We start from the raw sequence: 144,179 nt of genomic DNA, 5'->3' as shown, positions 1-144,179 counted from the left end.
ATTGTTTAAATGGCAGATTATGTTGAAAATTACCAACTGCTAAAATATGGAAAACTACCCCAATCTCTTACCTTTATTTGGTTTTACTTTAATACCCTACCGTTCCTTTGTCAGATCCATATACTAATCTGCTCTGTGTAGGTTCTAGGAACATTTCTGTGGTATTAAAAAAAGTAGAACTAGGTCTACTTTTTAATTTTAGTTTACTAAATATTAAATTATTTATTAAGTGGATTTTTAAGCTTTTTAGGGATCCCATGAAATTCATATCCCAAGGGCTTTGTGTTACATGGGTTTAAAAAGACTGAATTAAGTCTTTCATTCATTTAATAAGCACCTGTTAGGTATAAGGTACCATGATGGGCATTGGAAAGACTACAAAAATGTATAAAGTGGCATAGGACTAATATAATAAAACAATGCCATAGGAGCTCAAAGGAATAGAGATGGTTTCCAGGGAAAGGATCAGGAAAGATTTCATGGAGGTGACAGAACAAGAACTAGGCTGAGAAGAGTGAAAAGAATTCTGTTCGATAGCTGAGCAGATACCTGAGCAGATACTCCATTCATTTATTTAGTATATATTTCTTGAGCTACAACCTGTGCCCCAAAATGTCATGGGTGAAGAGGCAGAGACAGATACACTCAAGAATACTGGCATAACTACCAGCAGACTGGCCATTAGGGCTGTGGTGAGAGAAACTGCTCTCGAGATACTGACTGGACTTGAACTGACTCATGAAGGGCCCTGAATTCCAGCCTGAGGAGTCTGGGCTTCACTTCTGGGCAATATGAAGCCATTAGATAACCATAATAGATAACCGCACCTCCTGGTTAGATTTATAACAGGGAGAGGAATGGTAGTCTCAGGTTTCACTTGGGTAAAGAGAGAAAGGAGTCAAGGAAAGAAGGCAGAGTCTGCTGGAAATGCTTCTGGACATGAAGATGTGTCAGAACTAGTGTTACTGATTTGGAAGTCACACAGAGATGGTGTTTAAAGCCACCAATTTGCAAGAGATTATCTAGGGAGGATGACTATGTAGACTAGAGTGACAAGAGAATAAGATCAAAGAGACCACACTAGAAAACAGGAAACTGAAGGAGTGGACGGTGGTCAGACACAGGAGAACTGTGGGGCAATGGCGTCTCAGGCATCCAGAAAGCAGAATTTCACGAAACAGGGAGTAAACAATCTACCTTACGCTACAGAGAGGTCACATAGAATGGAAACTGTAAGTGAGCAATTAGGAGCACTTGATAAACCAAATGTGAGAAGTTTTGTAGTTTTGTGGGAGCCAAAGCCAAAATACTGTGGCTTTTGAAGAGTGCGTGAAAGGGAGGAAGAGACAAAAGCCAGGCAGAATACTCTTTCAAGAAATAGAGCTAAATGGGCTCTAGCGAGGGATAGCAGTATCTTGGCCAAGGAAAGAATTATTTAAGATAGGGGCAATCTGGGAGCATTTCTATGTTTTAGGGAAGGAGCCAGAGAAAGGGAAAAATTAAAGATACAGGTAAAAATCGAATAAACTGATATAGTGACAATGCATAATCTAGGAAGTACTTTATAAGAAGCAATAAGTAGAGAACAAATGCCATGGTTTTCCCGGACCCCTAAAACCCACCACCACAGACTCAGGCACAACAACATGTTGAGAAAAAAAGACAAAGGAAAAAAATAGGAAACTCCAATCAGGACCAGGAACATAAGAAACGAAACACAGCTGTCCAGCATTTGTGAGGAGAATCCTCACCCAGGGGGACCTGAAGAACATTCTAGGATGACATCTCTGTACATGCCTACTGCCTCTACTGCCAAAGCATTGCAGTTGTTCCTGGCAATCCAATGAGTCCTGAGAGGGACGTCAGGCCCTGTTTTCAAAGACTGGTGCTTGTAGGCACCTCTTGAAAAGGGCAGGAGGGATTTCCCAGCTGTGGGTTTGATGGATTCAGTGAAGTCTGTGGAAGCGACGGAAGAATGAGGAAGGGTCCCTTTATACCAAAAAAGCAGTAAAGGGTAGGCTGCCTTGGTTCACCTATTCTTGGCCAAAGCGGTATAATTCTGTATGGCATTTTAATTAATTAAGTAGAGGAAAATTAATTAGAATGAGCAAGTAAAATTTAGCACATTACGTAAACGACTTCCAGTAAATTCCTCAGAAAACAACCCCAAATATTTCACTGAGAGGTGCAGCAAGTTTACTGTTGAATTTCTAGGGTGAACACTTTCAGGAAAGCACAGGTCCCTACAAAATCTCCAGTTGCTCCCACTTTCCAAAGGGCATCTCCCTACTGACCACTGAGCAAGGTTATGTTGTAAAAGACGCAGGCTGAGGAGAGGCCTACAGAGAGGGCTACAGGTGCTCCAAATTATCCCAGGGACTCTTGGTTTAGCCTATTAGAAGGTTAATCCTAATTCCTGTAAAGGAACCAGATTTGAAAACAGGTGTTTAGGAACAGAAGCGGCCCCAATGCCATGGCTCACAAAGCAGCCGGGCAAGTAGCATGTTCGGCGCACCATTCAATGATAGCAGGTTTACTGATCGAAATGAAGCCTAAATTGGGGATGGCGGAGAGCATTTTACCCTATTTGACCTCTTAGGAATGTCACCCAGGGTGTCCTGGGGGGAGCAGAGCAGATAGAAGGAAAATGCGGACATGGCCCTCCCCCCACCTCCCCATCTGAGGTGGCTCCTTGTTACGGAACTGAAACAGAAAAAAGAAAATGTTTCCAATTACTTTTGCAATTATTTTATTTGTCATTATTTTATGTATTGGAGTAGGTCAGTATCTGTCAAGTTCTCCTCCTTGGTCTCCACTATTAGGTCAGAGTGGAGCCCACAAACACTACAGGGGCAGCATCGCCTCCTCCAAATCTCTCCCAGCCCACATCCCTGAGGCCACCCTCTGTCCCCACAGACCACAGACACACAGGGACCTGCCCTAAAATCCTGACAACTCTACTCAAGCATAGGCTGGGCAGGAGGGATGTGGGTGGAATATATCACAATTTTGGAGGTCTGAAGTTCCACATTCTATGGCATTGTTATTTCATCAACCCTAAATTTCTTTTAAAAAAAAAATATTTAAGTCAATCTGTCTACGGAAAGAGAAAATTACATGGATTGTTAATTCTGTTTATGCCTTTTTGCATAGAGATCATTGGGTTTTCAGACCACGGGTTCTGCACATACATACACACATCACATTTTAGCAGCCTGCATGTGCTTCTTTGCAAATGTTAATATCTCTTTGTTAATGGGAATTCTTGTAGTGGGTGCATATATATGCACTATATACAGTTTCTGAGCAATTTTTGCCTTCCTATTTCCCATTATTTTCTAAAATAATATTTTCCCTACTTGCAAATGGAATACTTGTTTATTATAGAAAATTTAGAAAGTAAAGGAAAGCACAAAGGAGAAAATAAAAATCATTCATAAGCCCCTACCCAGGAATAAACACTCTCATTTTGGTGTATATACTTCTAATCTGGTTTTCTATGCATAAATACACTTTTATTTCCTCCAAAATAGTATTATACTATGTATACTATTTTATAAAGAGGTTTTTTTCCACTTAATATGTAACATACATTTTTCTATATCATTAAATATTCTTCAAAGCGTAATTTTCAGGAGACGCATAATATGCCATACTATGCATATACCTAAAGTTATTCAACCATCCTCTATTGTTGGATATTTAAGTTATTGCCAATATTTTGTTATCATTAGCCACATTATGTTGAACATCCTTTTATCCTTGCTTAAATCCAGAATTATTTCCTTAGGGTAAAATCTTGTAAACTGAGTTGCTGAGTCATTGGGATTAGGCAATTATTAAGGCTTTCTATATATTGTAAAATGGCTTTTCAGAAAGATTATATCAATTTACATTCCTACCAGTGGTGTATCAAAGTGCATTTTCCCCTATTTTCCAACACTAGTTTTCCCACTATTTCGACATTATATCTTTTTGGAATAGAACTTTTTCTGACCGTTGTCTCTAAACCGGTAAATGAACGGCATTAGACCTGTCAGGCAAAACTGGCCGTCAACATATTAAATCTGATCACTGACCACTGTTCTAATGCGTCTCCCATACTCTCACTTTCTATGGCTAATCTGTCCTTTTACATCCACACAAAATGTTTCTGATCATATATCTAAATGCTCTTAAGTAAAAATAAAGGTAATTTCAAACAGTTGGGGATAGAGATTCCAAGTATGGTTCTATGAAATGTAATGAGGTTTTGAATTGTAAAACTCTCAGTTGAGGGGAGAGTTCTCGGCAGTGACTGTGATACTAACAGGAAGATCTAAAAAGTAAACAGCTCAGATCCCTGAACGGACCTCTGAGGAATGAAAGCTGGGTAAAAGCTAGCAGGAGTGAACAGAACAATATCAGAGTAAATAGACTGTACTGATTCCAAGAGATAAGACTGATGAAATCCAGTGTAGCACTAATATATCCCACCCACACAGTTATATAAATAGGATTGTGGAAGAGAGCTTATGGAAATGTGTGCCCTAGGGAAAAAAAAAAAGAAAGAAAGAAAGAGAAAAAAAAAATGCAGGCTGTGTCAGGTCAAGGCAGTGGGCTTGCTTTGTGTAATGAACAAACTACCTCCCCAAAGAATCCTCCTAAAACTGGATCTGACCTGGTAGGGTAATATAAAATAGGGTGCATTGAAAATAATTTCTTTTAACTAGTAATGCTAGTCCATATGAAGTTATGATCTACATCCAATTTCTCGTCTAAAACAGCTTGGAGCTCAGTAATTAGTATGAAAGGTAACTTCTAGAAATGTTTGACAGAGAAACCCATTATTTCTGTGTGAGGCTGCCACCTGGCCTCCACATCCACCAAAGTAGTAAATGAGTCCCAGAATGCTTAGGAAAAGCTGACACACTGAACTAATCTTTAATTTATTGATTTGCTACCTCACTGAAAAAAAGTAGGATATCAATAAATGGCTTTTGTTAAGAAGTTAAGGTCCAAGAAGAAACAGTGAGGGTTTGCTGGAATACACTGAGTACAACAAGGTTTATAGAAAATAAAATCAAGGGCTTCTGGGAGAAAATTGATGTCTGGTAAGGATACAAGAGCATCAAACAATATAAACTTTAAGATCAACAAACTTGAAGATCTATTTTATTATGTCCTTCCTTTTTTTCTGCCCTCTTATTTGTACAAAATAAAAAACAACAACAATAAACTGGAAATTTTCAGATGAACTAATCTAAAAACAGTAAGTGAAATGAATAATTTAGAACTCTAGGATCCAGCAAAATATGACTTTGTAACTTATGACTTTATGCTTAATTATAATGATCAATTAAAGAAATCTCTGTATGAAAATTAAAAACAGGGAATCCTAAAATGATAAAACTAAAAAGGAAAGTAAAAGAGAAAAGGCAATGATGTAAAATAAAAATAATCCTTAATTCTGAAGTTGAAAATGGCCCCTGAACATATTTAAATTACTTCTTGCTCCTGCAGTCTTATATTACTCTTTCATAAGAAGGAATTGTAAAATTTTCCTTTATACACAAGAGAAAATGTTGTTGAAACATATTCTGAGCATCTATATGACATTAATAATTTGGAAATGTGCAAAATTATTTCTTTTTAATAAACATGGAAAGTTGATTTTGAATAAAATTTTAGGTAGATTTTATAATATACATGTGGTATAACTTTTAAGAAGTTTTGATTAATGAAGAGCAGACTGACTCATACAGCTATGAAAATTTTTGTATGTTCCTTTCCAACATTTTTTATTTGTATTAATGTTTATTACATAGTTACCATAGGTTTCATAAAATTGGGTATCCTTTTTTTCATTAACAGTATATCAGAAGCATTTTTAATATTACTATATGAGAGCTACCAAATAGTTCTCCCAGTGTGTCATAATTTTTTATTGCTCATATTGGACATTGAATTACATTTATGTATTGCTACACTATAAAAACCACAGTGATGAACATCTTCATGCATAATGTTTTGATTGCCTATGCAGATTGATTGCAAATATAACAGCAGTTCTTCCCCTTCTAGTATCCATGCCTCTTGCCCTGTAACTGTGAGTGCAGTGCCCCCTGCTCTGACTCTGAGCTCATGTGACTTGCTTGGCAAATAGGACATTAGAAACCATGATGCGTGCAGGTGCTTTCACATTGCAGCTTGGCTCCCTTGCTCTCCTGGGAACTCTTGTCACCATATCAACAAGCCCGAGCTACCTTGCTGAATGATGAGACACATGGGCCAAGTGGCTGCCATCCCTTCTGCAGACCTGCCAACCACCAGACATGTAAGTGAAGCCATCCTAGATCACCCAGCCACCAGTCAACTCTCCAACTGAACACTGAGATTTGAGCAAACCTTGCTGAAATCAGGAGAGCTGGCCCAGACAAGAAGTAATGCCAGTGACCCAAGGAATCATGAGCCAAATAAATAGTTATTATTGCAAACCACTTTGTTTTGGAGTGGCTTGTTATACAGCAAATATCATTAATATAGTTTTTTTTATATTTCCTTATGCTACTTTCCCAGAAATGAATTTACTAGGTTAAAGGGCAAGCACACTGACTTTAGTGTGATAACTTTAGTTATCACATTCAGTGATAACAAATTATTGTAAACAGTCTACCTTCTCAACATGCAGTAGCCCCGAGAATGAATTAGCCATTGTGTAACTATTGTCTGAGTGGTTCCTAAAGTCTTCAAAGACTCTTCTTCAGTGAGCCAGAACATGGTATTTGAGGTATTGATGGGCTAAAGGAGAACCCCTTGCCAGGATTTCCTTAACACCCAAAATTTGAACCTCCAACTCTGATAAAGAGACATGTCCCAGGTCCCAAATCTGCTAGTAAGGTGGGAAATTTCCTGTCCTTGGGCATCCTTACTCTTAGGCCTGATGAGGTCCACTCTGAAGCAGTGAAGCCATTCTATCTCTTACTTTCTTTCACTCATTCATTCAAAACATATTTACTTAGAGATGAAGCAGGTGTTGGGAGGCAGCAAGGAAATGCCTCCTACCTTCAGGATGCTTAGTCTTCTAGAAGAGAGGATACATGTCTAACCACAGAGATCCTGGCAGCAATCTCCAGACTTTCTATTAAAATATATCCTGAAACACTCTGTTCACAGCCACCCAGTTCCTACCTTGATCCTAATTTAATTTCTTTTGGCTTCAGTAGTAGAGTAAAAGTGATTTAGAATAAAAGTAATTTTTATATTGATTACCTGGTGAAATGATAATATCTTGGATATATTAAGTGAAATAAAATATATTATTAATTTCACTTGTCTCTTTTTTTACTGTAATTATCACTAAAATTTAATGTATGGCTCACATTTGCAGCTCACATCATATTTCTGTTGGACAGTGTTGCCCTAAATACTTTGAAAGTCTGGGTGAAAAGGATGCTGATTTAAACCGAGCAGTAAATAAATTAATTGAATGAAGTTAACTGCAACCTGGATAGGGGTGAAGACTCACATGAAGTAACAAGAATGGGTCAAAGTGTGGATCTGAAGTTCTCTCCTTGATGTAGAAACTCGGAAGATTAGCTAACCCTTCGGCTGGTAATACAGAATCATCATAGATGACTGTAGCCCTCAATCCCCACATCCCATCTCTCACCTCTGATCACATCCTGGCCATGACTTGTTAACCCAATAACCAACTCTGCTCACCCACTAGAAGAAATATTCTAATGGGTAGGTATCAGCATATTATCCAGATTGGGAAAGGCTTGAATGAAATAGAAATATAATGAAATAAATCAAGCCCATAGTATTAAAACTTTTGTGTTATATTCAGGAAAAAGTCTTACCATGAGGACAATCAGTATGTATCTGTTATTAAAGTATTTTTAGGAGAATTTGGTATATTAGGGATTCTGACAGGTTATTAAGCTGTGTGATTCCAACATAAAAAATGTGTAAATACTTTTAGAATTGTTTTGAAAGGATTAAGAGAATTTTTCAAAACATGCTAAATAATACTGGAATGTTTCAGAGAATTTCTTCATGCTTATCATTTGTTTTACTATGCTTCCAAATTAATGCAGTAGATTTACAAGAGTTTTTTAAGTGCTTGGGAAGTTTCCCCTTGTTAGAGTCAATCATTTGCCCTATCAGTATTCAAATTTGTATAAAAGAAAATAAAATCTATTAAATAATTGGTGCATTTTTAAATGCTTAAGAATTTGTTTAAACTGGATTTGTAGATAGGACTTGTTTAAAGACTCTCTGTTCTTTTCAACTTGAGTTAATTAAATAATCTAAGAAAAAGAATTATTTGTTCTTATTTTAATAGATTTTTATTTTTAAAAGCTTAATAAAATGTATTTCATTTTTAAAATTTTTACGAATGATTAATTTAAAACTCAAGTATTATAAGTGGTTCTTTCTATGCACAAAAGCCCTACTCAGGACATGAAAAAACCATGCACAGCAGCAAGGGAAGGTATCCAAAATTCTTGGGGGAAAGCCAAGTTCATCCTTGTATACAAATTATACTTGTTTATTGAGTAATATTTCCACTAGAGATTAAAAAGCCAATCTTATATGAGATAAGAAAGTTGTGTTGGATGTCAGCTTAGACTCCATATCTGCCTCAAAAGGCCAAACATCTCCATCCTTGGAAGCAGTTGCCTGGTCATGCCCAGGAAATGGCTGTGGGTTGTGGGCAAGCCCTCTGTGAGCATCCCTTCAACCAAGAGGACCACTTTGGTTCAGGGGTGCTGGATGGCTCATATCGTGAAGCATTCCACTTTTGGCAGAGGCCTCAAACAGTACCTTCATACTGCCCGGAACTGGGAGTAGAAGGACAATAAAAACCACGTGAGGGGTCTCTTAGAGCCCTGAAATTTCTATCTCATTGTCATTAAGAGAACCAAAGTTGAGCCTATCCCAGAAAGAGGACTCATTTCTAATTACGGCAGTCCCTAAAATATATTCTGTATGCCCACCCTGGCAACTATGTCAAAATGCTGGTCCACACATGCCTCATTCGCTGATGCTCCATACTTTCCTTTCATAGAGAAGCAGGAAGTAAGACTGAAAACACAGTTTGAGGCCACATTGTGGAGGGCCTTAAACAAAGACCAAAGAGCATTTACTCTGTTTAAAAGGCAGTGATGGGTTGGTGATGGTTTCAAAGCAGAGGATCAATCTTTTCCAGTAAGCACACATCCAGGGAGAACCTAGAGGTAAGAGGCCAGTTAAGAGGTATTGCAAGAGGGACTGAAGATCTGATCTAGTGCTGTGTAAGTTGTAGGGTGACTGTCTCATGGTCCTAATCAGGACACTTTTGTGAGTTAAAGAGGCTGTTAACAGGATGGGATGCTGGGCGGGTATAAATCCAAACTGTCCTGAGAACACTAGGGTGTATGGTTACTCTAGCCAGTGGGAAGGTAAAGGAAGAAAGATGAGAGAGAAATATGAAGAAAAAAAGCAAAAAGGGGCTTCCCTGGTGGTCTAGTGGTTAAAATTCTGCGCTTCCACTGCAGAGGGTGCGAGTTCGATCCCTGGTCAGGGAAGTTCCACATGCGGTGAGGTGCGGTCAAAAAAAAAAAGGCTTAGTGATTTACCAGATTCAAGAGGTGAAGAGGAAGAGAAGAGTCAAGTATGACACTGAACTCGGGGTAACTTGGAGAATACTGGTACTGTTAACATAAACAGGACACACCTGGGTGCTGGGTAGAGGGTGGAGGTAATCAGGTAGGGATGTCAAGCAATCAACAAATGCTGGATTAAAGCCTGACCAGGTCTGGGTACAGAAATATGGGACTCAGCTCCATATGAAGGAAGGTAAAAAAAGACAGAGAAGGAGTCTTGGAAATATTGTCCGGGGAGAAAAGGAAGGGTAGGCAGTGAAGGAGTGGACGAAGGGGTCAGAAATATACAAGGGGGAAAATTGAGCATGATCATTACAAGAAAGGCTTCCAAGCAAGTTTGGAGAAAACAGGAGAACAATGGTACCAGACACTACAGGAAACACCAGGCTGAGAAGAACTGAACCAAAAACTACTGGATTAGGGATCAGGGAGTTACCAGTGAATGTCAAGAACATCTCTTTAGAGAAATGGGAACTACAGCTAAATTGCAAGAAAGTAAGTAGTGAGTGGTGATGAGAAAATGGAAACACAGAGAATAGACTATTCTCTCTTAAATGTTTGATAATGAGAAGAAGGAGAAAGACAGAAGGGTGCTGGAGCATAATCCCACCCTGTACAGAAAACATATTTCCAACAGCTAAATTCAGGTTCTCTACACAGGTAAGACCTACATGAAAACCACCTGATTCTCTTGGGCTCTGTATATTCATTTTGGAGAGAGCCCAACAAACCCCATATAATAACCTACAGCATGTTCACTTCTGTTTGAAGTCTCTCAGTGACTGTAAATTCTGGATCAATTGTTTTGGTTGAATTCAAGTCAAGTGGTTCTTTGTGTTATTGGAATTTTGTCAAAAATCTTATTTCTCATTCAAATTTCCATGTTATTGCTATTTAGAAGACTGTCAATTTAGGAATATTCCATCTTCTAAATACAATCTTAATTTTCAAGTTACTGAAGTAAAGGTTTACTTTCACCTTAAAAAGGTGGAAAGAGGGGACAGGGAGAGGAAGGTGGGAAGAAAACAGAGAAGAATGGCAGCTCACTATAATGTATTTATTTATTTTTTATATACTGTATATATGAAAGTAAAATAAGGTAAATAAAAATCTCTCTAGATTTGCTCATTTGAAGACTGGGTCATTAATCAGGACAGTACTCCAAGAAAATTTAAATTTACTTATATTACTTATTGTCCTGCCTCCTGCCCACCCATCCCCAATCTTTAGCCCCTTTTCCCATCCCCTTTCTAGCTCATGGTCACTTTCAGTTTACAGCTGAACATCACTCCCCATGGCCCTTCAAACTGGGTTACGATAACATGACATATGTCACTTTCATAATCCTCAACATTCTTTATTTGCAATTATTTGTTTACTATCTGTCTTCCCACCAATCAATATTCTAAGAGGGTAGGAACCATGGCTGTCTTGTGTAAGCTGTGTCAGCACTTAGCACAGTGCCCAGCACAAAGTAGGTGCCCAATAATACTTAGCAAATGAGTAAACACCTAAAGCTCTGAAAAAGGTGATCATCTATCAAGCCTGGTTCTACCTCCTATTCCTGACAGGCCACAGTATTATTTTTTTTAATTCACAGAATCAAAGATCATAGTACTTCCAAGCAACAGCGATACTTAAAGATGATCTGGTTTAAACATTTATTTTAAGCAATAGATCCTTTTTTAAAAAAACACACACACAATCTTATATAGGCTCTAATCTCTAAGTGAAGTAAAGGAGAGCTGCTGTGGTTGAAGCATGGTTGAGGGAACCAAGAGCCCTGCCCATTCTGCCTTTCATTTTCAAGGAAATATACCCACACACCTCACACAGCTCCACAGAAACTTGGGGCTCCAAAGACAACAATTTGAAAACCACAGGACTAGATTAATATCAGTATATTAAAAGCACCTGGAAATCAATAAGAAAAACGACAAATTAACCAATAGAAAAAAGTATGCAAAAGTTATGAAAAGGAAATTCACTGAAGAAGATATACTAATGGTCAATAAAGATATGTAAAGATGAGGAACTTCTCTGCTAATTAGGCAAATGTAGATTGAAACAAGGAAAAAGACTTTACCCATAACACTGGTAAAAATGCAAATATTATCAGAAAGGTGAGAAACGCTGCTATGGAAGTGGAAATTGGGCAGCAATTCCAGTTTTCAATTGTATTTGCCCTTTTACCTAGAAATACTACTTTTAGGAATCTATTCTACAGAAATCGCAGACATGTACATAAAGATAAACATCCTTGAACATATCTTTGTGCATTATTGTCAATAAAGAGCAACTGAAAACAACCTCAGTGACTATAGCAAAAGAAGATTTATATAAATTATAACATTCATACTATGGAACACTATTAAATCATTTTTTAATGGTAGATAACAACAAAAACAAATAACGATGAAAGTAAAAGCTGATATAACACTATGTTAAATTGGGAGTTTTAACTGAGGCACCAAGATGCAGTGAATATAGTATACCAAAGTCTGATACCAGCCTAATTTTCAATGCAAATAATCCAAAAACTTGTTACTGAAATCTTAAAACATCTCTCCCTATTCAAAGATACAAAAGGATTGAGTTATGGGAAATAAAGAGGATCTGAGGAATACTTCTCTGAAAGGAACAATTTGCTGAAAGCCATTGATGTACAATGAGTATACCACCAAGGGGGGAGGGTTTGAGGTGCTCCCTGTATATCTCAAGTTAAGAGAGAGGGACTCCAAAGACTACTTAGAGAAAGAAACAAACATCCCCTGAAGTTAGGGTGCAAGAGGGGGATACAGTGAACTCATGTCTGATCCCACCTGAAAAATGGAAAGAGAGACAGGCTGTCTTGCTACTGATGGATGAGCTGAAGGAGTGGTGGCTGTGCGGGGGGTGGCCCTCACTGCCAGAGCTGATGGAAGCAAAGAGACTTGAGCGATGCCCATGAGCCAGATGTGGGCTGCGGGGGAGGAACAAGCAGCTTGGTGTCTTCTCGGGGCCCATCTAATTGGGCCATTTGAAAGGGTGGACAGGCCTCAGCAGAGAGAAGCTGAAAGTAGTAGTGTATTTCTAGGAACTACATAGTGGGAAAGAAGTTCATCATTCTTATCAAGGGAAATACAGGTGGGAACTCCCTAGTGGCTGGGATATCCCAAAAGAGCCCATGCATACACTCGAAGGAGAAAGAGTCCATTGTTAAAAACTGCCAGATTCAGAAAGCACAAAATCATCCAGTAACTTTCCTGCCCCCTTACTGCTCTCCTTCCGTTTCCCCCCTGAAAGTGTCAGAGATCATAAAAGATGCCAGAAGAGGGATGGAAGGGGAAGATGGAGAAAGAACATGGAGAAAGAACTTGAACTCCAACCACCTTTCCCTGGTTAAGCTTCCCACTTACAGCAGGTTGTAGCTGAAGGAGGGGAGAGGTTTGAGGTTTAACTGTAAATCATTGATTACATTTCAAAGAGATGGCTCCCAGGTCCTGAGCAAGACGTTCCTGGGTCATAAAGAGACTGACAAGAGACTTATTTAGCTTCTAAAACAATTTACATACATCTCAAAGAGATTGAGAAAGAACTTCAGTGACAAGTTTTCTAACATAAATGCTCTAAGAGAAAGAAGAGGGAAATCTCTTATGAAGGAAGAATTACCTCTTATTTTTAATTTCTTTTTTGTCCTTACAGATTGAATACTTTTACTTAGTGGTTTGTTACCTTAATTTATAACCTTTAGCTATTTAGATATACGTCATGTAGACCTCATTTTTCCTGCAGGAACTGCAAACGTTAGAGGCAAGTCTGCCAGCATATTGCTTGTATTTATTTTCTAACAACATTTTTTGGTCATTTTTAAATGATATTTTTAATTTTTAAAAAAGGAACTGATCTAGGTTAGCTATTTAGTTTACAGTTGAGGAGACTGAGTTTCGGAATCAATGAGCACCTTGCTCAGGTCACTCAGGAAGTCAGTGAGAACTAACCAGACCTCCTAGTTAAGCTCTGCCCTCTGTTGAATCATGCTGCTTCCCAGTCACTCAGATCATTTACTATCATTGCAGGCTATCCTGGCATATCTTAATTAGTCCTGATATGGCCTAAGAGCTAAACAGCTAAACAGGGACCTGAAGAAAACTGTGTTGAATTTGACTACTTGAAACTTGGTGGGGGGAAATATGTTTTTAGCACATAATTGTTGTCTAGGAAGCCAGTCTGAAATCAATAATGTCAGAAGAGGTCATTTTGCACTTCCAGAATTAAAGATTTTTTAAAAAACTGACATGTCAGCTGCCCACTCTCCATGCCCAAGATTCCTATAAATCCCTGAGGCTCACATTCCCCCAAGCCGCCTCTGGCTCTGACTTCCCTTCCTCTAACTCTCCTTTTCACTCGCACTGCTCCTCCCCAGACTGAACCTGGAGCTCATCCCACATTCAGTGAAGTCTTCATGCTACCAGACTTTCTCGTCTTTCTCCTTGAAATCCAGCTCCCCCTCCTATTTCTCATTCCCCATTCACACACACAGACAAACACACACCTACTCACATCTGGGCTCAAGATTCTCATCCTCCCTCCCTGATCCTCTGTACTCTGGCCCCCTTCTCTCAAAACGCAAATCCTTTCATTTCATTATGTAAAGCAACTTTGGTCTCACCCACACCCCAGCTACCACATTTGCACATCCAAGACTCTGGAAGGACTAGCTACTCTGGGATCCACAGTCACATAAAAGAAAGAGAAGAGACTTTGTAATTTCAATATTTTCTTTCTCCATCGGTGGAAGGGAGTACTAGAGAGATTTCTTTTTCCCCTGTATAAATTAGGATGATTTCAGCTATAAGTATTAGATGACACAATTCAAACTGATTTAAATAAAAAGGGTTTATTTTATCATGTAACAAGAAGTCTAGGGTTTGGGAGATTTGGGGATTGATTTTAAGGACACAAGCCCCTCCATCTTTTTTGCTCTGTCATCCTCAGTTTACTGGCTTGATCCTTAGAGCTGTCTCCTTATAGTCACAATATAATTGCCATGGTTCCAGAAGTCAAATGTATACACAACAACATCAGACTGAAAAACACATACGTTTCCTCCCAGAAGTCTCTTTTTAACTGTAAGGAAATGCCATCCAGCATCTCATTGACTGAACTGGTCAAATGTATCCCCCTAAAATACTCTGGCAAAAGCCTTGAATTACAAAAATTGGCTTAAACTAATCAAGATTCACCTCCTGGGACTGGCAAGGGGGCCATTTCCTGAGCACATTTGTTCTCGTTATCTATTATTACATGACAAACTATCCAAAAACTTAGTGGCTTAAAATGATTTACTATTATCACTCATGGTTTTGTCAGTTGACTGGACTAAGCTGGGCATTTCTGGGGGCTCTTATGTGGCTACAGTCAGATAATGATGGGCTGGAATCTCCCGAAGGCACAACTGGGCTGGATGTTCTCCAAGATGGCTTCCTTGCTCACACATCTGGTCCTTCAGGATGCTTCCACACAGCCTCTCTTTCTAGCAGAGCAGCCTAAACTTCTTACATGGCAGTCATAAATGACAGGAGGCAGAAACTGCCAGTCCTTTTTAATGGTAAGTCTGGAACTAGCCATATTCTATTATGTCATACTCTTCTGCCATATTCTATGGGTCAAACCAGTCCAGCCCAGATTCTAGAGACTCCACTTCTCAATGGGAGAGTGGCATTCCTGTACAGAAAGGGGAGAATTCATGCCAGTCATCTTTGGAGTCAAGTTACCACAGGATTTCTGACCAACATTCAAATAAAATTGGGATCCTGTGGACAAGGAAAAAGTGGAAAAATAGCTGTTGAGTAGGCAACCACTTTAGCCTTTCTTTGGGCAAACTGTCTCTGAGAAGAGGTGTGTTTGCAATCCTAATCATGAGTCTGTAGAGCCTAATCATGGGTCTCCATTATGAATCTCAAACCAGAATGACCATCCATGATATAACTACATAGATTCCTTTGATGTGTCCAATCATTCACTCAGTTTTAACTACCATAATTTTTTTTTAAATCATAAGATATTTTAGCTGATAGAAATTCAGAGATCATTTTATCCAACAAATCATTTTGCAGGGGTTCAATGGAAATTATATGCTATATCTAAGGTAACAGTAAATGGCAGAGCCAGGACATTGACCACCAAACCTTGGGCACTTCTCAGTCCCCCTCTCTGCCACTACAATATAGAGTTCACATCTTCAGTTGGGTAGTAGAGTTAAAAGAGCACTCGATTAGGAGTCAGAGACCAAGTTCTACGTCTGACTTTGTGTGACATAGACTGTTAGTGTCTCCTCAGTATTCAGCCTCACATTTTCCATAGTGAAAGACCTCCCAATTTCATTTAGGGCATGGGCTTGACTAGAATACTGCATTTCCCAAACTTCCTTGGCAATAGATACAGCTATGTAACAAAGTTCTGGCCAGTAAGATTTAAGCACAAGTGTGTGCCTTCCAGGAAACCTCTTAACAATCTAACCTTCACCCATGGCCTTTGTTTTCCCTCTTCTTGCCCTTTCTCTGTTATGATGTCTGACTCCGCCATGATAGCTAGAGCACTGGCAGCCCTGTGGACCACACAGACAAGGGCCACACCCTAGGGAAATGTAAGGAAACTGGGCTTCTGACAACTCTGCACAACCACCCACAAATGATTTTACCTTTCCCCCCAAATTTTCTTCCTGTCAGCTTCCACAGTCTCCAGGTACAGCAATACTGCCCTCCCAGACACAAAACTACTCATAACTTTGGCATCATTTTCATCTCCCTTATTTCCGTCATCAGACAGCAAATCCCTCACCACATCTTTCTGATTCTTTCATCACTGCATGCTTTGGCTCTTCCCTCCTAGCCTGGATCTGCCTGAGCAGCTACCTGATTTGTATTGATAGTGACAGTAGCAACTAAAGCTACTTGCCAACCTCCTAAGATGATGCTTTGCTCACTGACTCAGCTGTATCCTCTGTTTTTGTCAGTCACTGTCCATTGTGTTCTCTATGGGCAGTGCATCTTGTAAGCAGAAAAGAAATGTCAGGGTTAAGATCTTCCTCCAATGAACGTACAGTCCTACCAAAGAGAGTCTGCCATTCATTCATTCACTCAGTCAACTTTTATTATGTGTTTGTTTTGTGCTAGGACCTGAGCTGGTGCCAGAGGGAAAAAAAAAGGATGACTGAGACATAGCCCCTGCCCTCAAGGACCACAGCTTCCAGAGGAGAAGATAGTTTTATATAAACAGAAACCAGAAACAAATAACTAGATGAAAATTTATTTTCAAGAAGAAAGTCCCAAAGCCAACCAAGTTTCTGTTTGACATTCAAGGAAGAACAATGCAAACACCACCCAAAGTCTCTTAGGCCCAGTCTACACATTTGGAAGAGAGTCTCATAGAGTCCATGCAATAACCTACAGCATGATAACTTCTGTTGTAATCTCTTAGTGGTTGCAAAATGCCCATCTATCGTTTTAGCTAAGTGGGATTTGGGTGATTACGTTCCTTCCAGCTCTAAATTTCTGTGTTCTATGAAATACATATCTAATGAAAGTTATGGCGACCCACACACATATACATGAGTGCTTAGAGTGATACGAGTGTCTTGAGATGAGCGAGTTAATCTAGGAGGGTTTAACAGAGGAACTACCCACATAGGCATTCCAGTAGGAATGAGAGTGCTTTCCTGTCAATAATACTTCCAAGTGAATAGCAGCCACAACCAGAACCCTCACCTATGCTTAATACAAAAGAGTTTCCACATATATGATTTAGAAAATGAGGCAATACTATTTAATAAAATGTTATGGTTTCATTGCACATTTTTTTATACTCCCACTGTTTCTAAAAACTGGATTTGAAATCACTTATAATAATATACACACACACACACACACACACACACACACACACACAATAGGAGAATTCTGTAATGGGTAAGAGAGCAAGTGACCTAGAAAACTAGAATGATGGAATTGACCAGAATACTGACCTCTGAGCTTCCTGATGTCTAAGGTAAAATGTAAAACATCTTGAGTTACATCATTCTCATTAACTGAAAAAAAGGATATCAGTTTATCAGGATCTCTTCTTAATTTTTGAGAATTTATTGTATAGATCTTTATGAAAGGGACATTGAACAATTTGCAAAGAATATATTCAAGAGCAGGTTTTTAAATACCTTAAATCAACATTCAATAAAACACCAAAGCATGGAATCAAATTATATCCTGTGTAGGACTACCTAATATAAAGTTGCTGCTAACTACAGAACCCTATTTTTAGAAGGAATGAAGGTCCTGTCCTAGACTCTTGTGTAAACTGAATATCCTAGGCTCAATTGCCCACCTGGATGAGCTGTCACTTTGCACAGATACACTTCTGTGTGACCTGGAACTTTGCAACAGGAACCCCCCTCGTTGGGGTTAGTACTCAGTCAGTACTTGCTGACCACTTGACCAAAGTAAGCCAAACCAGTCCACCAAGTCCTAGTATACAGGATCACAAATAATTCTCTGAAACAGCCTTCATTCTCAGTGGGTTCATGCTGAACTCTGAGTACCCTAAACTTCACTGAAAGCCATTGGCAGCACCAGATAACCTTCCCAAATGAACCAGGTGCATTTCTACAATGACAAATGACCAACTAGGGCTGCTGATGCTTCTTTGTTTTCTTTCCAAAAATTCAAGAGCATGGATTCCTCTAGTCTGCTGGATGGATACTGGTTTGTCCCTTTGACATCTCAGGCTTGGTCCAACCTTGATCACCAGACATCTGCCCAAGGGCTACCTAGCTTCTCATCCCTAAGAAAGGAGCAGCAGTGCTCAGCATCCAATGCAATTCAAAGAACAGGGACTTTGGAGACCAAAAGCAGATGCTCTGGAGTAAGGCAGGACTCCAACAACTGCTTTCCAAACTTGGTTACCCAAGAGTTTTTTCGGAGTATTTAGAACCCACTTCTTGCTCTGAAATCTTCAGACTCCCCTAGATCCACAAAGCAGATGCTGAAAGCCCCAGCAGGCTTTAAATGTCTTTTCCTAAATCACTCTGGATCTCAAAGATCCCAAGTGCAGCCAGCAGAGGAGGGCAGGGTAGAAGCTTGGGACAAGTCCCTTTGCCTTTGCACATGCTCCTTCCACTTGGATGGACCTGCCTCTCTCTTGTTCATTTGTCAGAATCCTATTCATCCTTCAAAACCCAGGTCAGGCCTTATCACTTCTGTAAATATTTCCCTGACAACTCTCTCTCCATGAGCATAAATCACTCCCAGCTCTGTACTATTTCTTTATTTGTATGGACTTTACTGTTGCCTGTCTCATTCGTGTGTTTATTTCTCATGTTCAACTCTAAACTCCATGAAGGCAGAGATTTTTACCCCTCTTTGTAATCCTCAATGCTAGCAGAAAATGTTCTAGGGGCTTAATTAGAGTTTGTTGAACTACCTGAACAAGAGTTTTAAGCATGATTAAAAATTCCATTGGGCTTCCCTGGTGGCGCAGTGGTTGAGAATCTGCCTGCCAATGCAGGGGACACGGGTTCGAGCCCTGGTCTGGGAAGATCCCACATGCCACGGAGCAACTGGGCCCGTGAGCCACAATTACTGAGCCTGCGCGTCTGGAGCCTGTGCTCCGCAACAAGAGAGGCCGCGATGGTGAGAGGCCCGCGCACCGCGATGAAGAGTGGTCCCCACTTGCCTCAACTGGAGAAAGCCCTCCTCGCACAGAAACGAAGACTCAACACAGTCATAAATAAATAAATAAATAAATAAATAAAAGAACGTGAATTTCTTTAAAAAAAAAAAAAAAATTCCATGTGTTACATTAGGGATTTTTTCAGTCTCCCGGACTGCCTGGGTAAGGTATTCATACGTCCAGTGCTGTCTACCATACTTCACATTAGATTCTTAAGAGTTGTTAGAGTTCATCTTTAAGAACTCAAGACCTGTACTGGTGACAAGTTGGGATACGGAGGGATTGTGTGCTCAGTGAGGTTACAGAACATGTAGAAGGAAAATGTTTTGAAATGTTTGCCTCTATTGTTCCCTGTTTCTCCCCCTTCCTGCCATGGGGAATTCTCCCACTTGTATACTGATAACCTCTTTTCTCCTCAGCTCATGGTCAAAATTCTCTCACTCTTTGCAAACTAAACTTTAACAAAGACAAACTTTAGTCAGGATCCTGAATCTTCCTGTAGGCCATCTGTGCACTTCTTGTAAAATCTAGTTTGAGCAAGAACCCTGCTAAGTCACTCTAATCAGAGGCCCCTCCCTCGCTATCTGAGCACCCTTGATATCTGATCAGGTTCCTCACCCTCCACCATCCCCCAGGTGATGTCTGATCACCCTGGCCTGTCTTCAGCAAGAATCCTATCTGGTTGGTTGAGCTAGAAGCTCCCTTAGCCCTGATGGTTCCTCCTAGTAACTTTCTATCCACTGACCCCAACTCTGCTCCTTGGCAGTAAAATCCCACTTGTCCATGCTGCATTTGAAGTTGAGCCCAATCTCTCTCCCCCACTGTAAAATCCCATTGCATAGGAATTCCCTGGCAGTCCAGTGGTAGGACTCCATGCTTTCACTGCTGAGGGCCCAGGTTCAATCCCTGATCAGGTAACTAAGATCCCACAAGCCGCATGGCCAAAAAAAAAAAAAAAATCCCATTGCAGTGGTACCTATACCTATCACAATGGTCCTGAATAGAGTCTGCCTTAACATCTTTTACGTGTATCATTGAAAATTTTTTTCTTTAATAGAACCAGAAGGAAAAGCTTCAGGCACTTAACTATTTTGGGAAAAGAGAAAATCTACTAACCTAAATCCAAGGAGAAAGATTCAAATGCATACTTGCAAGGTGTGTTTTTCTGTTCGTAGAAATAAGAAATGTTCCTTTCTCAGCTTCGAATGGAGAGAATAAGGGAAAGGGATCACAATGTGGGGAGGGGTGGCACGTTGAAAAGAAAACTGCTGGAGCCAAGAGCACGGAGCCCACCCTCTCCCTCCTGTGTCTGAGGACCCGCAGCTGACAGCAGCCAACCCACTGCCCAGGCATTCTCTGGGTTGGAGTGACTCTCATAAAGACACCAGAGTTTTCCCTACCCTCTTCTCCCCACCTATCCTTACACCACCCTCATCCCGTGCTGGCCCGGGACGTAAGCTCCTCTCAGAATGGAGAGTGAACGTCTTCACCTTCAGGTGATGGCAGGAAGAGAAAGACTCCCAATGGGCAGGGACCATATGGAACCATTTGAAATCAGCCACCCATCAGCACAGTGGTGGGACACATTATCCCCATTACAACAGCCTTATAACTGTGCAATGTTCTGAAATATGGAACCTTCACACATGTGACATCAGGCAACTCAGATGTCAAGGTCCCTTGGTCCCGGCAGGATTCTAGTTAAATGATCTATGGTTTGAGGAGGGACCCATCGTCTGTGTCTCCAGGCCACATAGTTAGCCCTGTGTTTGGGATTACGAGGAGTCTTTCAGATCCTATCTTCCAGCTTCCAGCTAACACCCCAAGTGCTAACATTTTTAGTACTGGGGCTCACTACAAAAATGTGCTTAAAGTTAAAATCTAACCTAAAATATACATTTTTTTACTTGGTGACTGAGGCATGAAATGGAATCATGTGGGATAAGGAAGTAGCAGAGTAGAACAAAGAAAAAATACCAACGACACAGAAATTAGTGTTTTCTGAGCCCTGGGAAACACATGTTTGAGAAAGCTAATTCCCCAGGAAGTACTTGCTTCTGTGTTGTAGTTTTTTTTTTTTCTGTTCTACTCTACCACTTCCTTATCCCATGTGATTGTGTTTCATGGCTCAGTCACTGAAAAGAAAATGTATATTTTAATTTTGAAGTGCGAATTCTGAAACATCTTTGAAGTATGCGTTGGTGCAACAAAGCTGAATCCCTAGGCCCGACAGCTCAGCAGCAGAGGTGAGACGATTGAAAAGAAAGTTGAGAGCTCAAAACGTTGATTCAGCAAGAAAATTTGGGATGACATTAGGTGGCAAGAAGTAAAGAAGTGCCAAACTAACCTACTGCTGCTCAAAATCAGGTATATACTGAGACCACCAAAAAAACAGTTCAAGCGCCTATGGAAGGCAGGTGGTAGCAATTAACAGGAGAACAAAGGGTTTTGTTTTTTTTCTGCATTGATTTTTCTGGAGAGAAGCATTGCAATGTTTGAGCCCAATTAAAAGAATTCTAATATTAATCGCTTCACTTGTAAAGAAGGATAAATCCAAAGGAAAGGTGTATACAATAGGTTATTGTTTGCGTTTTTAATCAGAAGTACAGCATTTTAAGAGTCCAGTCACATTTTTTAATGGCGAAGAGGGCTACAATTGTTTTTCCAAGACAGTTATTCAATAATTCTTACACTAACTGTTTGCTGTTATAGAGAAAATCTTTGGAGAGAGGGAATTGATGGTTGTAGAGGGACAAGACCTGCAGAAGTTCCAACACAAAAATGCTCCTAATGTCCAGTTGACGGTTCTATCAAAGTCAACAGCCATCTGGGGCTTGAATGTCATTTGCTATTTGTGTTTCTAAAAGTTATTTATCATCATTTCTTTTTGCCTTTATAAAAAAACAGAAAGAAAAAAAATCAACTTTTTGTATCCTGGGAGATAAATTTCACCCTCAGTGGAAAAGAGCTTTATGCTCATATGTTTTCCTAACAATAACCACATTTGTGTTACCCAAGCAGCCTCCTCCTCAGCTCTACAATAAAAATCTATTGTTCAAGGAGAGACATGATTCCTGAGATAGCTGTCATGCTTCAGTTTATTTGCTGCACTGAAGGAGAAAGAATGCTGATCCCTCAAGTCCTCACTGCACTTCTGACGGATCTCAAGGTTCCAAAACTGCAGCTGATGATTGAAAAAAAAAATCCTACAATGTTGTGTGTGGAAAGTCATGTTTACCTAACAGGCCTGAATGTTATAGAGTCACCAAAACAAAGACATGACTGAAGAAGAGAAGTCTTGCAATAAAGAGACAAAGAATCCCTGGATAGCGATGGGCCAGCTGTTCCCCAAAAAAGGCCTTCAGTTCATGGCATATCTTTTTGGACTGTTTTCTATAAACTAGTTCAATTATCTATTAAACCTCTCCTGAACCTTTCACTAGCAACTTTTCGCTCCTCTCTGTTACTTAAGACAAAGTGAGACAAATAGCCCAAACACGGGAAAAAAAAAATCTATAGTAATGCTTACTAAAATCAAGAACTTAAGAGTTTTTCCCTTAAAAATGCATTATAAATTTTTCAAGTCATGACTTTGGCCATTTACTATTTTTATTTCAGAACAAAGTGTACAGAGTCTGAAGAATGTACACACGTGTACATTCCATGTGTGTACATTCCATATGGCTCAGGAACCACATGTATAAATTCAGAGATTAAACCCCTTTAGTGTTTCACATATTTGAGCTCACATAAGTCAATAAATTTTGAAGTTATGGGTTTCTAGAACAAGAATTTTCCAACTCCTTCATAGTAAATATGTTATACTTTTAAAAATATATAAGCAAACCCAAACTGAGAGACATTTTACAAAATAACTAAACTGTATTCTTCAAAATGTTAGTGTCATGACAAAGACAGACTGGAGACTGTTCCAGATTGAAGAAGACTAAAAAGACTTGACAGTTGAGTGCAATGCATCATCTGGGGTTTTCTCTTGCTATAAAGAAAATTATTGGGAAAACCAGCAATTTGAATAAGGTAGATTAGATAATAGTATTACATAAATGCTAATTTTGTAAGAGAATGTCCTTGCTTTAGGAAACATACAAGCATTTAAAAGTAGAGGGGCATCATGTCTGCAAACTACTCTTCAAACTACAGTTCAGAAAAAACTAATAAAATGTATATATGTGCGTATATATACACTATACACACATACACACAGAATAGGGGCAGTATAAATAAAGCAAATGCAGTAGTATAAAAATATGGAGACTGACTAAAGGGCATACAAGAATTCTTTGTACTATTCTTCTAACTTCTCTGGAAATCTGAAATTCTGTCAAAATGAAGAGCAAATAAAAAATATTTTTAAATAAAAATATATAAAATTCGGGGCTTCCCTGGTGGCGCAGTGGTTGAGAATCTGCCTGCCAATGCAGGGGACACGGGTTCGAGCCCTGGTCTGGGAAGATCCCACATGCCACGGAGCAACTAGGCCCGTGAACCACAACTACTGAGCCTGCGCGTCTGGAGCCTGTGCTCCGCAACAACAGAGGCCGCGATAGTGAGAGGCCCGCGCACCGCGATGAAGAGCGGCCCCCGCTTGCTGCAACTAGAGAAAGCCCTCGCACAGAAACGAAGACCCAACACAGCCATAAATAAATAAATAAATAAATAAAGGAGTTCCTTTAAAATATATATATATATATATAAAATTCAAATTTTTACTGTAATACATGCACTCTTACACAACCTTTAGAAGTATTTAAAAAGAGAAACATATTAAGGGGTCAAGACTCCTACTAGGGTGTTTTACCCTAAAAATATGTAGAAAAGAGCACCCCCTTTGTCAGGAGGCCTTGCTGGGCACTGCCTAATTGACCAGGGCCTTGTTAGATCAGGCCAATCAGCCTGTCATCTCCCCAATCTCCCCGTAAAGAAATGTACTCGGGAATACCGGGTGGTACAGGACCTCAAGGCAGTCAGTGAAGCACCTGAGGATGCACATCCAGTGGTCCCCAATCCCTACACCCTGCTGGCCGCTCTACCGTCCACCAGGATCTGGTATCTGTATTTGATTTACCTGAAGCTTTTCTTCTGAAAAACAACAAGACAACAAAAACTACAATACACTAGGGATATTCAGGCCCCGGCAGTGAGCCTCGACACCAGGGCACACTAGCCTACAGGCAATAGATCTAGATACCTGCATTTTTAGGAAAAATTTGACACGTGACCATGCAACCTAAATTTTCTGGCATCCTCTGTCGCCAAAAGGTTAGACAAATGGTGGTCGCTCAGAGAAACAAACAGTGAGGGCTGAGGTCTGGGGGCAAACAAACACATCTAAAGGCAGCTGAGGAGAAGGTCTGCTCCTCCACCCGCGGTCATGACGACGCCCACACTCAGCAGGCAGCTGTTACAGAAGACGCACCTGCGCCCCTCAGCGTCCCTCGAGAATGAGGAGCAGGACAAATGGCAGAGGAGAAATTTGTCACCAGCAAAGATGATTAACGATTTCCGGGGGATAGAAGTAGAATCTGGGTAATAAAGTCTTACCTTTTTTTTTTCCTTTGTGCTTAGGCTAGTTTCACTGGCTCACAGGATGCTGCAGGCAGAGGCCTCGCACCTGGCCCTTCAGACCAGACTTCCTCAGGCAAAATGGCTGCTCCCGACAGCTCAGCTCGGCAGGGCGTGTGCAGAGACCGCACACGCGACACCTCAACCCAACATGGCGGTGGCAGACCGTGTGCAGAAGCACGGCGACCGGCACTGCAGTCTGGGGCCGGGAGCTGCACAGCTGCGCCCGCCCTGCGAGAACCCCCTAGCCCCGCGAGAACCCCGTAGCCCCGCGAGAACCCCGTTGCCCCGCCACGGGATCCCTATAAAGCAGCCCCGCCCACCCCGTCTGGGAGAGCGTGTGCCCCAGAGCGAACTTGCATCTCTCCGTTCTTTGATCAAGGGATAAAGGTTGGCTTGAAGGATACCTATCAGGAGGACCCTTGTTGGGGCGCGACTTGAAAGGTTTGGTAACATTAATCACCAGGCTTCTGTTTCCAACCAGTCTGGGGTCTTCGTGCTTGTTCTCAGCATGTAGCCGCCATCCTCCACCTGGGTGGGCGTCTTAGTTCCTGCAGAACAACTGAAAGGTACGTGTCAAATTTTTATGACTATCCCTTGAGGAGAAACTAGGTCTCTGTTTTATCACTGAGCTCGTTTCTTGACTGCTTTTCCTTTGTTTCTGCATTCCCTCACTTCCCTAGTGAGTAACTCTCTTGCCTGCTCTTTGGGACTCAGGAAAGGCATAGGAGACTAAAGGCTTTTTCCTGCAAACAAGAAACAGGGTACATGGAGGGGCTTTGGTACCCAGGAAGGTCCCCCCAGGGTCCTGCTCAGTTTCAATCCCTTCTTTGCTTTGACACTTCTCAATCCTGAGGGGAACAGGGGTGGGACAAGAAAGGGAATGAAGTTTTGGATGGAGAGGTTAATCATCAACTCAGCAGGGGAACTCGGTTTTAGGGGGACTCGGTTTCAGTGGCAAGACACGTAGACAGTTGGGGAATGTTAAAGCTGGCAGTGTCAAAGGTGACTATAAATATTATCAAGTTCAATTCTTTTCAAACTTTGGAAACATAATTCCGAAGAAATGCCACCAGGAGTAAAGGGGAGATGGAGCATGTGACTGAGAACTTTCCACTTCAGCTTTAAATGGAACAGCTTAAATTTAATGTTTCATTATTAGGCTTCCACAAAATGTTTCATAAATTTTTTAAAGGGTCCTCTGGGAAACAAAACCCTGCTCAAAAACAGTATGCTTATTTACAAAAGCCACTAGATGGCCTTCACTTTCTTATTGCCCTCATCATCTTGGTCTGCAGAAGCAACTCCATAAATGTTGGTTGAATTAAGGCACTTGCCCAAGACAACACTGTTGGTCAGTACTAAGCTGGGACTGGAACCGAGGTTTCCAGATTCCCAGCCCAGGGTTGTGACTGCCATTGTCACACTGCGTTCAGTTATTAGGGTCCTAAGTTTAATAAATACTTGCCGAATAATTGCACTAATCTGCTTCATGTAAAAATAGATGCACACTTCCAGGAAAATATATTCAGCTCCATCGTCATGGTTGGTCATGGCTTTTCCAAGACCTAGCTTTGAGTTGAGATGGGACAGAGGGTTGCCTAGGTGATGCAACTTGGAGAGGAGTGGCTATGGCAACACCATAGAGAACCCAATTTCCACATCTTTTTATTTTTTTAATTAATTTTTATTGGCGTATAGTTCCTTTACAATGCTGTGTTAGTTTCTACTGTACAACAAAATGAATCAACTATACGTATACATATATCCCCTCTTTTTTGGATTTCCTTCCCATTTAGTTCACCACAGAGCACTGAGTAGAGTTCCCTGTGCTATACAGTATGTTCTCATTAGTTATCTATTTTATACAGAGTATCAATAGTGTATATATCCTGTTTATCACAGACTTCTGTTCTTTCAGTACAAAATTTTGTATCACCAGAAGTCCCTTTTTCAAGTGCAGATGCTCCTGGGTAGACCAATTCATTCAGTCATTATCAAAATGAATTAGAACAGTGATTCAGAAAATTGTACACAGCCTTTATCTTGGGCTCTCCTTACAAAGCAACTTCTGATTCAGTCATTCTGGGGTGAGGCCTGAGCTTCTGCATTTCAGACAAGTTGCAGGTGCCGTGATGCTGCTGGCCTGAGAACCACTCTTTGAAACTAAGCAAACAAGTGTCCAAAAAAGACCTAGGGGGAATAGAGCACAGGCATAAATCTGGTGGCAGAGCTTCCGCATGAGTTCCAGATTCAGAAAGGCCAGGCCTTGGGGCTTCTAGTATGGGAGATTCTAAAAATTTTCTAAAAAGAGCCTGAGTGTGGTCACGAGGCACAGAAAAGGCAGGGCACCAAAGACTGTTTTGCTGGAAGCTGCCTAGTTTGAAAAAGAAAGTACAAAGCTGGGTTCAGCCAAGGGAATGGGTGAGTCTTATAATGAGCCATCTCTATGCTTAGCACCCACCTGGGCATCCACAAGAGCCTGGAGTCCTGGATTGTTTAATAAGACCCCCTTCCCAGTCTCCCTCGACTTTCAAGTTAACACCTCACTGAGGTGACTAAGCTGTAAGCACGCACTGGAGTCTCACCTAGCTCCACCGCAGCAGCAATATCAGGATTGGAGATGATCTTCATAAAGGCTGGGGGACAGGAGCACTTGCTAAGTTGGTTTCAGTGAGACTTTCACAGAACTCCTTAAGCTGTTTGCCTCGTAGCAGGCAATATCCAGTCTTCCTCCCTCTGTGGCGTTATGCAGGGGCTTGGAGTTTCCTTAGCCCCAGCTTAATTTTTACCAGATCCCTACTGAGCATACACAGAAGCAATTTTTTTAAATTGCGCTATTTTTTTAAAATATATGTTGTATTTTTCTTTCTTCTTCTTTTTTAAAATTTAAGCAAATACTATTGCAAAAGGGAGATGAGTCATTGGTGAAGTTTGAAGTTTTATTTGTCAGGATTTTTTTAAGGCATTATGGTAAAAAATATCTTTTCTCTTTTAAACCTATACAATTTAGAAATATATCCATATTTTGTAAGGGTGGGGAATACCTTTGTATAACAAAATAAAGAAAAACTAGCTCTAAAATAATTTCCCAAACTATGTTATATGTAAAATTACATCATTCATTCCTTTGCCAAATAAGGTGTAATTTTAATTTCTAGAAATGATAGTTATGTATTTTGTCCTCATCTTGAACACATCTTTTCTCTTATTGAAAAAAAACCACCCCAGATTATCTTAATTATTTGTCAGCCACCAGCTTGAGACAAACTGGAGCTAATCTCATTTTTAACTTTCTGAGTTTGTTGACACCACTTTGCATTCAGTTAGTTAGCAGTTAGCCCTCCTTCTCCCAGAAAGAAAATTTTCTTGTTGGTGTTCAGTACATTCTGCAGGGTTGTCTTCCTAGTTCTCATCTGCACTTCCCATGTTGAGGAGTCTTCCTACTTCTTTTCTATCACTGAAAAGTTAATGTTATTTTAAAATGTCCCCTGTCAGAGCCTAGATTCTCCCGAGGAGCATATTCCTTTCCATGGAATGGGCATTTTCGCAACTTAATATCTCATATTTGGTTACCATCGGTGCGTATTTAAATGTTGTCTTGCTCATCTTGTTTATTACATATATGTATTAAAAACTAATAAAAGCAAAATAAGACAAAAAACGAGCATTTCCTTTTGGCATCCTCCCTACTACAAAACCCTGCAGATGTTTGGCTGCCTGTGATATATTTTGGAAGATGGAATTTGCAACTGTTATAATTAAGCAATGCCATTAAGTCACCCGAGAGTAAATTAGAAAGTAAACTGGTGCTGTGTGCTCAGGAACCCAAGATTATAGGCTGAGATCTCTATTCAGTGTCTGAAGTCAGCTCCCTTCAAATTGATTCTGGAATAAAAGGTGTTATTTCTATTCCCTACCTCCAAAATACATAAGTGTATTAAACATGTCCCTAATATTGATTTGGCATGCCAGTTGTAATCTTGAATTGTAGGGGGGGGAAATGTTTTCGTAAATAGAGCTATTTCTATTTTACTACTACTGTTTCAGTGGTAATGGGCAAGAGAAATGCGTAGGTCTGGATTATTTCCAGGGATTTGGCTGAGATCCATGAACTCAGTAGTGGTTTGAAAAAAAAGGAAAGAAAGAAATCAAGAGAAAGAAAGGAATCCTAGCACTTCCCATTGCAGTTAGAATAAGATGAAGGTAATGCCACATCTCAGACTTTTACCTACATAATACCATCTGGAAAGAGACAATCAAATCCCAACAACCCAAAATACAAATTGTCAGCAATCTGAATAGAACATTGATACAATAGTTGTTCACCAAAGCAGCTTGAACAACCTATAATCTGATAAATTTAGAATATTAACAGTTAAAAACTTGTTAATAATTACCTAACAAAATTAAGCTAGATAATCTTTTTTTATTATTATTAATTTATTTATTTATTTCTGGCTGTGTTAGATCTTCGTTTCTGTGCGAGGGCTTTCTCTAGTTGTGGCGAGCGGAGGCCATTCTTCATCGCGGTGCGCGGGCCTCTCACTGTCGTGGCCTCTCTTGTTGCGGAGCACAGGCTCCAGACACGCAGGCTCAGTAGTTGTGGCTCACGGGCTTAGTTGCTCCGCGGCATGTGGGATCTTCCCAGACCAGGGCTCGAACCCGTGTCCCCTGCATTGGCAGGCAGATTCTCAACCACTGCGCCACCAGGGAAGCCCCAAGCTAGATAATCTTGAACATAGCACCATGCTAAACTCCTCTTCTACAGCAATTTAAGCTGACTAAACTAAGACGTAAAGGTCCAGCCCCTTGCTATTAGCTACCCAAAGTATGGTCTTAGGAACTCGCCCCTTGCTACTCCAGGTATGGTCTTTGAAGCAATATTATAAGCACAGTTTGGGAGCTTGTTGGAAATGCAGAATCTTAGCCCCACCCAAGACCTACTGAATCTGAATCTGTATATATATATTTTTTAATTACTATTTATTTATTTATTTGGCTGTGCTGGGTCTGAGTTGCGGCATGCAGGATCTTTAGTTGCGGCATGCAGGATCTAGTTCCCTGACCAGGGATCGAACCCAGGCTCCCTGCATTGGGAGCGTGGAGTCTTAACCACTGGACCACCAGGGAAGCCCCCTGAATCTACATTTTAACAAGATCTCCAGATGATTCATTCATATATTTAAGTAGGAGAAGCACTGATCTAGATCCTTGGCTTCCTACCTATTTTCAGGGACCCAGGTCAGCCCAAATTCACAAAGCCTTTTAGTCACAGGACAGGTACCTCCTTTTTCTACTTCCCCACTGGTCAGTCATTTCCTTGACTTTCATGATGTGGCTGATCTCCCTAAAGTCACACTGCATTTTGGCAGTTTCCAAGAATGCTTTACAAATACCACCCGTCTAGAGGATTGGATCCCCCCTGTTTTCAGTAGAGCTGCTTTTACTGAGCTCCTCACAGAAACATTAACAAGATATTGATGGTATACATTTTCAATTTAGTCCTCAGACTGATCTTTCTGCACCTGAACTGTTGTTAGGATAGATTGCTTTTCTGCCCATACCTGACATATGCCTCCCCTGATCTAACAATCTGTTGCAACTTGGCAGCCTAAGTTTATCAAGTTTTCTATTCTTCCAGTTTTTCGTCTATAGATACTACTCTGCTTTTCTTCTTCATTTGTCTGGGTTTAATCAGTTTTGATCTGATAGAACTGATGCAAAAGGAAACTCTTTGTAAAATGACATTGTCCTTTATAGATATGGCCTATCAGGAATGTGTCCTCCCTATGATGACTCCAAAGACCTTCTTCCACGGCCTTCTCAGGGTCCCACTTTTTCACTCTACCCATCAGCAGAGGTGGAACAGTGTTCCCATTGTGTGTGATTTTGTTGGAAGATTGCAAAGGATATCAATACCTGAGGACATATATCCTTTAATGAACTTTAAGAAAAAGGAAAAACAAAAATACAAACCTAGCTACATGAGGTCCATTGCATCATGTTCATACAGATACAAAAATATTTAACTATGGTAAAGTCCAATCAATCACTATGGTAACTAGTATATCAACCAAAAGGCCAAGGTCTGCTTTGTACTCTAGGCAGCCTCTGTAGATTCTTCTCCTCCCCCACATATACTTGCTTGTCAGATGCCTCCATGATTACGTTTAATCCAAGATTTTGCTACATAGGGTTTGCTTTTATTTCTACTTGGCAATTTTAGTTTTGCTTTGACTTCCAGAAACTCAACATTATGAATCACTTGAGCAAATAACGAGCCAATAAACACAAATCCAAGGGAAATTTCTACAAAGCTGTCTTTGACTCTTTTTTCACACAGAGTGAAGTGTTTCTTGTCATGGGATAATAATCTGAGAAACAACATCTGGCCAGATCCACAACTTCGTTTCAAATTGCATACTATTTTAATATGTTAGAATAAACATTCCTTTATGCAGTCAATATCTATTCAGTGCCTACTAGGTGCAAGAACAAAAGAACAAAGGAACAACTCATACAGTTAAATGATTTTTTTTCTTATTTCTTCAAGCCTGTTCTTCTCAAATCCATCAAAAGGGCCTCCTAGCTAATTGAAAGGTCTCCATGGCTTCCCCTACTCCTAAACAGCTCACATCAGCCCTGGGAGCACTATCAATTCAGAAGAGGCCTTGAACACTTTTCAACTCCCCATGGAGGCACTCTCGCAAGCATCTAGAAGAGAGAGCTCTTGATGGCAAATCAAACATAATTTTAGTTAATATGTTTCTTAGTCATCTCAGTTTAATTTTTGTCCTCCCCCCACATGAAGCATTTTTCATACTACTTCCAATGGTAACAATTTCCCAGCCTCTTGAAACTATGTGCTTAGCACTGTGGGACCTAATCAGGTTTTCTAAGCAGCTCCATGCTGTGCTCTCAACACTCTGGGACAATGGAAGACAACTCTGAAATAAACTGGGGGAAATGTTTTTCTTTCCCTATTCCCAAGTATGCAGTTGGTTCTCAATAAGTTTGCTTCTGATACAGTAGCCAGGCATGAAACCTTGTGATCATATTGAGAACCAGTGCCCCCAAGATGCATCCAAAGGTGCTGAGAGACTTCTGATACCAGACGGGGGCTTGCACAAGACCAGGGAGGGGGCACTCAAGAGAGCAAGTCTCCATGCTGGATGCTGGATCTGTACATCATTGGCTGAGCAGAGAGATGTACATGAGCAAATAAAATCGCATTTTGTTGAAAAGCCCTATTTGTTTCAGCTACCTGCTCCAATATGGGCTGTTTTCCAATTGAGATGTCCTTTAACTTGGAAGAACTCTTCATTCTATTTTCCTAAACATTCCCTGATAAATTCTTCTCTTTTGCATATGGTAAGTTTTTTGTCTCCAAGGCTTTTCCTTCTAAGCTTCCCCGGAGCTTCACACAGCCTTTTTTAGGAGATACCGTAAGAGAAAAGGCAAACAGAATTATAAAGTTGAGACAAATGCTGCCTGATTCTAAAACTAAAAACAAGATTCAGCCATCACTATCTAGAAAAACAGACCCTATTAATAATAATATGATGCTTCTGATACATCCCCTACTTTATACTTTGTAAATTAGTCTGCCATTCTCATCAGTCTCCCCTCAGGGTTGGCGAGAAGAGCACTGGCGCCCCAGGTAATATTTTTTTGGCAACCCCTCCCCAAAACAACAAAGCCAGTCCCCCACTGCTCTCTCCTCTCCAGTCCTCAGGTCGCCCCATCTCTCTAATTGGTATTCATCCAACGCGGAACAGTAGCTATCAGTACTTGATGATTAACAGCCTTGTGAGACCTTGTGGTAGCAGCAAGAGTTGGCTCTTGTATCCACCATTTAAAAGGGATGCTTGAATGTGAGATTCTTGTTTCAAAGAGTTACAGATGGATGGCATTGTGTTTCCACCACCTGAATGGGTCATGGGAGCGAGGGATGTGTGGTGGAGGACGTACACCAAAATCCCTCTGTGCAGTGTCCCTCCCAACATCGCTATATTCTGGGGAACTTTGAAAGCTTGATCTGATTCTACAACGCTCAGACATTAATAAATCACTTGACTGTTTAGTCTTGAGACACCTGTTTGTATTTCAAAGGGCCTTCTGATCTTTATTCACTTTTCTCCTCCATATTTTTTTTATATAAATTTATTTTGTTTTATTTATTTATTTTTGGCTGCATTGAGTCTTTGTTGCTGCGTGCGGGCTTCTCATTTCAGTGCCTTCTTTTGTTGTGGAGCACGGGCTCTAGGCACACGGACTTCAGTAGTTGTGGCTAATGGGCTTAGTTGCTCCGCGGCATGTGGGATCTTCCCAGACCAGGGCTCGAACCCGTGTCCCCTGCGTTGGCAGGTGGATTCCTAACCACTGCACCACCAGGGAAGTCCTGTCCGTGTTGATTTTTGTGCAATCCAGACCTCTTGACGCCTGCCTCCCGCACCAACCCCAGATTCAGGATTCCTGACTCTCTGCATTTTGCACCAACTTCCCTGAGTCATAGAAGATTGGATATTCATCTACATTTATGCTAGAGAGTAACCCAGAGTCACATATAGAATTAAACTTCTTTTCTGAATGATCCTGAAGGTCTCTAGTCACAAAGAATTTTGCATGTCAGAATGATGATCCCACCATGTGGGGCTCTTGGCTTTGCACTGGACTTGGGCACTGGATTTCAGAAACATGTTTTGGGTCTCATGGAACTACCAAGTATGTTTGGATGGCATCAGACTTTATAAGCCACAGAGCAAATTGTAAATACTTTTGGATACTGGTGCACATTTTATAAATAATTCTGGCAGAGTTTTAATTCTTTAGGACTTTGGGGGTTTGTTGTATTCCATTTTTCATTATTTGTTCATTTCCATGTGGCCTTATTTCTGCAAACATGATTTCTTGAGAAATGGAATTAGGTCCAGATTTAGCAAATACAAAAGGATGATTTGTAACATTTCTCTCATAAACTAGTTCTGAGCAAAATGAACTCATTTATACTTAGTGGAACATAATTGTAAATTTACACATAAAAGTTGAAGGGAAAATTGATATTTTGAATTTCACCAGTCTCTACAGTTGCTCTCCTAACCGCTTTAGGGTGATGAGGCCCCCCTCTTTCGGTCAGTCTTATGCCCAGAACCCCACAGCGCCCGTCTGCTGACCAGAGGAAGCAGTGACTAAGTGGCCCCGGAGACAAGTTCCTCTCAGTAGAACTATTTCTTTTTCGAATGCTTCAGACTCACCACTGTGCATTGGTTCTATAGAGTGACTCAAGGAGAAAGGAAATGGCTAATGTAAAAATAATTTTTTGAGCTATTCATGTAATTATGTTCCTTCTGCCTAAAATATTCTTCAAGCAGATTACACGACACAATGGCTCACTCCCTCACCACTTTCAGGTCACTCAATTGCCACCTTCTCAGGTAGGACCTCCCTGACCGCCTATTTTACATTGCAGCCCCTCCACCCCCAAACCCTTATCCCTCTCTGCTTTTTCTCCAGAGCCACTGTGCACGCCCACAGACCATCAGACACACACACACACACACACACACACACCCCCCACTAGGATGCAGGCGCCATGAGGAAAGGGATTTTTGGTTTTTTGGTCACTCCTCTATCCCCAGTTCCTAGAATAGTGCCTAGCGCAGGAGAAACGCTCTGTAAATATTTGTTGACTAAAAAAGGAATACAAAAAAAAAAAAAAAAGGAATACAAATCCATAAACAACATACATATAAACACAATCTCAGCCACATTATCTGTGTAAAGTTCACGCTATAATATTCACTTTTCCCCTAGCCTTTTCCTCATTAGGACTGAGCCTGTACTTGATATGCCTTTTAACCTGTTTTCCTCTCTATAGAAAGGTTTGAAGTGAGAGAAAATGCATTTCCTAAACTCTACACTTTACTGGAAGTAATTAGTTGAGCTCCTTAAATGACTAGTCTATGCCTTTATTTCTTCAACAGACTCCCTCTTCAACTCCTGAGTGCTGAATTCAGTCCCCACCACGCCACATAACAACCCTGAAATTCTTCTCACTCAATCACTAAATCCAAGTGGATGAGTTTTCACTTTTGTGTGTGTCTCTCTCTCATGGAGACTAAGTGGCCTCCCTCATGGAGGTTACATGCTGGTGGGTCTTACCTCACTTTAATTCATTCTCCACAATGATACCAGAAGGACGTTCCCAACTCTTTACTCATCCTTCAGGTCTGAGCTGAAATGCCACGTGCTCAGGAGAGATTTTCCTCATCCTACAGACTGGGTTGGATGCCCAGGTCAGATGTCTTCCTGGTGTCCTGCCTTTCTTCATTATGGTCCTTACCACTCTTAAAACTGCTTAAGGATGAAGTTAAACCAAAGTATAATATGTGGCTTTTACTGCTCACTTCTGCCACTTTGCCATGTGCTCACAATTCATCCCCATCATGGCAACTTATCAAACCCCCCTCTCCCTCCCAATGCACTGCACGCTCTCAGCTCTCTGGGCCTTTGCTCACAACAGGAACTGGCATTTCTTGAGGCCTGTTATGAATCAAACATGGTACCAGGTGCTTTTAATATATTATCTCATTCAGGACTTAAAACAATCTAAGAACTTTTGTTTTAATGGCAGTGGACAGAAAGCCTCACAGAAATTGACTTATGCATAGGGAGATTTGATTCATAATAGAGTGCAGGAGCAAAATGGGGGTCAGGCCGGACCTCACTGGGGTGACAGTGAGGACCTTGGCACTCAGTTTCCCTTTTCTCACTTCTGAGATCTGCTTTCCTTATATTGGCATTTCTGTGGGATTCAGATGGCTGTAGAAGGTCTAGCCCAGTATAATTCTAGGTTCAAGCCTCCCCAGAAAAAGTAGCGAATCAAAAAAAGACTCAAAATTGAGTCTTGCTGGCCCTCAAGTGCCCATTCCTGGACCAACCATTGCCATCGGGAGAACACAAGGCATTGAGTGGCCCAGGCTGAAGACACATGCCTCCACTTGAAGCTGGGAGTGAACCCTGCCTCATGGGTCTCACCCAAAGATGAGAGACGGGTGGTTTCTCCAAAGCAAATTTAGCATACAGTTATAACAAGAAAAGAAGGTAAATAATAAATAACAAAAATAACTAACACCCAGTATACAGCCCCATCATCATAAATAATGCTTCCCTCTTTTTTTTTTTTTTTTTTTTTAACAGTTTTGGCAATAAAGCTCACAAAGGTCAAGCCACTTGGCCAGGATCACAAAGGCCAGGTCTCTCTAGTATGACCAATGCTTCCTAAGACCTCTCTTCTCCCTTTGCCTAGAAGGTTCTTACTCTATTTCTTCACCTGCCTAACTCCAAGATGTGCTTTGAAACTCAGCTCAAGTGTGACTCTCTTTTGGAAGCCTTCAGAGATGCACCTTCTCTCCTACCCAAGCTGATAAACTGAAACTCCACTGAGCAATCCCCCTCCTCCCATAATTTCCTCTCTATTCTCCTTAAGCCTTGACTTCTTATTTGTCTTCACCAGAAATCTGTAATTTACTCATCTGTAGAACCCAGTGCCTGGAGAAGTGCTAAGTTTGTTGAATAAAATTGAGCTATCAGGGTACTTTAAATGTCACAAAACCAAATGAGATAGGTTATCAGCTCCATTCTGTAGGAGGAAACTTGAGGCTCTGACAAGTTATGTGTAACTCGCATCCTCACAGGGTCTTGGGTGAGCCAGAGTGGGAACTAAGTCACCAAGGGTTGGTGCTAGGGCTAGATAACTTAGTTCAAAAAGGCTAAGATTAAAGTGAGTTTGAATCTAGGTTCTAAAGAATGCTGGGAGTTAAGAGGGGAAAAAGATAGAAAATTAGGATACTTGGAAGCACATGGACATAAACCTAGCAAGGAGGGGTCTGGATAATTGACACAAAACAACAGAGCTGTTCACATTATCTCCAAGATTTATATTTACTGGCTGTTGGGTGGGATTGGTATGAAAATGTTGAGGCAAGGACTCAAGTGGAGGTCCTCTTCCTCAAAGGCAAATGCCGTTAACATTGTTTTTTTATGTTTTAAAGCTCCTGGTTTCCTTAATCCATTTTATGGATTGTAGATGTCATTCTCATCTAACAGCTTAATTAATAACTTCCTTGTGTAGCTCAATCTGGAAAGATGATTAGGAATCAGGAATATTTAAATATGATGAAGATGAAGTAATTCATCTCCATGTTCATGCTAGTAGCAAAAGGGCAGGGGAGGAAGAAGAGAATTAGGAGGTATATGGCTTCAAATACCATGGCTAACGTGGGCACCCTGTGTATTCTGGAATTCAGCAGGGCCATCCCTTGCTGTCTAGTCTATTTCTGGAAGAGTAGCTGAAGAGCTAGCTGCTAACGTCAGGTGCATTATTCTTACCAAGCTTTCCAAGAAGGCACTGATGCAGTGGGCAAGAAGACTGCCTTCCAGGAAGGGTGAATTACAGAGAGAAATGACCCTATGTTTCCTGGGAGAAGGTAAAAATGAGGGGAAACATGAGTAAATACGACACAACAGCAATATTTGGGCCCACTAATAATGTGACTTGGAGGACTTTTATATGATTCCTGTTTTGGGGAAACTGTTTTAAAATCTTTCACTGGCCAAGGCAGACCTGGTACTGTTAGCTGGACCGGTTAATTTTACATCTGTTCTAACACAAATAGCCAACAGGCATATTATTTCCAGATTCCTAAAAGTTGGTGAATAGCAGTGGAATTAATTCTTCAGTACACATGAGAACGTGCTGTCCCCCTACTTAAATCCCATCGTGTTTTTCTCTTATAGATGGCACACAGCAGAGCTTCTTTCACAGTCCTTGATTTCTTACTAAGAAAACCTGATCCTTTTGAAAACTTGAACTAAAAAGTTTTAGAGTTTCTATTATATGATTGCTATAAAAATTGTGGAATTCACCAAAACTGTGATCCTGGATTTGATTTAGATAAGCTCCCAATAACAGAGCTAAAGTTATTAGCTCTGGTAAAGTTTGGTTTTCCTCATGGAGTTTACTCTGAGACTAGATTCTCTATCCAAGTCTAACCCAACTAGGGGAAGGGGATATATATATATATTATTATTTTTTTTAAGTATTTCATTTTGTTAGTTTAGCATTGAATTGAACACTATTTAGATTGTAGGAATAGCAGAATATCACTGGAATTTAGGCCTTCAGAGAATATGAAGATGAATTAATTATAGTCCCTGCCCCCAAGATGTTTATAATCCAACAGGAGGATAAGACAGCGGGCTTACATAAGAGAGCTTCGAACAAAATATAACGTAGATTCAAAAGAAAAATATGGGTCGAGAGCTAGAGGTTGTTGCATTTTAGGAGGTTCTTGAAGGATTTTATCAGGAATATATTGAGGGGAGGGAGAGGAATGCAGAGTTGTGGAGGATATCTCAGGGAGCAGGAAAGCATGGATACCCCCGTCCCATTGCCCATGGTCCTCGACATTGATCTATAAGAACTGCATGACTTATTCTTCTCTGAAAAACCAAACTGAGTGTTAAAACTGCTCCACAGACTTTTAAAATTTTACTCTGTTTTAATCGTCACTGCTGTTGATCACCAATCAGTAAGCAAATTCTTAATGTGCTCTGGGCATAACAATCAAAAGAACCAGAATAAATCAAGCTAATTTAATGACTAATGTAAATATACTGGATCTTCTATTCATGATTCATTTTGTTATTTGCCAGTTGACTCCAAAGTTGTGGTCCAGGAATAAACAACAGGTAAGGAAATCTCAAAGTCAGAACTTGGCTCTCAGGCCATGCAAAGGTACTGTTACATAAGGCCGCTGCCTCAACTTGACCAACAGATGATACAGCAACCACTCCCTTAAGAAATATTTGGAGTGACTATTTGTGAAGTTTTGTCACCTGATGTTCATCTTTCCTTTCCCACCGATATATCTTTCCATCAGTAATGTGCAGAGTAAAAGCAAGCATAACATAATATATAAGATCGTAACCCAGCAGAACTAACTATAACCAAGGAGAGGGGCTTCATCTAGTACAAGAGATGCAAGGGCTTTACACTTGACCTCTGAGATCCTCAAGTGACCGCCTTCTATATCTCTCTGTGTTGCCCTGCCTATAAAATGGGGCTAACTCAGCTCACCTAGATAACTCACAGACATGAAAGGAAGATTAATTATTCAGGGTTAATTGAGTGCTTTCAATATGAAAAGCACGATGTATGTCACAAACAGAGGGCTGTAACTTCAGGGGATACAGTCAGCAGCAGGCACAGATGAACATTTAAAAAACAAAGGCCCTATTCTCATGTAAATACTCAATAATAAAGGCTATGGAAAGAAAGCTGCAGGAAATATAAAATATAAACAATATTTTCCATGAGGAGTCAGCAGATTTTATCAAGTTAATAAATTATTACAATAGAGTATATAAAATCAAACTCATGCAGAATCAGACCAGAGAATATCATGTGTGGCTGCTGGGATTATCTGGTGGGAAAGACCTCATTGATTTTTGTAGAGCATTGGATCTGAGAGATTTTTAAATTAGCTAAGGATGATGACCCAGTTTGGGTGGGAAAAGCTTAGAGGTTCCCAAGGAAGAATACAGCCCAAGAAGAAGTCTCTGGAGGTACAGTTATTTTTAACCTTTCAGACCTGCATGACATGAAGAGAATTCTGAAAACTGAATGCAAAAAGGAAACATTTTAAGAACTTCTGTATCCATTTCTCACTGTCATGATCTGAGCAAAGATTTTAAAAGGACAAAGTTTATTTACAATTAAATAGAGATTTAAGGAAAATAAAATTCAGGTTGCTTTTTTTATATTTATCAGTATATGAGGGAACAAAGTTGGGTGAATTTTCTCTTGGCCTGTGATTTGACTAAGAAAGCCCTGTAAACTATAAGCATCAAATACAAAACGTATTAGAGGTAAGTATGCCAAATTAAAAAATCAGTGGAGACATTACAGGAACACTAAATACTTTAAAAAGACATTATGTATCAGTTAGCTATTGCCAAAATAGTGCTGCATGACAGACAACCACAAAAACTAGTAGCATGTAACAAGCACTTGCTCTCATGGTTCTTGGGCTGGTTCTGTTTCACATATGAGGCTGGACTGTTACACATGTCTCTCATTCTCCTTAAACCAGTGAGCTAGCCAGGGCATGTTCTCCTCATGGTTCCAGACTTCAGAACTGAAACTTTCACTCTATTCTGCCAGCTAAAGCGAGGAATATTGCCAAGCCCAAAGTCAAGGAGCAGGGAAGCACACTCTTTCTGTGTTATGAGGATCCAGGATGTGAATGCAAGGAAGGATGAAGAACTGAGCCCAAGAATTCAAGTAGAATTTTTTTCCAAAGTTATATATCAAAAAGCTCTGGAAAAAAAAAAGAAGTCCAGAGACAGAGATCAAGGTGGACCTGAGATACAGAAATACAACTTTTAACAAAATATTTATGAAATGATGATGTGTTCAATTTCTTTTCCATCTATGTGTATATGTTCACTTGGGCATATAATTCTAATGGCTGACATTAATCAGTTCTCTTCTTACTGATAAAAAAAAGTCTAAGGCATTTTTCTTTTTAAACTTACAGAACTTCATAATGGCTCTATAATATGGAGAGCTTAGCTTCTTTGAGAAGCATTCGCCACGTACTGAAAGGTTTTGATAGTGTCATTTCTGTATATCACAAGTAAACTCTCAAAAAGTGTCCTACCAAGATACTGCCTTCAACCGTAGAGGTGAATTCCATCTCCACGAATTTTGGGAGCGTTTCAAACTAATGAGGAGTGGAGGTAGCAGCCCCAGAATCTCTAAACCATCTTCATCAACTCAATAAAATGTACAACAGGCTCTCAGAAAAGTTAACTACTAAACACACTTTTTTTTTTTTTTTAAACACACTTTTAAACTCAACTACTGGGAGAATATTTTCCACCTGCAATATCAACTGTCATAATGTCAGTTTTCATCTTTTATCACCAGAATTAGTTTTTTAATCTTAAAATATAACTTTAACCCATCAGATAGAAATAGTGATAATGTTCTGTGTGGGTAAAGAAACAAGCACTCTTCTACACAGTTGACTGGGAAATAAATTTATGCAGATTTTTGGAAGGCAGTCTGGCAGTGTGTATTAGTTAATTAACTGGTATGTAAAATTACCAGACCCTTTGACACAATAATTCTAGGAACTTATAGATAACTTTGATAACTTCTAGGAACTTATCTAAAGTAATTAACTAAGTAGAAAAAGGAGTATATATTGGATATTCCTTATATTGTTTATAGTAATAAAGAATCTACTTAAATTCTTATCAATGGGGAATTTGTTCAATATCATGGAATATTAGGTAGCTATTAGGGCAAAACTAATCATGTTAAAATATCCAAGATATAGTATTGACTGAAAAGTAGTAGGTTAAAGACCAAAATATTATATATAATATTTTGCACATGTTCATATATACATGTAAATTCCATATGTGCTTACGTAGGCATGAAAACCTATATACCAAACATTTACCGGTGACCGTCTCTAGGAGGAAAGAGTTGCTTTGGTGCAATAGGAAAATGGTTACCTTTTGTTTTTCTTCACACACTCCTACGTTACTTGAATTAATATAAAGAATATGTATTAGTTTCATAGCCTTATTCAACAACAGAAAAACCTTTTCAACTATTTTCACTATCTCTGGCCTCAAAAATGCCTTTTCTAGTGGTTTTCACTTTTTCTGGCCTCCATACCACCTATATACAGTCCACCAAAATCCCCCATTTGCAGAAACCAAAATATTCAGTTGAGCAAAATGTGTTACTGTAAAGTTAATGAAAGGTCAGCGGAGCCCGCACAACTAACTAGCCACCAGTAGTTCTGGGTCAGGTGCTGGATCCACATGTGCTTTGGTTGAGGTCTGGTTTGTCTACTAGTCTAGGCAGTGTCTACTTTTGGTTTAAATATCAATAGCTACAATTCTGGGTTCATGTCTGGCTAGGATTTCAAAGGCAGTGCCAATAACCCCAGTTATCTCCTACTTAATTGGTATCCATTTCACAGCCACGGAAATAAGTCTAAGACACTACTGAGATGTGGCAACACACTCTTTTTACCTCCCTGCTTCCAAAGATGAGGTTACCTGCCACTCCCCCGGCCAGGTCTCCATCCCAAACGATTGCCACCCTCTTGCCCCAGTACAAGAGACTTAGCCCTGCCCCTCTTTGAAAATGGGGCTGAGTGAGGACAAAAGCCAATGCCAACCACTCTACCTGATTTTACTTATTGTGGGTACCTTGTTGCAGGCTTTACCATACTTCTAAATCACAGGTCTCTAACCAGATTGTGTTCATGCATTTTTTTCTCCATGCTTTTCCTACACTATCCCCTTTTATTTTCCCTCAGGGAGATTTTTCTCCCCACTGGCCCTTCAAGAGGCAGTTCAAATGCAGTCTCGTTCATGTGAAGTCTTTACGTGAAGTTGTAAAAATTTACATCCTTAACTCTAAGAAAATGCTTCACTCTCTTCTCTGATCTTGCCCATACTTTCTACTTCCGTCATTGCGTGAGAACACACTGTCTCGTCCTGTAATGTATTGTGTACATTTGTGCCTTCACAAAAGGTAGTAAGAGCCTTCAGTAACTCTCACCATCATCCTCATGCCTCACCCTCTTCTGCTTGCATTACATTTACGAAGCAAAATCTCAACACTGGGTCAAGCCAACCACCTGCCTTTGTACTCCTACACTGAGACTGCTGAGGAATGGTTAAATAGCAATGCAAAGTGCTGTCAGGGTCCAGTGCTGTCTCCAACAGTAACTGGACCCTGACACTGCCCAGGGCAGCCTCTCTCATACTGCCTACATGTAGTAGCTGCTCCAAAGCTTCCCACCCTAGTCAAGTTCTCTGCCCCCACCAGGATCCGGCCTACCCTCAGCAGTTAACTTGGATTGCTCTTAGAGAGCCCACTCACCAGGACCTGTCTCAATCTCTTCTCCCCTCCCATCTCTCCCCACCTTACACCTATGCATGGATCCACACTACAGTGGAGGCTGCGGTGCCCAGATCCCCTTACTGGCAGGTGCTTTTGTCCCTCAGCTGCTCTGAGAGCTGGTTGTTTAAAATTCACAGCTACTGCCTTCCCTGGAGAACTGCCCTCGGACCAACAAGACACACCTAGTCTGGAAGGCTATGACCCACTCCCCTGGTGGGCAGACCTTAACCGATGAGTAACTGGCACAGGGAGAAAGGCCAGTCCCCTGCCTCAAGGTGGGTAACCTTGTGATGCAGCCCCTCCTTCCATGATCAGACTGACATTAGTTTCCAGTCAAGATCACACTCTTGCTTAGCTTTCTTCCCTACCCCATAGAGAAGATGCAGAGTAGTATCAGAAGAGGAAAAGATTTTAGGAGAAAAATGAGTTCTGTTTTTGACATGTTAAGTCTGAAATGCCTATGATATTAAACTTCAAATGTTTAGTAGGCAATTGATATTGAAGGTTTCAAGAAGTGATGTGCTGGTAAACATATAACTGGCTCTTGGTGGGGAACGGGGAATACATGCACACATACGTACATAAGTTTTTATACATTTTCCTGATATGAAAGATGTGTGGTGCCTAATTTAGAAATAATAATAAAGTATGTAACACTCTACTATAAATTCCATACCACCAATCAATACTCACAAAATGTTTTTGTTGACTTTTACCAAGTGCTTGTATCATAGACAACCTATAAGTGCAATTGACAAATGACTGCAGTTATGGTCTATATTTATGTTTATTTTAAGAGAAAGTGAAACAATGAAGATATGGGTCAGAATTTCTCTTGTTCATCAATGAGAGGAGTAATTTCTTTGCTGAACTGGATAATAATTTTTAAATATTTCCTCAATTTTTTGGTGTTACAATGTTACAGCTATGGACATGACACACTATTAAGCTTAATCTGCATTATTAACATTTTCTCAATCACCTTCTTAAGTCTAGACAATCAACAAAACAATAAATTAAGCCCTGATTTGAAGTATTTCCCAATTTCCATGGCATAAATATTCTCACTGTGGCAGTTCTCAAGCTACCTAGATGACATCACTGAATGCGAGTTGGAAGAGATGTGCAGTGATACACCACTATCAGGTCCTTTCAATATACAAATACAACAGACATCCCAAATCTCAAGAGCATTAATAGTTTTAAAATGTAGAAAAATTGTTAGGAAGTAATGAGTTTTAAGTATTTACTACCTCTGTTTTTACTATAATTTATTTTATCGTAAATTTATAATAAAGGCTGGGTTTAGCAGCTGGCTCACAAAATTCCTGAAAATTGGTAGTTCCCTGGCAGTCCAGTGGTTAGGATTTGGCACTTTCACTGCCATGGCCCAGGTTCAGTCCCTGGTCCGGGAACTGAGATCCCGCAAGCCACACAGCTCGGAAAAAAAAAAAAAATTAAAATTAAATCCTGAAAATTTAACAGTCGGTTCTCCTGAGGTAGCACAAGCTGGCTGCCGCACACCACTGGTTTAAAGTGAAGCTGAGAGGTCCAGGCTGAGACATTAAGTGTATAGATAGTCGTCAAATCAGGGATATGGATGAAATTCCCCCAAGATGAATATATTTAATAAGAAGGTAAGACAAAGTAGTGAGGATGAAACCCTGGAGGAAACCAGCATTTAAAAGCAGGTAGTAAAAAGTGAGCATGGGAAGGAGATGAGAAACTATGGAGTAAAAAGGGTAGGAAGCAGAGGGCGGTAGGGGCAGGGCAAGGGCGAAGAGTGACATAAGAAACGGGGCGGTCAGCGGTATGAGATGATGCCAACAGGTGATCACAAGGAATGAAAAGTATCCATTCATTCACGGGATCATTTGTTCACTCACACAACACTGAGAATTCATTTTTGCTGAGCACTCTGGAGTGCTTGGAAATCTAATATATTAAAGTGGGACCTGTTAGCCTTACTTGAGGCTGAGGACCAAAACACACTCCAAATAAGGTGCTAGCCCCTTTAGACACAGTTGGGGGATGTAGCAGCCTGGCGGCTGACTCGTGCCAGGAAAAAGAGCACACGTGAGAGGCGGGCTGAAGTGGTCTCCAGCCAGAGCAGGAGGCTAGGTTTGAGAAGTAGAACCTCAGAACCATTGAATGCATCCTAAGAAGGTTCTGCCAGAGGGCTAGGCGGTCTCCACAGAAAGGCTGGAGGTGTATGTTTGGATGCAGAGATTACAGCTGCCCGTTTACTGTATAAAATTTTCTTCCCTTAGTTTCTGTGACATTTCTCACATTGTCTCACTAATGCTCCTCATCCACCCACTGCCCCCATCTGCTTACCTCTTTAGGAGTTCAGTCCTCCGTATATTACTGAGACTCCTCCATAAAATTATCTTCAGAAAGAAATACTACTTCCTAGTTTGAGCTGAATATACTATATTTCATCTAATCTAAGACTCATCTTCGATCTGAGTGTCCAAACTGAAGTGATACAATACGGCTTATCCTTTTCAGCCTGAATTTTCATACATCTTCCTTTCTCCACTGTGGCAAACTTATTGATGCGTCAGCCCAGATATGAGTGTACAGATCCCACACATGCTAACCGAGGTGCTCCAAGGAGCTCCTGCTATCTATTTTTCACAGAAGACAAATTATTAATAATAATAAAGCCACGTCAGAAGCCCATCACCCCTCATGTAAGGGAACTGTCTACTAGAGGAACTTGGAAATGCTTAGAAGCCAGAAAATGTTAATAAAGGAAACAGGTTTAACAGGCAACTGGATTGAACATGGTTGAGTGAATATTATGCAGTAAGGAAAGCCATTTGGAATGTAACAGTATGTTTGTGGAGGGTGATGTAGAGCGGGGGAGAAGCACTAGGAAATAGAAGGAGCATTGTTAAGGCAGAATGGCCATGCAGCCAAGGCTACAAGAGAGATGTGAAGTGGAGAGGCCGAAGGAACACATGATGGTAAGATCATTATATGTATCATATAGTCGGCTATATGGGTGAAGGAGCAAAATAGCACATATTTTCCTAGCAAGTTGTAGAGTCCTAATGGTTTAGCTCTGGGCACAGAATAGAGGATAACAGAGACCAGCGAGGGATGTTGTCATCAGTGTCATCATTCTTCCCACCAAAATAGGCTCCCCTAAGGAGACTTTTTTTTTATTAACAAGGGGAAATAAGACAAAGTTAGCTTTGCTTACCATTTTATAACTACAAAATTATTGCAATACTATAATTCATTAATAAATCACCAGCATAACCAGGCAGCGACCCCTAGCCTACTTAAAAATGAAGTGTATCCTTCTGCTACACATCGTAAGTATAGACATTGAAACAGGTTCACAATCCCTTATCTGAAACTCCTAGGACAACATGTGGGCATATACAGTATCTTACATTGGCACCTCAAGCAGAATCTGAGTCAGATAAAGACAGACTATAAATAACCTCACCACAGGTCAGGCCAGGTTTTGCAGTCAGATGACCTCAGGATAGGTCAGGATGGGGGAATTGTGGAGAAGGCACTGTGGATCTGTTAAAAACCTGACCTTTATTTTAACCCATCTGTTTTATCACTTCATTTATAATATATGATTCCTTAATTTCTGCATACATCCTAATTCATAACCAAAATTCCTGATACTCTCTTTCAACTAATATTTATGGAACTCCCATTACATATTAAGTATTATTCCACGCACCATGTGACCAGCAGTAGATAAAAGCAAAGTCTCTCACTTTGGGGAGCTGACAATGACTCCCTTTAGGCAATAGGAAAATTCATAGATGAGCTATAAGTGATGAAAGAATTCAGTTTGATTGTTACATCTTGTCATGGCTCCTAAAGGGGCCAGAGACCACATCCCACATCACACCGATCATATTTTGTGATATTAATGCCAAATGTAAGAATTTTATGATTAGGCTTGCTATACAGCTTTTTTATAGTATAGTTTTAGCAAACTATTTGGAATATACAGCACATTTGTAATCATACTCCTCTCTAAAACTGCTTCTTGTGCCTTAGTATTTTTTCTTTGTCAGATTATACCTTTATGTTGTTTATTTTCAAAAATGCAGATTTGGTTCTTTTTGATGATCCTCTATTTTTTGTCTTATGAATTTATGATCTTATCTTTATTATTCCCTTCAAAATCCTTCCTTATAGTTATATTGTTTTATCTGCATTTAGTTTTGGCTTCCCCATCCATATTCCTGAGTTGAATTTATTTTCCATTTTTTTTTGTTTTTACATGAAGGCACTTAAGGCCATCAATTTACTTCTAAGAACTGTTGTATCAACACCTCACGAGTTTTTTGATATTGACAACTTTTATTATAGCTCAGTTCTAAATGTTTTAAATTTCCACTGCAATATTCTCTTTAACCACAGATGTTTATTAATAAATTTCGAAGGCTCCTGGCACATGTACTGTTGTCAGATAGTGACTTCTATAACATTGATTCTTTAAAATTGGATCAGACTTCTTTTGTAAATTAGCATAAGGTCAATTTTTGTAAATATTACATGTACTTGAAAAAAATGTATACTCTGTCAGGTATAGGATTTCATATTTACCCATTAGCTTTTCTGCCTCAAGACGATCCAGCATGGTAGCCACTAACCAGATGGGGCTACTGGTCACCTGCAATGTGGCCGATGACGCACTGTAAGTATGAAATACAAACTAGATTTCTAAGACTCACTATGAAAAGAATGTAAAACATCTCATGAATTTTATATCTCTTGAAATAGCATTCGGGGCAGTTTGGGTTACATAAAATATATTATTAAGTTTTCCTGTTTCCATAATTTTAAATGTAGCTACTAGAAAAAATTTTAATTACATATGGAGCTGACATTACATTTCTATTAGACCCAGTCGTTCTCTATCCTTATTGTTGTCTGTTTGAGCCGAGTTTCTGCTAGAAATAGATTAAAATCCTTTCACTATGGTTTTGGAGTTTTACATTTTTGCTTGTAATTCTCGGTTTTTGCTTTATATATTCCAAAGTTATTAAATCTTAAGTGGTTTTCCTATTTAACTTCAGATCCTTTTTTATTCCTATTATTGCTTTTGCTTATAAATTCTACTTTGATATCAATATGTTTATTTTCTACCTTTTTGTCATATTTTATTTTAGTAATATCTCAATAAGAAGAGTTTAGCTGGGTTTCCCAATGTCTTTTTTTTTAATGTCTTTATTGAATTTGTTACAACATTGCTTCTGTTTTATGTTTTGGTTTTTTGGCCACGAGGCATGTGGGATCTTAGCTCCCTGACCAGGGATCAAACCCGCACCCGCTGCATTGGAAGGCGAAGTCTTAACCGTTGGACCACGAGGGAAGTCCCTAAAGTCTTTTAATAAGTAAGCTTAATCTGTTTATACTTATCGTGATTGATGTATTTAGATCTAAGTCCATGATATTCTTTTGTGACTTTTTGCCACTCCCCCCCCCCGCCCTTTTTTCTTCCTTCATTCCTTCCTTCCACTGAATTAATACATTTTCTCTATTTCTCCTTCTCACTTTTTCCTCTTCCTCCTTCTTTCCTGGCTCTTAAATTTATAAATTATATTTGTCTTTTTAACATGATGACTCATATTTTTTATACTAACACTTTTAACATTACTCTTACAATTTCACCTTAAAATTTTCCAACAAAGTCTAAAGTTTTGCAGTCTTTCTATTCCCCTGAACATGAAAACCCACTTGCTTCCTATCTTGTATCTTGTTATTGTATTAGCTACCTATTGTTACAACAATGCTGCAAAACAAAGAAACACACACACACAGTCAGTGGCATACAACAAAAAACATTTACATAGCTCAAGAGCCTGTGGGGTATAGCTGGTCTGGACTAGACTTACATCTGTGGTCAGCTGGCTGGTTGGCTGGGGGTTGGGGGTTGTTGGCTGGTGTTGTCTATGTTGATTTGGCTTTGCCTCTTATGTCTCTTACATTCCTGGGCAGGTTATCCTGGGCAGATTTCCATGGCAAAGGTAGAGGTATAGAGTGGAAGCAGAACTGCACCAATGCTTTTACAGGACTCTGTGTAAGTTACATCTGCTAACATCCCACTGACAAAGTCAAGTAACATAGCCAAACTCAGAATCAAGGAGGAAGAAAATTAACTCTGCCTCTTTTAGTGAGGAAGTGCAAAATCATATGGCAAAGGTGCATGAACTCAGAGAGGGGTAAAGAATTGAGATCATGACTGCAACCAACCTATCACATTGAACTTTACCTTTCCTTTCCATCCCCAAAAGAAGTGATCTGTTTCCTATGAATAAATACATTTGACAAATTTTATGTAATCTTTTCTTTTTTTCATGCCACACCTTCTTCTGAATTATTATTTTTTTGCTGAAGTACGTCTTCCATGGATGATAAACTCTCTTGGTCTTCGTAAGTCTGAAAATGTTTCTATTTTGCCTTCACTAAAGAATGCTAGTTTTAGCTGGGAGTAACATTTAGGCTGACTTATTTTCCCTCAGTATCTGACTCCTCTGTATCTTTTGATTGTTGCAGATAATTCTCTTGTCTAAATTTTATTTCCTTATAGGTAATGTGTCTTTTCTCTCAGGGAGTTTTTACATGTTTTTCTTTTTGAACACGATGATAATGTATCTAAATATGGATTCATTTTCCTTTGCCCTGATTGGACTTAGGGAAAATTAACAATCTGAGTATTAACAGACTGAATTGTGGAAAACTGTCAGCTTTTATTTATGTATAGCTTTTCCAGCAATCCCTCCATTGTCTTCTTTTGGAGCTACCTTATTAAAACTCCACATTCACTTCCATATCTCACCAATGTTCCTTCATTCATATATATTTTAATGTTTTTGTTTCTTTGTGTTTTGGGTATGAGACAATTTCTCACACTATCATCTAATTCACAAACTTCCTCTTCAATTGTGTACAGCCTACAGTTTACGCCAATTGAGCTTGTTTCAATGATTATATTTTTTACTTGTAAGATTCCTCAATAGATTTTACATATGTTTCATTTCTACGTTTTTGTTTTATAATTTCATATCCATTTCATGATGTGACTTGATATATTTCCTTTAGCATCTTAAACATTCATATTTTAAAATGTCAGACCGGTCTACAAAATTTAATTTTATATGCTGGGAATACATGTTCTGCCAAGAGATTCTGACATATTTTGAAATTTTAGTTCATGGGCTTAAAGTAGGTTTTACTTGTATTTTTATTTTCTCTCTTCCCCACCCTTCTTCCTTCTTTCTGTACTTACTCCTGGACCCCTACAGGGAGTCCAGAACCAAATCTTTGAGAACTTCTTTCCCTTCAGCGATTATTTTAGGACTATTTTAGACCTAATTACCAAGCTTTGGAATACCTTGGTTCTGCTCCATATTAAGATGCTAAATATGTATTTTCTAGCATCATTATACTTAGCTTCCTCAAAAGGAGGCCCTAGGTAGTGGTCAGCAGCAGCAAGCTTTTATGTGTGAACAGTTGGGAAGAGTCACATTCTAGCTGCCTCTGATGTCAAGCAGTTAAACTTGGCTCCAGTATCCAATCCTGTATAATATTTCTAGTTTCTACTACTTCATAGGAACCAATTTCTTAAGTACCACTATCTGCTTCTAGACTCAGAACCCAGGTGGTCCATGGTTTCAGCCTCACTCACCGATTTACATTTTTATTCTATTTTTGGTTCCACGAGATGCTTAGTTTGTTTGAGCCTGGCTGTCTCTGCTTTGGTTCACTTTTTTGTTTTATCTAATAGTAGTACTAGTGCTAGTATGTGTTAGGAGACAGTACATCAAAGCATGAACTATGCCTTCTTGATCAGAAGCCTACATGGACTGTTCAAACACAAACCCACATATACTCACACACCCCGAAAGAAACCATAAAAACCCCATACACAATCTTTCTGGCCTTGAGTGACTGATCTTCTTGTTCATTTTCCATTTCTGAAGAAACTTTTAAGTCAAATGACATATTTAGTGATACTAATGACTAAACATAAACTGTTACCTTCCAAAGACTACTGTAAATTATGGTTCACAGCCATTTAATCATGGGAACGTTTAGGTAGATTTTATTTCAAAGAACCAAAGAGTTAAGTGCCACTGATTTGCAGCTTGGAATTCAATTTCTTCTTATGAAAATCCAGTTATAACTTACTAAAACTCAAAATGCTTTTGGGGGGGCATGGAGGATGAATGACTTTCAGAATAGCCTGAGAGTCGTGAATAAAGAAAAACATTGCTGTGTTTATTTAGAGAGTATTACCCCTTGGAGCCAGCGTTTGCACTAATGCATTTTACATTAGCGTGCCGCATCAGGAAATCCTGACTTTTTTTGGTGCCAAGGGGGTAATTAATATCAGTTCATGTTTTCAAAATAGTTGTGTTTATGTGGGAATGAGGACTGAGCACTAACATGTTGAGCTTGAAGTATGAAAGCTTGCTGTGAAGCAAAATCTTGGAAAAGAATGGAATACTGAAATTAATGAACAGGAAATAGGATTTCTATGGATAGAATAATATTAGGACCGAAAAGAAAGCCACAGCCACACTTCCTTGTTCTTAATTTACTAAGCATTAACAGAAATAATTCCCTAGTATAGTCATATCAGTAGAAGATAAAATCCTTGATAGCCATGAACAGTATTTTGATCCATGATATCAGGAGTCTTAAGTGAAAAAATTTGATGTGTTTGAAAAAGTATATGAAAAACGATCACTATTCCAAAATATCCATAGCTAATATAGTTCCATAGCTAATATAGTTACGCCTCCGGTAGATAGCAAATTCTTTATATTTGACCTAAAGCTGAATAATAAGAGCTACTATAGGTGTAAAATCAGAATGCTTTTAGTATTATACATCTTTTTTTTTTTTTCTTTCCCAAAAGAAAAGTTGGCAGGGAAATTAGAATCAATGTACACACTTCATATAGTGAAAATCAGAAAACTAAGGAAATATCAAGAAAACATTAGAGAAAAAAGTCCAAAGAACAAGTTAAAGCAGAAGCCAAAATAAAGTTAAAAACCCAAGAGATGGGCTTCCCTGGTGGCGCAGTGGTTGAGAATCTGCCTGCTAATGCAGGGGACACGGGTTCGAGCCCTGGTCTGGGAAGATCCCACATGCCGCGGAGCAGCTGGGCCCGTGAGCCACAATTGCTGAGCCTGCGCGTCTGGAGCCTGTGCCCCGCGACGGGAGGGGCCGCGATAGAGAAAGGCCCGCGCACCGCGACGAAGAGCGGTCCCCGCACCGCGATGAAGAGTGGCCCCCGCTTGCCGCAACTGGAGAAAGCCCTCGCACGAACCGAAGACCCAACACAGCCAAAAATAAAAATAAATAAATAAATAAATAAGAAAATCCTTTAAAAAAAAAAAAAAACCCAAGAGATTTTATGAAGTCCTACCTAACGTAATTCTCAAAATAAGTACTTAGAAAACATGCTATTTATAAAATTTATAACTATAAAGATGCCAAAAAAATAATAGTATGTATATTTTTCCCAGTATTTTAAAATTAACTAAATCTATTGTTACTAAATATAGCATTCAATTAATTCACGTGATGGAAAGCAGAGGATGATCTTAAAGGAAATATAATGGATTCTGTCCTATTTCATTAGTCAAGAATATGAACTGAATGACCATGAAGTACACTCCACACACAATACACTAATCTGTTATTCCTAAAAACTGTGACCCCAGACGACTATGTCGTAGGGTAGTATGAACTGGCCCTCCGCTACGTGACCCCTACGTTAGCGTACGGGGTTTGCAGCTGTAACAAAGAGCCTAATGTGACAGAAGTGTTACTTCTCTCATGTCAACACCCAAGCAGATAGGCAGTAGGGAGATTCATGAGGCAGTCCATTCAGGAGACTTTTCATTCTATCTAGCTGCACTGCCATTCTCTAGAGTATTTTTCTAATCTAGAAGGCCAAACCTCCCCACTAATATGTCATATGCCAGCCCTTGGGAAATGAAAAAAAGAATATGGAACACACTTTTAAAAATGTAATCTAGAAGCTACACATATCACTCCAGCTCACGTCCCACTGGCTGAACTTAAAGTCATATGACCACACCTAGCTGCAAAGGAGGCTGTAAAATGCAGTCACTGGGTAGGCAGCCATGTGCCCACCCAAAACTTGGGGATTATTTTTAAAAGGAGAGGAGAATACTGGGGAATAATCAGTATTCCCTAACAGAGACCAAATATATTTGATATCTCTCAGAATATTTCAAGGTTTTTCATTCAGCTATTTTAACATTAAATAATTATTTATAACGTACCGTCTCATGAAAAACCTCTCAGTAGGTTATCACAGTTAAAGATTATAGTCTAAACATAAATGCACTGATCACATATCTACGTTCTGAAACTAAACATCTCTATCAGGAAAAAGATAAAATAAAAAAGATATATACACATTTATCTACATATATACAAGTATATAACACACACACACACATATATATATGAATGTGTATGTATGTGTGTGGGTATGTATAATATCCCCCTTTCATTCTCAGAAGTTTCCCAGATTGAGCAATAAATTAAATGATCACCCTATTTATAGGTTTACTGAATTAATGAAAACTATATTGCATTGTCTACTTCCAAGACATGAAGACATGAAGTTTTAAACAATAAAAAAGAGTTTACATTGATTAAAAAATTTTTTTTGTAATAGTAATCAAATTGAGATGCTTTGGGGTGGCCGTGGAGAAAATTAATTAGTAGGGTACAAAAAATTACAGAGCTTGAAAACATCAGCAAGCAAGAATCTTCAAGAGGTTCCAGTTGTTCTCTATAAATACACATTTCAGTAATTCTCTTACACATTCAGTAATTCTATTAAGAAGCCACTCATTGTTGATACCCTTGCAGTTAACTCTTAGCCAATAAAAAACCCCTTGTGAGGGGGAAAAAACTCATAACTTTATGCCAATTAAGTGATGTATACTTAAATAAATCTAACTAGTCTTTGAAATGACATAAATCAAACATGCCTTAACTATAATTAATGTTTTAAATAAACAAAATAAGGTGACATCTCAGATCAGTCGGTTTATTCAATAAATGATGTTGAAACAACTGGTTATCCATATAGGAAAAAAGTTAATGCTCTAAATCCTACCATGTAAAATAAATTTTAGAAAAATTAAAAAAGTATGGGGAATATTTTTATGGATGATTGTAAGAAGCTATGAAATTGAATATGTAAAGTCTTAAAACTTTAATACAGCGAAAGGTAGTATAACTAAAGTTAAAAAATAGAGACTGAAGAGATGGGCAACATATAAAGGCAGAGAATTAACATTTGCATTTAGAGAGAACCATATATAATTTCATATATTTGCACATATGTCCTTACATTATTTCCTGTCTCTTACATCCCAAAAGAAAAACGGACAAAGAACATTAAAAGGCATTTCACAGCAAAAAATAATAAAGTGTCTTTAAGTATTTGAAAAGATGCTCAAACTTACAAATAAATCAAATGTAATTCAAATTAAATTCTGAGGTCGCATTTTTTTAAAGCATACTAGAATTGCAAAAATTAGCAAGGCTAATAATCTGGTGTTAGCAAGGATACGTCTTTTAGGAAGACAAAAATGTACATAGCCTTACACCTAACATATTAGAAATTTACTGTATAGGAATACCCCAACAATCATACAAAAACAAAACCAAAAACCTAGCCAGATAGTTTATGACAGCTTTGTTTTTGCAGTTGTAAAAAAAAAAAAATCTGGAACAATACAGGAATAAGGAGCATCCAAGATATTTTTAACCTTAAAAAAAAAGTTACAAAAGTGTGGCTAGTATAATTCCATTTTTGTTTAAAAAGACAAAAGAATAATATGTTGGCTTATGTGTGTAAAATCAAGCTGGAAGAAATGTATCAAACCTTTTTAATAAGTGTTACCTTTAAGAGATGAAATTATGGAAAACGTTCACTTACTATATACTTTTGCTAACATCTTAATTATTTAACATAAATGACTTTTTAAAATGAAAGAAAAGGCAGTGAGTTAGTCGTACAAATTCTGAGATGGTTTCTCATTCATTGTTAACACTGAAAATACAAAATTTCAGGAGCAGGAAGCGCCCTGGTACCAAGGTGTTACTTTAAAAAGTACTTATCCTTTAGAGATACTTACTGAAGCAATTAAAGGACATAGCGTTTGCTTCAATTTGTGGGTGAATGTACAGGCAACACAAGATTGGCCATGAGTTGCTAAGTGCATAAATTAGGTTTCTGGTACATGTGGATCTTTTTTTTAAAAAATTATTTATTTATTTATTTATGGCTGTGTTGGTTCTTCGTTTCTGTGCGAGGGCTTTCTCTAGTTGCGGCAAGTGGGGGCCACTCTTCATCACGGTGCGCGGGCCTCTCACTATCGCGGCCTCTCTTGTTGCGGAGCACAGGCTCCAGATGCGCAGGCTCAGTAATTGTGGCTCACGGGCCTAGTTGCTCCGCGGCATGTGGGATCTTCGCAGACCAGGGCTCGAACCCGTGTCCCCTGCATTGGCAGGCAGATTCTCAACCACTGCACCACCAGGGAAGCCCCCATGTGGATCTTTATACCATTCTCTCCACTTTGATGTATGTCTGAAAATTCCATTAAAAAATTAAAAACAACACTGAAAACAATTTGCCACCACAACTCTACAGAATAATACTAACATCTTCTCAAACAACTAAACTAGCACAGTTAAATATTTTTAAATGTTGATGAATAATCACCCTGCTCTCTTCTTAGTAATATTTTGCTTCTGGAATTTCATGGGATGGTATGATATTTCTTCGTAATAATACATTTTGCTAAAATGAAACTTCCAGCTTTGGAATATATATAGTCTATATGGCAATGTCAAACTTGGTATAAAGCTATTGGTAAAGTTATTCTTCTTACGAGGTATCAAAGGAGTAAGGTAATTTTTGTCACCACCAATTAAAAACTTTTACGAAACAGGACTGTTATAAAACAATTAAATAGTGCAAATGCACTAGTCTCCAGGAAGAAAGTCCTGGAGGAAATTCTGCTTATTAAAATTGCAATTTTAGTTTCCATTAAAAGAGAATAAGACAACAGAAGATGGGCTGGCAAGACAAATTATTTCTTAATGTCAGTTGAGCTTATTTCAAATGAGATAGCATATCTACACCAGGTTGGGTTCAGTACAATTTTGTCTCCTCAACTCATTTATCTAATTCAGTCATCTTGATTATGGCCTCATGGACTTCATTTTCAGAGAAAGAATTCTGTAACAAACAGCCCACACACATGCTGATTACTGCACAGTTAATTCTAATTAACTTGGGCATGACAGGAGAATTTTGATAAAGTCCTAGAATACAAATAAAGTCTGCTTATACTAGGCTAACTTATATAAAAAACCCACAGCATAGTCTCCAGACAAAACAAGAGAGTCAAAGAGATCTAATTTAAAAAAACAAATGAGAAAATTAAAATCACAAATAATTTATTCTTCCGTTAGAGTTGATACAGTTTTAAATAGCAACAAAGTACACAGTGGTGGAAAATTGGCACAGAACCTAAAAGCGTTTCCATCACAATAAGGCTGTCCATGCTTTATGTGTTCAAACTTGATGTCCATTTTCTACTGACCATGTTGAAAAAAACCCTATTCTGACCTTAAAACACACACACTCTCTTTCATACACACACAGAGACACATTAAAATTTCTCCTTTTGATTACAGTATGTTGAGAACAGTACATTTTGCTTATTCAGATTTATCACACCCCTTCTGTTTTGTTTCCAGTTAGAAGTGGGGAAAAAACAATTCAATTATAAAGAATATACCTTATTCCCTGGGCACAGGCAACTGTGATGAAAATAGCAACTTACCTTTGGGCTAGATCTTTTCAGATTACGCTTAAGTAACTGTGGTTATAAACTTCTCAATGCATGATTTCCTGCCCAATGCAATATCCCTGAAATTAGCTAAAACAATCAGGCACAGGACAGTCTCAAATATGATTAAGTATACCATGCTAATAAACAAAGTGATCTGAAATGCAACCTCTACGCTTTTAATACAGATCATAATAAACATCATCAATAAGGGTTTTCCTAAACATCTCTATATTAACCAACATAAAAAAGGGAAAAACTTAGAAGTGTTTCTTCCTTTATAAATGGCGTTATTTCCAGTCAATAAAGGTTTGTAAAGTCTCCTGAACTATTCTTATTATATAAACCAATTATCCTTCTAATGTTAAAAAATAAAATTACCGAATCAACGTTGACGCTTCTTTGACATCATTTATAAAATGTTTTGATGTTACTTACTAAGTTCCCTGATTACTCAAACAAGGTAAAATTAACACTTTCACTTTCAGTTATTGCTCTTTTAGGAGAGGATTACCACTTCATTTACATGAAACTGTTAGCAAGATTCTTCAGATCCAACATGAAGTAATTCTTATTGCCTCACATTTTAAAACTGTATTATAAATGATCTTTTATAAAAAGGTTTTAACCCACAAAACTGGAAAGCTTTTAAAAAATGTCTTTTTACTTAAAACTGTATCACAGTGCCCTTGATTATCTAACACATAAAAGGGATCTGAATTTTCTCTAAAGAACATAACAGTGGACATATGGTGTGCTTTGTCTTCTCCCTCACCTTCAGCTTCACAGAACACCACTTTGAGACCAACACAATCAAGCATCCACCATGCTCCAATCCCCATCAACAGAGGACTTCTGATTCTGTCCAGTGCGTAGTGTACCTCCTTGCATATTCACCACATGAAATAAACGTAATATACAAAATATTGCTGCTGTAAAAAGTGTACATTTCCCTCTTCCCCTTACAAAAGAATCTGTGGAAAAGTATTAAATTCCCTTAACCTTCATAAACATACAAAGCTGTTCACACCTTTCAGTCTGTAACAGTCCATTTGAAATACTGTTCCGAAATCATTGCAAATTGGTTATGTCATTCTATTTTCTGTCCAATGTTGCCATCTAGAGTAGACATGTGAAATCAAGAGTATTTTTGCACTACTGAAGCCTTTTATAACTAAGCCACAAAGGCTGTTTACTGATGAAACAGCCACTTATCCACAAGGTTTTTCCAAAAACTAGATGGAATGGAAGGGTCTCTTCACAGGGAGGTGTCCACAGTGCTGAGGCGACAATATGGCTGCTAACAGATTCTGGCTATTGGAATGTAAGTACTTTTCACTGCTGGTAATTCCCATACTGTCCCTAAAAGATAAATTTAAAAATATAATTAGATCATAGGTTGACCGTAATAGTTTGGCACAGAAAATTACAAATCAATCTTAACACTGTCATACTACAAAAGCAACTACAATTACAACAAACAAAAATTGTTACATGTAATATTTAGGTACAGAGTATCTCTGTAATTTCTTCTGATATTACAGTCAACTGCAAATGGATTTCAAAGTCTATGAGCCTAGAACAGCACCTATCAGAGTGAGAACTCAGATGTTTGGTGAATTTTATTGAACTGAATCAAGAATGAGTGAGAAGTTCTGGTTCTAAATGCTGGCATAGCATATACTAGTGTGTCAATTATATTCTAGTACAACAAGTTCGTGACTGTTTAGATTATTATAGTGACTTATGAATTAACACCAAGGGTATTTGGGATAAGTAGCAAGGATGGAAAGATATTTGGGAGATAAAGGAAAAAGAACCTTCTAGCCACACTATGGAATTTGGGCCTCTGCCCGAGGCCAATGAAGTATTCGCAGAGGTATTCAGACAGGCAGCTGGTACATAAAATCAAAGAAAGATTGTTTTTGATTTTGTTGCTTTTAGTAAGGTAGACCTGAAGGGCCTGTAGGCTGACAGGAAGGGAAAGAAAATGAAACACAGGTATAAAAGAGGTAATGAATGAAGTAACAAAATTCTACAAGGGAGGTAAACAGTGTCCAGTATACAACCGTTAAGGCTAGCTTTTGGAGAAAAGGAACATCTTGTCCTTCAAAAGAGAAGAAAGGTAGAAGAAAAGAGGAATGTACTAGAAAAAATTGATTTTAATAACAAAAATGTCTTAAATGTGTTTAAAACAGATGCTCATAAAAGCACTTTGGCACATAATCAGTTAACTGTTTCCTTTGGCTAAATATCCCCCCCTCCAAGTCAAATTAACTATTTTATATCAAGAAAGTATTCTTATAGTTGAAATCCTTCTGTACAATAAGAAATAGTACCCTAAAAGTTTACACTTCCACAGAAGTAAGATATACTTGAAAATCTGTTGAATACCACTGTATCTAATGGAATAATGCACTATAAATAGAATTAAGGTATTTTAAAAATATTGATGTATTTTACATAATTATATTCAGAAAAATTTAAAGTCAATGCTCATCCTGAAATATCTGTAGGTAAGATTTGCTTTAAAATACTCAATAAAATAGGGTGTGGGTATATAAAACAACATTGGTAAAATGCTGATAATTGTTGGATTTGGTTGGTGGGTACACAGGGATTCATGATGCTCCTCTTTTTGCTGTCTTTGTTGAAAAATTCCTATAATACCAAGTGTAAAATAAGAAATGCTTAGCATACAGGAACTTACTATTCAATTGTTACATTATCTAAATACTGAGTTTAAGTCCCAACTCTACTGTTGCCTTTTCATTTGAGCCTAAGGAAAGCTCTTTGAGATTCAGTTTCTTCACCTATAAGGTGGGACTGTAACATACCCATCCCTGGCTCTCAATTTTCTTTCTGTTTAAGGTTACACTAGTTATACCTCATTTATTTGTTAGGACACTTAAATAAGAGAGGACATGAGAAAGAGCTTTCAAAAATTATAAAAAAGTATAAATAAGCAAGTCTCAATGCTGGAAGGAAATGCTCCCACAGTGAGTATGTGTGATGAGATATTAATGATGAAAGCGAGTTGCACATATTATGAATGATGTGAAAGCAGGAGAGGTTAAGAACTGGTGTGCTATATAAATAAAAGCTATAATGTATCTACTATAGCATGAATTACTTGATGATAGGGACTAGGTCTAATCCATTCTTAGGCCCCAAGTATTGAAGAGTGCCTGACACATAAGACTTCCTCAATAATGTACACCAAATATGATATTCAAGCAATTACAAAGCAATTACAAACATTTATTGAGCAAATACTATATGCTCATCACCATAATAAGTTTGAAAAACAGGAAAGGTAAGACTTACAAATAAATAAAGGATAATTGCAGAACAAGGTCTACAAGAGTTCAGAAAGGAAAAGGCTATCCGGCTAAAATAATTTGAAAAATATTTCAGAGACTGTGAGAGCCTTAAGAAAATAGTAAAATTTGAATGGCAGAGAAAAGAAAAAGGGGCACTTCAAATAGAAGAAACAGCTAAAGCAAAAGAATGGAGAAAAAATAGGTAAAAAGTGTTTAGGGAATTGGAGAGTAAAAAAGAATATACAATAATCAGGACTAGAAGCTATTGATTATTTGTTAACACAGAGCTTGAAGTAATGGATACGATAAGTCTGGCTAATACCAACGATAGCCGACTCTTAATATATCTCCATAACTTAATATATCAATAATATATCTCAAAAACAATATATCTCAATAACTCGTACCACGTGTCAAACACTGTAACAAGTGCTTTGTGTCCATCTGTTACCTGTGCAGTAAATGTGATTTCCATTTTATGAAGAAATTGAAGCACTGATAATTTAAGTAACTTGACCCACACCGGATCACTTTGCTAGGACAAAATCAAATCACAAGCAAGCCTAAAAAAATACTGTATATCTGTGACCATTAGCAAATTCCAGGGTTAAAAGTATGGGTTTGGGAAGCAGAAATCAACGTCTAGTTTTAACTCTCCCACTTACCAGTTTCTTGTCCTTGAGGCAAGCTATCTACCTTCCCTTTCTTGACTGTCTCATCCAACAAGTGAGGATAATCATGATTTCTGCTTCAAACAGTTGCTCAAGAAGAAAAGCACGACAGCACTCTGCAAAGTGCTGGTGTGGCTGGAGGCAGGGGCGCCGTGAAGGGCCCAGTCCCTGGGTCTTAGCCACTCAGCACTGGCTGTCCAGCTTGGCCCTGCTTACCCGTCATCTTGGGTGGATCACTCCAACTCTCTAAGCCTCGGCTTCTCTCTCTCTCTGCTCCTTCAGTTTCTTTGTTTGTAAATTACAAAATTCCTCTGACTGGAGTAAAGAATAAGTGGGAAAGGAGGCAAGAAGACAGCATGGGAGGATCCTTCATCCCATCATGAACTTAGGAGATGTTAATGGTCTAAACAAAGATAAGACAGTGGTCAGAGAGAAGTGGATGGATTCAAGAATGTTGAAGGAAGTCAGGCTAACAAGATTTTGTCATTTATTAGATGGGGAGAGGGAGGAAGACTTAAGCATCAAGTGTAGCACATGGCATTCTAGCTTGGCTATAGTGCCCCTCTCTCTAAGAGAGAGCATAGAAAGGAGGAATGCGTGGGTACAGAAACTATGAATTCGTTTTGGTTATGTGAAATTGACGTGATATTTCCAAGTGCAGATGACTACTAGGCATCTGACTTTCAGAAGAGAAAGTCAGACTAGAAATAGAGATTTGAGAGTCAACAGCATGGTAAGTTAAAACCATGTGCGTAAATGAGATTTTCTAGGGAGTGTATGGAGTGAAGAGTCCCTAGACTGAGCAATAAATTTCTTTCTTTCTTAAAAGTGTTCTGTCCCAGTACTTTTTAGGGGTTTCTTTCTCTGTTCTTACAATCACCATTCAAATTTAGTAAGTGAAGGCCCTACATATTCACTCACCAATATTTATTGACTACTCAATGTGTTCTACTAGGTGATGGAGACTCAACAATGATAAAAAACAGATGTGGTGATGTCTTTAAAGAATTGACATCCTAGGGGAAGAGGGTATGATAATAAACAATAACTACATAATCTGTCACATGGAGATAAATGCTATGCTGAAAAATAAAAGCATCTAACACCATATTTCATGAAATTTTCCTGCTAAGATCAGGAACAAAAAGCAGGGATGTCCCCTCTCACCACTCTTTTTCTACACTGTACTGAAATTCCTAGTTTATGCAATAAGAAAAAGAAACAAAGGTAAACAGACCGGAAAAGAAGAAATAAAACTGTCTTTGTGGGCTTCCCTGGTGGCGCAGTGGTTGAGAATCTGCCTGCTAATGCAGGGGACACGGGTTCGAGCCCTGGTCTGGGAGGATCCCACATGCCACGGAGCAGCTGGGCCCGTGAGCCACAACTATTCAGCCTGCGCATCTGGAGCCTGTGCCCCGCAACGGGAGGGGCCGCGATAGTGAAAGGCCCGCGCACCGCGATGAAGAGCGGGCCCGCACCGCGATGAAGAGTGGCCCCCGCTTGCCGCAACTAGAGAAAGCCCTCGCACGAACCGAAGACCCAACACAGCCAAAAATAAATAAATAAATAAATAAATAAAGTAGCTATAAAATTAAAAAAAAAACAAAACTGTCTTTGTTCACAGATGACATGACTGTTTAGGTAGAAAATCCCAAAGAATCAACCAAAGAAACTCCTGAAACTAATGAGCAAGGTTGCAGCATATGAGGTTAACACAGAAAATTCCCCTATACACTAGCAATGAATAAGTGCAATTTGAAATTAAAAACAATACCATCTACATAAGCACCCCCCAAAATTAAATATTTAGGTATAAATCTAACAAAATATAGAGAGAGAACTGTATGAGAAAAACTAAAAAATTAATGAAAGAAATCAAAGAACTAAATAAATGCAGAGATGTTCCATGTTCATGGATAGGAAAATCAATATTGTTGCAACGTCAGTTCTTCCCAACTTGATCTAAAGATTCAACACAATCCCAATCAAAATCCCAGCAAGCAAGTTATTTCTGGATATTGAAAAAATAATTCTAAAATTTATATGGAGAGGCAGAAGACCCAGAACACCCATACAATATTGGAGGAGAAGAACAAAGTCAGAGGAGTGACAATATTCAACTGCAAGACTTAATATAAAGCTACAGCAATCAAGACAATGTGATATTGGTGAAAGAACAGAAAAATAGATCAATGGAACCGAACAGAGAGCCCAGAAGTAGACCCACATAAATATAGTCAACTGATCTTTGGCAAAGGAGCAAAGGTAATACAATAGTGCAGAGATAGCCTTGTCAACAAATGGTGCTAGAACTGGACATCTGTGTATAAAAAAATGAAATTTAGACACAAATCTTAACAATTAAGATTTTCTTCATTCAGAACATAAACTCAAATAGGACCTTTACCTAAATGTAAAACAGAGAACTATAAAACTCCTAGAAAAAAAAAAAAAAAACTCCTAGAAGATAACATGAAAAAAAATGTAGATGACCTTTAGTTTTGGAGTGACTTTATAGATACAACACCAAAGGTGTGATCCATGAAAGAAATAACTGATAAACTGGACTTCATTAAAATTAAAATCTTCTACTCTGAGAAAGACAATGTCAAAAAAATGAGAAGACGAGCCAAGAAGACAAGGCAGTATTTGCAAAAGACATGACTGATAAGGACTGTTATCTAAACTATACAAAGAACTCTTACAACTCAACAATAAGAAAATGAACAACCCTATCAAAAAATGGGCCAAAGACCTGAACAGACGCCTCACCAAAGAAGATATAAAGATGGCCAGTGAGCATACTGAAAAGGTGTCTACATCACATGTCACTGGGGAAATGCAAAATAAAACAACAATGAGATACCCCATACACTTACTGGAATGGCCAAAATTCTGAACACTGATAACAGCAAATGCTGATGAGGATGTGGAGTTAACAGCAACTCTCATTGCTGGTGAGAATACAATATGGTATAGCCACTATGCAAGATAGTTTGGCAGTTTCTTACAAAACTAAATATACTATTACCATATAATCCAAAAATCATGCTGACTCCTTGGCATTTATCCAAATGAGTTGAAATTTTATGTTCACACAAAAACCTGCTCATGGAAGTTTATAGCAGTTTCATTCATAATTGCCAAAACTTGAAAGCAACCAAGATGTCTTTCAATAAATGAATGGTATATCCAGACAACAGGCTACTATCCAGTGCTAAAAAGAAACACTTTATCAAGTCATGAGAACACTTTAAATGCATATTATTAAGTAAAAAGCCAATCTGAAAAGGCTACAAACTACACGATTCCAAGTGCATGACATTCTGGAAAAGGCAAACTATGTAGATCAGTAGGAAGGATAGAGGGATGAATAAGGGGAGCACAGAGGATTTTTAAGGAAATGAAACTCTTCTGTATGATACTATAATAGTGGATACAGGTGATTATATATTTGTCAAAATGCACAGACTGTACAACACCAAGAGTGAATCTAATGTAAGTTATGGACCTGGGGTGGTAGGTTTATTGATTATAACAGATGTACCACTAGGGTGTGAGATGTTGATAATGGAGTAGGCTATGTATGTGTAGGGGTAGGGAGTAAATGGAAACTCTCTGTACTTTCTTCTCAATTTTGCTGTAAATGTAAAACTGCTGAAAAAAAGGTCTATTTTTTAAAAATTAAGTAGGTTTCTGGTCAAGACAGATTTATACTCCAGCCTGAAAAAAACCCCAGGGCTTCCCTGGTGGCACAGTGGTTAAGAATCCGCCTGCCAATGCAGGGGACACGGGTTTGAGCCCTGGTCTGGGAAGATCCCACATGCCACCTGGCACCCGTGCGCCACAACTCCTGAGCCTGCGCTCTAGAGCCCACGAGCTACAACTATTGAACCCGCGTGCTACAACTATGGAAGCCCACGCACCTAGAGCTCATGCTCTGCAACAAGAGAAGCCACCACAATGAGAAGCCTGCGCACCGCAACGAAGAGTAGCCCCCGCTCGCCACAACTAGAAGAAAGCCCACGTGCAGTAATGAAGACCCAACACGGCCAAAATAACCCCCAAAACTACAAAAAATATATGAAATACTTGTATTCAGGACACAGGACAGAAGGTAACAAAGAACAGCAATCTGTGAGAAATGGGAAACAAATGAGGCAAGCACTCTGATTACTGCATCTTACTGCACTGAGAGTTTCCACACTGCAGCATATGGAGAGGAAGTGAGGCTGGGTCTGAGGTAAGGAGATAAAGCTTAGAGTCTGAAGAGAAAAAAAGGAGCTAGAGTTCACAGGCCATAGTACCAAAGAGGAAAGAAATGCACAGAGAAAAGAAATGCACTGTGGAGATCTGCAGAGGAAACCTCCTGAGTATTCAGCATAGCACTGATATGCAAATGCATGCAACGAAAATACCCAAGTCCCAGAAAAGAAACACCCCAACGGATTAGAGGAAACAATTCCTGCACTCACAGAGGAATGGAAATAGTGTTTATTCCCACCAGCCAGAGTGGAAAACCTCATAATTCCAGGGCATTGGGTTGAGTACCCAAAAGGGTCTTAACTTACTAGTGGGGATATTTAGCCCAGGACTAAACACTGTCTGGTCCTGCCTAACAAATCTTAAAAGCAATCCCCAAAAGATCAAGCTGTTTTCAAATTACTAAACTGCATCCCAAAACAAAACTCAAAAATGTTTGTAGGAATACAAATATATCCATCACTCAACAACGTAAAAGTAATATTTGCAATTTCTGGCATTTAATCAAAGATCACTGCACATGGAAAGGATGAGGAAAATATGACCCAAAGCGAGGAGGGAAAAAAAAACAGTAGATCAGAACTGGCCCAGATGTTAGAATTACCAGAAAAGGATATTAAAGCAGTTAACGTACTTATAGTCCTCATGTTCAAAACTTGAGGCAGAGACATGGAAGATATGAAAAAGACCCATATCAAACTCCTGGAGATGAGAAATACAATGTCTGCAATGAGACACATCTGGGAGTGGATTAAAAGCTGGTAAGACAACGAACAAGAAAAGATTAGTGGACTTCAAAACACAGCTACAGAAACTACCCAAAATGAAACAGAGAGGAAAAAAAAGAATTAAAAAATTAAATAAACAGAGGATCACTGAATTATGGCACAACTCTAAGCGGTCAAATACACATGTAACTGGAGTCTGGGGAAGAGAGAGAGGGGTACAGGTGTAGAGAAAGGAAAAATATTTGGTCAGACTTTTTCCAAATGTGATGAAAACCATAAAGTCACAAATTCAAGAAGCTATACAAACCCCAAGCATAAGAAAATACTCAGATAATTTGATAAGGGGAAAAATCTTAAGAACAGTCAGAAAAAAAAAAATACCCTAACAGTTTATCACCAGAAGACCTGCATTATAAGAAATCTTAAAAGGAAATCCTTCTGGCAAAAGAAAATGATACCAGATGGAAATATGGATTTATCATAGGAATGAAAAGTACAAGAAACAGTAAATACATTAGTAAATATGGGACTCTTTTCTAATCATTTAAGTATCTTTAAAGGATAATTGATATTTTAAACAAAACTAATTCCACATACTATGAGGTTTGTAACATATGTAGAAGTGGAAATTATAACAATAACACAAAGGTTGAGAAGAAATGAAAGTAAACTATTATACTTTATATGAAATGGTATAATATCACTTAAAGGTACTGATACATGATACAATATGGATGAACCCTGAAAACATTATACTAAGTGAAAGCAGCCAATCACAAACACCACATATGCATGACTCCACTTAGCCTAAATGCTCAGAATAGGAAAATCCATACAGACAAAAAGTAAATCAGCTATTTCCTAGGGCTGGGTGTTTGGAGGGAAATAAACATACTTAAAAAAAAACAAACAAACAATGGTACATCTTAAATGATGAATGGTATGTGAATTATGTCTTAAAAATGATTTTTTAAAAACAGAAAAAATTCAAAATAAGATAGAAAATGAGGAAAAAGGACAAAGAACAGAAGGGACAAATAGGAAAAAATATCAAGATGACAGACTTAACCATTATCCATATTCACATTAAACATAATGTTCAAACCCCCTCCATTAAAAGGCAGAGATAGATTGGGTAAAAAAAAAAAAAAAAACCAAAAAAACCCAAGTCCTAAGTATACACTGCCTTCAAGAAACAATTTAAACATAAAACTACAAATGTGTTAAAAATAAAAAAGATTAAAAATATATTATCATTCTAGTACTAATCCAAAGAAAATGATATTACTATTAGACAAACAGATTTCAGAGCAAACAATATTACCAGGGATAAAGAGAGTTATTATATAATGATACAGGAGAAAATTAATCAAGACATAAAAATCCCCAAAATATATGCACCTTAAAAATTGTAGCACTGGGACTTCCCCGGTGGCGCAGTGGTTAAGAATCCGCCTGCCAATGCAGGGGACACCGGTTCATGCCCTGGTCCGGGAAGATCCCACATGCTGTGGAGCAACTAAGCCTGTGCGCCACAACTACTGAGCCTGCGCTCTACAGCCCGTGAGCCATAGCTACTGAGCCCATGTGCCACAACTGCTGAAGCCCTCACGCCTAGAGCCCGTGCTCTGCAACAAGAGAGGTCACCGCAATGAGAAGCCCGTGTACTGCAGCGAGGAGTGGCCCCTGCTCGCCGCAACTGGAGAGAGCCTGTGTGCAGCAACGAAGACCCAACACAGCCAAATAAATAAATAAATAAAAATTTTTTAAAAAGTCACATTAAAATACATGAAGCAAAAATGAATAGAACTGCAAGAAAATATAGACAAACACACAGATATAGCCAGAGATTTAATATTTAATATCCCTTTCTCAATAACTAATAGAACAGAAAATCAGCTAAGTCATAGGCGACTTGAACACCACTATCAAGCAGCTTGATCTAACTGACATTTACAGAACATCCCCAAAGACCATATTCTGAGCCATAAAAGAAGTCTCAATAAATGCAGAAGAATTCAAGTCATATCAAGTATGTTCTATCAAGATGATGAAATTAAATGGGAAATTGGTAACTGAAAGCTATCTGGAAAATCCCCAAATATTCAAAAACTATACACTTCTAAATAACTCTTGGGTCAAAGATGAAATCAAAAGCGAAATCAGAAAATATTTTGAACTGACTGCAAATAAAGACACAACAGAAGAGGGAGAGGTAAATACAAAGGTTCTGAGGGAGAAACATGCTGGAAACAGGCCAGTGTGACTGAAGCAGAATGAATGAGGGCGGCTATAAATACAGAGGTGAGGTGGTGGGGTAGGTGCTGGGGACATGAGCTGAGCAGGGCCTTCTAGGCCATTATATTACTCTGGGTGGGAATGAAGTCGCCACACGGTTATGCGCAGAGGGGTGGCCTAATCTGACTGACGTTTTTAAAAGATCACTGTAGGTCCTGTGAGGAGCACATCCTGTAGAGGAGCCAGGAGGAAAGCAGGAAGACCAGGAAGGAGGACAGTGCAACAGTCCAGATGAGTGAGAGTTATGACTGTGACTTGGGTAAGGGCAGGAAGTTGTGAAAAATGACTATAGATATGGCATGTATTTTGAAGGAAGAGGTGATGAGATTTGCTGGCTGACTAGACGTTTGATTTGCAAAAAGAAGGGAGTCAAGGATGACTCTGGGTTTTCTGCCTGAGGAAGTGGAAAACTGAGCTGCTGTTCACGGAGATGGAAAGACTGACCCGGGAGGCGTGGGGGGAGAGGGGGGCCCACAGCCCCTAACAGGGTTCTCTCCCAATGCCTCTCTTTTAATTCATCCTGCATACTGCAACAAGAGTCACCTGCCTAAACGCCACTATAATTAGATTTCTTTTCCATTGCCTTAACTCTCTTGAAGAGTTGAACTACTTTCCCTAAAACGAAGAAACCAACAGGTGTTTGGGTTGGGGGGATCCATGAGATAGATGTGGGGAGGCTACTAACACTGGAGTAGCTAGAATGGTCCCCTCCTCATAGCCTTTTCCAATGGGGAAGAAGATGTGTCTGGCAACTACCCCAGCATCATGGGTCTTTTTCTACTGTATAGTCCCAAAATTCCCGAGAACTTTAAAGGGTGGAATAATTATCATGATAAAAGAAGAAACATATTATATATCTATCATATATGCCAGCCACTGCTGGCATATATGATATACTTTAGATACATCATTTAAAACACTTTAAAGGCTCCACATTGTTATCAGGATAAAGCCCAAGTTCCCCAACATGGTTTATAAGAGCCCTCCTAATCTGGCCCCAATTCATCTCTCCGCTCTTGCCTCTTCTTCCCCACACTCCTGCTTTACTGAGCCACACATCTTAACACGAGTCCTTTGTGGGTGCACTTCTTTCTGACCAGAATATCCTTCTCTCCTCCACAACCAGCTGGCTAATACCTACTCATCCTTGGGCTCTCACACTTATATAATACTTCCCAAGGAACACATGTCTGGGTTAGGAGCTCCCTTCCACAAAAATCTTGCCTTTCCTCATCCAAGTACTTCTCACACTATATCGTATCATCTGCTTACTTGTCTGTTCCCACCTAGACTCAAGTTCACAAAGGCAGAGTCCATGTCGATCTTATTTCCCAATATAGCCCCATCTTAGGTACTTGGCATATAAATGTTGCTTGAGAAACATTTGCTTAAGGAATGATGTTAAGTTTGGGAGACTTAGAAATATGTTGATTTAGAGAGAAAATGATGAAGCTGAGGAAAATGACAAGACATCCAAAGAGAGATGTTCTGCTCACAGCTGGAAAAATGGAGCTGAAGTTGGGTTGAGAAGAGGAGGCTAAGGACACTGAAAATGTAAGACAGGGTGAATATAGAGACTGGGAAAAACACTAAGCCAAGGATTGATATCTGGGGAAAAGAAAGATGAGAAACAAGTAAAAAATAAACGAGGAATCACTGAAAATGTAAGAGGAACAAAATAGTACAGTAATATAGAAGCTAAAGAAGACCACTTAAGAATGAAGACAGGAACAGGTGTCAAATGCTAAAGTGAAGTCAAGGAAGATCCAGATAGTTGCTCCATGAGCCATAAGGACCAGGTCTGTTTTACTCATCTAGGACATAATATAGTATACACAGAAAATTAATAAATATTTGTTGAATTAAGGAGTAAAGGACCACTTTTCAACAGTTAACCTGTGGATGTGAAGGAGCCTACGTTTTATCTGCTCAGGGATCTTGTCCTTAGATACTCACTAGTCAACACTTATTTTACTTTTAAAATTTAGATAAAACTTCTGCCTAATCCTTTGATTTAGTTCTAGTGTATTTTTTTTAGTATTACTTATCTGTCCATACTTTTTTTTTATTAAATTAATTAATTTATGTTTGGCTGCGTTGGGTCTCCGTTGCTGTGCACGGGCTTTCTCTAGTTGCGGCGAGCGGGGGCTACTCTTTGTTATGGTGGGCAGGCTTCTCATTGCAGTGGCTTCTCTTGTTGCAGAGCACAGGCTCTAGGCGTGCAGGCTTCAGTAGTTGCAGTACAAGGGCTCAGCAACTGTGGTGCACGGGCTTAGCTGCTCCGCGGCATGTGTGATCTTCCCGGACCAGGGCTCAAACCCGTGTCCCCTGCACTGGCAGGCAGATTCTTAACCACTGCGCCACCAGGGAAGTCCTGTCCATAATTTTAAGCCTCTTATATCTCTTTTATTTTTTCCACTTAACTAGAACGTGTCAGTACAGGGGGTTGTAGACTTAAGAGAGCGTCGATGAGCGAGCTGCTTACGCCTTAGAGTCTAATCAGCACTGCATACGCGTTGTTTCTCAAACCAGATCATCCCCACTGGTCCTGGAACCCTAACATTAAAAAGTAACCTATTTTAGGTAGCTTAAGCGGTGAAGAGATCAGATTCTCCTCACTAGAAAGTCATCAGACAAACCTGAAATCAATTAAAAAAAACCTGCCAACATAATAAATCATTTTAATAATAACTTAGAGTATGTATGAGAAGATTCACAGAACAATGACTGTGGCACAGATTATTAAGTCTGAGAAATTTACTGATAAAAAGAAGGTAACACTAGGTTCAAGAGAATACAGTCATCTTAGGATGAGATACACTAACAGATATCTGAAGGTAGTAGAAGGGAAGATAACAGGGGAGAAAGAAAGATGATTAATATCTGAGATAATGGATATGTGTATGGAAGGAGGCAACAGAGACAGGTGGTGCGTGTGAGCTTAAAGAGAAGGGATATCGTGCATGTGAGGGGAGTGGGGTGCACATGCTGGAGTGCAGACGAGAGCCAGGAAGAGCACTGCCTCAGATGGACTCCACATTTCAACAGGTCAAAGCAGAGTCTTGAACAGTAAACGTGAGGGATATCAGAGAAATTAAGGGCTTTAGAACACGGAATAATGTTTGGGATAGCGAAGGGGAAGTATGCCTGGGGGGTAAAGCCCAGGGAGAGACTATGAATGAACGAACATGAACGAATGCTGGCGCTTAGAGATACGCCATGTTTCGTAGGCTACAGCAACGATGATTAACTGTGTCAGCGTTCTATGAAGAAGACTCAAGAGTAAGTAACCACCTTTTTTCGGTTAACACTATAAACAAGAGGCGGGAAAAATGAATCTTCAGCTGAGAAACGTGCAACCTAATCGAGAGTGAGCAAACAACAGGGCAGTCCCAGCTGCCCGGGTAACTCACCTGGTCATACCCGTAAGGCCTCTGCTGCGGGGGCTGGGGTGGCCCAGGCTGGGCTGGTCTGTAACCTCCGTACTGCTGCCCTTGCCCCTGCGGGTAGTTAGGGTACTGTGGACCTGGACCACCCTGCGAAGGACCTGTAAAATAATCAGCACACACAAGAGCCCAGAAGAAAAACAGTAAGTCCCTAGAATTCCAGAAGTGGTTTAAGATTAGGTGTTCCCATATTCCCTTGCAGTCTGGTATCTCGATTTTTCTTGAATGCGTTTTGAAGTACATTCCAAAAGTTATAAGAAGTAAAAATACTGTTAAGGACACTACCATGTACCAAGATGCTCTGATTCAGTATAACTTGTGCTATGTGTTAGCCATTAAGATTTTATACGTCAAAATGAGTAAAAGAGACTCAGGAGTTGTAAAGCAGGTTAACTCCATGATGTTAAGGAAATTCATCAATACCTCTACTAGGAAGTTAACCAGTATAATAAGCATGCGGTGAAAAGAAAAGGCAAGGAGCAGACTCAAATTGAAATACTGAAGTAATTTCTGAATAAAGTTTGGAAATCAGTGATAGTTACAGCTGTATAACTCTAAGATTTATACTTGCAATAACTAAAAGAATCACAAAGAATGATTTTACATGTAAATTCTAGATTTGCATTTGCAATCACCAAAAGAAAGCTTTATGTTCTGCACTGACAAACTCATTATCACAATATTTTCAAACAGAAACTAAAGACGACTTGAAAAGCCACAGGCTGTATGTGGAAAAAACATGATTCAAAAGTTACACTCTGTGTACCCATCACCTTTAATACTTAACCCATATAAATGAAGGATTTCAACTTCCAGAGATGACAAGGGACTAATTTGGCTTGCCAAACAAATACGTCTATTTCATAAACTCTACTCCTGTCTATTGTAAAGAATGCTTTATAAAGCATAAGCTGAAAAGCTTTGATACTTAAATGTTTTCTATCACAGCCATTCAAATCCTGTCATAAAAAAACACTGCAGAGAAAGATGTCAAAGAGAACAAGAAATTTTCAAGCTTAAATTCCACCAGTCTATTATTTTGTTTATTTAGTTATTATGCATCCAATTATTAAAACTCTGTATTTTTTATTAGAAGCAAGTCTGACAGCTGAAACCTATAGATAAGCAAAATGGGAATGTCTCCTTTAGGGTGCCCAACGATGTCTGACAAAACAGCATTTAACTACTTAAGTCAAAATCACTATATTTCTTTTACTCTCTCTTTCCACTGAAAATAATATTTCTCTTAAATCAATAAACTTACCTGACTGAGCCACATAATATTTGTTTTCATGCAAACACAATAAAACCAGAATACTCTATTTATTCAATGTACAAATATTTAATGGTCATGAAATGGAAATGCCATTTGAGAGGAGCAAGAAAGTCCCTTTGTAAAGACAAGAAATACATGGACTATTTCTAAAGTCATAGTTGGAATTTGGGAACCAGAACTGATCATTTTGGGGAAAATTCCTGACACCCAATACCTGGCTGAATTCCAGTGCTTCTGTCAAAGGTGCAAGAGAATTTCAGCCTGATCCTGGTTCTTAGATTTGCTTTCTTTATGGAAAGAGGTGCCCATAATAACAGCAGAGTTTAAACCAATGAATAAAAATAATAAGACATTACTAATGTTAAAAAAAGAGGCCATGTTAGCAAGAGATGATGTCAGATTAAGCAGCTACTTCTCCTATCGTAGGAATCATATTTTCCTATATCTAAAGTAGTTATTACAGAAGCCGAAAATTTAAGACTGAGATATCAGGTCTGCATTATTCCCCCCCTCCCTATCTAATAGTGAGATAGCCAACTAGTAGACATTATAGTGAGTATATAATAAGAAAAGATGGCTATACTTCTCCCGAAGTGTAAGATACATACCTGCAATAAATATACTCCTATGAATGTGTATACTGCTATTTTAACAGAGAATGACAAAGACATTTTCTTTACGCATTCCAAATAGATCTCACTTGTACACTAAAAGATCAATGTTACTTTTCACGGTAACAGTCATTAGTTTTAGAAACAAATTTGCCAAGCGGATTATGTAGATGTTGTTAATAATCACCCAACTCATCAGTTTTCCAAGCACATAGAAAGCTATTGGCTGCTTGTGGATGCCAAATTGGTTTAAGAATTCATTAAGGATTTCACTTTGAGTGACTACGTACCGTACCTTTGGTCAATGAGCCATCTCTAGTTTATGTTTCTTTTTAAATGGATTACTAGTTTAAGAACAACACTTCGAATATAAACACTCCAGTAACAGGCTAAGCTAAAACTGTGAATTTTCAAAAATAATTCTTAGAAAAATAAACATTAAATATCCACTTCCGTATTATGAAAGAGTAATCATCACATTTTTTGGTGACAAGAATAAATTGCAGTAAGCCATTACCGTAGCCCTGCTGCTGTCCTGGATAGCCCTGCTGCCCTGGGTACTGCTGCTGCTGGGGTGGATATCCCTGTTGGGGAGGCGGTCCTTGGTAAGCATCTTGCTGTTGGCCATACTGTGAATTCCCTACAGGATAATTGGAGAAGAGGAAAAAAAAAAAAAAACTGAGAAGTTTGCTTAATTAACTTTTTTCCTCTAAGATGCATAGCCAACAACACAAGAACAAAATAAAATGCCATATTGATTTTTAAAAGTTAACAAAACAAAGAAAAAACTCAAACCAAACAGAAGGATTTCGGCCAAACAAACTGCAGTTAAAGCCAATTGTGCAAGGTTGAACTGCAGCATTTTCAGCGTCTCTGCCATACGAGCATTACATTTACTGGAACATCACAGTCATAAGATCATGACTATGCTAAATAAAATAAAAAAGACAAAATTAAAGACAGCTACAAGAGCACACACTAGCTACACAAGATCAGCAAGCTGTTTCCTAAAGGCACTAAACTTATATGTAAAATTATACATATGTAAACACACACAAGAAAAAAAAATTGGATTGATGGATTTATGTTCAAATAGAAAATTTCCACTGAGGAAAAAATTATTTTAAAATGTTTTAGTCTTTTTATTGTTGTTAGAAATGGCAAGTCATGGTTATACATTTTAAATATTTGTAAGGAAATTATTTTGATTGTTCTAGGCTCCCTGCAACTTTCAAGACAGCCAGCAACTAGTATTCTACGAGAGCTTTGCGTGGGTAGAAGTTGTCTTATGCAAGAATTTTCGTTCCTGTAGAAGGGGATATATATGTGTATGTGTGTGAAGGTATATAGATACCTCCTTCGTAGTAATGTTGTGAGGAATCCTCATAAGGCCTATCGTAGCCTTGTTCAGGATACGACGGTTGCTGATAACCGTAATCATTATGACCTACATCAATTCGACAAGAGACAGGAAGAAACGTTAATGGCCACTGAGTGAAAACCCTAAATATATTTAAACTTTCAGATAAAATTGAAAAAAAGAAAAAGAAATGGAAATACATAAAAAATAATTTCAATTGCATTAGCCAAATATTTACCAAATGTGATTGTTTTCATATTGAGATAACGTGCAATTCTTTTTTTAAGCAAAAAACAGTTTTAGAAACATTACACTTAGTCTTAACTCTGATAATCCTCATCAAGGAGGGAAAAAAAAAACTTTATCTTCAATTTAAAAAAAAAAAAAGAAAATGAAAGCATTTAGGACTTTCACATGTAAATAACTTGAATTAAATTAGAACGAACAAAGGAAGCAATTATATTTTGTCAAACACCTGTTCTGCTGGTCGCCAATTCCACAGCATATGCTAAAACAATGCAAAATATAAAAGAGCTCCATAAGTTTTTTTCCCCTAAAAGAAACTGAAACAAATTTTTCACATTTTCTTTTAACTTGCTTAAAGTATATGTATCTCAAAGTATTTTCAGATGCAAAAATATATTGCTTAATCCTGCCATTCTAGGAGCCTTTAGAAAATATTTCTAGAGTATCACAAACATACACCTTCATAAAATTAATACTGTGTTAAGTGCTAGAGTACACCTTTAATTTTAAGGCACGATAAATTTACACCTGCAAGATGACTAGACTTTTAATGAAATCAATACTCTAGTCCTTTTAACTAAGCTGCTCAAAGAAATCGCAAGAAATAACTTTTCAGTTAGCTAAAATCTGAACTAAATTTTAGAAAAATACCTAATTAAGTAAGGAGGAATATAGTTATGAATAAATGTAATACTCATTGCTCTAGTATTCCAATGTTCCCAAACCACCTCATAAATATCTATATTATGGATTGGCAAACTATGGTCTGCAGTCTAAACACAGCCAGGTGGCCTGTTTTTGTAAAGAAAGTTTCACTGGAACACAGTCATATCCATTCATATTTTCTATAGCTGTTTTCATGCTACCACAAGAGTTCAGTAGTTTAGACTGCGACCACATGATTTGCAAAGACGAAAATATTTCCTGGCCCTTTACAGAAAAAAGTTTGCCAACCCCTAATCTACATATTTATTGACATAGTATCTGAACATAATAACAAAATATCCAATGCTGTTTAAGAAAATTAATTGTTGTTATAAATGGAATACTCTATGTAAATGTCAGACAAATATATTAATACACAGCTATTCAAAAATGATTACCACTGAAATTTTAAAATTCCATTATGTAATAAAATGAATTATTTATAGCAACCTTAAAGTTCTGCTATTTACAAAAATAACATCTCTATTTTGAATAGAAAGTTCATATTTATAACAATACAAATTTCACATTTCAGGAAATACTCAGGACCAAAATAACAGTGTTAAGTTCAACTCAATTACTTAAAATGTATTTTTAAAATTAAACAAAACAATCATTTATTTTCAGCAGACTTCCTAATGTATAATATTTAACAACCTAGAGTTCATTTCTTTAAAATATCTATAGTCTATAAATGTAACTAAAGTTTTTCATTAAAAAAAAATATATAATGTCTACATGTGAGAGGAAAAAGAAAAAAAAAATCCAACATTCTAAATAATTCAGGGCAAGTAAAACATTTTAAAAAAATGTTGTTTTCTAACCAGAATTAGCCATACATATCACTGCCACTAACAAACATATATTTTGTGTGCAAAATTCTACAGGTGAGTGAGTGCTCTGCCTGTGTAAGCAGAATCTTTGCCGGAAAAAACCAACGTCCTTATACCACTTATGCTTTATACATTGATAAAAAGTGGTGGACAAAATTATTTTTTAAATACACCAAATTATATCTTCTTGCTAGCTTACATTAGCTTCTAGTCAAATGGTCCCAACACTTCAGCTTGAAGTTCTTAGTTTGCCCAAGTTTTCTGTTAGGTAGTTTACCTTAAATACATCAAGGGAGCTTAATATAAATGAAGATTTTGGCAAGTCCTTCCAAACAAGAAAAATCTAACCACCTCTATTTGATCAATTTTATATGTTTGTATTATTTTTTCTTCAACATTGTATCATAAAGTTTTCAAACATACATGAAAACAAAGAACTGTATGATGAAAGCCTGCTTGTATGCTTGTATTACTACTAAGCACAGTACATCTTTTACTGACCACTTTTTCACAAGCCACCTTCCCACTAAAAAATAAACATACCATTAAACTAAATAACTAAAGTTAAAATCTGGTTTCCAAATGCCTTTCTATTCTACTAACTCTATTATAAACAGCTATATTATGGATATGATTCAGTCTCTAAAATCTTTCTCAAGTACAAATGCTAATGTATATAAACATAGTTCTGTTCTTTGAGACATATGCAACATTAACTAACGTGATGAAATTTGGAAGAATACTCAAAACTATATTCTCTTCGTATTTATACAATGCATAAAAGTAAACCAGTGGGTGAACTTTACGGTATATGAATTACCTCAATAAAGCTTTTATTTAAAAAAGTAAATTAGTAACACTTGCTTTGGTTCAAATGAACAATTCCAAATATAAAAGGATCCTCTTTCATATAAGAAAGGATTCCAATGACAGAACATGATTCCTGATGGTACTAATATGGAATAACCAAACAAAATATACTTTAAAATAGATTATAAACTAATGCTACCATTGATGCTTTAGATTACTGAAGTGTTTCTAAATTTGGAAGAAACACATTGTTAGTTTCTTCATTCTGATTAGAATGTTTTGAGTAGCTACCCACATTAATACTGGGCAGGGATAGAAAATGGGAAAGTTAACATTAGGAGAGATTACCATCAGGGTAATATTGCTGGTTCATGCCTTCTGGAGGACCTTGTCCACCATGACTGTACTGGTCCCCATAATAGTCTTCCTGGCCTGAGTACTGCTGTGGTGGGCCTGAAAAACCACAACCAGTCAAGATGTAAATAATTTGTTCTCCAGGTCATTCAAAGGCTTTCCGTCTAATCTGGTGTTATGAGAGATGATTTCTCAGCTGTAGGTTCCCCTCCCATGCTTTGGCATTTCAGATACTTTTGACTATTCGTATACACACACATACATAAACACACAGCAACACCACACACCACATTTCACAAAAATTAATGTTAAGACCATACATGCAATATCAAACAATACCAACTCAAAAAAACAAACATTAACTTCCTAAAAAGAGATTCAAACTGGAAGAAAATTAATTTCCTTTTTATTTTGATATTAGAGCAGTTTGAAATAAATTAGGGTTTGTTTCTGACCGTATATTTAGTAACCTCTCAAAAATAAGACAGTATTTTCTGCTGTAAATTAGTAAGCTTTCGATATAAAATTTTGACGTAAACTTTTCCCAGAAAAGAGTAAGTAAAAAGAAGGCTATAAACCAGGAAGTTCATATCCACTTTCTGTGACCCTTTGTACCTGCTATACCCACTGCCTTTTAAGAAAAATAATAAAATATGATTTTTAGAAATCAAGAAACAAAAAGCTCTGACTCTGCCTGTATGAAAAGTTCATTAAAATTTAAAGCCTTTCGACTACTGTTAAAAACTTTCCAAATGGAATCGTACCCTGTTGCGGTGGCCTATAGGGAGGAATCTGTCTCTGTGCTATCATATGGTTGCCCTGGTTAACTTGACCCATCATTCCCATAGGCGGCTGCTGGCCTTGGTAATGCTGCCCACCTCCCTGAGGCATGCTGTACTGTTGAGAAGGAGGCTGCTGGTGCATCATTGGACCTGAAAACACACAAAACATTAGGCACGTAATTTTTTGCATATCATTTTAACATCTTAAGAGAAATACAAAAATCTTTTGTTATCCTATAATCCCTGAACTATATAACTTATGGCAAGATAAACTGACTTCAAGTAATAAAAACAAATCTTTGAACTACAGTTCCCATGCCTAAAATAATCTGCAAACAAGGGAAAACAAGTAATCCATGGTAGCTGATTCGAATTCCACTGGAGGAATACTGTTAACAATTTCTAAAAAAACAGAGTGGATACGATATATGAACATCCTGAATGTATATATATTTTTTATTATGTACTATATAGTATTTATCTATGCAATTTTTCTAGGAAAGACAGAATCCTTATGCTACATAAGAAAATATGCCAAAACAAAGTAAACCACAAAATCACACAGCAAATCAGTAGTCGAGCTAACGGAAAGAAATCTAATTTCAGTGTATCCATTCTTTTTTTCCTTTTGCAATGCCCAGTCATTATATAATGGTAGACAGGGAAACTACAAACACAAAAATTTAAGGGTCTTCCTTCCTTTTTCCAACTTTAAGATTTATAAACTAAAAAGGTCTTCCTGAAATCAAAAGGCTATACAATGCTTCTTAATAAGCTCTAACACACACATACACAATCAAAAACACCTAGGCAGAGAACTACAATAAGCCATAGACTTAGAAATCAGAACTATGCGGTTTCCAAAGTGAGTAATATCGAGGTAGCCCAACTACCACTGCTACAGTATCACACTGGCAACAGTAAAAATATATCACATGATATAATGAACAATGGCCATCAAGTTCTGTGTTGTCATGTAAACATGTAAGCAGCTCCTCAGAGGCTCACCAGGCTAAGTTATGGTGTGGGGAGCTCATCATTCTACCATTATAACCATTACTGTCTGACAAGTATGTATGAGTCATCCCCCAGTTTACTGCCTAAATAGCTACATACTCCCCCCCTTTACTGACTCGGGGAAAATTTAAGAAGAAAGTACAAAAGGCAAAGAACTAGAAAACTTTTACAGGCAAAACTGCCCAGATGAGCCAAAAGCTCATTATTTATATAAACATTCAAAACAAAACATGCCCACCTCTATAAATATGTTGCTGACCTACAACAGCAGCAACAATGTAAGCAGAAAGAACTCACTCTTCTCCAGTTTGAAGAACTGGTTATCTAAAGAAGCATTTTATCAGAGCTAACTTTTTCTCCTACTTGCCTTCTTCTGTTCTTCTACTTCTTTTCAAATTCCTTTTTCCTTCTAATTTTGTCATAAATATAAACCTTTCAAAGGTTACTCTGGGACTTTTTTTTTCAACAATAAACTCTTAATAGTAGGGATAAGGTGGCTCAGTGGAGAGTGGAGGGGAAGAGAACCTGACACAGAATGCACTTAACACTACCAGACACGCCTTCACACTTATTTAATGTAAATGACTAACAACTACCAAAGGTAAGGATCCTAATTTTCAAGTTTTTAGCCAAAGGATCCAAAGATCAAGATCATATAAGCTAATAGATGTCAACTGGGAATCAGGCAAAACTCAAGTTTGATATCAAAAGCACATTTATTCTACTGTTCTTCACTGCCTCTACTGAAGCTATAGCAAATGTAGTAGTTCAGAAACAAATTATGCAATTTAAAAAGTTCCAAAACACTAACTACTTTAACTGAGGTTACAATTTTTAAAATGTATTCTGTATATAATAAAGTACTGAATACTAGCATTCATAATATAGTAGGCAGCATGATTGGCCATTTATAGAATTCATTTTTAGCAAATGAAGGTTTTGCCTTGTCTTTCTTCTCCATCACTGATTAAAGACCTCTTGTCTTAACAGAAGATAACTATAAAATTAAAGCATATAACATGCACTGGAAGCAAAATTAAAAATAAAGGAGAAAGAAAGCAAAAACACAATAGCTGGGGGAAAATCCAAAAGGATACAATAACAACAAAATTCCAAGCTCTGCTGTAAAGAAGAAAAGTAATTCTAGTTTTAAGCCCTAGATAGAAAAGACCATGCCACTTGTGCTTTATCTTTGGGGACTGTCAGCACTTCCAATCCCAAAGAGCTCAATTACCACCCTTCTTTTATTCTCTGTCACTTCTCTCCCTCTAAGGATCCCTGACATCATTCAAGATCAAGCCTAAAACGGCAGAGAATGGAGGAGGAGAGCACTGCTAAAACATGGTACTTTTCACCTTTTCCCTTAAAGGCTTATCCATTAAAAAAAGATTACGACTTCAATTCTGATTGTTTAGGAAGCATATTATTTTTCTTATGATAATGAAATATGCTACACCGGCAAATAAATGTATGTTATCTCTTGAGATACTAATGGAAATAAGAGAGCTAAATCTCAAAAGGTTACCCCCAAAATAAGTTCTAAAAATTTGTGCTACAGAGTGAAGATTATAAAATAAGTCTATTAAAATCATCTTCTACAAACCGTGACCTCACACATTACTGTATGCATAAAGGTTACTCTTTATCTTTTACATAAATCATTCTGATGCTAAGATGAACTAAAAAGTGTGATACAAAGATCCTACTAATGTCTTAATTATCTATAATATGCTTTTGTAAAAGTGTTTTAAAAGGACATGTAACAAATGTACATCACCACATTATTTCTTTCCATTTTGAGCTTCACACCCTAACAGATATTCTATGGAAACAATGTCCTATATCTTAAACACATGTAAAATATTCCCAAATCACCATATTTTACATTACTGGAATTCTTTGCTCCAATGAGACAGTTAATACATAGTTTTGTCTCAAGTTACTTGTTCAAAAAGAAGAATTTTTTTAAGACTCAACTATAAAGGTAACAATAAGCTTTGCACAGCAACGGAGACCCAACGCAGCCAAAAATAAAATAAAATTAATTAATTAAAAAAAAAGCTTTAAATAATCTATGAAGAATTTAGAACTACATAATTTTTAAAATTCTATATACATATAAATATATACATATATGCATATATATTCATATCTTGAGATGCAAACCAATACACTAAAACTCTGTAAATCATGCCATTAATCTATGAATTATTTTAAGTGAAGGTTAAAAATGACAGCTAACAGTTAATGAGCACTTATTACGGGCCAGGCATCAAGCTAAGAGCTTTTTTTTTTTCTTGTTGCAGAGCACGGGCTCTAGGTGCGCAGGCTTCAGTAGTTGTGGCACATGGGCTCAGTAGTTGTGGCTCACGGGCTCTAGAGCACAGGCTCAGTAGTTGTGGCGCACAGGCTTAGTTGCTCCACAGCATGTGGGATCTTCCCGGACCAGGGCTCGAACCCGTGTCCCCTGCACTGGCAGGCAGATTCTTAACCACTGTGCCACCAGGGAAGCCCAAGTTAGGAGCTTTATGTCTATTATTTATCCTCCTCAAACCCTATGAAACATGTAGTATTGTTATCAACTTCACTTTACAAGTAAGAAAAGTTAAGGCATACAAGCATTAAGAACCTTACCTAAAGTTGCATAGCTAGGAAACGGTGGTGAGAACTCTAAAGCCATGCTCTTAACCATTATGTGTACCTCTTCTTCGAAGTCAAATCATACTTCTCCCATGTAATATCTCCCAGGAAAACAGTTCTATGTAACATCATCACTCTAATAATAAAATCCTAGAATACAAGAAGTTTCTTCACTTCATCTATTATCTCTGTTATAGTGACCACGGAACCACGTAGATAATACCTACTCCAAGCCTATTTTCTTGTTCATATTTCATCATCTACTGCTCACATTTTACTACTTGTTCCTTAACCATTCAGTCTCAAACTAAACCACTTACAGCTCTCATTTGAATGTATTACTAATGGTTTATTTGCAAGAAAAAAAATCCCTGTATTCCAGTAAATTCAATTAGCTCACCCACCTATTAAATAGCCACTTAAAGAGAATAGGATTCTTTACTTACCAAAAACGTACATCTCTCCTCATCAAGAGTTTTAAGTAGTTCACAATAAGACATTTAGATATAACACCAAGGATAAAAGAACATGAGCCAAGTAACTAAGAAAATCCCAGCAGCTTAGTAAAGTCACTGTTAACTGGTACAAACTTAGCTGAATTTCCTAGAAACCAATGAAGAATTAGAACCATGATAGATTTTATCTAGTAAAAAGAACAGTTCATTAAGAGATACAAACTTTTCATAACATGAAGTTTTTAGAGAAATCTCATGAAAGTATTAAAAAGTACTGAAACATAATAGTATCAATCAATAACTTTTGTTATTGTTAGTTTCTTCAGTAGCACAGACCATCCTTACATGTACTTCCTTACAGTAATTATTTCTTAAGGCTGTGATTTTCAACTGTGGGTGATTTTGTCCCCAGGGGACATTCAGTAAAGTTTGGAGCCATTTTTGGTTGTCGCAAGTGGTGTAGGGGGTTGCTACTGTCACCTAGTGGGTACAGGACAGAAATACTGCTAAATATCTCAACGATGCACAGGACAGGCCCCGACAACAAAGAATTATGTGGCTCAAAATGTCAATAGTGCTGAGTTAAGAAGTCCTGGATTCTCAAGGGCATAATCCTAAATCACAGGCATCTCTACCAACTAGTCTGAGAATCAGATTATGCATTCAGTTTTCTGGTGATTGAAAATTGGAAAAGGGATGTGTTGTGGCTTAATAAATCTAGCAAAGTAAAAAGCTAGGCAATTTCTTAGCCAACTTCTCTTAATAGTTTCAACTATACTATACAGTAATATTAATTCGAAAACAAAGTCACTGTTAAACATCTATTGTAGACTGAAAAGCATTCCAAAAGCTCTAGATTTATGGGACACAAGTGACAATCTGTTGTGAAAGTAAGGTCCTATCTTGTCCAAGTAGAAAGCCATGGAGATGGGCTATATTAGAACATATAGCTTTGTGTCACTTAGCATGAAAGCTGAAAAGTTATGAACCATCAGGTACAGCAGAAATGATCCTGCCTAGAAAAAACTTCTGAGGGAATGGACTGTAAATACGTATGAACTTGGAATGTTTGTAAAATGTAATTTCTAAAATTTACCCCTAGAGATTCTGATTTAGCAGGTATGGGGTGGAGCAGACAAATCTTGTTTTAACAACTACCCCAGATGATTCCGATCCCGGTAGTCTTAGGATCACACATTGAGCCAGAGGTGTAATGGAAAAAAAGTAACCAATTGTCCCCTTTTACCATAAAAGCAGCCAGATTATAGTTCATGCAAAATGGTTAAACTGGATTAGAACTGCATCCCATAAGGGCACCTAGGATGTTAGCTATAAAATGAATCCCAAGGAGTAAATGTTACAAATACGTCAAAACCCAGTGAATGATACACTTAAGATTGGTGCACTTCATTGCGTGTAAATATTACCTAAAGAAAAAACGATTAAAAGAAAAAAGAAAAATTTTTAAACGTTGAGCTCTAATGATACGCAGACTAAAGTATTCATGGGTAAAGTGTACTAATAATCTGCGAGTTACTCTGAAATGCATTTTGAAAAAGAAGATGCTATTAATGGATGAGTAGATGGATGGGCAGATAGACAGTTAAAAAATAATTCAACTAGAAAACGGGCAAAAGACACGAAGAGACATTTCACTGAAGAGGATATAGAGATGGCAAATAAGCACATGAAAAGATGTTCAGTATCAGCAGCCATTGGGGAGATGCAAATTAGGACCACAAGGAGATGCAGTCTAGTACACATGTTTAGAACAGCCAAGATAAAAAAGAAAAAAACTGACAATACCAAATGCTGGCAAGGACTTGGAGAAAGCAGACCTCTCACACATTGCTGGTGGGATGGTAAAATGGTAGTTACTTTGGTGATCACTTTGGCAGTTTCTAAAAAAAATGAATATATAACTTATCATATGACCCAGCAATAGCACTCCTGGTTATTTATCCCAGAGAAATGAAAACTAATGTCCAAACAAAAACATTATCATGTACACAACTGTTCAGAGCATCTTTATTTGTAAAAGCCAAAAACTGGAAACTGAAATGTCCCTCAATAGATGAATGGTTAAACAAACTGTGGTACAGCCATAACAGGGAATACTACTCAGCAACAAAAAGGAATGAACAACTGATACATGCAACAAGTTGAATAAATATTAATCATGCTGAGTAAAAAAAGCCAATCTCAAAAGGCTGCACACTGCATGATACCATTTATGTAGCATTCTGAAAATGACAAAATAATAGAAATGGAGAGCAGAGCAACAGTGGTTGCCAGGGCTTAAAGATGACTGCAAGGAGGATACACAGGATCTCTTTGTATTACCTCTGCAACTTCCTGTAAACCTAAAATTATTTCAAAATAAAAAATATTTTAAAATGAGTCATAATGAAACTAAGTTTATAATCTGTTGAATAGAAATTCATCTGGATTCTGTCTCCCAAACCTGAAAGGTTTTGGTATAACTGACAATCATCTGTTTTCTCTGACAGTACCTGACAGGTTCCTTCTTTGGTTCATTCGTGGAATGACAGACAGCCAATGGATGACAATACAACAGACAAGGATGCTAGTTCTCTAATTTGTTACAGCAGCGGGAAATCTAGCTAATCTATCAGTTAACAAATAGGATAAAACAGTGAACAAAACATGACACAGTTCCTGAATTCACAGAACTTGAAGAGTCTAGGGAAAAATAATTAAACAGATATTTACAAATAATTATGTAATTACAGGTACTCAAACTGTTGCTACAAAGAGCCTAAGTAAAGGTTACTTACTATCCATAAGTGGACTGTACCCTGTCTGTGGAGTAATGTAAAACTTACAGTGCAAGATTATACAGGTGATTTTATTTTATGCTCTATGCTTCTCCTTCTTTTCCTAATTTTTCATATTAAATATTTTATAACCAGAAAAATGTCATTCAGTGGGGGAAAGATTACAATCTTGAAAAACCCATCCAATATAGGAATAATGATCAAATGTTTAAATAAAGCATCTAGTCTGAACTACAATGTAATGGTTGTGTATACCTAAACTGTAACAAAAAGAAACTTGCGATATTACCAATGTTGATTTACCAATTTTAACAGTGAAGAAAGATGAGTGTATGCACAATTCTTACTCATTCAAATCCACTATGGAGGTACACATGATATTTCTATGGAATAAAATATTTGAAATAATTCTTTCATTTGTAGATATTCTATGTTATACTTGAAATTCAGTATAATATCACAGTGCTTTTTTATATTGAAGATTTACTAAATTTATTAAACTGAGGATTCCTAAAGCTCCTGAACTTGGTTGGCGGGAGCTTTGGATCATGCCCAGAGGGACCAGAGACTGGAGACTGAGATAGACACCGTGAGCAATCAATCAATCAATCAATCAATCAAATCTACATAATGGAGCCCCAATATAAACTCTGAACATTGAGGGAGGCTCGGGTGAATTCCCCTGGTTAGCAATACTCTGTGTGTACTGTCACACACTGGACCAGGAGAGCAAAGCATCCTGATTGCATGAGGAAAGAAACTCTGCATTCATATGTCTTCTGGATTTTTCCCTTGGCTGATGTTAATCTGTATCCTTTCACTGTAATAAATCATAACTCTAAGTATAACAACTTTTAGTGAGTTCTGTGGGTCTTTCCAGCAAATCACTGAACTTGAGAGTAGTTTTGGGAACTCTAGACTTGTAACTGCTGTCAGATATGAAGCCAATCTTGGGGACTGTTCCCTGTAACTCTGCAGTTGGCTAGACTGGAGGTGATGGAAGTCTTGGGGACTTTGACCTCAATCTCCTCCCAACAGCTCAAATACATTGCTCCTGCAATTGTCCCTTTCCTCACCCTCTTGCAGCATCAATTCCCCTCTCTCCAATGGATCATTCCTGTCAGTATACAAACATGATTTAGTATCTTCCCATCTTTAGTTCGAAAAGATGCTAGCTCCAAATTGTCATGATGTAACTGATGATTTGGAACTAGCGTCTTTTCTATAGCTTGGTAAATTGGCATATTCCTTTTTAAGTATAGACCAACTTCCAGGGCTTCCCTGGTGGCGCAGTGGTTAAGAATCCGCCTGCCAATGCAGGGGACAAGGGTTCAATCCCTGGTCCAGGAAGATCCCGCATGCTGCAGAACATCTAAGCCCGTGCACCACAACTACTGAGCCTGCACTCTAGAGCCCGTGAGCCACAACTACTGAGCCCGCGTGCTGCAACTACTGAAGGCCACGCGCCTAGAGCCTGTGCTCCGTAACCAGAGAAGCCACCGCAATGAGAAGCCTGTGCACCACAACGAAAAGTAGCCCCTGCCCACTGCAACTAGAGAAAGCCCACATGCAGCAACGAAGACCCAACGCAGCCAAAAATAAATAAATTTAAAAAAAAGAGTACAGATCAACTTCCAACGTTTTATCCTTTGTGCTTTCAATGTTATGAAATGTCTCCAAGACTTTCCTTAATACAAAATATTTTGCTAGTCTTGCTTTCTCTGGGACATCTTCGTTCTTTCATCACAGCCAGTTTCCTCATTTACATCAGCAAGTTCACCTTCACTGAGGACCTGCAATGCAGATCTAGAGTCTCTCAAATGGCAGCAGTGTCAACATTCCCAAGGTCAGCAATTCCTTCTGTAATTCTACTTACAAAGGACTTGGATTTATTTCCCACAGTATTACTTTTCATTTCTTTGTTAGACTTTTATCTTTGTTGGCCAAGGCCCTCTCTGAATTATCTATTTTTATAAAATAACATGTATCTCTGGGAGCCAAGGAAGCAACACAACTCCATGCTGTGCTGTTATGTGCATAACTGATGGATGCATAGTGATCAATCACTGACAGAATCTGAAAGTGATGTGAATGGTCATCGATCATGATACTCATAAATACAGTCATTTGTGGACTGAGGAGACAGCAGCCAAGTCTGTGCTTTATGCAACTACTCACGGTTAATACACCATGGTAAGTGAACTCTGAACCATGTTGTTCGGCAACAGGTGTTATTTAACTAAATTGTGGTAACAGAAGTTCATGCATATCAGAACTTCGCAACAGCAGGCCTGCCTGTATTTCCAAAGGATGTGTTTCCTCGTGCACGGAATGAGGATAATAACAGTAGCTACTAACCCAAAGATGTGTACAGCTCTGATCAGATAATAAACCACTGTATAATAAGAGTAAATATAACAGTCCTGGCTATGGTAATACATACTTTCTGCCCTTCATATTTACAATAATAAAGGTACTGAAAGAAAAATTTCCCACTACTCTAATGCCAAGCCTCTAGATCAGATCATTATCACTTGCAACTTATTAGCTAAATGAATCAAAACTTTCTTAACACTATTCAAACAAAATTAAAGCCAGAAATAAATTAGATCTTATGGTTAAAAAAGACAATAGCCAATAAACTGATCTCGAGTTTTTATTACAAAAAAGAAAAAAACACCTTGTTTATTCTAACTGATTTTATGTAAACTATACAATTACCGAATTAGGATTTTTAAATGCCATCATCTCACTTAATCTTACTTAAAGAAATTGAGTAAGTTAGTCAAAGATCCCACACATGGTAATCTATGGGGCCAAGACTTGGATCCAAGTCTGAAGAATTATATACCATACCTGGAACTTGTGAAATACATGCTTTAACACAAATATAACAATTTGTGAAAATCCTCATATTTAAATATGGAATAAGTAAGTAAAATGGTGTTAAATGTGGAAAGCTATAATCACTAATACCTGGGAATGAAAACTATGCTGATTCTATCAAACGCTAACTGTTGGTCCAGAAAGCCTTACTATTCCAATTTGACTTTTAAAGAAACATCTTTAAGGCACTATAACTCTGTCTTTCCAGGTTATCATATAACATCTGGTTTCAATTCCTATTCACTGAAGAGACAGATTTGTCAGGTTTTGTTCTAGGCACCAGAACAAAACAGTGTGAACAAAAGAGGCAAACTTCTCCCTTTGTGGAGCTTTTTGAATTCCAGTGGAGCTGACGCTCTCTCTACATGAGTGAGTAGATCCAGTATGTAAGAAGGCAGTGATTCACTCTGAACACAGGTCTTACTCCTGAAGTTCAAAGTGATCATCACTGAACTTTATCTGGATAACAGTGAAAATAACAGGGAAAGTTTGTTGGATTGACTATTTACAACATTTTCGTAGCAATTTAAGAAAGAAATTAACATTAAAAACTTGTTGGGGCTTCCCTGGTGGCACAGTGGTTGAGAATCTGCCTGCTAATGCAGGGGACATGGGTTCGAGCCCTGGTCTGGGAAGATCCCACATGCCGCGGAGCAACTAGGCCCGTGAGCCACAACTACTGAGCCTGCGCGTCTGGAGCCTGTGCTCCGCAACAAGAGAGGCCGCGATAGTGAGAGGCCCGCACACCGCGATGAAGAGTGGCCCCCGCTTGCCACAACTAGAGAAAGCCCTCGCACAGAAACGAAGACCCAACACAGCCATAAATAAATAAAATAAATAAATAAACCTCTAAGTTAAAAAAAAAAAAACTTGCTAAACCTTTCACCTAAAAGCAGTAGTCCTCATAAGAGAACTTACAGGGAAATATTCTGCTAATATAATAAACCTAAATGCTGAATTAAAAAATATTTCAGTTTTCTCACTGCATAGATATGTATAAAACCACAACTAAAACTACAACTAAAAGTAGGCACCAATTACAATGCCACTGTCATATAAACTCATTTTTCTTTTAAAGCTAAAAAAATAGTAACTGTTGAAATTTTTATAATGACCATATAATCAGTAAATTTAATAGGGCCAACTTTTTGTGCAGCTTTTTGAAATGACATGTTTTGTGTGGTAGGTCTACATGTTTTTATTATATTAGCCTTTGCATTAATATGGGTTTTTTTTTTAATTTTTCACATAGGGAATACAGTCAATAATATTTAACAATTTTGTTCAATGACAGTTGGTAACAGGACTTATCGTGGTGATCATTTCATAATGTGTGAAAATATCAAATCATGATGTTGTACACCTGAAACTAATATTGTATGTTAATTATAACTCAATAAAAGAAAAATAATTTTAGTTAAAAAAAAATAGAAAGAATAGTTGGTCCCTATGTTTTGAACAAAAAATTCCTATAAACACTTCAAGTCCTTTCTCCAAAAACAGTTAACTATTTTCTACATACACACTGCTGCATGCATTATTTTTTCTTCTTCAGATCTTATGATGTCTTATCAAACCACACTGCAGCAACATCCACTTTTGCGCACATCCTACCTTTCCTTAAATACAGTTTCTAAGAAGTGTACCATAACTACGGCGGTTGCTGTAAAGAATCACTATCAATTTTTCTGCTTTTTCCTGGTAACCAAACTGTACAGAGAAACATCTGAACCCCCTTCTGATCTAGCACTGACTGGATCTTGCTGTTGTTTTGAACCTTTAATTGATAGAATAAAAAAAAAAAGAAAATACTCCACCATGGGCACTGAACAACTTTTGCGGGGAAAAATGGAGCAAGTGCCAGTTTTGTGAAGCTGCATTCATTGACAATTTGTTCTATTATCTCCCTTTGTTTCCGGTGTATTTTATCTAAATTACAGAAAATATCTGTATTAATATTTTAAAATTACAATATATTATTTCATCAAAAATCATGATCAACAGATTAACATTAACTTCCTTTTTCTGGGTGTACTTTGGTGATGCGTTTTTCATAAGCAAAATCTAGAAAATTTTATTGCAAATACATTTAATTCTTAGACTCTTAACCTCACCACATTTCATAATTGAAATAGCTTTAGGCTGGCAACAGGCCAAATGTTTTCCCAGGCAATTAGCAGAACAGAGCGCCACTTACTGGTTTTTAGTTATTATTCACAAGAATACTTAAAAGAGAAACATGATAACAATTTGATTCTCTGAGACTGGTAATAAACTTTAATAGACTTCACACCGCTCTAAGAATATAAGAATACAGCAGCACCTCCACTGAACATTCTAATAACAAATGATGTTAAAATTACCTTTAATGCTGAAACACAGCATCAGAAAACATTAAATCAAGGGAAATTCACAGAAATTAATATATTCTTCACAAGTAAAATGAACCACAGAACAGATGTTTTTTAAGGAGTGTACTTATAAGGATAAAATTATATTTTCTCAGTTTTCTAGCTCTAACCAAATGTTTGGTTATTCATTGATTAGCTTAAAAATCCAAAAATATAAAATCTCAAATAAACTGTCCAAAAGACATAAAAATAAATAAGCTTAAAAAGCTAAATTGAGCATCTTAATTTCTAAATGTAAAAGGAAAAAATTATTTTAAGCTGGTTTCGAACTTGATGTTCCTTTTCTATGGGTATGATCGTTCCTCACTTCAAACTTGTAATTTTGCAAATCAGCTAACAGTCTGAAAAAATTGTTTGATTTTCGAAGGCTAATGGAGCATCCTACTCAAGAATTTTATAAAGCTTACTTACCTTGGTTTGGTTGAATATTCATATTTGGTCTGGGGCCATAGTTTCCCATCGGCTGCCCTTGACTCATGGTCATCTGGTTCTGTACCGGCATGCTCTGGGACGATGGCACGGAATGGCTGTAACCTCCCATGGACCCGTGGCTACTTGAAGGCATATTCATGGAACTGTTTGTCATATTCAGTTGATTGGGTCCAGGTCCCTGCATAGGCATATGGTTAGGCCCTTTGAAGAAAAGTGATCAGAACCAAAATATGAAAGTTAAACAGATGATCTATACAAAAGTACCTTAAAAAGCTTATTTATTTTTTTTTGCATTAATGTAACAATAGCACAAACAATAACTTGAGTATTTAATCAGTAGCAAACAAAGTGAATGCTTTACACGAATGACAGCAAATACTGTGAGGTGGACATTATTATCATTTTACAGATTAAGAAACTGTTGCTTTTGAAAAGCCAGGAACATTCTGGAAAAAAAAAAAGAGTAATGAAGGAGGACTTGCTTTATAAGAGACAAAAACATATAAAGCTGAATTAGAAGTATGTAGTATTAACACATAAATGAACTGATTAACCGATCAATAAACCTAGAGCACAGTCTGAAAGTGACTGAAATGCATAATTTGGTAAATGACAATGGTGCTGACATTAAGTATCAGTGAGCAAAAGAAAAAATAATTCAATAAATGATGTTTAACAACTGAGTAGATATCTGGAAAAATACAGGTTAGGTCCCTACCACATTCCTTCTACCAAAACTAAGTCCAGATTAATAAAAAAATTAAACATTAAAAAAGAAGAAAAAGCAAAGAAATCATTACAGAGTATTTCAAAACGGAGAATTTTAAAAATAATCTTGGACTGTAAGGGCCTTTTTAAGTATGCCAAAAAACCCAGAACCATAAAAGAGTTATAGAGTACATAAAAATAAAACATTTGCACATGACCAATAAAACAAAATTAAGTAATAAAAAGATAAACTGGGAAAAAATTACTTACAAGAACTATCACAGACCAAACTACTTACTTAACATATAAAGCAAGTAAAAGACCACCAGCAGTAAAAGGGCCAAGTATAGGAATGATCACTTCACACGAAAACTTTTACAAAAGGGGTCATAAAACATGAGAAAATTGCTTGCTTTATTTAATATAATAAAAAGGCAAATTAAAACTATGAGATCCATTTTTCACCTTTTAGATTTGCAAAGATCAAAAGTTTTGTTCCAATTATATTATGAAGAAAGAAGCACTTTCATACTTCGTTGAGAGAATATAAATGTATAATTAAGTACTATTTTTATGTAGACCAATATGGCAATAACTACCATATTTTAAAATGAATATACCTTTAGGGCTTCCCTGGTGGCGCAGTGCAGGGGAAGTGGTGCTAATACAGGGGACACGGGTTCGAGCCCTGATCCAGGAAGATCCCACATGCTGCGGAGGAACTAAGCCCATGCACCACAACTACTGAGCCTGCATGCCACAACTACTGAGCCCGCATGTCATAACTACTGAGCCCGCATGTCATAACTACTGAAGCCCGTGCGCCTAAAGCCCGTGCTCCGCAACAAGAGAAGCCACCGCAATGAGAAGCCCGCACACCAAAACAAAGAGTAGCCCCCCGAAACTAAAGTAAGCCCACATGCAGCAACAAGGACCCAACACAGCCATAAATAAATAAATAAATAAATGAATGAATGAATGAATGAGTGAATAAAAATAAAATGCATATACCTTTAACCTAGCAATTTCAGTTCTAGGAACTTATCCTATAAACATACACATTTTTGTGTGTGCATGTATATGGATGCAAAATTGTAAGTTTATCTCTTTACTTATTTATTTATATTTTACAGAGTCACAAGAGCATAATTTTTAACACCAAAAGACTAGAAATAACCTATATTTCTGTCAGAAGGGAACTGTCCAAATAAATTAGAGGCATCCATAAAAAAGAATGTAATGCAGTCATCAAAAGGAATGAGACAGCTCTTTATATACTGAGTGGTCTCCAAAATATATGTTTATATACTCATGGTCTCCAAGAGAAACCTTTAAGAGGTAAAAAAAATGATATATTGTAATATCTACTGTATGCTACCATTTGTGTTTTTAAAAAAAGGATAAGAAGAAAGAAAATAGAATGTATACATGCATATGTTTTTCAAGGATAACTGGATACCAATGCCTGTCTGGAGCAAAGAGTCTGGGTAGGTAGGGGCTGTATGCCTTTTTGTACCTTTTTATTTTATTTTATTTTTATTAGATACGTATTATCTAATTTTTTTTAAAAGGAACCTAAGACTACGAGGATATACGACCAAGATCAAACAGCATATAAGAAGCACTACAACTTACATTATAAAATATTAAAAACAAAACTAAAATCGGAAATTAAAAGCCTAGTTACAAATTTGTGTGCGTAAAAAGGTTGGCTAAATACTATACAAAACTTATTAAATAAAGACAATATAAGTAACTGGACTTCCAACTTCTCCTACACCTAACTGTAAACTCTCTAACTATAAATTGTTTTAGAAGCTCTACGGTATTCTGGACAATCTAGGTCATAAGTGGTTGAAAATCTCTGGCTCATAAAAAGTATATCTTACTCCAGACGGCCTTACACAAAAACGAATATGTCACATTAACAATAATTATATTGCTGCTCGCTTGCTTCCTCAGCCTTAGGCTTGAATGTTATCTGGAGAAGTTGAGTCAAAATCCTAATTAAAGGTACCACCATAAAAAGTCACAAAACTCCTCTAACTTGCTAACCTGCATTAGCACTACCCCACCAGTTTTAAAAGCAATGTGTCCTAATGAGCTAGATGTGGATTAAGCAAGAAGTTTGCTTCTGACCACAACCAGACAAGTAGTTACCTCTTTATTCCTACCTCCACATGGTGGAGGGCCACTGGGCCATGACCATGGAAGCCTTGGCAGGAAAGAGAAGGTTGCCACCAAGACACCACAGCCCTCCTACATGACCCATCACACATCAATCTCCTATAAGCCAGGCTATCTGGCCTCTTTTGCTCTGTGCTCTCTTTTGCTTCATTTTTTACACCCACAGTCCCTGGACACCAATGCTACCAACCAACATAATCAGTTAAGACAACACTATCCTAAGGATGCTAATATTACTAATTTTAAAAATAAATTGCTCTGTTATTTTAATTTACTCTATTTATTGCTATTTGGCTAATTCTTTTTGTTAATGAAAACAACCTTTGTCTTTAGAAAGTAAAAATATGCCCCACCAAGAATTATAGGTATGGGTGTGACTGATGTTACAAAAACAAAATAGCTTAAAGACAGTGATACTTTTCAGATTAAAAATTCAAACCAGCAAAAGGTAACTAAATAAGCATCCAATGGTCTGAAAGATATTTTAAGTGGCTCTAAACTTAAAATGGATAAATAGTAAATGGTTCATTATATAAGAAAGCTGACGCTTTTCAGCTTTTAATTTTGCTTCAGTATCGATTTCCATATTTCTATTATACTATAAACATATGTATTCATAAAAATGCATACTCAGTTTCAAAAGACCAATGAGGAAAGACTAAGTACATGCGCACTTTAGAGCTTGTTTTGTTTTTTCTCCCCATGTGTCTTTTCCAGCAATACTGTTTCTGAGACCAATAAATTTTAAAGTAAATACAAAACTCAGAGAAATGGTACACATTTTTATAAACAGATCTTAATTCTTAAGCCATGGTGCAATGCCTTTTTTCCCCCAAAAGCTTCTAAAGCCAGCTGTATTGCATAGTTTCAGACAGACTAAATTTAGCCAGTTCTGTTCATCAGAGGAATGCTGTGTGTCAGCTACATCAAAGCCCAAGGGCAGCCTGATAAACACTGAATACAGGTCACGTAGCTCTGTAGCTAACAAACTCTAAGAGAGCTTGCACTCGGGGACATTCAAAGCAGTTTTGTCATCAACAATCTAGTATCCCTTGAGCCCCCACGTCGTTTCAGTTGCTAAGCAACTCCGGTGTTAATGTCTTAGAGGAGAAAAACTTACCAGGCATCTGGCCGTTCATCTGGTTCTGCATGTGTGGTGCAGGAGGACCCCCAGCTACCATTCCATCTGAAGGCATGTTGTGTGAGCGTGGAGGTGGGGGAGGGCCGCTCTGATTCATCCCTCCAGGACCCATAGGCATATTCTGTGTGGGTGGCTGAAAGAAGACAGTTTAGTAAAACAAGAAAAACAGTCAGACTAATATACTAAAGATGCATATGGTATAACAGTTGCCTATACTATTCAGTTGAATAGGGACAAAAACACAAATGCATTTCAACTTATTCTAATGCATTTTAATCATGGACTTATCAACATCATATTTAATATGCTCCAAAGACTTCACAAGATCATTAGCATGAATATGTCATCCGACCACCTTAGACCATAAGAACACCATGATTCAAGTATATTCTACTTTACAGTGAAAATTAAAAATTATAACATTCTATACAAAAAGAATTCTTATTTATATATAAGGATTTCTAATGTGCCCACTATTGTTTAAATTATGTTTTAAAAATTAAGTCTCCTTTCATTATTAATATATTTGGGTATATTTACTGTTAATGATGAATTTTACCTGAAAAGATATAGTAACAAAAGACTAAGGACCAGAAGCTTCAAAATGTGATATATTTTATACTGTTTGAGGAGGGGGAGTGGTTTTGGAGGGGGAATGTTTTAAACTGCAAAGACTCAGCTCAGCCCAACATTTTTGTGCCGACTACTCCTATGGATTGGAAACATTACTGATGGCCTCCAAGGGTACAGAGACAGCTGCCTCAAAAGGATGCCTTTGGCAAATTTCCTAATGAAAGTGTGAAAAAAATCACTGACTAACCTTGAGAGTTCACAAAAGGGCGAAAGGAAAAACACAGATACAAGGTGCTCTATAACACCTGGCTCTCTTCTTGGGAATATTTGGGTAGAGAAAGCACACAGTTAGTTTCTTTCCAAACCCCAGTTTTTTAATCCTGCAAGAGGATAGGGAAGTATTGTTCGTTACAAATCTATTTCTGCCTTCTTTCTCTACTTGTCTACGTTTTAAACATAACGTCCATTCCTAGAACTTCAGTCATTCTCTTCCTCCAGTATGTTTACTGTGTCTGTACCACCCAGATTTTGCGAACACAATCCTCCCCGGCATATTTACCAGATATACATTGTTCTTTAGACATCACAGTAAACACTCAAATCTCCAACCACCTAATAACCACTAACATTTACAAAATGAACCAAGTACTACTCTAATAGCACTCGTGCCAAGCTCATAATTTCTTCACTACTAAATCCAATCCAATAATTGCTCATTAAATATTTTCTCTTCAATTCTTATCTTAAATTCTTCATCCAATTTGTATTCTTTAAACACTTTGTTCCGTTTTCAAAAAACTTACTAAATATCAACTTAGTGTCACATATCTCACTTTAAATCATCCTTTATCATCCTTCAATATGGCTGACTTGGCCCTCTTGCTTGAAAATAAAATTCCTTTCTTCTACATCCTTGTCCAGATTTTCTCTTGAAAATTCATGCTCTCCCTCTCAATAGGTATCAGTTTTTCATTTTCTTGTGATTCAATTCATGAAACATCAGTATGCGTGGTTCCCATCATAATAGAATAGCTTGTACCAAACCAACCCTCTTGCTAATAAAAGTTATAAAATCTAGACAAATGTAGAAACCATTTGAAGGCACTGAAGAGTAATGTACACAGAGAGGAACAAGAGGGGATACAACTCTTGAAAGAACGGAAAAACAGAAAATCAGCCCCATAATCAACTCGGCTTTTCCTTTACTTTGCTGTATAACAGGAAAATAGAGTCCAAGTAGAAAGTGGCAGTCCTTCTAGACTGAGAGAAGGCAGAGTTTTTGGCTAACAGAGAGCTGGAAACTAAAGAACCAAGTTCCAGAGAGGAAGAAACACAAAGAGGGGTAAATTCAAGAAAACTAGCAGAAAACAGCAGTTAGGAGGCAAAAGAGCTGAGAAGAGATTTCAGCTTCTGCCCAGTTCGAGGGAGACAAAGATTGGAGTGTAGACCCCACCAAATCAGAAGGGCCTTTATAAACAATTCAGTCTCTCTGTTGAGACTTCAAAAAAGCCTCTCTGGGGCTTCCCTGGTGGCGCAGTGGTTGAGAATCTGCCTGCCAATGCAGGGGACATGGGTTCGAGCCCAGGTTGGGGAAAATCCCACATGCCACGGAGCAACTAGGCCCGTGAGCCACAACTACTGAGCCTGCGTGTCTGGAGCCTGTGCTCCGCAACAAGAGAGGCCACGATAGTGAGAGGCCCGCGCACCGCGATGAAGAGTGGCCCCCCCCCCCGTCGCAACTGGAGAAAGCCCTAGCACAGAAGCGAAGACCCAACACAGCCAAAAATAAATAAATAAGTAAATAAAATTAAAAAAAAAAAAAGCCTCTCCTTGGACTAAGGTCAAAATTGAAATAGATCAGCCCTAACAAGTCTATTAAGTTCTCAATTAAAAGTTACAAGGCATTCTAAAAAATTAAGAATAAATGGTCAACACCCATTAGGATGGCTATAATAATTAAAAAAAAAAAAAAACTACAGAAAGTAACATGTGTTGGCAAGAATGCAGAGAAAAAACTCTCGTACATGCTGATGGGACTGTAAAAGGGTGCAACCATTGTGGAGAACGCTTTAGCAGTTTCTCAAAGAGTTAAACATAGAGTTATCATATGACCTAGCAATTCCACTCCTGGTATAGACCCAAGAGAACTGAAGACATACATTCACACAAAACTTATACGTGACTGTTCACAGCAGCACTATTCATAATAGCCAAACAGTAGAAAAAAACCTAAATGTCCTTCAGCTGATGAACTGATAAACAAAATGTGGTAAATATCCACACAAAGCAATATTATTCAGCCACAAAATGGAATGAAGTACTGATACACAGTACAACATGGATAAATCTTGAAAACACTATGCTAAGTGAAGAAGTCAGACTCAAAAGGCCATACATTGTATGATTCCATTTATATGAACTGTCCAGAATAGGCAAAGCCGGAGAGACAGAAAGTAGACTGATCAGTCTTTGCCAGGGGACGGGCAGAGTGTAGAATTGGGGCTGACTGTCAATGGTCATGGGTTTTCTTTTTTGGGGTGATGGTGTCCTAGAATTAGATAATGGCGATGGCTGCATAGCACTGTGAATATACCAACACCCACTGAATTGTATACAGGGATTCCTCATATTACTGTGCTTCACAGATACCATGTTTTTCTACAAATCAGAGGCCTGTGGCAACCCTGTGCGGAACAAGTGCATCGGCACCATTTTTCCAACCGCATCTGCTCATTTCGTGTCTTTGTGCCACATTTTGGTAATTTTCACAATACTTCAAACTTTTTCATGATTATTATATATGTTATGGTGGTCTGTGAGCAGCGCTCTTTAATGTTACTATTGCAAAAAGATTATAACTCACTGACGGTTCAGATTATGGTTAGCATTTTTTAGCAATAAAATATTTTTTAATTAAGGTATGTACATTGATTTTTAGACGCAGTGATACTGCATACTTCATAGACTACAGTACAGTCTAAACATAACTTTTATATGCTCTGGGAAACTGAAAAATGTCTGTGACTAGCTTAATTGCCATATTCACTGTACTGTGGTGGTCTGGAATTGAATCCACAATATCTCTGAGGGGTGCCTGTACTTTAAAAGGTTAAAATGATGAACCTCATGTTATGTGAATTTCATCTCCATTAAAAAAAAAAAAGAGTAGATGGACAACAAATAGAAATAATAGAAAACAGGAGAAGACACATAGGTCATTCACATTTTAGAGTTATCTGAGAGACTTTAAAAATGACTGATTTAGGGGCTTCCCTGGTGGCGCAGTGGTTGAGAATCTGCCTGCCAATGCAGGGGACACGGGTTCGAGCCCTGGTCTGGGAAGATCCCACATGCCACGGAGCAACTGGGCCCGTGAGCCACAATTACTGAGCCTGCGCGTCTGGAGCCTGTGCTCCGCAACAAGAGAGGCCGCGATGGTGAGAGGCCCGCGCACCGCGATGAAGAGTGGTCCCCACTTGCCACAACTAGAGAAAGCCCTCGCACAGAAACGAAGACCCAACACAGCCATAAATAAATAAATAAATGAATAAACGTGAATTTCTTTAAAAAAAAAAAATGACTGATTTGATATATTCAAGGCAAAAAAACAAACAGGACAAATGGAGAATTTCAGCAAAGCCTAGAATTCTTAAGTCAAAGGGAGCAACAAACATATAGAAAATACAACACATCAGAAAGATACAAAGGAGAGAAAATATGAACAGAAAGTGTAAAGACATGTACGTCATGGTGAAAAGGCCTAAAACACATCTAACTGGAGTTACAAAAGTAGAAGAGAGGGAATTCCCTGGAGGTCCAGAGGTTAGGACTCCGCGCTCTCACTGCCAAGGGCATGGGTTTGACACCTGGTCGGGGAACTAAAATCCCACAAGCCATGCAGTGCGGCCAACAAAAGAAAAAAAATGTAGAGAAGAGAAAATAACACATAAGCAATAAGAATACTGCTCAAGAATTTTCCAAAGCTAACAAAAGACATGAGTCTCTAGCAAACGTATGAAGTGCTACAAACCTCAGCAGGATATGAAGAAAACCATGGCTAGATACTTCAGAGTCAAAGTCCTAAAAACCAAAGTCAAAGTGAAAATCTTAAAAGTAGCCAGGGAAAATAAGACACATTACCTTCAGGTGAATGGCAATTAGACTAAAAACCTATTTTTTATCAGAAATAATGGAAATAAAATATTTTAAAAATGACATCTTTAAAGTGCTAAGACAGAAAAAGAAAATAACAACAACCTAGAATTCTATACTAAGAGAAAATAACCTCCAAACACAAAAATGAAACAATAATAGTTTCAGATGAACAAAAGCTAAGATAACCTGTAACAAGTGAAGAGAATTCATCCAGCTAAATGAAAATGGCACAGAACTAGAGGAATTAATAAGAATGGAAATATGTAGATAAATAAAAACATTAACATTTAAAATAATAGTGGGACTTTCCTGGTGGCACAGTGGTTAAGAATCCGCCCGCCAGTGCAGGGGACATGGGTTCGAGCCCTGGTCTGGGAAGATCCCACACGTCGCTGAGCAACTAAGCCCGTGCGCCACAACTATTGAGCCTGCGCTCTAGAGCCCGCGAGCCACAACTACTGAGCCCATGTGCCACAACTACTGAAGCCCGTGTGCCGAGAGCCTGTGCTCCGCAACAAGAGAAGCTACCCCAATGAGAAGCACACACACGGCAACAAAGAGTAGCCCCCGCTCGCCACAACTAGAGAAAGCCCACGTGCAGCAACAAAGACCCAACACAGCCAAAAATTAATTAATTAATTAAATAATTAAGTAATAGTAACAATGAGTAGTATAGTTTAAACATATGTAGAAGTATAAAATATGACAAGACTAACATAAAGGACAGCAGAATACATGAAGTTATATTGTTGCAAATTTCTTGTATTTTTCAGCAACTGTTAAAAGTACAAATTTAGAGCAGAATCTAATAAACCAAGGATGCATATTGTAATCTGTTAGGCAACTACTTAAAAATGCATATGCAGGGCTTCCCTGGTGGCGCAGTGGTTGAGAATCTGCCTGCTAATGCAGGGGACACGGGTTCGAGCCCTGGTCTGGGAAGATCCCACATGCCACGGAGCAGCTGGGCCCGTGAGCCACAATTGCTGAGCCTGCGCGTCTGGAGCCTGTGCCCCGCGACGGGAGGGGCCGCGATAGAGAAAGGCCCGCGCACCGCGATGAAGAGCGGTCCCCGCACCGCGATGAAGAGTGGCCCCCGCTTGCCGCAACTGGAGAAAGCCCTCGCACGAACCGAAGACCCAACACAGCCAAGAATAAATAAATAAATAAATAAATAAATAAATAAGAAAATCCTTTAAAAAAAAAAAAATGCATATGCACATATAAAAAATGTATAACTAAAAAAATAGTAGAGAGGAACAAATAATGCTTGATTAATTCAAAGAAGGACCAGAAAGAGACAAATAGGAAACTAGTATCAGGTTGATAGATGGACAGCCTACTATATCATGTTCAACGTTAAATGTATATAGACCCCTCATTTCAATAAAATAACAGAATTATTAAATTTTTAAAATGCTCAACTATATTCTGTTCACAAGAGATCCACTTTAAACTTAAGGACACATATGTGTTAAAAGAAAAAGAATACTATGTAAACACTAATCAAAAGTATGGTGATGTCACTATATATTAGATAGTTGACTTAAATCAAGAAATATTACTGGGGGAATTCCCTGGCAGTCCAGTTAGGACTCTGTGCTTCCACTGCAGGGGGCACAGGTTCAATCCCTGGTCCCTGGTTGGGGAACTAAGATCCCACAAGCCATGTGGTGTGACCAAATAAACAAATAAATAAAATAAAAAGAAATACTACTAGAAATACTAAAGGGATAGTTTATTATAATAAAAGGATCAATCAACAGAAATGTAACAATCATAAATTTGCATACAACTCATAACTGCAGTTTCAAAATCTATAACGTAAAAGGAAAAATGGAATAATCCATAATAATGGAGATTTTAATATACTCCTTCTAGTAACTGAAAGAACAAGGAGACCAAAAAAACAACAAACAAATGGAAAAAAAACCCCTCAGAATATGAAAGATTTGACATCATTATTAACAACTCAATGTAACTAACATGCATAGACTACTATATGCAACAATTGCATAATACACATTCTTCTCAAGTACTCAAGGAATATAGACCAAACTAGGTCATACACAGGGCCACAGAGCAAGTCAACAAATAACAAATGATTGAAATCTTATGCTGTATGTTTTGAGCACAGTGAAATTAAACTAGAAATCAATAACAGAAAACCAATAACCTGTTAGTTAATGAAGAAATAACAATGGAAATTAGAAAATACGTTTAACTGAATGGTAATGAAAATGCAACATCAAAATTTGTGAGATGCAGCTACAGCTATGCTAAAAGGAAAATTTATAGCTTTAAAAATGCATATTTAAAATTCATTTTTAAGAAAAGTTGAAAAATTAATGATATAAGCTTCTACCTGCAGTAGCTAGGAAAAGACATCAGTCAAACCCAAAGTAGTATAATGAAGGAAATAAAATAGACAAGTACTCAATGAACCATATGCAATCTTCCAGAGAACACAAAAATGCAGAACAATTCCCAATCCTTAATGAGGTCACCAAAACTCTGACACCAAAACCTCACAATGACATTACAAGAAAGAAATTTACAGGCCGATATTTCTCATGAACAGACACAAAAATCCTAAACAAAATTTTGCAAATCAAATACAGACTGTATTAAAAAAAGAATGCATTACATAACCAATGGAATTTATTCCAGGAGTGCAGGCTGATTTAACTTTTGGAAATTAATCATTGTAACTCACCAAATTACCAAAATAAAATTCATATAATCATCTCAATAAAGGAAAATTATCTGATAAAATTCAACACCCACTAAAGACTTTAAAAAATTAATAGGAGCATCCTTAATCTAACAAGTCTAGTTTACAAAAAAAATGTATACTCAATATCATCTTACTGATGAAATACTGGACTTTCAGGAAAGAAAACAATTCAGGAAGAAGATAAGAATATCCATTAACACCAAGTCTATTCAACAAAATAAATAAACCAATAAACAAATCAGTAGTATAAAAAAAAAATAAAGTAGGAAAAAATAAGAAGGAATAAAAGATTGGAAAAGACATATTATTATTATTCAAAGATGACATGATTGAATGCATAAAAAACCCCAAGAAAATCTGTAACAAACTATGAGAATCACTAAGGTACCTAGAGACAAGGTCAATATATAAAAATCAACTGTATTTCTATATATTGCCAATAAACTAGAAAATTAAAATTTTAAAAATGATACCATGTATAATAGCATCCAAAAAAATTGAATAGCTAGGAACAAATCTAGCAAGAGATGTGCAATACTTCTACACTGCGACATTGTTGAGAGAAATTAAGGAGTTTACTAAACAGAGGGATATGCCATCTTCATTGACTGTAAGACTAAATATTGTGGAGATATCAGTTTCTCCAATGTTGACTTAGAGATTCCATGTAATCTCAATCAAAATCCCAACAGGCTTTCTGTAGAAATTAACAAGCTGACTGTAAAATTTATATGGAAATACAAAAGACAAAATAGCCAGGACACTCGAAGAACAACACTACCTGCTGCTATAATTAAGATATTGGTTGGTGCAAGGACAGATAAACAGACCAATAGAATAAAAAGACCAACAGAATAGAGTTGAGGAACAGTGTAACACATACAGTCACCTTACAACAAAACGACTTATATTCAATGGGTAAAAACTGATCTTTCCAATAAATGGTACTGGATAAGTTGAATATCATATGAACAAAAATGAACCCTGACTCCTAGCTCAGATCATAAACAAATTTAATTTGCAATGAATCATGGATAGACAAACTTTTAGAAGAATGCACAGGCATATATTCATGACCCTGATACAAGAAAATATTTCTTAAACAAGATACAGAAAAGAAATAAAAAAGATTGATAAATTGGATTTCATTTAAATTAGAAACTCTGTTCATCCAAAGACATCATAAAGAGAATAAAAAAGCAACTTTCGAACTGGAGGAAGGTATCTTCAATATATATAGCCAATAAAAGACTTGTATCTAGAATAAAGAACCCCTACAAATCAATTTAAAAAAAGAAAACCCAATGGAAAATGGGCAAAGAACAGGCATCAGAAAACTTTTCTGGAATGGCAGCATTGTTCTATATCCTGATTGTAGTGGTGGTTACATGGATTTGTCAAAATTCATCCATCTAAACAATTTAAATCAATGAATTGTATTCTCTGTAAATTATACCTCAAATGTCATTTTCTGAAAGAAGACCACCAGAATCATCAGCCCCCATTATCTGCTCCCTTAGTCCTAGATGCCCTTTCTTCATAGCATTTACAATTGGCACTTAAAATGTTTGTGTAATTAATTAATGTCTGCCGACCACGCTATATGTTAACTCTGTTAGGACTGAGTCCATAATTATATTTGCCTATCACTGTAGCCCCCAATCATCTAGTGTCAAATATGGTACTCAATAAAGATTTGTTAAATGAAAAAATGATTTTAAAATATAGCATTTCAAAATTAAATCAGGGGCCAGTATCTTTGTGGTAATTTTCATGTTTTTTAATTGTCAAAATTGCCTATTCTACCTCCACATCTCCATCTGGAAGTCTATCAGACATCTCAACTTAAAATCTACAACACTGACTCCCTGATATCTCTGCCTCAGCCTCAAATGCCTTTACCCAACAGTATCAGCTGATGGCAATTTCATCCTTCCAGTTGCTCTGAAAACCATGGGGTCATCTTTGACACTTCTCTTCTTCCTACACTCTGTCCCCTACGCCCAATTTTCAACATATCCTTTGAGCTCTACCTTTAACATGTACTGACAGTTTGACCACTTCTACCACTACCTCTTCTGCTACCACCCTGCTACCAGCCACCATCACCTCTCTCATGTTGATTACTGCAAGGGCCTCCTTACTGGATTTCCTGCTCCGACCCACACTTCTCCATAGAAAATTCTCCACACAGTAAGCAGAATGAGCTTATTAAAATACACCAATTCACTCTTCGGCTCAAAATCCTCCAAGGGCTTCCGATTTCAGAGTGAAAAAGTCCTTACAATAGCCTACACAATAGGTTCTGTTCATACAAACTCCTTATTCTGTCCCAGCCACAACAGCCTTCATATCGTTCCTTCAACAAGCCAGGTACAGTTTCACTTCAGGAGCTTTCCACTGCTTCTTTCCTCTGCCTAAAACACTCTTCCTCAAGTCTTAGCTCAGATGTCACCTTCTCAAAGAGGTCTACCCTGACCACTCTATTTCATATTACAAATTCCATCCCCGGCCTCCAGTATTCCCAATACACCTCTCCCTCTCCTATTTGTTTTCCTTTTCCTTAGCTCTTCCCATTGTCCAACAGACTACGTGATTTAATTATTTGTTATGCCTGCCTCGTTTGCTAGAATATAAAACCCAAGAGAGCAGGAATATTTGTGTTTTGCTCACTGATGTTTCAAAAACTATTGCCTGACACACAGTAGGCACTTAATACTTAGTAAATAAATGAAGAAACCATCAAATTTAAATGATTTACTATAAAATTAAAAATAATTCTGACTATAAAATTATCTTCAATATTTCTTTAGAATATAAAAAAACTGGGGCTTCCCTGGTGGCGCAGTGGTTGAGAATCTGCCTGCTAATGCAGGAGACACGGGTTCGAGCCCTGGTCTGGGAGGATCCCACATGCCGCGGAGCGGCTGGGCCCGTGAGCCACGGCTGCTGAGCCTGCGCTTCTGGAGCCTGTGCCCCGCGACGGGAGGGGCCGCGATAGTGAAAGGCCCGCGCACCGCGATGAAGAGCGGTCCCCGCACCGCGATGAAGAGTGGCCCCCACTTGCCGCAACTGGAGAAAGCCCTCGCATGAACCAAAGACCCAGCGCAGCCAAAAATAAATAAATAAATAAATAAATAAATAAATAAAAATTAAAAAAAAAAAAAAACTGAAAAATACAAATTTTAGTATTCTTCATCTGTATAACTATCATTAGTATAGCTGTCATTAAAACAGTTCCCCAAAGGAGGCACTACAGTGACATGTAGAAATAGGAGATTTAAAAATAAATTATTCAAAACAGGCTATACATATTTTACATATATAGATACATATACACAGATAAAATACTTCCAAAAGTTGATAAAGAGATGATCCCTATACACACACAAGACTCTTGATTAGTCAACCAAGACTGGATCCAAAAGCCCCATCTGTATCATATTTGCCTTACTTCCTAGTCCTAAAATCAGTCTCCCCAAAATGAATTGTACACATATCTGTAACAGTTTAGGAAGGTCTCCTCGATTCCTCATTCGTGCCTACAAGAAATTTCAGGATGCCACCATGGGTAGCCTTGAATTTATGCTGCCCTTCGACCTCACCGATTGATTTCTTCAATTTAACAATCTCATCAATTGTCATATGGCACCTTGTTCGAAAAAAGATAGCTAATATTCAGCCCTACTGTAAAATGTGATCAGCTTAACTTTCATAACTAATAATATCTCCCAGTTATTTTCACAGCATGCTGATTCTCCAAGTGTCCTAAAGGCTTAGGCCCCAGAATGCCTGACCTACTAACAATACTCTCCCCAGTTTTAGTACTAGGTTCCCCACTAAATTCAACTTTATGAAACAGCAAACATTCCTACCATAACAAATCCAACATTACACTTTGTCTCAGCTCTGAAAAACCAAGTCTTCCGGACCCTGATGATGTTAACCACTGAACAATCACTCCAGAACCATATAATCTAAAGAACAAAAAGTAAATGTCTTTTTCTTCACAGACCAGAAGATTTCTCTAGAGTATTCTTTCAAAAGAAAAGAAAAAAATAAACTAATCTACTCCTGAAACACTGGGAGACAGGAGTCTAAGCCTTTCTGAAAGTTGTAATAATACCACCCATTAAGAAATATATATTTGGCTTGGGACTTCCCTGGTGGCGCAGTGCCAATGCAGGGGACACGGGTTCAAGCCCCGGACCGGGAAGATCCCACATGCTGCGGAGCAACTAAGCCCGTGTGCCACAACTACTGAGCCTGCGCTCTAGAGCCCGCGAGCCACAACTACCGAAGCCTGCGCACCTAGAGCCCGTGCTCCGCAACAAGAGAAGCCACCGCAATGAGAAGCCCGCACACCGCAACGGAGAGTAACCCCCGCTCACCGCAACTAGAGAACAAAGCTTGTGTGCAGCAATGAAGACCCAGCATAACCAAAACTAATAAATAAATAAATACATTTAAAAAGAAGAGGAAGTATATATTTGCTTGATCTTGGATTTTTTAAATATTATTTTTGTATCTATACCAGTCTGGCTAAATTACAAAAATAATGTGTAATCATTATAAAAATAGAAACAATACACACAGGAACCACTGCTAAAAGCTTGGTATGTACATCTCCAGAATCTTTTTCAAAATTCATATATATAAACATATATTTAGTTTTTAAAAGTAGGGTCACACTATCCTGTTATTAATTCTACTGTAGGTATTATTCTATATAATTCAATCTCATGCAAAAGTACAGAACTCAACTGAATAAGATGTAACAGTTTTTAACCCATGCTCACTACTGACAGTTTTTCCTTGTATTGTTTTATTATTTTGCCAATAAAAATAAGGCTTAAACAACCTTGTACAAATACTTTTCTGTACTTATTCTGTGCAAATAAGAGTAAATTACTTAATTTCCAACATTTAGGTTCTTTACTTTCTTAGCTATATGGCAAACAAATTCTGCGCTTTATAGAGGTGAGCTAGATACATCATTTTCAATTAATGACAAAGGGACAACCTTCAGGTTCTCTAGTACATTTATAAGCTTCATTCACTAATATAGTTCTGCAAGAAAATTACACACCCATTTGTATTTCTCGCAGTAAGATATATCCAATTTCTTTACATATTTGGACTCAGTTAGACAGTCTTCTGAATTTTATATATGCTATCCAGCAAATGGTTAACATGATTTTTCCTAGGATTCTAAAAAGACAAGACAGGCAACAATGTTGGCAAAATGCTCCCTATAATACATTAATGTAGAGAAATGTGCCCCCACAAATCAATTCTCTATGAAATACAGGGTTACCTCCTTTATGAAACCTTCCCTAATCCTCAACAGCAGAACTAATTACTTCTATGTTTCAAATGTACTTTAAATATACATAATTCTAAAATAGCATATTAGTATACTATAGAATTACTATCTGTTGTCTTTAATATCATTTATAGAACTTTTTGGCATATAAAATACACATACACATTTCAAAAGACCATTTCACCTGTAGTCTTGCTCCTGTTTTTAATACCAAAATGTCTTAATTAGACACCTTTTATTTTGCAGCACTTTATTAGACAGAAGAGAAAGAAGACAGCTGTGGCTGGTGAAAGAAAGGGGAGTAGTCTGAGATGATCACTATGTTTCTGACTAAAAGAACTCAGTGTTTATACTACTCACTTGAGATAGGAAATAGCAAAATGGCTGTGCACTTTTTTTTCCTTTAACAGCGGGGCACAGAGGGGGAACTGAGACGGATGATTTTTGCCTACATTGTGTGGAGAGGCCTGTAAAATATCCAAACTGGTTGTGTCAAGTGGAAGCTAGATTCATGGGGCACACTTGGGCAAGAAGATACGTATTTGGGAGCCAAGAATATGGAGGGGAACATCAAGTCAAGAATATAAAAAACCAGGAGTGTGGGTGAAATCTCCCAGGAAGGGTGTGTATAGTAAAAAGTTGTTCAAGTACAGATCATCAACATTTGATAGGCACATGAAAGATAGGGAGCTGAGCAGCTAGAAAGGTAAAAAAGAAAACTATCACAGAAGTTAAAGAATACAAGTTTCAACATTATCACACTGACCAAATAAATATGATCATGTTCATCAAACACTTAAAACATTCTGAAAATGATCACAATATTGAAGAAAAGTTCTTTCCATACTTCTAAATAAGAACTTAAACCCTTTCATTAAAAAAACTGTAATAAAAAAACAAGGTACAGAACAGTGTGTATGGCAAGGTTCTACCTGCCTAGAAAGGAAGGGGAAAGTATGTATTTACATTGGCTTTTATTTGCATAAAAAGCAGGTATAAGACAGAGGTAGGAGTAGGCTTCTGTATGACTTTTTGTAGTTTTTAATGTTCTAACCACATCAAAGTATTAACTGTGCTAAAAATTAAGTTAAAATTTATAAATGAAATAAACTCTGCTAATCTTTAAAATGTTCCACAACTCTAACCACGTGTTCCCACGTGTTCCTTCACTTCACTTGGATCACACCTGCAAACAGTAAATCCTATAATATCAAATTTTAGTCAGTGAAATACCTTAACAGATGGATGCTCTGCCAGCACAGTCACTGAACCTGAAGACAAATATATTATCATTTTTACTGACACTTGTGTAAGGAAAGGCTGATCAAGTGCCCAATGCTAACTCAAAACATCAAGTGTGGTATCACCAAAAAATGAAATTTAGGAAATAAAAAACAATATATAAAATGTAAGGCTACTTCCTCTAACCAATTTTCATTAATAGTTAAGACTTTTATTTTTTGTACAGAACACCTATTAAACAAAAATGATCTTTAATACTTCTAAAATTCAAGTGTATCTGATTAAATTAGAGATTTCTTTAAACAATGCTCATAATGAATTAAGTGAAAAGCAAGACAAGTAATTCCAATCAACTTTCAGCCTTCTTTTAAAATTAAATGCATACCATAAAAAGAAACGAAATTGAGTTATTTGTAGTGAGGTGGATGGACCTAGAGACTGTCATACAGAGTGAAGTAAGTCAGAAAGAGAAAAACAAATACTGTATGCTAACACATATATATGGAATCTTAAAAAAAAAATGGTTCTGAAGAACCTTCGGGCAGGACAGGAATAAAGACGCAGACGTAGAGAATGGATTTGAGAACACGGGGAGGGGGAAGGGTAAGCTGGGACGAAGTGAGAGAGTGGCATGGACATATATACACTACCAAATGTAAAACAGATAGCTAGTGGGAAACAGCTGCATAGCACAGGGAGATCAGCTCGGTGCTTTGTGTCCACCTAGACGGGTGGGATAGGGAGGGTGGGAGGGAGACCCAAGAGGAAGGGGATATGAGGATATATGTATAAATATAGCTGATTCACTTTGTTATACAGCAGACACTAACACACCATTGTAAAGCAATTATACTCCAATAAAGATGTTAAAAAAAAAAACAACTTGATTCTACAAATATATGCTTTGCCTTCTTCCATACTGACAAAAGAAAATTAAATGCATATACATTCAATCTTAGGGAATGGCATTAATGTCAGTTGAGTCTCCAAACTCCTTCCCTTATCCTGCATATGTATTTAGTAACTGAATCCTGCTAATCTTCTTGCAAATTCTCCTTAATCTGACTTCTCTTTCCATTTACACATTCCAATTGCGTACTACCTTCATCTTCATCACCATCAGTATTTACTAAGTACCTCCTACATACTGGACACCATGAATTGTCTGAATTAATCCTTCATTTAATAGCATTAGAGAATAAGTATTATCTTTCTCATATTGTAAAAATGGCCATGGTACACATCAAATGAAGGTGATACTACAGAAATAGGAATCATATTTTTCCAAAGTTTTGCATATCCTCAAACATCACTGGATATTCCATTTAAAATGCACAGCAATATAAAATCCTTGATTCCTAGTTACACAATAGAATCACCTGAAAAGCTTTTAAAATGTGCAGCCAAGGTAAAGAAACACTAGACTATGTGATTATCCAAGCTCCTTCCAGTTCTAAAACTTTTAATTCTGTAGAAATATTTCTAGACTGTATGCCTTCAAAATGAACTACCACAATAAAAAGACTATTTTCTCCCCAAGTTTTTCCCAAAGAAAAATTAAATCAATGGATAAAAGCTTTTTTTAAAATTTAAATTGTTCTCTCATAATTCTTTCTTAAATCAATGGTGCTTACTACTTCATAATACTAGCAGATGACAAAAATAAACTAACAATAACTAATACTAGCCTGAAACTTAGAAATGCAATTTCTTCAAAGTACATTTGTAGGAAGGACTTACATACACATAATATAGTCATATTTTCTACTGGTGAAATTGTTCCTAGTTCATATAATGAAAATAATTATGTCAATAGTTTATGTTGTTTCAGAAAAGTAAATACCAACTCTGAAAACCAACATTCTAATGATGCCTCCAACAGTTACCAAGGTAGATAGGACCCTATATACCTCTACTAAATGGAGTCAGAATAGTGTAAATTTTGAATTATGTCAGTTTTGTACAAATATTTGGACTCTTTCAATGCCACCTCAGCTGTCAGGTACACTGCTTGTAAGTATGCCTGCCTATGGAATACACTCTCCAAGTTCTGATTTGTGATTTGCTGCTTTTTGGCTATGGGCTTAAAATTGAAAAAGCAAACTTGTTCAAATATGTGTAAGGCTAAGAATAGTTTCTGTTACAAACTTACAATGCCTTTGAAATAAGAAAAGAATACCCAGGGCCCAAACTAAGAAGCAAAATGCCTAAGTGTTAGTACACTGGCTTTATAAGTTGTTTTTCTCCTTTTAGGTCTTTTTCCATTTATTCCTGGTTTTTTAATTTTGACTTTCTTTCAAATAGGAGAAGTTTGCTAGATCTAGTCTTGTTCCAGATACATGAAATATTACTATAAATACATAATTCCGCTTTTGGGAGGACATTAAAAAACTAAAAGCTGAGCATACGTATAATTATGAGTACATTTCTAACCAGTTAAATAAAGTGAAAAACTCCATTCTGGAAAACTTCACTAAAATCACCCTAAAACATACAGTCCTTTTTCAGGGTCAAAATTTCTCAAACTACAGTTAGTAAGTAGTATATTCTATCCCTTTTGGCAGATTGGTTGTATGTATTCTACTATTCTAGTTTTCTCAAATTCACCTTTCTTCCTATTTCATCTCTAACCCAACTGCTTTCCTTCTTGCTGATTTTTCCCCTCTTTAGCCCCGCTTTTATTATTGGTCCAACTCTCTGTTGTTCCCCCTACTATGAGGATCTATTTATTTCTAGGCTTTCTAAAACCCCTCTTCCTTTGTTAACTTAGCTTCCCAAGCAACCTAACCTTCAAAATACCCTTTTTTTAAAATGAAAATTTGATCACATATTTTAAATAAAACTTTGACCAATATTAAGAGGGAAAAATTTTATTTCAAAATACACAAATGGCAATAACTATATTCTTTAGTAAAATATGATGTAAAATAGTGACTGTGTTAAATGAATCTGAAACAATGGTAGGTTTGTAATGAAATGTGTGTCTTTCCTTTGTGATGGTTCTTAACCAGGTGACGGTAAAATAACATAATACTTTCCCTGAATATAAATAGTAATAATTTTTACTGTCCTATGTGATTTGTAGGGAACAATGTAAACTCCATAAAAAACAAATGAAAAAAAATTCAATAACAGTGTATAACTTAGCAACAGATGAGAATGGAATAGTAAATTCTGAGTTAGAGATTTTGCAGTACCTTAATGAATATCTATGGGAAGCTAAATTTTACCACATTGGCTTCTCAATAATTACTACCTCCTTGAGGAAGGGCAAGAGAAATGAGTAACTAAATCTCAAGATGTGTGGTATGACCCAACATTTTTGTGTTCTGCATAAAAGCTAGAGAGAATATGGAACATATCTGAGAAACTGTAATGTTTAAGACTTTAAGACATTTCCATATTTTATGAAGACAATATTTCAAATCAAGACAAACTGACAAAATCCAGAATTGCACAGTATCATAAGTCACACAGAGACTCTCAATTGGTTGGGTAGAAGGGATATGGAAGGGTTAACAGAATCACCTGAGAACACTTTGCAAACTACCCTCATTCCCCAACCACCCACGAGACTCTAATAAGACTATCTGGAGGAGAATGACCCCTCTCCACACTCAATGCCCTGACTTGAGAACCTGTGCGCAATGCGTTACTGTTTTGATGAGAACATGTTCAGAATGTGTCACATCTTTCAGATGTACTAGAACAGGAGAAAAAAAAAGAAAAAAGAATCACTGAGTTAGAGGCCACCATGGTGATGATAAGCTAAATTCTTTTTTTTTTAACATCTTTATTGGAGTATAATTGCTTTACAATGGTGTGTTAGTTTCTGCTGTATAACAAAGTGAATCAGCTATATGTATACATATATCCCCATATCTCCTCCCTCTTGTGTCTCCCTCCCACCCTCCCCATCCCACCCCTCTAGGTGGACAAAAAGCACCGAGCTGATCTCCCTGTGCTATGCGGCTGCTTCCCACTAATAAGCTAAATTCTTAACCTGCCTCTTAAATCTATAGTATAGTCCCCAAACTATAAGCAGACTCATCCATTTAACTTTTTTTTTTAAACTTAACACCTGAGTACAGGAATAATGCTAGACAAGAAAGAAACAAAAATGATCAAGGCATTCATTTCCATAACAACACAGTAGAACAATCAAGACACTGCAGATTGTAAAATTTAGATTCAAGCTCTAGAAAAATCTAGCCACATCCTACCCTGATACACAAACTTAAGAGCAAATGGGTCAGACTTTAATTTCCATTCCATCCTAATAGCAACATGACTTGGTATCATAATGCATGAACTGCTTTCAGTAAGGCCTGGGTTCAAATGCCATGCTACCACTTACCAACTACAAGTCCCTAGACACATTAATCACCCTGAGACTCAGTTTCCTCAACCACAGAATGGGACTAATATCTTAAAAGACTCTGAGGATGAAATAAAGTACTGAAAGGACCCAATACTTAGTAGTCCTTCTGCAAGTGTTTGTTCTCTCTCCAGTGAAACAGTCATATCTAAGAAGCCTCAAAAATAACTAATATTCTATGGATAGCAAAACAGAATTCTATTCCAATACTTAGCAATCACATAGGTTATCAGCAAATTAGGTCATTCAAACCCTCCACTGCAGACAACAAAAAAAGCTGGAGAAAATACTTTTAAAATATGTTTAAAGATATGGAAGAGCAGACAAAGTAGTTAAAAATGAACAGGCCAAGATCCAGAAGAAAAAAAATCCAGAGACATGGGCCCAAACTTGGGGGCTACATTTGCTGTGGGCATGTTAGCCAATATAGAAAGCCAGTTGAGAATTTCCAAAACTGATAAAAGATATCAATCCACAGATTTCAGAAATCTCAACAAACACCAAGCAGGATAAATAAAAAGAAACACACACCTAGAGAGATCATAGTAAAACTGCAAAAAACTCTAGACAAAGCAAAAAATCTTCAACACAAAGAAAATAGTCAAACTGCCTTCAAAATAGTAACGTTTGCAACGACACTCAACTGTCAATAGATAAAAGCCAGAAAACAGTAGAATGATTAATTTAATGTGCTCACATGCCAACCTAAAATCTGTCCCTGGCAAAAACATCTTTTAAGAATGAGAGTGAAAAGGCATTTTCAGATCACCAAAAAAACAAGAACAAACAAACAAAAAAAGACCTGAAGGTATGTGTCACCACCAAACCAATGCTAAAAGGAAATACTGAAATATGTTCTCTAGGGAGGAAAAAAGAAATGATCTGAGAGAAAAGGTTATAAATGAAGGGAGGAATGAAAAGCATCAAAAACGGTAACAATGATAATCGTCTTCTAATGAAGACTAACTTTAAAAAAAAGTAAAAATCACTTGTGAGTAAACATCCACAGATTTAAAATGTGTAACACAACGGATAAGTCATTGAGGGAATGAATTGAAATAAAGTATCTGAGGGTCCTTGAATTGTTAACTATACAGTAACCTCTAAAATAATAGTAAGTATGTAAGTATATAATTTCCAAACTAGCAGAAAAAAAAAATTATCAAGACAAAAAGAACAGAAGAAAAGGAATATAAACAGATGAGACAAAAATAAAGTGCATTCTACGATGGTAGGTTTAAATTAAGATATATGAGCAATTACGTTCACTGTAAATGGATTTGATGTTTCAAGTAAATAACAAAGATTGCTGGATTGGATTTTTTTTAAAACAACAACATGCTGTTCATAAGACACATATCTCTAACACAAAGAAATGGAAAGGTAGATACACCATGCAAATGATAAAGAAAGCTGACTCAGCTACACAAAAACCAGACAAGTAGACATTAACACCAAAAGCATAATTAGAGATAAGGAGGGATACTTCATAATGACACGTTACGAAGAACCAGAAAGCTATAACATTTCTAAACATACATGCATCCACTACAGTGCCTCAAAATGTAATAAACTCGAAAGAGTTTCAAGGAAAAAGTCAATCCACAACTATACTTGAACATTTTAAACATACACCTCTCAGTAACTGATAGAACAAACACACAAATGAAACATCACAAAGATTAAAAAAAAAAAATCAGTAAGGCTATGCAGAAGATTCAAACAAGATTAACACACTTGAACTAGTGAACATATACAGGACTCTGCACTCAGGGGCTAAAGAATACACGGAACATTTGTAAAAACTGACCATATGCTGGACCGTAAAACAAATCTCAAAGAATTCCCAAGAACTGAAATCATACAAAGTGTTACCTACCCACAATGCAATGAAGTCAGAAATCATTAAGAAAAAGAAAACAATAAAATCTCCCTATGTTTGCAAACTAAGAAATATATTTATCAACCCATGTAAAAAGAAGAAATAACAATGGAAATTATAAAATATTTGGAACAGAATAAATATGAATATACTACATAACAGAACTAATTAGACATAAATTTACACCCTTAAATGCATGTATTAGTATGGAAGGATTAAAACTGATGAAGCAGGCATTCATCTTAAAACTCAGAAAAAGGACAGCAAAATACACTGAAGGAAAATAAAATGAAATAATAAAGATAATATCAGAAATTAATCATATCCAAAAACATACAAAAGAGTAATGGTCACAAAGTCTGCTTCTCAAGATTCTTTTAGGGAATCCAAAAGGTCAAAACTATTTCCATAATAATACTAAGATGCTGTTTGCCTTTTAGGCTATGTTGATATTTACAACATCATGGCACAAAAGCAAAAGTGGATGTAACTGATGGAGCCTTGGCATATATCAAGGTATCAAACTCTACTGTAAATCATCGTACTACTGACTGCCCCAGACTAGCAGTTAAAGAAAGAAAAAGTCATTTTCACTTAAGAATGTCCTTGATGAAGCAGTAAAAATTATTCATTTATTAAATTCTCCATGTCAGTTAAATATTCTGTGTGACAAAATGTGAAAATAATAAACGTATCTGCTGCAAATCAAAGTAAAATGAAAACACTTTGTGATTGTGCTGCTTGCTGATTTAGGCACTGTTTTCATGGAACACCAATTTTACGTAAAAGAACAATATCTAGACAAATTATACTTATCCAGGCTTGGGTATCTGGCAGACATTTCCTCAAAACTGAACACCGTGAGCCTGGAAAACAACTGATGGCATTTTCTGCGAATGATCAAATTTGACCTTTCAAGGAAGAATTGGGAATTTGGCAAACTTATATTTACTGTCTTCAGCTTGACAGCATCCCAGTACTTAAGAGACCTTTCTGATTAGATTGGTGGTGATTTCAACAAATCACCAATTTTTGGGTATCATATAATGAAATATATCAGTATTTGGAAAAGGTGCATAACTAAGTGAACTTATTATTTTCCAAATGACCGAAGCATGATGTTATGAAATCACGCATGAGTAAAAGATCCATCCAGAATGCAAGACAGACCAATGAACTTTAATGTACCAGAATAAGAAAAATGTACTGATATAATTTCAGATTCCATACTGCAACTAACCTTTAAAAAACACTTGCTGAGATCTGCTATACCATCACAGATTATCCACAACCTAAAAAGGCTAAAAATATTCTTCCCTTTTCAAATTTCACATCTGTGTGGGACTGGATTTTCTTCTACTTCAACCAAAACATATGCTAGATTGAATTCAGAAGTAGATATGAGAATACTGATGTTTTCTATTAAGCCAGACATTTAAAAGAAATTTGCAAAATTATTAAACAGTGTCATTTACCTCACTAAATTTGTTTTCAAAGATACAGTTATTTTTCCTTTAAAGAATGTTATTTATATTAACATGCAATGGGTTTATTGTTGTTCATTTTAAATGAATATTAGCATAATAAGTAAAATATAATCAATAATATCAGTGTATAAAACTGACATGAAACTCCTCACAGTGCTCAGTAATGTTTACGTATAATATAATGGGGTTCTGAGAACAAAAAGTTTGAGAAATGCTGCAACAGAGAAAGATCAAAGTCAAAAACTGATGCTTTAAAAAGACTAAAAGAAGAAAATACAATAAATACTTGGCAACAGTGATCAAAAAAAATTTTTAACGAGGAGACACAAATAAACCACGTTAAGAATAAAATAAACTATCACTACAGATCCCACAGACATTAGAAAAAAGATTATTTCACAAACTTTATGTCAATAAATTTTAAAATTTGGATAAAATGCTAAAAAGTACAATTTACCAAAATAGCTATCTCATAAAATATAGAAATGTATAAACTATCCTATAACCATAAAGAAATTGAGTCAGTAAATAAAAGCCTCACAAAGAAAACTTCAGATCCAGATGGCTTTTCTAAAGAATTAGACCAATCATTTAGGAAATGGCTATACTCTGCAAATTCTTCCAGATAAGAAATAGTGGGAAAATTCTGCAGGTCATTTTATGAAGCCAGCATAACCTCAAAATAAAAAACAGACAAAGGCATTATAAGAAAAGAAAATTAAAAGTCAATGATACTCATGAACAGCCATAAAAATCTTGATCAAAAATTTAACAAACTGAATACAGCAATTTTTTTAAAAAGACCATGACCAAGTGGGTCATGAAAAAGTAGGTTAATTACAAAAATCCAAGACTGATTGAGCATTGAGAAGTAAATCAATGTAATTCACCACATTAACAGATTAAAGAAAAAACTATGATCACCTCATTAGATGTAATAAAAGTATTTAATAAAATTTAACATCCATTCAATATATAAACTATTAGCACAAGAGAAACGAAAGGGAACTTCCTCAATCTGATAAAAGGTATCTACAAAAAAAACTACAGCAAGCATCATCCGTAATGGTCAAACAGTGAAAGCTTTCCCTTTGTGATCAGGAACAAGATTAAGATGTCCTCTATCACCACTTCTATTCAGGAATGTACTGGAGGTCCTAGCCAGAGAAGTAAGGCAAGAGAAAGAAATAAAAGGTGTAAGGATTGGCAAGAAAAAACAAAACTCATTATTCACAAATATGTTGGTGAATATAGAAAACTGGAAGTATCTACAGAAAAATTGTTAGAAATAAGAGTTGAACAAGGCTGTGAGATTCAAAATCAATTGCGTTTCTATGTAAACTGCAATCACAGTTACAAAATAAAACTTAAAAAACAACGATTCCATTTCAAATTGCCTCAAAAAATACAAGGTACTTAGCAATAAATCCAATGAGAGATGTGTAAATCTCTCTGCAGGAGAGAGATGTGTAAATTTCCTCTGCAGGAAAATCACAAAACTTTATTGACAGATAGTAAAGGACTAAATAAATCAAAATACATGCAATGATCATGATTTGAAAGACTCAGTATTGTAGAGACATCAATTCTCCCCAAATTGATTTATAGTCAAGTTCACCTCAATGAAAATCACAAGCGGATTATGTTGGACATGCTGATGTTTAAGTGTATATGGAAATGCAAAGGACCAGTACCCAAGATATTCTTGAAAAAAATAAGGAATATAAGGAATAAGTAAAGAACTTCTCTAATATACATCAAGACTTATTGGACTATGACAACTGTGACAAGATAGTGGAATTTATAAAAACTGGCCAATGGAACAGAATAGAGAGATTAGACACAGACCCGCACATATATGGACACTTGATATATAATAGAGGTGGCATGACAAAATAGAGAAAAGATATTTTGTTTTATTTTTCCAACAGATAATGCTGGGAGAGAATTATCTACCTGGAAACAAATGAAATCAAATCTGTTCCTCATACTAGCTGGTAATGAAGTCCATGGCAAAAATCACATTAACATTCTTTCAGATTCAAAACTAAATTTATTCATTATATATCCCTAGTGAGGTATATCTAAGGACAAGCATGTTATTGTTAGCGGCAATCTTGGTATTGTTATAGTGAAATTATGTTACATATATAGTAGTATAAAGCAAACAAGTGACTATAATAATGTCATTGAGGTATCAAGATTTTTGGAGTAAGACAGAAGAGATACTAATACATAAAATCAAATCTGGGTAAAAAAAACTTATCCTGAAGTGGCAATATCACTAATTTAATATTTTCTTTCTTTTTAAAAAGCATGTTTCCTACCTCTGTCCGCTGAAAATGCCAAGAAAAAATGGAAACTCAGTAATAACGAATGCCCCAAACATCCAAATTGTGGTTTCTAAATACCAATTCCCATAGGAAAAAGGCTGGTTGGAAAAATAGTTGGGGCAGAAAATATAATTAGTCTGATCTCTCTCACAAATTCTGAAGCAAAGAAGCTATACAATACCGAAATCATGTCACAAGGACACAGGAGCCAAATGAAGGGGTTCCCGTTGACCAAAGGTGAGAAAACTTGAGTATCACAAAGAATGACTCAATGGATTTAAACACATTAAAAAGATAAAAATTTATAAGTTCAGATAATAAAAACAAAGACAAAATCCTTGGTCATCTTTGACAGGTTACTAGAGACCAACTTGTTATTCTGAAAATTGATAAAGGAATAGAATCAAGCCTTTATCATGACTTTCCTATAGGAACTCTCTATTTCAGGATAACCAAATATTTGATGAAAGGAAATTTTCCTTTTTAAAAGAAGTACAATCCAGGAGGAACTGTAAAATTAGAAACTCATTGTTCTTAGATCCCAAAATGAAACAACAAACCTGGTCAACAAGCACCAATGACTGCTAAAACCACTAACTGAAAGGTAGATGGGGAACTTTATAATGGACTGATCAGACCGATACCAACTGTGTGCACTGATCAATCAATCACTAAAAACGGGACAACAAAATGTGTCCCTGCTAATAAAACACAACAGGCACCACACACGGTGCCGCCAATGAAATAACATAAACCTAAACCTAATTCTAATGGAGCCTCTCAATCTATAAATTATCAGTTTAGAGGAAATAGAGATGAGATGGAGGAACACGTTAAAGAACCAACAGGATACAATCAGCCAAATCCAAAATGTGAGAAATTCTGCAAAATATATGACACAGTTTCTTCAACAAATAAATGGAGAATAAAAAAGATAAAGTGATACAGATTAAAAAAAACAAGACACATCAACCAATGCGACAGGTGGACCTTGTTTGGATTCTGCGGCAAACAATCATTAAAACATTCGAGTTTTTTTAGATAACTGGTGAAAACTGAAAACATCCTGGGTATCATAAGACATTAAGAGATTCTGGTTAATTTTGTGGCGTGGGATAATAGTCCTTATCTGCCAGAGATGCATATTAAATTACGTATATGATGGCTGGGGATCTGCTTTAAAATATTACAGATTTGTTCCTAAATAATCTGTGCAATTACACATTTAAATAAATAAATAAACAAATAGGTAGGCTAGTGAATAGATGGATGGATATAACTTCCTCAGTCAGGGAATCAATTCCAGGTGAATTAATTCAAATTAAATATGAAGGCAAAATAATAAAGCTTGTAGATCATATAGAAGACTATCTTCATGTTCTCAAAAGAGGGCAGGATTTGCTAAACAAAACTCAGAATCACCAAACAAAAATGTGTTATTCTGTAAAGAACTCTATAAAAATTATCTACTTCACACTATTTTAAAGGTACTTACTGCTGGTAAAAGAGACTGCATGTTTTGATTAGAATCTGCTATTGTAGCAAGGTAGACCAAGTTTGTATGCAGCATCTGTTGATACCTATTAAAACAAAACAAATATCAATATTAAGAAATAATTTTCTTCCTATCTGCTTACATATTATACAAACAGCATTTTATTTCTCAAGTTTAATGAGCGATTTCTGTTACCTGAACATCAACAGCACTGCAATTTTTCCTAGTTCCTCTGCAAAATAATTCCAAATAAGTATATTCAAAAACAATAATAAACACGGAGCTCTTACTATGTGCTAGATATTGCTATAGTTGTTCTACATACTTAAACATCTGATTTAATCCTCAAACCAACACTATGAGGTGAAGATTCTTATTTTCTCCATTTCACAGATGAAGAAATTGAGGTTTAGAAAGGTTAATAACTTGTACAAGATTGTACAGCGTAGTAAATGGAATAACTGAGACAGGTACTGGCTCCACACATATAACATACGCAAAGAGACCTAAAATGAAGTAATCAACAAAACTGATACGCTTATTCCCTTCCCTCTGCCATTTTCGTGTTGCCAAAAACCTCAAAGCCAAGTACAGTCAACACGCGCTGCTAAAATGTCAGAAAGGAGGTGGAAACCACACATTTTTTCCCTTCTCATTCCTGCAGCAGTGACCAACAATTTATACCTGCTGTGGTTATGCTGCCCATCTATCAGGACATATAGAAAGGACAATAAAGAGGCATCTCCAATTACAAAAAAAAAAAAAAAAAAGTTACATGCTAAAGCACCGGGATGGAGGAAATAATAGGACACCAACACCAACACCACTGCAAATTAACTTTAAAAAATAAAGCAAATTCTCATTATCGGAGTCAAGTGGTTAAACATGTTTACTGTGATCTTACTTACCTATTAGTTTTGCTAAGCCTCTCTTCATAATTTAAAAAATTAACTCAGATGAAACCAGACTGAAATTAGTAGTGATCCAATTACTAGTGCTGGTAAACCCACAAAATAATACAAATGTAAACGTGCATCAAATTAAGCTTTTAGAATTTCATTGACTAATAAATACTGTACCAATTAAAATAATGAAAATAAGTCAAAAGAACTTTATTCAGCTAAATAAAGTCTTCTAATACAGATCCCAAATGAAGTAATTTTCTAAAACAGACACCATTAAGAGGAATCCTAGTAAATTCTTTGCTGCATTATTTTTTTCCTGCTGGAAAAACTGGTTTCACTACTGTTTTCTTATTAGGGGGGAAAAAACTTATTTCTCACTGAACTTAAAGTTTCTTCACTAACAAGATCATACTTTTATAGTTTGCTTGTTTGTTTTTTTATAAATTTATTGAGATATAACTAATATATATAAAGAACTTCACGTATTTAATGTGTACAATTTGATGAGTTTGGACATACACGAACACCAGTGAAAACATCACCACCATGGAGGTAACAGATATATCCAACACTTCCCAAGGTTTCCTTGTTTCTCTTTGTTCTTGTTTTTTTGTTGTTATCTAAAAACAAGTCTAAGTTCTTAATGCTCCTCCTCACATATACACTATGTTGCTCAATCAGACATGATATATTGTTATAGGGATCCTTAAACAAACAAGGACCAAAAATCATTATTTTGCACTGAATTATTCATAATGGTTAATTATGTCATTGAAATTCTTCAAACAGCACCAACAGGCACCACTAGCTGGAACTACTTCATTATTCCATAGACATCTTGAATGGAATTTAAGATACAGGATTCTACAATCTTGCCATTTTTAAAAAACCAACCAGCCATTTTTAATTAGAACATGTAACCCATTTCAAAGGCTGCTCTTTTTCTTTTCTTCTGAATATTAGTATGGCTCTATCACATGTACTCAGATATGAGATTTGCTGATTGCCCTATCAAAAATAAAAATACCAACTTTACTCAGAGACTATGGCCTACTCATGACCCTTTAAGAAAAATTCTAGTCATGCTTATTGGTCCTCAGTAAGCCCGTGTTAAAATACTGTTTAATCTGCCACACGCTTGAGGCCTCATTTATAAAATAATGGCAGGGACTTCCCTGGTGGCACAGTGGTTAAGAATCCAACTCCCAATGCAGGGAACACAGGTTCGAGCCCTGGCCCAGGAAGATTCTACATGCCATGGAGCAACTAAGCCCCTGCGCCACAACTACTGAGCCTGCACTCTAGAGCCCGCGAGCCACAACTACTGAGTCCGCATGCTGCAACTACTGAAGCCTGCGCGCCTAGAGCCCGTGCTCCACAAGAGAAGCCACTGCAATGAGAAGCACGTGCACTGCAACAAAGAGTAGCTGCCACTCACCGCAACTAGAGAAAGCCCACGCACAGCAATGAAGACCCAACGCAGACAGAAATAAATAAATTTATTAAAAAAATAACAAAATAAAATAAAATAATGGCAGTGAGGGTAGATCTCTAAAGTCCTTGTGGTTCTAAATATCTATAAATACAGCAACTTTTATGAAATACTTTAAAGACATTTTCCCAACTATCAAATCTTAATTTTTAATCTTGAAATAATCTCAAACTTACAGTTTCAAGAATAGTATGAAGAACTCCCAAATATTTTTCTCCCACTCTCCCCAATTGTCAGCATCTTACATCTGTCTTATACTGTCTCTAAACACCTACACCAACATACACGTGCATGCAACGACACACTTTTTCCCAAAACCATCGAGAGTCAGTTACCAGCATGATACCCCATTACTCCTAACACTTCAGTGTCAGTTTCCCAAAAACAAGGACATTCCCCTATATAACTAAAATACAACCATCATAACAAGGAAATGAATACTGATACAATATTACCATCGAATCCACAGAACCCAGTCAAATTTCTACAGTTGTCCCAATAGCCCCAAATCTTTTTACCTAATGTAAGGGGGTAAGTAAAAATGATCATTTTTAATGGGTCTTCTGTAACTTCAGTAGGTTTTCTTTTTGTAAAAACTGCATTCTTTTTACAGCACTCATCAAATAAGCTTATTCTAAGATTCTTCTACAAATATTAAAGAAACATTTTCCTGAGAAACTTTTTAAAAATTCTATAAATACTATTAATTTGTCACTGAAGCAGTTTTTAATGTATATGCTTATTATTTCTAAAATAGTATACGTTAATAAAAGAAAACAGAGTATGTAAGCAAAGGGAAGATATAAAATATATTCAACATTTTATATTTGATGATGGTAACTTCCTCATAAATACTGGCAGATACTTCCAGATACCCTTAATTATAAACCTATTAAATGAGAGACAGTTCACTTCCCAAAGATTCCACTAAGAGCCACTACATGAATTACCTCGAATAAAGTAAAATAACCACCATTAAATTTATTGATATAATTACAAAATGAATCCAAAAAAGTCAGATTTCATTTTGAAAAAGAAACTTTTACCTAGAAGCTATGAACAGTGTATTTTTAGGTCAAAAGAAATACAATTTTTTTTTTTTTTTTTTTTAAAGGCATTTTTTTTTTTTTTTTTTTTTTTATTTATTTATTTATTTTTGGCTGTGCTGGGTCTTCGGTTCGTGCAAGGGCCTTCTCCAGTTGCGGCAAGTGGGGGCCACTCTTCATCGCGGTGCGGGGACCGCTCTTCATCGCGGTGCGCGGGCCTTTCACTATCGCGGCCCCTCCCGTTGCGGGGCACAGGCTCCAGACGCGCAGGCTCAGCAGCCGTGGCTCACGGGCCCAGCCGCTCCGCGGCATGTGGGATCTTCCCAGACCAGGGCCCGAACCCGTGTCCCCTGCACTAGCAGGCAGACTCTCAACCACTGCGCCACCAGGGAAGCCCAAGAAATACAATTTATAGAATAAAAGTTATCTTCCTAACTAGAGATTTAAAACTAAATTCATTGACACTATGATGAACAAAAATTTTTCACTTGACAACTGTTTATAATACACTCTGAAATAGGTGCACTCACCCTGAAATACAAAAAATAAGGGCTGGTTTAAGCAAATACATGGGATGATTTAGAAAATGCTCAAACCAAACACCACAAGAGAGCAATAATATATTCTTACATGTAAGTTGTCAGAATTTAAAGGGAAGAGGATCTGGGCATATGAGCTCTACAAGTGATTAACTGACTTATATGAGTGAGTGAGTGAGTGAGTGAGTGAGTGAGTAAGTGTGTGTGTGTGTGTGTGTGTGTGTGTGTGTGTGTGTGTGTGTGTGTGTGTGTGTGTGTGTGTGTGTGTGTGTGTGTGTGTGTGTGTGTGTGTGTGTGTGTGTGTGTGAAAGGGTAGAGTAATATATCCAAAGATGTTACCAGTGAAAAATCTTTGGGTGGTGAGAATATGGTGTTCGTTCTCTAAATTTTAAATATCTGTGTTTTCTAATTTTCTACAATGCCTATACTGCTTTCATAAAAATAAAGTTATTTTCGATTTTAAAAAACACTGCTTCAGGCAGTTATCACATCGTAAGGAACTGTGTAATTAAAATTGAACTATCAATTCCCAGACGGCTGTCACTGATGTTTCTCTTTATTTTCCTTTCACTTCTCCTATGAGAAACAAGAACATTTATTAATGTTGAGAGGAGAAATTTTTTTTTTCACTCACAAACCAATTCTGACAACTTGAGAAAGAAAGAGTATATAAAGAACTCTAAGAATGAAATTAAATACAACAGAAAGGACAGAATTTAAGATTCTACCTAAATCAATTTAAGCCCCATTTATACCAAATACATATATGTGAGCAAATGAGGTCTATGCCAATAGGCAGAGAAGGGGAAAATGATCACATACACAAAAAAGCTAAGACTATAAAGAATAAGACAGTATAAACTTTTGCCGACAAGTTGGAAAAGTGGGTTCTACACCTTAACATGTCTTATCCCTGTCACGTACTGCTAGGGCCTACAGGAAATTGAACCAGTCCTATGCCCGTGGCTTTACCTGGCATTTTAAAACGCCAGAAGTGTGGTGATCATTTTGTAACATATAGAAATGTCAAATCACTATGTTGTGCACCAGGAACTAGCATAGTGATGTAGGTCAGTTATACTTCAAAAATAAACGGACAGGGCTTTCCCTGGCCGTCCTGCAGTTAAGACTCAGCGCTTCCACCGCAGGGGCGTGGGTTCGATCCCTGGTCAGGAAACTAAGATCCCACATGCTGCACAGCGCAGCCCCCCAAAAAAGAATAACAAAAACAGACAGACAAACTCAAAAAGAGATCAGATTTGTGGTTGCCAGAGGTGGGGGGGGTGGGGGAGAGGAGGAGCTGGATGAAGGTAGTAAAAAGAAGAAAAAAAAGAGCCATAAGTGAAAATAATTATTCTAATCAGTGCCTCTCAGTTGTTATCATTCCATGGCTGACTTGAGGTAGTGATCTTCTAACCACTGATGATTATCCACAGTTGTAGTTTCTTAAAAGAAATTTTCACATATAAACAGACAAGATTCATCAAAGAAAATATACATAAAAGAAGTGGCAATGGTCACATAAAATGCAAAATGCACAAGTGATTAGAAATTAAGATATCCTAGCATCCAGATCTTAATTTCAAAATATTATTCTCAAAAAAAAGAACTAGGACTTGGAGAAATGATTCCAGACTGGGGCAGAAAAAAGTACAAGAGGAGCCTGGAACATTTTGTCATACAAGAAATTTTTTAAATGCTCAAAAAATAATAGAGACAAGTCAAGAAGCCAGCATGAGGGGCTCCCAGTGGCCAACATCTGGGACAATTTGAAAAAGAAAATAAATAAATAATAGACTAACAAATTAAAACCCAGAGAATACAGTAAGAATCCATAAGTTCATTCAGATATAAATCAATGAATGAATGAATGGGACAGGGGCTGGGAAATTTGTTCCTTACAGTAGGATTCCAAATAACTGTAGAAGGAAAGATGGGTTCAGTCACCTTTTGGCAACTGCCACAGTAATAACTGTTTTAGTCAAGAATCACTGGTGGATGTTAAAACGAATGTGTGGAAATAGGCTAAGAAACAGGGTTATGTGTGTCTCAAGGTATCTCCCCAACACATACACAGAAATAACAAAGGAAGAAATAGTAACTTTACAGTAGAGATCCTGGCAGGCACCACCTTAACAAAGTAGCCAAAGTTACCATGAATATTGGGACAAACTGCTATCACACGGCTACTGAGGATGCACTGAGAAGGACACAACATCATGTCTGTGGTACTCCTGCCAAAAGTGTATAACATGAGTCTAATCAAGCAGAAACACCAGTCAACCCAAAATGAGGGACATATCACACAACAACTGGTCTGTACTCTTCAACAATGTCAACATCATGAAAGATAACAGAAAAACTGAAGAACAGTTCCAGATTAAAGCATCCTGAAGACACAGACTTAAATATAACATCTGATCCTGCACTGGATCATGGAACTGAAAAAATACACTAACGGGACAATTGGCAAAATTTTTGAAAGGTCTGAAAATTTGATAACAGTATTTAATCACTGGAGCACCAGGGAAGTCCTTGAATTCTGGATTTCAACAATTAGACTCTAAGAATTTGTGCTTGTTTTTATGAAATACACATGGATGTTATAAAGGTAAGAGAGAATCATGCCTGCAACTTTTTTCTCAAATATTTCAGAAAAACGACATGGGGAAGAAGTGAATGACATAGTGGACTAATATGTTAACATTTGAGGCATTTCAGTGAAGGGCATACAGTAATTTCTTCTACTATCTTTGAAACTTTTTTATAAGAGTGAAATTATTTAAAAATAAAAAGTTTTAGAAAGAGATACCACTTTTCACCAACCAGATGTGTAAAAAAATTTTAAAAGATGGCCAGTATCCGTTGCTGGCAGATGTGGTTGAAAACCAGGACTCTGAAACCTAGTGGGAGGAAAGCAAACCAATACAATCTCCTTGCAGGGTAATTTGGAGATTTAGAACTGTCTTTGACCCAGCCATTCCATTTAGAAAACCCTAATCTATGAAAACTGAAATATCTGTCTAAATTTGTTTATATAAATGTGAGCACATATTTGTAAATGCACAGAAAAATGTTTTGAAAGATAGGTACTAAACCATTGTAAGTAATTACCTCTGTGGAGAGAAGAGAGATATAAGAGTGAGAAGTAAAAAAGCGACTTTTATCCCTACAAACTTTTATGGTTTATAATTTTCTTAATTCAAAAACAATTTTAAACAAAGGGGAAAGAGACAAAGTCATGGAGAGGGACTCAAAACTAGGTAAAGAGTTAATCGGATGATAGCGGGCGACCAGCACAGCATGAAAGCCACGCAGAGAAAGAGCCAGGGTTGCTGAAAAAATCTTCCTGAGAGCAGACCAATGAGATGTCTAGGAAAGGTAGATGTGTCCCAAAACAATGGTGAGAGTAAAATATTCAGAGCTGAGTTGTCCAATACGGTAGCCACTAGACACACTGAACTTGTGGCTAGTACAAAATGACGTGTTAGTAGGGTAAGATGCACAATGGATTTCGAAGACTTATTATGAAACAAAAGAACGAAAATAACTCATTAGTATTTTTATACTGATTACATATTGAAGAGATATTATTTTAGAAATAGTAAGTTAAATAAAATGTATCATAAAAATTAATTTCATGTTTCTTTTTACTGGTTTAATGTGCCTACTAGCAAATGCAGAATTACTTACGTGGCTCCGAATATATTCCTACTGACAGTGTTGTTCTAGAGACTTGTGATAAAATATTCAATTTGTTCCACTATACCAGATTCTATTAGGGGATACCGTTTACTTCAGACACATCATCACTTCAAAGTAAGAAGTTCAGTTCTTATAAGTGGTAATCAACTCTCTACTAGACATAAACGTTGTGTTCTCAACCACATACAGCTGACCTTTGAACACAGTGGTAGGAGGGACTGAGCCCGGCGCAGTTGAAAATCTGAGTATAACTCTACAGTCTGCCCCCAGTATCCATGGTTCCGCATGCACATATTCAACCAACCGCAGATCATGTAGCATTGCAGTACACCTTTACTGAAAAAAATCCACATGGAAGTGCACCTGTATAGTTTAAACCCATGTTGTTCAAGAGTCAACTGTACATGGATGTAACTAAATACCTTATAAATGTGAAGATCTAACTTTTCCACAAATCAGACTATGCAAATTTGAAGTGATTATTTTATAATGCAGGATAAGAAGCATTAGAAAAACACTGATATCCACTCCATCCCAAAGAACAAATATTTTTTATAAAACATCAAGAAAAGTCACACAAAAAATTGTACACGAATGTTCACAGCAGCATTATTCATCATAGTCAAGAATTGGAACCAACCCAAACAACATCACTAATGAATAAATAAAATGTGGTATACCCATGGAAGATTATTCAGCAATAAAAAGGAAGGAAATACTGATACAAGCTTCAACCATGGATGAATCTTGAAAACACTATGCTAAAGGAAAGCAGTCGGTCAAAAAAAACCATGTATTGAATGAATCCATTAATATGAAGTGTCCACAATAAGCAAATCTACACAAACAGAAAACAAATTAGTGGTTAACAGGGGGTGTGGGATTGGGAGGTGAGAATGGGGAGTGACTGCTAACGGGATACGGTTTCTTTTGGGAATGATGAAAATGTTCTAAAATTGATTAAAGTAATAGTTCAACTCTATGAATATACTAAAAACCACTGAATTGTACACTTTAAAACAGGTGAATTATATGGTATGTGAATGATATCTCAATAAAGCTGTTCTTAAAAAGAAAAGTAAAAAACTAACCAACACAGAAAAAGAAATACAAAAAAAATTCATATCAATCTTACTGAGAACACTCTGAGGTCTTTCCTTTATTCTGATAGTCCATTATACACTGAATAAGATGGTTATTTTCATCCAACATCTGAAATGAAATGAGAAAAAGTTTATTGTAAATCTAGTGCAACAAGTAAAATTAATAAAAAATTCAGATTTCTAGAAACATTTATCTCTACAGGAACTGAATCCACACAGGTCTTTTTTTATACATACTATATAGCTCAGCGCAAAAGATCTTATTTTATACCTTTGGAATGTTAATCATGTTTAATCAACATTTTTAAATTTTTTTTTTTTGGCAGTGCCGCCCAGCTTGCAGGATCTTATTCCCTGACCAGGGATCGAACCCGCGCCCCCTGCAGTGGAAGCGTGGAGTCTTAACCATTAGACCACCAGGGAATTCCCTAACATTTCTATTTCAATTATTCTCCCTCTGAATTATTACCTGAAGCTCAGCACAGAAAATCTGGAGTTTCTTTTCTGTTCAAACATTTAATTACCTCTACTATCTGAAATAGAAGTTTTAGCCTACTAAGACTAAAAGTTAAGAGGGAATTTCCTGATGGTCCAGTGGTTAGGACTCTGAGCTTCCACTGCAGAGAGCATGGGTTCAATCCCTGGCAGGGGAACTAAGAGCTCCCAAGCCGTGGGGTACAGCCAAAAAAAACAAACAAAAAAGACTAAAAGTTAAGAGTCCAAGTTGGCTTTGCATCATTGTAATGCTTTGTCTTAGTGAAAAAAAAAATCTGTCTTTATCCAGAATAAGCTCATGAAAACTTCAGCTCAGGATGCTTAAGGGGATAGCTGGCTAGTTTCCAAGTTTTATACAGCATGGTTTTGTGATTCTCCAAATATGCAACAATCAATTACAGTAATTTCTAGGTAAGTACTGTAATATTTATCGCAGACTCTATGAGCCTACCTTATAATTTAACTGCCCCAAAAGTTTAAAAATAAGAAGCATATCAATTTATCATATTATCATCTTATAACAATTCAAAGCAAAACTGGCTTTAAGGGTTAAATAATTCATCTAAGCAAAGTGGCACTGAGGAAAAAGCACTGATGTAGCAACTAAAAGGCCAGTTAGTTTTAGTGCCAGCTTTGCTATCCTGTGCAAACCACTTAAGATTTCAGGGTCTCAGATTTATCAAGTGACAGGAGTAGATGTTCCTCCTAAAACTGCCCCACCCTTCCAGGATTCAATGAAAGCATGAAGTATAATACCATAACCAGTCTTTCTCACTAATTTAGTTAATGTAATTCTTTTAATTAAACACGAAAACTCATTGAACAGTATGACTTTTCTTCTGCATATGAATCATATGCAGAAAAAAATATTGTGCATATGATTCATATCGCTGGAAAAAAATATTAACATGCTCTTCTAAAAAATGTAGTTTTCTTCTTAATCATCAGATGCCAAAAAATTTGTCTTTAAAATGTGTTAATACAATCTCCAATCTAACGATTTCACAACGTATCTTCTCGGATTCTTCAACCTAATAAACTTCACCATTAGAATATTTGTCTCATACCTAACATCAGTCCCTCACACTATAGAATGAGGCACTTAATTTGGAATCCTTTTTCTCTCCTCAGATGAGGATGAAATCTTTAACTGATCAGCATCTCCTGAATTAATCACGCATGATAAATATCTTAAGATGTATGTAAGAAAAACTCTTTACAGAAAAAAAAAAGAAAAACTCAACTTTTCTACAGTCCAAAAATAAAAAGCGAAGCCTTCCAGAAACACGTTTTGCTTATGTGTACTTGGAGCTGTTTGCCAGGCCGCAGACTTAGCCCAGTACGCTACACGAAAAGCACTGCATTTTCAGGCACTGCCAAGCCGGTTTGTTCATAAAAATAAAGCAACAGTTGGGCAAATGTCAAATGCCACACTACAAAGAACCTGAGAGTCAACAGAAGCCAATTAACATAATCTACCGGGCGTACAATGGTATCCTGAGTGGTACTAGAAGCTGATTTCTCTTCAATTTTCACCTTTGTTCCGATGCATAAGACAAAACCGAAATATTTAAGGTAAACTGCAAAAGTTTGCAAGTAACTTTTCAAAGTCTGGTTAACGAAAACTCAGAACGCTGCCTTGTTCATAGGCAACAAGGGGTACAGAATAAAGAACCTTTGTGTCCCCAACTGGCAAGTAACAGCAACGACAACACAGCTCCCTGTGTATTTATCACTACTTCTGCAATTGGTCACGAGGATCAGACTGTCTCCACTACTCGACTGTAAGCTCCGTGAAGGCAGAGACCATGCTCACCACTGCAGCCTCGGCGCCTGCAGTAGACGCTCAATGAGTATTCGCTGCAGCTGTAAAGGGGTAAGGGGTGGATCCGGAAGGGAGGAGGGACTCCGAGAGAACCCCGAAATCCAGAGGGTTCTCCCTTGTCCGCCCCTGAGCCTCGACTAAGGTTCCCTGCCGCGTCCCCCAAGTTCTGGTGAGAGCTCCCCAACTCGGCCGGAGTTTGCAGCTCTGAGCGGGGAGAGAGTAACGCTCCGGCTTCCCCTCGGCCCGCCGGCGACCCTAGGTGGGGTCTGCACTGAGCCACCGCGGCGCGCGGGGCGGGGCGACGCCAAAGTAACTCCGGGGCAACGCGCGGGGCCGCGGGGGGCGCGAGCCGCGGAAAACAGCCCTTCCCCGCGCGGCCGCCACCGCCGGGCGCACGCGCCCCGCCGCACGAACGCCGCCCCATCCCTAGAGAAATCGGGCGCCAGTTGCTCGGGCTTTTGTGCCTGTAGGAAGGACCCAAACGCGCGCAGAACTCCGCGAGAGAACCGGTTCGCCCCCTTCCGCCACCCACTCGGGCGCAGCCCGCGGCTCGGGTTCCCACACCCACCCGCCTCCCAGCAGGCCCGCCTCCGCCCCCAGCCCGGCCGACTCCCGGCCCGGCCCCCGGGTCCCTCCCAAACGCTGGCCGGGCCTGGCATCTCCGACCCCGCGCGGTTTCACCTTCTGAATCGCAGCGGGAGTGATCTCCCCCTTGCCGCGCTGCCTCGGGGCCGCGAACGCCACGGACATGTTGCCGCCGTCACCACTATCGGCAAGTCCCGAGCGCTCCGGGTGAACAGCAAACTGGGGGAAAGACGCCGGCCTCTCGGGCCGAACCACGTCGAGAACGCGGGGAGGGGGGATGCTCCAGCGCCCGACGGGCAGCCGGCCGGCCCAGCCTGGACGGGGAACTCTGGCCCGTATTAGTCCAGTTTCTGCGCGGTACTTTGGAACCACAGCCCCGGCAGAACTTCCCTGCTCTTGATCGCCCTCCCGTTCCTCCACCTTTCCTTCCCCGCCACCCCCCAGCCCTCTGCGCTTGTGGTAGGGCCGCGCCCCAGCCCTCCCTCCGTTTCAGCGATTCAGGAAATGGTCCCGCCGCCGCGGGAGAGGGAGCGGCTAGGGCAGCCCCTGTCACAGGAAATGCGAGCGCCCGAGCCGGCCCGCCCCTTTCGCGCGGGGCCGCTTTCCTCCCTCTCCGCGCACTGGAGCGTCTCTCCGGGTGCGTTTCGGCGCTCTGCTGTCGGCCCAGTTCAGTTTTTCCAACTTCATCCTTGCCCCCTCCGGGGAAGAAGTGGCCTCCCCGAGATGTCCGGGTACCCCGGAGATGGGAGGAGGGAAGCCAGGACCCGGGAGTTCGTGCAAACCCGTGGGGCATCTGCCAAGATGAGACAGAGTTGGGAGGATGAGGGGAACGCGGATTCGCTGGTTTGAACGGCTCGGCTACGCCCCGAGTGCGCACCTCCGAGTCCACGGTCTCTCGCGCACACACAGTCGTTCTTAACAATTGGAAAGTAAGCGCGACCCAAAATCGGGAAACGAAGGCTGTGTCCTGCACTTGGGGGCAGTCGGCCAAGTTGGCTGGAAAGGCCAGAGTTGAAGAGTTCACCTCTTAGGATAAACCCTTGGCAGAAATGTGGGTCGATTTCATTTGACTTGCATCTTCGGAATTAACTTTTGAAATAGGGCACCCTTGCTCTTTTCTTTTGCAATATTTAGTGGCTTGTAAATTAGGCCCAAGCTACCAGGCTTCCAATCAGTGTGAGGCAAAAAGCCATAGCTTTCAAATTTTGTAAGGGACATGGGCAAATGTGTGTAATGTGTTGGTGTGGGGTTTACTATTATGGTGTAAATTTAGACTTCCATGTAACACAAAGGCAAAGTTTATATAAAGTGTCACCCAACATTAATGAGGCTCAAAAATCAGTCCCTCAGTTTATGTATAAACTAAATCGGAAAAAATAAAGGAAAATTTAATATTTTAAAATTTATGTTTCAAATAAATGCTCTTCACAAAAAGGTCATGAGTTTCGTTCATTCAGCAAATTCGGGTGCATTTTATGTGCTAGGCTTTATGCTAGGCACCTAGGATACAGCTGTGATAGGGTTGAGAGACCAGAAACAAATAAACAAATATGTACGTATGTAAAGTACTAAGAGGGACTTCCCTGGTGGTCCAGTAGTGAGGATTCTGCCCTTCCACTGCAAGGGGCACGGGTTCTATTCCTGGTTGGGGAAATAAGATCCCACATGCCACATGGCACAGCTAAAAAAAAAAAATTAAAGTACTAAGAGACTAGCAAACAGGGGACTGAGAGAGAGTGACAGAGGCACCCGTGTGGATTAGGGTGGGAAGTCCCCTCAGTTATATTTAAACTGAGGCCTAAAGGATGAAAAGGCTCAAGCCATCCTAAGAATAAAAGGAAGATGATTCGTACTCCTACAAATAGTAGTTACTCTTAGGAATGTAATTGTCTTTCACTACCCTAAGCCTTGACAAAAATACTCTGGTATATTGGACATAATGTAACACATCAATTTAGAAAACCTATTGAATTCAGAACGGAAACAAAATCCATCACTAAGTCTTTCAAGATGAAAGCCTGGCTGCCATCATCTTGTCTTGATGTTTACACAAACGTGCCTTAGTAGTTAAGAACAGTATTTCAGTAGGAGAAATAAATACTCTTACTGCTCCAGTTCTGTCTGCTAGGCAGATAGCACGGAAATTTTAGAAGAACGACATGAACCAGTAGGAACACTGTCTGAATTACTATATCCCAGAAAGAAAAAAAAAATGTGCCAAGGGGACTCCTATTCCAAGGAGGTACCCAGAGATGGGTACGTTTTTTTGTCTAAATTACAGTTTCCCAGCAGCAGGAAAGGAAATCAACTGCGAATAGGTAAGAGATCTGCTTAAGGTGTTTATTCCTTCAGAGTAGCACGGTAGAGCCTAGGGCACCCCGAGCCTCTAGGCATGGACCACAGTTTTCTCTGATACCATGTGTGCCATAAAAATACCAGTATTTTCTATGTGTCCATCACATGAAATCAGAGGGGTCGCACTGGTGTAGAGGTCCATCCAAAAATACAAATGGTCTGCCCTAGAGAGGACACTTTTTTTTTTTTAATTTATTTATTTATGGCTGTGTTGGGTCTTCATTTCTGTGCGAGGGCCCTCTCTAGTTGCGGCAAGCGGGGGCCACTCTTGATCGCGGTGCGCGGGCCTCTCACGATCGCGGCCTCTCTTGTTGCGGAGCACAGGCTCCAGACGCGCAGGCTCAGTAGTTGTGGCTCACGGGCCTAGTTGCTCCGTGGCATGTGGGATCTTCCCAGACCAGGGCTCGAACCCGTGTCCCCTGCATCGGCAGGCAGATTCTCAACCACTGAGCCACCGGGGAAGCCCGAGAAGATATTTTTTAAAAGGGACTTTATCTTACTCTTAAGCGTCCATTGTAAACCAATCAGTCAGCTTGACCTGGAAAAGTGGAAAATTCAGAAAGTGATAAGGAACGTTGCAGCCTGGAGGAACTTTCTTAGAATTTTGGAGTCTGTGTACCTGTAAAAGCCCTGAGTTAGAAAAAAGATAGAAGCATCTGGTAAATCCTGTCTCACTTCACCATTAAGAGAGAGGAATCCCAGGGTACAGATTGAGTGGTAGCAGAGCTGGAAAGAAAAGAATAGAGTCCCCAGCATTTAGTTAAGGATAAAACAGAGAATGAATATGGGCAGTTGGCCCAAGTTTGATAAATGACCCTGGGAACTTAAAAATGAGCTACCCAGACAACCATCTCCCCAACCAGAAAAATCAGTCCCATTATTTAAATTGTTCTTGGATTGAGACATCTGAAAAAGGAATTGAGATCACATAATGAAGATGTGAAAGGTTTTTTAGAATATACAATAGCTCAGAGTAAATAAAATAATCTGGATGAACAATTAAATGTTGATTATTCACACTAATGAACGTAGGTACACTTAAGCAAAAAAAGGTAATAAGGAAATTATCCATGCTTGATTTTCAAATATGCTTCAATTTTTTATTTGTTTTACATGAATCTGTATTCCTTAAATGTATTTCCCTGAAGTGATAGCTTGAAGTGCTGTAGGAATACGCTCAATATTTAGTGAAACTATATAATCATGGCATTAAAATTACCTTAATCCACAAAAAAATCATGAATTTGCAGATAATTGAGATTACTTTCATACAAACATTTCTTTAATTCTTACTGTTTTATAATTAGTAGAATCTCTGTACTATCAAATTAGCTGATATTTTAAGCCCCAGTGCTGCCATAAATTCTTATAATACATTGGGAAGGCACAGACCAAGCCTGTCTGCTTGTAATTGGGCTCAGAGCAAAACCCCTCAGGTAATATCTTTCAAAATATTTCTCTGCTCACTGTCACCATGGCATTTGATGAGTTATTTTGAGTTGTGGCTTCCACAGATTTCAAGACTATAAGGCGAAGAGCATACATCTATATATATAATCATTATTCCAGGCAAGAACAAATCATCTTCCCCAATTCTTCATAAAAGACTTTATTTTCAATACTCCAGAAGATTTCATTCAAAGTAGACTATAACTTAGCATCTCTGGCGCATTTCCATTTCTTCTTATATCAAATATTTAATGAATTAAGAAGGAGCTGAATCAATTATATTTGGGGATTTAATGTTATAAGAAAGTATTGCTTCAAAAAAATTAGTTTCTATGGGAAGCTCTATGCAATCGTAACTCACTGTGATGGATGCCCAAGTTTGGAGTTCCCAGTTCGTCCACCTGTGGCATGATACTGCACAGGGCATTTCTGTATCTCATTCACCTTTCTGAAAAACAGCTGCCCTATTTAAAAGGCTGTTAGAAATAATAAGTTGTTAATCATTTAGTTAGCATTTATTATGCACAGCCACTGTGCTAAGTGATAGTCTTACCTTAGATTTTTAAGATTGTGTCAATTTTAACAGGTAAAATATGCAAAAACATGTGATATTGTAAATTACTAAACAAGGATAAAATTTGTACTTAATAACCTAATAAGAAGAGAAATACATACTTCAAGACTAGAAATGGTCCAAAATCCTTGGTAGTGCAGTCTACCCTTGAGATAGTTTCTGGCAATAATTTAGAGATCATATGATTTTTTTTTCCTGTTTAACATGTTTCCTGACCTTGTGCATGATGTGCAGTTACTTTACCTTCAGTAAAAGAATATAATAACTGTTGAACTACTTCACAATTTATAGGATTTATAATTTCCCTATGAATTCATAGCTACTTTCCCTATGAATGGGTATGATAGGCACAATAATTTCATCCTCACAAAGATGACTACTTCCTAATCTTCAGAACCTGTGAATATGATAGGTTACATGGCAACATGGAATTAAGTTTCCAGATGGAATTAAAGTGGTTTACCAGCTGACCTTAAAATACAAAGATTAACCTGAATTATTTGACTGAGCCCAGTGTAATCACAGATATCCCTAAAAGGAGAACAGTGAGGCTGAAGAGTCGTAACCAGAGAGATGGCATCTTGAGAAAGAATTGACTGGACATTGCTGGTTTTGAAGATAGAAGGGGGTCATAAGCCAAGGAATGTGGGTGACCTCGAGATGCTGGAAAAGGCAAGGAAGCAGATTCTCCCCTAGAGCCTCCAGAAGTAACAAAACCCTGCTGACACCTTAATTATAGCCCAGTGAGACCCTTTTGGACATCTGACCTCTAAAACTGTAAAGTAATAAATTTGTGTTGTTTTAAGCTGTAAATTTGTGATAATTTGTAGCAATAGGAAACTAATACAATGTTTATTCCCCATCTAACATTTATGGTTGAATTACGCAATGTGCACTAAAATATTGATGTTATTCAATGTTACAAACTACTATCCTAATTATATACTAAGCTAACTTATCAATCACATTTATTGTATATTTTCTATAAAAGAAAAATAATAGCATAATATTATAGTGCAGTCCTGTAGACACCATGATTTCAGCCTTCTGGCCTCCAGAATTGTGACAGAATAAATTTCTGTTTTAAGCCACCAGGTTTGTGGGAATTTATTATGGCAGCTATAGGAAACTGATACAGATGCCAAGGTAATTCAATAGAGAAAAGATTGTTTTGGAACAACAATCCATGTTTTAAAAAATGAACTTTGACCTTTTCCTCACATAGACACAAAAGTTAACTTGAAAGAGATTGTGGACCTAAACGTAAAAAATAAAACTATAAAATTTCTGAAACAAAAAATTGGAGAAAATCTTCATGACCTTAGGTTAAATATTTCTTAGACATAACCAAAAGCAAGAAGCATAAGAGAAAGATTGATAAGTTGGATTTCAATAAAATTAAAAAATCTGCTCTTCAAAGGACTGTAAGAAAATGTAAAGGCAAGCTATACTCCGTGAGAAAATGTATGAAAACAAAGAACCTGTATCTAGAATATTTAAAGAACCCTTACAACTCAGTAAGAAGACAAACAACCCTATTAACAAAAATGGACAAAAGATTTAAAGACTTCAAAGTAATGAAGTGGCCAATACATACATGCAGGTTTATTATGGGTTTTCTAAGCTGAATTTCTTTCATTTATCCTGCTTGTTGTTAATAGTTTTTCCTGAATCTGTTGCTTGATTCTTTTGTCAGTTTTGAAAATTTCTAAACAAACTATCTTTACATGTTTCTGCCCTATTTTTCTATCTGCTATTGTTCTGGTACTGAAACTATACAAACATTAGGTTTTTCAGCAATCCAAAATGTTTTAAATTCTTTTTCAGTGTTCTCTATCCTTTTACCTCTCTCTGCTTTGATATGGAGGGGTTTTTTTGTATTTGTATTTTTTTCGGTGCATCCAGTAGTTTTTATTTTTAATCATTCTTACTAGTAATTCACGGAGAAAACTCTGAATTTCCAATATATGGAGATTTTATATACATATAAAACTATCTTCTAGTTCTCCACTTCTCTCTTCAACCATATCTACTCTGATTTTAAATCCATTTATTGAACTCTTAATCTCAATTAATGTAGTTAATTTAGTTTTCATTTCTACAATTTCCAATATGTGCTTTATTGATAGTTCTAATCCCTGCTGAAAATCTTGATCCTGTCTTTAACCCCTTGAATATAATTATCTTATTTGTTTTAAAAATCTGCATCTGATAACTCCATTATCTAGATCCTATATTGTCTGCTGTTTCTCTTGTTCTTTGGTCACACCATTTTTTGTGTGTGCCTGGTTATTTTTGATTGAGTACATGATATTGCAAATGAGAAAGTGTAGTAATTATTTGAGCTTCTGCATGATCTTATCTTCACCTACAAAGGATTTACTTTTGCTTCTAGCAGGTAGCTAATCATCTAGGGGCACTAGCAATGCTTTATCCCAGTGCTTCCCAACTTTTTGGCCTTAGGAACACTTTACCCTCTTAAAAATTATTGAAGATCTCAAAAAGCTTGTTTATGTGGGTTATATCTACCAATATTGATCCTATAAGAAATTAAAACATTTTACTTATTAATTCATTTAAAATATTAAACTCATTACATATTGATATGTTTTATATACTTCTATTAAAAAAACTATATTTTCCCAAATTTGAAAAATTAGTGAGAAGAATGAGATTGTAAATCTCATTCATGTCTGGCTTAATAAAATATAGTTGGATTCTTATATCTCTTTCTACATGCGAACTGTTGCAATATGTTATTTTGGTTGAAATATAGAGAAAAAACTCACAAAGATAGGTATTAGAAAATAGAGGAGTATTTTTTATAGCCTTTTTAAATCACTGCACATCAATCATTCAGTGAATTTCAATCATTGGGTCTCCTTTGATACTAGACCAGTGCTCAAAAGGTGATAGTTTCTTAAAGTTGGTTGAAACACAATTTAGAATCCTATGAGTGAACTTTGATTATTACATTAAAATCCATTGGTCTACAGCAATTTGAATGTCTTTTTTTCTAATAAATTTTATTTATTTATTTATTTATGGCTGCATTGGGTCTTCGTTGCTGCACGCGGGCTTTCTCTAGTTGCGGCAAGCGAGGGCTACTCTTCATTGCGGTGTGTGGGCTTCTCCTTGTGGTGGTTTCTCTTGTTGTGGAGCGCGGGCTCTAGGCACGTGGGCTTCAGTAGTTGCGGTGCATGGGCTCAGTAGTTGTGGCTCGCAGGCTCTAGAGCACAGGCTCAGTAGTTGTGGTGCTGGGGCTTAGTTGCTCTGTGGCATGTGGGATCTTCCTGGACCAGGGTTCAAACCTGTATCCTCTGCATTGGCAGGCAGATTCTTAACCGCTGCGCCACCAGGGAAGTCCCAGTATTTTTGTTTTTAAATTTTTTTGTTTGTTTGTTTTTAAATTTTTATTTATTTATTTATTTATGGCTGTGTTGGGTCTTCGTTTCTGTGCGAGGGCTCTCTCTAGTTGTGGCAAGTGGGGGCCACTCTTCATCGCGGTGCGCGGGCCTCTCACTATCGCGGCCTCTCTTGTTGCAGAGCACAGGCTCCAGACGCGCAGGCTCAGTAGTTGTGGCTCACGGGCCTAGTTGCTCCGCGGCATGTGGGATCTTCCCAGACCAGGGCTCGAACCCGTGTCCCCTGCATTGGCAGGCCGATTCTCAACCACTGCGCCACCAGGGAAGCCCTTGTTTTTAATTTTTTAAAAATTTATTTTATTTACTTATTTTTGGCTCTGTTGGGTCTTCGCTGCTGCGCACGGGCTTTCTCTAGTTGTGGCGAGCAGGGGCTACTCTTCCATTGAGGTGCACAGGCTTCTCATTGCGGTGGCTTCTCTTGTTGCGGAGCACGGGATCTAGGCGTGCAGGCTTCAGTAGTTGTGGCACGCGGGCTCAGTAGTTGTGGCTCGTGAGCTCTAGAGCACAGGCTCAGTAGTTGGGGCACACAGGCTTAGTTGCTCTGCGCCATGTGGGATCCTCCCGGACCAGGGATCAAACCCGTGTCCCTTGAATTGGCAGGCGGATTCTTAACCACTGTGCCACCAGGGAAGTCCTGGTAAAGTTTTTAATTATGGGAAAGTTGTCAAGTTCATGGTGATGTATACAAGTCTTCCAAAATTCTGATTTTTGCTTAAAAGCTTGAATTTTATCTTTTGAAACACATACTGTTGTTTTTTTGAAATGACAGGCTAATTTTGTTCATTTTCAAGAAATGCCTGCCCAAATTATAACTCTGAATAACCACAGTGTGTCAGTCATTCTTTCAAGTATAAATGGTGTTCCACAAGAAAGGGGGCTGGTTCAGTTAGCAACTCAAATATTTTAAAAAGTGCTTTTTCTCAAGCTAACTATCTTACTTTGAAGGCAGCAGAGGTGCTTTATGAGTACGGCCCATTATGTCATCCTGAATATTAAAAAGACAGGTACTCAAGAGACAAGATTTAATAAAATTAATAATTTACTGCTTATTCAATGATATTCTAAAATGAAATTGGCATTTTTTTCCATAGGTGCTTAGTGGTAAAAAATACAATGTTTACTAGCACGGTTTGGTACTACTGCCTTGATTTATTCTAAGGCTCTAGCAGTTTTACCCATTTCTTTTGCACTGTGAATGTAAATATCCACACGGTGAAAGGGCAAATACTGTTTTAGTGTTACCACTATAGGCTTGACATTGTGAATCCCTTGAAAGGTTTCTGGGTACCTCCAAGATCTCTGAACCACAGTCTGAGAAACACTGCTTTATTCCAATCATGGATTGAGATGATTCAAAGTTCAGTGTTAGTCCCTGTGAGAACAGGTCTATTTTTGTTTCACTCTTACTTTGGGACTGTGGCCCCCTGAGTCCCAAACAAAAGCCTAGGTGTTTTTCATGACCTCTATACCCTGACAGACTTCGAACTCCAGTTTTTGTTTATCAAAGGTCTCCTTTACTTCTCATCTAGTGAGTGCTTTGGAAATAGGCAAATACCTCCAAGGGAAGATGCTAGGCTTACTCTCTACGAGTTTTCCTTCTCTGAATCTTGGCACCACAAACCCTAGTTGCAGTCAGCATACATATTTTTTAAAAAATATTTTGTTCAATATTTCTAATTGTTCTCAATAGGATATTTGGCTCAAACCATCAAGGCTGTCATTGCTGGAAGCCTCTAAGCATTAAACTTTCTCAATGTTGTTTTTATTGTTTAAGTATAAACTATACTTGCTGTAAAATTTTTTAAATAATACAGATATACATATAAAGTTTAGAACAGTAACTTCTCTTTCCTTACCATGTCTCCCCATTCTCTTTCCAATCCCTGGCCTCCTGCAAAGAAAACCATTTTTGTCAAATTGGTGTATGTTCTTTCACTCTTTTTTTTTTTCTGTATACTTACAAATGTATATTTATAAATATATACACGTTAAAAATATATAAATGGGTTCATGCTACATTTTTACTTTCCTAATTTCTCTCTTACAGAATAATCTTAACTTTTTAGTTAACTCAATGATTAATAACAATAGTTAACATTTTTCAAGTGCTTATCTGTGTCAGGCACTGCCCTATGTGCAATAACACATTATGTCATTTGCTCTTCACAACAAGCTTATGAAGTAAGTATTATTACCCTTCTTTTACAGATCAGGAAACTAGTTTTTTGTGAAGTGAAATATACCTACCCAAAGCCACACTGTTAAGCTGCAGTGTCAATGTGAATCCCAAATGTGTCAATTAATCCTTGTCAACATTTTAATGCTATCATATTTGTGAAATAAATGCTAAAATACATCATAACACTTGCAAAATGTCTTTCAGTCAAAGCTATATACATATTTTCTACCAACGTCAATTTCCTGGTTCTGATATTGTACTATAGTCAATAAAATGTAACATATTGGGTAAACTAAGTGAAGGGTACAAGAGACCATTCTGTATTATCATCGTAACTTCCTGTGAATCTACAATTATCTTAAAATAAAATGTCACAAAAAGTTACATACTGTATGATTTTATTTATATAAAATTTTTGAAACGACAAAATTATAGAGATGAAGGACAGATTTGTGGTTTCCAGGGTTGGGGGAGGGGAGTAGGATGGGTATGACTGTAAGTGAACAGCACAAGGGACCTTTATGGTCACAGAACAGTTCTGTATTTGATTGTGGTAGTGCGCATACCAATCTACACATGATAAATTGCATAGAACTATGTACACATACACAAATGAGTACATGTAAAACTGGTAAAAGCTGAATAAGTTTGCATCAATGTCATTTTCCTGGTTTTGATATTGTACTATAGTTATGTTAAAATATTACCATTGGGGGAAGCTGGGTGAAAGGTACAGGGGACCTCTCTGCACTATTTTTGAAATTTCTTGTGATCTATAATCATGTAAAAAGAAAAAGAAAAAATCATATTATTCAACAATGACACCAAGACACTTCTTAAATAACAGCTTCTTGCAAATGTTGGTTTACCATAACATTGTAAATTTCAGAAACTCTTGAAACGTTAGAGTGAATTGGTTTGGTTAGGAATTTTTTTCTTTTTTAGTAAAACCAGACTTTTCAAGAGTTTCTAATATTAAAAAAAAGATGGGGGGGCATGGGGAGCTAAATACAAACTGCTTTTAGTAGTCAACTAAAACTCTGAATTAAGTATTTGGAATTGAGGGTATGGAGTTCTCCTCTTTTGTGGGTAGGCTTTTTTCTTTTTTTAGTTAAGGTTGGTTTCACCAAGCTTAAGATCCTCCCCGATGGAAAACAACAAACATGGAAAGTAATAACAATACTTAAACTTACCTGGCTATTACTATCCACTAGGCACCATTTTAAGTTATTTATACTATAAATACATTAAACCTCAGACGAACACTTTTCTACCAATTTTTAAATATTCTTATTCTATTGATGAGGACAAAGAGACAAGAGTTGTTTCACAGGTAGTAATGTTGTACCAGATTATACAGACTTTCTACAACAGTTAAATTTGCAGATATCTTTCAAGTTAGCATAATTTGGGCTTTTAGAAAATTTCTTTGGTTAAAATAGTATTATCTTAATTCCTATCATTAGCATTAGTTTGATGGACTATTTGCTCATTTGCTCTATTTTGATCACAAGGCAGAAATGGACGAAAGAAATGAAAAGAGAGAAAGAGCACGAGCAAGTGCAAGGACAAATGAAAATTCGAAAATTATAACTTATTTCTTTGGGTTAAAATAATGTAAGATAACGAAGGATGGAGGGGAAGAGAAAGAGAAGGACATTTTAGAATTTGAATCCAAAAATAAG

General features: G+C 37.7%; 1 protein-coding gene across 4 annotated transcripts; it reads right to left on the bottom strand.

Annotated features, from left to right (window-relative positions):
* Nucleotides 1-56,416: 56,416 nt before the first annotated feature.
* SS18 (SS18 subunit of BAF chromatin remodeling complex) lies at nt 56,417-132,943 on the bottom strand. 4 transcript variants are annotated; one of them, XM_007197581.2, is made up of 11 exons: nt 132,609-132,943; nt 129,640-129,716; nt 120,818-120,902; nt 95,189-95,342; nt 91,153-91,374; nt 78,517-78,684; nt 77,747-77,851; nt 74,799-74,891; nt 73,962-74,084; nt 71,525-71,658; nt 56,417-58,190 (listed from the first exon to the last, which is right to left on the bottom strand). In XM_007197581.2, the coding sequence occupies exons 1-11, from the start codon at nt 132,675-132,677 to the stop codon at nt 58,164-58,166; spliced, it is 1,257 nt and encodes a 418-aa protein (XP_007197643.1). In that variant the 5' UTR covers nt 132,678-132,943; the 3' UTR covers nt 56,417-58,163. The 4 variants fall into 4 exon arrangements, with proteins under 4 accessions (XP_007197643.1, XP_007197644.1, XP_007197645.1 ...); XM_007197582.3 differs by lacking the exon at nt 74,799-74,891 and having other exon boundaries at nt 132,609-132,940; XM_007197583.2 differs by lacking the exon at nt 77,747-77,851 and having other exon boundaries at nt 132,609-132,775.
* Between the last annotated feature and the right edge of the window lie 11,236 nt (nt 132,944-144,179).

This window comes from Balaenoptera acutorostrata, chromosome 13, assembly GCF_949987535.1.
Source record: "Balaenoptera acutorostrata chromosome 13, mBalAcu1.1, whole genome shotgun sequence".
Classification (NCBI taxonomy): Eukaryota; Metazoa; Chordata; class Mammalia; order Artiodactyla; family Balaenopteridae; genus Balaenoptera; species Balaenoptera acutorostrata.
This window is presented reverse-complemented; position numbering and strand designations above follow the sequence as displayed.

Coding starts and splice junctions, on each gene's coding strand:
- SS18 (XM_007197581.2), bottom strand. CDS start 132,677: ATGTCCGTGGCGTTCGCGGCCCCGAGGCAGCGCGGCAAGGGGGAGATC. Junction 78,685..91,152: donor GAATATTCAACCAAACCAAG/GTAAGTAAGCTT, acceptor GTGTGTTTTCAG/GTCCAATGATGCACCAGCAG. Junction 58,191..71,524: donor GGCCTTACGGGTATGACCAG/GTGAGTTACCCG, acceptor TTTATCTTTTAG/GGACAGTATGGGAATTACCA.